Source organism: Gobio gobio, assembly GCF_949357685.1.
Source record: "Gobio gobio genome assembly, chromosome: 24".
In the NCBI taxonomy this organism is placed as follows: Eukaryota; Metazoa; Chordata; class Actinopteri; order Cypriniformes; family Gobionidae; genus Gobio; species Gobio gobio.
The window spans coordinates 14,411,877-14,525,663 of NC_137120.1; the positions used below are offsets into that span (position 1 = coordinate 14,411,877).

Here is a 113,787-nt window from a genome sequence, read left to right on the forward strand (position 1 = left end):
ACACTGAATGATGGTCTTGTGTTTGTGTGTAATGGAGGATCTCTGTGTTTTTAATGTTCTTAGGACTTTTATTATGACATTTTAGAAGACAAGAGCAGCTTTCATAACAGTGACAAGTGACTGTAAAAACAATAAAACATGTTTAATATCAGGACAAGAGTAAATACACGGCTAAATACAAACAAGTCAGCAGACATTTAGCACATTGGGCATGATATTAATAATGGAATAACAGCATCTATTTCACAAACGTAAACATATTCGGCAGTATTTAATGTGCAGTGTGCAATAATACAGATTTTAAATAGTGGGCTAATATTCTATTGCTATATGTTATGTATTTATTATTTTGCATTGTTCAATACATTTTGAAAAAAAAAATGTAATTAATAAATGTAAATGTCACTGAAGAGACACTTACCATCATTTGTCCAGTGTGTTTGTAGAGTGTTGAATCAGCTTGAGTCTCGTCTTCATGGGTCTGAACTGTAATGACAGACATGTTCAATCAAAACATTATTTTTCTCTAGAATATTGTTGCTTCACAAAAAAGACTGTAGGTGCACCGATAGTACCTGCGTCTTTGTGTTTCCTGCACATACAGAACGTCATGATTACAGACACGATCACCAGAGATCCAGCGGCAGCAGAGATCAGCACTAGCAGAGAGACTGAAGCTGGAGGATGTGGGCCAGGAATTGTAACGGCAAAAGAGAGACAGTCATTAGTGTCATTTTAATCAACAAAAGACAGAGATCAGCTTAGTAAATAAATGCTAATCTGACCTGATGTACCTGAACATATCTGACAGAGTTCAGTGATGTTGAGATGCTCAGTCTGGTGTCTGATGAGATTAAGACTTTTTTGTATTTTTATCACTATGGCCCCATTATGCCTTTGGCCCAAAGCTGGTTCACTTGTACCCTACTATTTATCACAAGAATATGAAGAGGACAATAAAATTACTCTGTAATTCTCTACTCACCATTAACAGTAATATTGAATCTCTTGATTGTCTCCTCATCCTCAATCACGATACTTAGTTGATAAAGTCCAGAGTCTGTGGTTCTGATGTCACTGATGGTCAGAGATCCAGTCTGATTGTCCATCTTCAGTCTGTCTCTGAATTGCTCATCCTCATATTGAGGACTGTCACTGATCGCTCTCTTGATTCTAGCTATACGACTGTTCTTAAACCTCCACTCTATCTCATCATATGTCTGTTTTCCATTAAAATCACTGTGTGAGTGACAGAATCTCCCTTCTTCACTGAAACTTCACTGAATCTTCACTTCATTTGTCTCAACACCAAACACACCTGGAGAACAACATTAATAACAACTCATTAAAATCCTCTGAACATTTTCAACAGTACATTTATTACTGGAAGTACAGACATAATTTTATTTATTGTTTATAACTCACCAGACAGGCAACACAAACTCAACAAAATAAGTGTGTGCAACATCATCTCTAACAGTGTAAGATAAAAACACTATATCTGAAAACTATCAGTGGTTTAATAAAGGAACTCTTCAGTCAGAGAGAATTAACTCCTGCGCGTCACAGTTCATGTACGAGAACGTGCTTCACACTCTGACTAGTCACATGATACAGTCGATGAAAACAAACATTTATGAAATCAATGTAAAAAAACCCTTAGCATTGTAACCAAAGTTCCCACCGAAATACTGTTATCATTATAAATAGATACTCTTCTAAAACACAATAAATTGGATCTTGCAACGATGCATGTTTTGAGATTTTTGTTTTTCATTAGGCCTAGTTACTCAATGCATCGTCCTGAAGCTTTACCAGTTTTATTTTAGGAACGGTTTCTAGTATGACATATACAATTATGGTCGTCATGTTTATGAAGCACATGACTAAAGTTCACACATTTGTTGGTGTGATCATGTGAAGATCTATTTCATCTATTTTTACTATTTTCTGAGGTGTTATTTCACACTGAATAAACATGTGTTACTTTAAGGGCCAAAGTGCCACAACTTGACTGTCATTTCAAGCAGAAACAACCTCATAATTTTAAAAAGTAATTGGGATCTGATGGAATCAGATGGCATGGTGCATTCATAATCAACTATGGCATTTACATGGCAATACCAGAGCAGCTTTCTGCAAAAGCCTGTTGATTTTTTTTTCTTTTCTCACTTCTCATTTGACACAGAAGCAACATCCTGTAGAGCATTTTGACTGTGTCTATTTTGTAGAAAACAGCCTTTATGCTGGCCTAATTTGGAACTGATAAAACTGGTCTCCCAGCTTCCAACCCCATAAACAAGACCAGCAGAACTCAGTTCAATGTCCACTTAAGACTAAAAAAAAAACACCTTAGGCTGGATTTGTCAGTAGGGAAGCAAATATATTTTATAAATGTATTTGATCAAATTGATATACTTTGAAGTATGCTCTCAGATCATCTTCTAGGGTGGATGTAGGCGAATATGGGCTTCAAAAAGAATCAAATTATTTCACAAATCTTTATTTTCTGTACAAAAACCCTCTGAGGCTTGATAAAGATCATCATCATCGCCCCCTAGTGTCCTAATGTGTGAATAGGCTTGTTTGAGACGAGCAAAATCTGCGCAGAACCGATCACCGGTGATCAGGGCGAGATGCATTCCGGTTAGAAAAGTGTCCGAGGGCGGTCCGCCTTGCTCTGATGTCATGCCGACGTATGTCAAAAAACTCTCGCGAGCGAAAGGCGGATGTGTCGGATTCTGCAGTCGAGCGCAGTTGCTCTCCACCGACTGCGCGGAGCAAAAGCATGATGGGAAACGACTTGCTGACGACACCGCTTAATGCTTATCGGTTTAAACAACCGTGATGTATGGTTCTTTTTTTAAATGTTTGATTTTAAAACTCTGAGATCATGTTTTTATGTGTGAATATTCCCAAACTCTCTAACAAAGGCGATCTCTCTGTGGGTTATGTGATTGTTGTCATATTTATAAAAATATATATATAAAAACATGTATGTAGGCCTAATTAAAGTAAAAATGATTGATAAACACGTCTTTTGAATGGAAATAAATAACAAAAACTTTGGGTGTCTTGATCATAATATTTTATTTTCATATAAAAGTAACAGAACTTAAATTACATCCAGTTTATCAGCAACAAAGCGCACGAGTGTGAATCCCGCGATATCCGCCTTTGATCTCGCAGTTGTCTGATCCACTACGAGAAGAGAGAACTGTCCGGTTTGCCTGCACTTTTTTCACTCCTCCCCTCACTGCAGCCGCCTAGTCTTGGCTGAATTTCAGGCGAGGCGCATCTCAAACAAGCCTAATGTCTGATTCATCAGTAACGGCTGATGTTGACCTCAGCAGCAGCCACACCCACTACAGCAGAGACAACCAATCAGAACACAGGAAAAACATCCCATTACTGTAACAGAACTGGTCTGAATCTTTCAAACAGTATCCTATAGTTTTAGCCTTGTGTGAGTTGTGTCACAGACTAAAATACTTGTTTGAACAGAACAGGATCAGTGTCTCGTTTGTCTTCAGACCTCAGATTGTGCACTGGTCTTAGAACAGACGACGCTCCAGGAGCTCCCCCTAGTGATTGAACATGAAAACACACTTTCTGCAATGCTATTTTAATGTGGGCTACATTTTACAGTTTTTTCTGAATGCTTACAGTTTTTTCTGAATGCTTAAGCGCTAATCGTGATTCTTGTAGCACAATTTCTAAAACTATTAATACGTATAGCAAAACCACTCACTGAGTTTGCAAAACTAAAAGCACAAACACTGCTTTGCACTCAGTTTGCAATTTTGTAACACACACTTTGCAAAACTGTAGGCACAATTCACTGCACAACACTCTTTTTGCAGAACTTTAAACACAACTCACTGCTTACACTCAATTACCAAATTTCCAACTCACTCCTAGCAAAATTATACACATGTATGGCTATCATTAACACTATTTTGCCAACTGTCTGGCACACTTTCACATGTGAAAACTGTTTTAGATAATTAGTTCACTTTGCAATCAGCCCATCAACAGGTAGCCCTTTTACAGGCAATGGAGGAGGCATGTGGAGATATTGACCAGGCATCATGTCAGGCCTGGATACAGCATTCAAGGAAATATTTTCACCGGTGCCTTGGACTGGAGGATATCGCATGCGATGTGGACGAAATTTTGTGGCCGGACCCAGAAAGACGACATGATGTAGGCTGATTGTTTTTTTGTTGTTTTGTTTTTTTTGTGAAATTACTTTTTTGTGTTCTGACTTTGTCTTGGTTTTGATGATTGTGAATAAACTGCAATACTTGAAGTTTGGATCCTTGTATGTTTACATGACACTATGACAAAAGTATGTCCTCAAATTGACATCTGTACACAGAGAAAGCAAAAGCCAGATGTGTTTTGTATTCATACCATCAGTGTGTAGTTGGCACATTGTGTGCTTAGTAGATGATGGCTTGTGTTTACTGTTTGATACGAAAACACCATTTTTACGAAGGTGTGAAGAGTTAATCTAGCTGTGTTTGCTTTTGCAAGAGAACTACAATGTTTTGATAATTGGGTGAAAGGTTTTCTTATTTGTGTGTAGAGTTTTGCAAAAATAGCCAATAGTTACAAAAAAATTGCTTAAGCATTTAGAAAAAACTGTAATGTAGGCTACATTTTAAACATAGCTACATGTCGAGCATGCTAGGCGAGCACACTAACAAGAACACTGAACATTGCAGTCTCTAGCGGCCAGGGAAGTCAGGTTTACTTGCACAGCTCTTGCTGGCCTCCGTTACACCCGCCTAAACCTCACTCCCATCCCGGTCACATGCAGCACCAATATAACTTTCTGTTACCACAGTGAACTTTTATTTTCCTGGACACAACTCAATGCTGTGTTATTTTTCTTTCCAGAATGGTGCAGCACGTTTGGTTCGATCTGTGTCAGACAGAAGTTAATTTTTTTTTGTGTGCAAGTGACCAGGTGTCGCCGTAGAGACTTGATTCGAAATTGATTCGAAGCTTTGAAACAATATGCACATTTGCTTCAACTGTTTCAGTGCTTCACGAAGCCGGGTCTGCCACTACTAGTAAGACCTTGATTAACTGGTTTAGGTGTGTTTAATTGGGGATGGAGCTAAACTCTGCTGGACAGTTGCCCTCCAGGAGCAGGATTGGACACCCCTGCTAGTTTAATGACATGACATTTCCTGGGTCTTCGTATCTCGCACTTGCAGCATATCCCTATTAATCAAACACACCTGGGAGGCTTTTAGGGTCATAGGCATGACCTTGGATGTTTAAAACGTGTTTTCGCTTTCTAAGAATCCTTCATACCCTCTAATTCAGCGCATTTTCCAGCAGGTCATTGTGATATCGCTGGTTGAGGATGAGACATCGACTGTTCTGTTCGTTGATTGTTGTTTTATTGTTTCCCTCTGTATGCTGGAGCGTAAGAGTCGCTGAAGAACGATTCACAGGTAAGGTCTTTTAACTTCATTACAAGAAAAAGTGTAAATAAGGACTTAATACAAAATATGACTTTAGGCACTCTCAGGACATTATTTTATAAATGTACAGTACAGACATCCAGTGAAAGTTGAACAACTTCTGTATTTCTGTTTGTGACCGTTTTCTGTTGGTGCACAATTCAGATGCTGAAGGAGTAGAAACAGGTGAGATCTCTTAAATTCTTAACCCAGCTCAAAGAAATCTGTAAATGAGTAGCCTACCTATACAAAATACAGTATAGACGTCCATTTTAAAAGGTTAAACTTTTTATGTTGGTAGTGAAGTTATGCGTTTATATCTTCCTTTGTACAAAAACAAAGTGTTTGTGCGTGCACGTGTGCATCTGGAAAGTATTTACAGTACTGTGAATACTTTCTGGATGCACTATATACACACTGCATTTATTTTCATCAAGAGGTGCATCTTTTTTTGGTCAAGATCATGTATTGACAATGCAAGAGTCCAGCACTCTGTAAAGTCTCCTCCTGCACATCCCCAAAGACTTTCAATGAATTTAAGGTCTGGACTCAAGAGGTGCCAATTCATGTGTAAAAATGGTTCTTCATGCTCCCTCACAAACATTCTTTAACAGTTTGAGCTGATGACTCTTTACCTTGTCATCCTGGAATATTACCATGGTGGTTTTAGAAATTAAGAGCTACACACTCCATCAGTTACTGTGGGAAGAACTGTTGCCAAACATATCATGCTAGAAGCATAAAAATCACTGCAATACTGATCCGTGTGTGTGTGTGTGTGTGTGTGTGTGTGTGTGTGTGTGTCCGTCCTATGTCACATATGTCAAAATGTTGAACAGAATGTTATAGTGACCATCAAAATGAAGTGACTGTTTTAATTTAATTTTTTTAATGGTGAACGATGCATTCAGTGACTTATGTTTTTTCTGTTGTTTGTGTATATCAGTAAAGCCAGGAGTGTGTCCTAGAGACCACATTACAAGTAGCAGTGTTAAGCAGGTGTGTCGAGTTGAGTGCTCATGACGGTGACTGTCCAAACGATGAGAAATGTTGCAGCAATGGATGTGGACAGCAGTGTATGCCGCCATATAAAGGTATTTATATTTTATTATATTAATGTGTGGATCAGGTTTATTTTGGATGCAGGGAGTCATTCAGTGATCTGGTTTCTGTCATGTTTGTGTAACAGGAAAGCCAGGAGTGTGTAAAACCCGGGTTCGAATCCGCCTGCGTGCGCGTGTGTGTGTGTGTGTGTTAGACCGTAAAAAAAGTGTGTGTGTGTGTGTGTGTTAGACCGTAAAAAAGTGTGTGTGTGTTAGACCGTAAAAAAGTGTGTGTGTGTGTGTGTGTGTGTGTGTGTTAGACCGTAAAAAAGTGTGTGTGTGTGTGTGTGTTAGACCGTAAAAAAGTGTGTGTGTGTGTGTTAGACCGTTAAAAAGTCTGTGTGTGTGTGTGTGTGTGTGTGTGTGTTAGACCGTAAAAAAGTGTGTGTGTGTGTGTGTGTGTTAGACTGTAAAAAAAAGTGTGTTAGACCGTAAAAAAGTGTGTGTGTGTGTGTGTGTGTGTGTTAGACCGTAAAAAAAGTGTGTTAGACCGTAAAAAAGTGTGTGTTAGACTGTAAAAAAGTGTGTGTGTGTGTTAGACCATAAAAACGTGTGTGTGTGTGTGTGTGTGTGTGTGTGTGTGTGTGTGTGTGTGTGTGTGTGTGTGTGTGTGAGTGTGTGTGTGTGTGTGTGTGTGTGTGTGTTAGACCGTAAAAAAATGTGTGTAAACTCAACCTCAACCTTGTCTCCAACCCACCAATCCTCATCAGTGATGTGTTACTACCACAGATAAGCCAAAGCCAGGAGTGTGTCCAAACAACCTTGGAGTAGTAGGAGTGTCGTGTTGTGTTCCAATGAGAGCGACTGTCCGAAAGATAAGTGCTGTAGCAATGGATGTAGACATAAATGTACAGCTCCATATAAAGGTATGTTACACTGATGCATGGGTCAGGTGTCTACCCCCCCATTACAGAGAATGAGGCATTCAGTTATCTGTGTGTTTGTATAACAGCAAAGCCAGGAGTGTGTCCAAACAAAATCCTTGGACGTGGAGTGTGTGCAGAGTTGTGTGTCGGTGACAGTGACTGTCTGAAAACTGAGAAATAGAATGAAATAGAATGAACAGAATTTGAATAACTTGTTTTCCATTCTTGACAAGCGGCCACACGCTCCAAAACATTGACCCATATCTGCGTCTACATGCGGGATTCACTCTCAAAACGGATGACTGACAGTAATATTTATAATCAGGCTCATAAAAGTCAGAAAACATGATTCCTGCCTGCATGTATGTCAATATCCATGGATCACTGGATCTTTGGTAAGTTGTAAAGAACACTGTATCGAGCCCAACTTTTAGTTTAAACTGATAATCGTTTGTTTTACTCGCGTTTTCCTCTATTAAATCTAGTCACGCAGCAGCTCTTCTGCCACTCAATCCAGGCTGAGGGGGGCATGTTCCGGTGGGAAAATGGCGTTGATGCACACCCTCTATAATACTTGGAATACAATTCGCTCTATGCAAAATGTTTTGTGCTCTGTATCTGAGATTGAATTCCGCTATATGTACAAACTAAACCTGTGTCACTGTCTTCCTGCAGTGAAGCCTGGGGACTGTCTCAAACCAATTGTGTGCCGAGAACCGTTGTGATGATGGCCAATGTCCTGCCGGACAGAATTGTTGCCCTGGACAATGCATGCAGTTAACAGTGCTGATTTAACAATCAGAAAAATCAATCTCCTGACGACTCTTTGCTTGCCATACTTGAGGTCTTACTTTCACCAAATAAATTGCATAATTTATCTTGTGTGGTGTTTTCTTCAATGCCTTGTGTAGTTTATATCTAGTTATACAATGGACATGTCTTTTTCAAATAAAATTAGTCTCTTTGTGGAAGTATATGTAGGCTACTATATTTAAATGGACTAATATAGTGGCTTTTCAACTGGACATGCATTCAATCATGTCTGGACACTTGACAAATATTTTGTCACTAAGATTAAAAAGTAGGGTAACTCTTCATGGGGAACACATTTACAATTAACTAAAATTTTTGCCTCAATCCAAATTTACTGCTTATTAATAGTTGTTGTATAGTTTAAGTTTTGATAATGGGTAGGATTAAGGGGTGTAGAATATGGTCATATACATAGTGGGTACGGAAAGTATTCAGACCCCCTTACATTTTTCACTCTGTTATATTGCAGCCATTTGCTAAAATCATTTAAGTTAAAAAAAATGCTCATTAATGTACACACAGCACCCCATATTGACAGAAACACATTGTTGACATTTTTGCAGATTTATTAAAAAAGAACTAAAATATCACATGGTCCTAAGTATTCAGACCCTTTGCACAGTATTTAGTAGAAGCACCCTTTTGATCTAATACAGCCATGAGTCTTTTTGGAAAAGATGCAACAAATCACACCTGGATTTGGGGATCCTCTGCCATTCCTCCTTGCAGATCCTCTCCAGTTCTGTCAGGTTGGATGGTAAACGTTGGTGGACAGTCATTTTCAGGTCTTTCCAGAAATGCTCAATTGGGTTTAAGTCAGGGCTCTGGCTGGGCCATTCAAGAACAGTCACAGAGTTGTTGTGAAGCCACTCCATTATTTTAGCTGTGTGCTTAGGGTCATTGTCTTGTTGGAAGGTGAACCTTCGGCCCAGTCTGAGGTCTTGAGCACTCTGGAGAAGGTTTTCGTCTAGGATGTCCCTGTACTTGGCCACATTCATCTTTCCCTCGATTGCAACCAGTCGTCCTGTCCCTGCAGCTGAAAAACACCCCCACAGCATGATGCTGCCACCACCATGCTTCACTGTTGGGACTGTATTGGACAGGTGATGAGCAGTGCCTGGTTTTCACCACACATACTGCTTAGAATTAAGGCCAAAAAGTTATATCTTGGTCTCATCAGAGCAGAGAATCTTATTTCTCACCATCTTGGAGTCCTTCAGGTGTTTTTTATCAAACTCCATGCAGGCTTTCATGTGTCTTGCACTGAGGAGAGGCTTCCCTCGGGCCACTCTGCCATAAAGCCCCGACTGGTGGAGGGCTGCAGTGATGGTTGACTTTCAACAACTTTCTCCCATCTCCCGACTCCATCTCTGGAGCTCAGCCAAAGTGATCTTTTGGTTCTTCTTTACCTCTCTCAACAAGGCTCTTCTCCCTCGATAGCTCAGTTTGGCCGGACGGCCAGCTTTAGGAAGGGTTCTGGTCGTCCAAAACGTCTTCCATTTAAGGATTATGGAAGCAACTGTGCTCTTAGGAACCTTAAGTGCAACAGAATTTTTTTGTAACCTTGGCCAGATCTGTGCCTTGCCACAATTTTGTTTCTGAGCTCTTCAGGCAGTTCCTTTGACCTCATGATTCTCATTTGCTCTGACCTGCACTGTGAGCTTTAAGGTCTTATATAGACAGGTGTGTGGCTTTCCTAATCAAGTCCAATCAGTATAATTAAACACACCAGGACTCAAATGAAGGTGTACGGGGGTGTCCAACCCTGGTCCTGGAGAGCTACCACCCTGCAGATTTTAGCTCCAACCTCAATCAAACACACCTGAACCAGCTAATCATGGTGTTCAGGGCATAGATATCCATAATAAAGGCTAGATGTCTCGTGTGCGCTGCTGGCCAATGGAGGTCGACGTCCGCACCTGGCGGCCATCTTGTCACAGGCAGCTCGCTCACTCGTAACATTGTTTTCATGGGTGCTTGCACTTTTTAAATAACCATAACTTGCTAAATTTTCTACCGATTTTCAAACTGTTTGGTTTGTTATAAACGTCAGAGATGTAGTTATGCCACTGCATACTTATGAATAATTATTCATAATTTGTTCAAGCATCCATAGCCACGTTAATAACGTTTATAAGAAAGCAAACCATTTGTAAATCCGTCAAGATTTCAGCGAGATAAGAGTATTTGTGTTCATGTAGATCACTCGCCTTGCATCAGGTACCACAGAGCCCTGCCTGTGACAAGATGGCCGCCGGTGATGACGTTAGAGACTCCGCCGTAAGACATCTAGCCTTTATTATCGATATCTATGGTTCAGGGTGTTACAGACAGGTGTGTTGGAGCAGGGTTGGAACTGAAATCTACGGTAGCTCTCCAGGACCAGACACCCCTGGTGTAGAACCATCTCAAGGATAATCAGAAGAAATTGACATCACCTGAGTTAAATATGTGAGTGTCACAGCAAAGGGTCTGAATACTTAGGACCATATGATATTTCAGTTTTTCTTTTTTAATAAATCTGCAAAAATGTCAACAATTCTGTGTTTTTCTGTCAATATGGGGTGCTGTGTGTACATTAATGAGAAGGGGAAAAAAAGAACTTAAATGATTTTAGCAAATGGCTGCAATATAAAAGAGTGAAACATTTAAGGGGGTCTGAATTCTTTCCCGACCCACTGTATATACTAATAAACAGCCAATATGCAAGCTAATAAGCAACTAGTTAAAAGTGAGACTTGTTCCCCATACTAAAGTGTTATACCATAAGTATTTTGGTGATCAGTTTTTGCTAATTTATTGGGGTTTATTAAACTCAATCTAATTAATGTAAGTTGCGGATGTTTTTTTTTTTTTTTTCCCAGAGTGATTTACAATTATTATTATTTTTTAATTAAACCTTTTCTTATTAATGACATTATACCCATATCACACTCAAATTCACTGATTTGTGGTCCCTTATTTCATGCTTTAACACTTGCATTTTCTCATTTTAGCTAAGCAGTAGATACATTATATCACTTGTTAAATGGTTATGTAACCTCATGGGTGCCACTGTCCACGAACAAGGACATTATATTTTAATAAATTTCTCTGACACATACATCACCGTCACAGTTTTAAGTCTGGATGTCATGTAAGAGCACATTCAGGGCTTTTCAGAGATACCATTTGTTTTGAGGTTTCACCAGAGAAATTTCTCCTTGGTCTTTAAAAAAATGACTGAATGATCAAATTTAGCACTCTTATAGGATTATTATAGTAGACTAATTTTCAAATTGTTATAAATCAACATGTATAAAATATGACTGACCACTGTAGAGGACTCCAGGACTTAAAGAAAACATATCAATGTTCCTATAAAAAAATTATATTGTTATGAAAATGTTGCCAATTGTTAGGCTACTCCCATTATTACACTTCTTTTTTTTTCATTACATGTTGCTCCAAGAACACATTAATATGCAACTTAGTGTATAGATACATTCCATTGAATGGGAAAACCCATGTAGCCTATGGTCATTTTATCCACACTTTACATAAAGTAAAATGGCATATCAATTCTGTTATATCTTTCATAACATAGTTGAGCATCATCTTTAAACAAAGTTTTTTTTTTTTTTTTTTAAATGTTGTTTTTGCCTTTAGGCCTATGTCATTGTATTTTTTAAACAACAGAGTCCTGCTGCATGTCCTTACGAGAATATGAATAAAATAGTAAAAAAAAAAAAAAAAAAAAAGACTTGTGCTCACATTCACAATAACATGAAACAAAAAAATCAACAGTTTGTTTTCCTAGGTTTAGGAGGTTAAAATGCAAAGTATTGAAAATAAAAAAGCTCTGTAAACAACACCCGGGTAATCAACACTTCACGCCGACTTGAACACTTGGGCCAAATACAGGAAACAGGAGTGGTCAATAGTAAATAGTCAAGTGCAAAGACAGCAAGTGTTTGGACAGGGCACCTGTGAGTAGGGAGCAGTGAACACTGCATAGGGACCCTGTCAAGGTTTTTTTTCGAAATTGTTTTCGCCTCGCAATGATGACGTCATCGACGCCTGCCCGCGCACGAGAGTCTTCTGATGTGAGTTGAGCAGTTTACAGTTTCGTATGTTAACCATAAAATATACACTTTACATTTTAATCTACATTTTAAGCGTCATTACGGTCATGTTTTCATCGGATACATCGCTAGCTGTGCCTATTTCCTCGCGTCTGCTGACTGAAATAACGGTTTAAAATGTTGTGATCATCACCACAAAGCAAAACCAGTCCAGTTTCACATAATGCTACATGTGAGTTCCTAAGTAAATACATTGAACATGAACGCCCTCTGATGTCGTGTTTACCACTGGGTTTGGAAATAATTTTGATATCCAAATTCACGTGATGGGCGTGCCATAAACTTTAAACATAGGCTAGCTGCTTGTGTCAGGTATAATTTATTATTTCCCCCACAACAGCTTAATCGTTTTGTCTTGTCATTAACTTAGGGCTTATACTTATATGAATAATCGTTTGAAGGATTGTGTTTTATTCACAGGGACATCATTTAGCTTTAAATAAGATTTTCCCAATAAATAGGCTAGGCAAGAATAAACCTGGTGTCCATGATTCCTGTTAATTCTGACAACAAAGCACTTGAATGCACAAGCACGAGGGAATTATGAAAATTCTGATAGCACGTGAAGACAGCATTATTCCTTGATATATTATTGTTATTAAAAAATCAAACTAAATTTCATATGGACATATTATTCTGCTGTACGGTAGTTGTAGCGGGTTTATAAACTTCCCACAGAAAAGAAGCAGGAAACACTTTTGTAAGGATATCATTTGTGTTTATTTTGATGTATTGTTGTTTTGTTCATCACAATATCACAAATTATGTAAATATAGTTTCTTTTCGGATACAAGTGTAACATTGAAGTTCATCTTCAAGATCAGCAGTTTCAGGTGTGAGATTTAAATGAACTAAAAAAGAACAATATCTCAATATCTTTTGTTCTTGTACATCACCAGCTTTATAATATAAATTGAATCATTATGCGTTTGTATTATTTTAAATTTATGTTTCAATTTCTAGAATGCATATGTGTAACTCTTAAGGGTTAGTTCACCCAAAAATGAAAATTAGCCTATGATTTACTCACCCTCAAGTATATGGCATTCTTCTTTCAGACAAATAATATCAAAGTTATATTAAAAATGTCCTGGCTCTTCCAAGCTTTATAACGGCAGTGAATTGTTGCTCCATTTTTCAACAATTCACTTCCATTATAATGCTTGGATTAGCCAGGACATTTTTAATATAACTTGGAAATTATTTGTCTGAAAGAAGAATGTCATATACACCTAGGATGACTTAATGGTGTATATACACATTATTAAAATATGCATATTTTATATGTATTGTGCAGCCTTTAAATGGGGCAACACTATATTATAGATACCACAGAACAAGATAGGCTTTTAGTAATCTTTCAGTGTGCAAAACTATGATCATCTTCAAACCCGCTTATGCGCATCCCAGGTGCAGATGTGCATAAAGCAACATGGAGTTGCAGTGCTGAGTTGCGCAAGTGCGCATTGAAAAGAGCACGGCAGAGAGAGAGAAGAAATCCTAGTGTAGATCTGTCCAACAGTTTAATGATTTGTTTCTTCACAGTTTTAAATTACAGTTATTGTGCGTTTGATGCCAATTATGTCCCAAATGACACACTATGTACTTATAATACACTATGTACTTATGCACTATGTACTCAACTGTGTAGTGTATGAACTTTACATGGTTATTTTGTCATTCAGCATCTGAATCTGGTAGTGCCTCCCCCTCCACTAAGTAATTAAAGCTGCGACAGTTGAATGCATGAAGTGTCCAACATTCTACACTTCGTACACTTCTACTTCGTCTCAATCAGCTCCCTAGTTCAGTAGTCGGCACTGATCAGGACATAAGTCAATGGGCTGACTCCCTGATCAGTGCCCTGACTACTGAACTAGAGAGCTGATTGAGACGCACCCTTCGTTTTTTCCGTTAATTTAGTGCATCTGGGTATTTAAAGTGCACTTTCTTTTTTTGGAATTTTCAGTGTGAACACACTACTTACACTATTTATACTTAAAAACATTATAGATGCGAATTTGGACCATAGACTGTAAAAAAATATGGACGTTGCGACTTCATTCGCTTCCGCTGGAGTAAGTGAAGCCTCCGGAGGTCCGAATATGGCGCTGACATCTTGCGCAGATTTGGGACCGAGTCTGTGCATTAGTGATCTCGGGACCAGAATCTGCGCAGTAGAGAGCAGGAAATAGAGGCTCGATATTAAAAGCACGCCCACACTCTCACAGATGCAGAACAATTCATTATGTTGGTGTGAAATAAACAGTTATTGAAATGTAGAAATTAAAGCTAAAGCTCCAATCTCCTCCGGAAAATCCCGAAAAAAGTCAGTTGGTGCCTCATTGACAACTTCACTCTGAGAAGCTGTCAATCTCAGCTGTCAATCATGATGTCACACCCTCCGTTTTTATAGCTTCAAATAACTCACTAAAACTTAAATTATTTACAGATGAAATGAAATCGTGAAAAAAAAATGCCTAAAAATAACAGAAACCAACTTTGGGAAAAAATTATATGAAGTGTAATTTAATTGTTTCGTTTATCTCGCATCCATTAGAATCCATGGAGGGGTGGGGGTTATGAGCTATACTGGGACCAACCACCTGGGGGCGATCGAGATGTGTAGGATTCCGTTATTTACAGGAGTGCTGCAGGCTTGATTGGGACGCTCCTCCTGTGTTGTGTGATCTAACAGCCACCCGGTAGTGAGTACGACATCGTTTAAAAACAGCAATAATCTCCAGCAAAATCCACAGCCCTTTATCTACATATCAGGTATTATAACAGGAATATATGATATTGGAGAAAGTTTTACCGAGCTGCCTGTTGTAACCGGACGAGGCGCGCTGTTTGAATGCTGATTGGAGAGTGACAGTCGCAGGGGAGGGAAGACGAGTTTCCATAAAGTTCCTTTAAACTTTTATTTAACAATGTATTGTACTGTCACTCACATTAAAGGTGCACTATGTAACTTTTCTGTCAGCTAGAGGTCACCTATTCAAAACAAGGCGTAGTTTGATGGTGCCAAGTTTGAGCAAAGAATCTTGGGACATGTGGTCTTCACCTCACAGCCGGTGGAAAAGAATCGGGATAGGGCTCTGGCAGAAATCATGTTCATGGATGCTATCATTAACATTACTGTAGTATGAAGCAGAGCAGGACAGAGTGTTGTGGGAGCTGAGCAAGGCCGTAGTAGCAATTGTTAATAAGAAGAGCGCAACACACGCCTCGCAAACAGCGGGACTTTTATTATGGAGTAGTTGCCGGCGGGACTTTTATTATGCCACAGTCGCCGGCGCCATTTCCGCTCTTCCAGTCATGAGTATGAGGTAACGCAGCTCTGTTCATCATATTAGATACATCTGTGTGTGTGTTGAAAATTAAGTTATGACGTTACTCTGCGTTCGCGCAACGGCTGCTATGACACTTGTTGCACACTGTAGTAAGAATAAAGCGTTTCTGCAAAATAAACCCGGAAACTGAGGGTAACGCAGATATGACGCAATTGACAGGCGACTCCCTCACATGTCCCAGTTCCTTGGTTAAAATGGCTATTTTCTCACGAATTACAAATAGTTGGAAACATTTGGGATATTGTAAGTACTCAACTGAACAAAATATATAACACTGGCCTTGTGGTTTTTGGATATTTTACTGAAAACATTTTACATAGTGCACCTTGAAGCTGTGGAATGGCTCCAAATGACTTTGAATATATTGTACGAAACCTTAATTGGTGCTTGTCTATTTCTTTTGGTCCATAACTCCCCCTTGTGCTGTAGGCCTAAAAAAAAGAGCGCTATAATATATATTAGATCAAGTAACCGGGCTCAGACAGTTATTTAATTATTGCGACAGGCCTGCCTATATGTTTTTCTGTGACTTTGCCAAAATCTCACATTGTAATGAAGTGCTACGCACAGGCTATTTTGGCTGTGACTTGATGACGAATGCAAGACCTTCTTCTCCGCTTTTCAAATACATAAGATTACTCTTTATATATAAAAGTGTTTCCTAAGTAAAGAAAACTTTGAATTTATTTAAAGAATCAGTTCTTTAGTTACCCTTGCATCGTAAATAAGAGACGCTCCAAACTGCTTGTGGCACTTCATTAATGATAGAGATGAGGCGGAGTTAGGAAGTTTGACAGTTTGAGGAGGCAATGGAGCTACACGATTTTATCACAAGCTCTTTTTAATACGTCTCATTGGTTAAATATTTGCAAAACAGACGTAAAAGTTGGCCATAGAAAATGTTCAAATGTCTGAGCTCATAGAAATCGAATATTTGTTTATTTAAACGAAGTTTAATGAGAAAGACATAGTTTTAATCAAACATTGTTTTTGTCACCTCTGAAAATCTCTGAACAAGCTTATTAGACTATATTCACAAAAAGCTTATGTGCATTGCATTCTTTTTTTTAAAGTTGAAAACAACTCCATTTTTTCTCGAGCTTCCTCGGTTTCTCTGACTGAAAAACGGAGAGACCGGAGATAGTGTTAAAGCTCATCAGGTTGTATTTTTGGTGGAAATTTTGTAGAAATGATCATTCTTTTTAAATGTGATGTAAACATACTGTCCTGTGAATACAAATAAACAGAAACAGACTGATTAAGTACGTCTGTCCTCTTTCTTTTGTGAAATAATGGTAAATACCACTTTATTTCTGTGGGACTAATGTGCAATCTTGATAGAATTTAATTAATTATGATCAATGTATCACTTATTATTGTAAAAGTGTGGTATAACATTGATGCTTGGGTTTTAAACCTTTAAGTAAACAACAAAAAATGCCACCAAAAGGCCGCTTTTATCATGTTAGTTTTGCGTTCTCAGTAGTTTCCAATAATTTCTTTGTGATTAGATTTCTGATAAAACTTCCATTTGTTGGTGAAATGATGGGTTTGTTACAGGCAAGTTTAGTGAAGCGCTGCCTAGCTTCTAGCACGACGGCGGAAATGCAGAGTGGTTTTGGGCTTGGTGCTACAGGTCAGAGGCTAGCAACGGTCCAACAGTTGAAAAGCAGCTACTTTTTGTTCATCACAGACTGTTAGAAATAATTCTGTTATAGACCAATTATATAGTCTTTCAGCATATATCCTTACTCAAATAATCTGTTTCTACCACAAACACCATAAACTCAGATCTCTACACTATAAACAGAGCTGCTAATCTTCAATAGTTCCTGTTTTCATCTCATTGATTATGCTGATGTGTTTAAATCACCTGTAAAATGCCACTTAATGCTCATTTAATTGGTGTCAACAGACTGAAACCAACTACACAATCACCATAAATCTGTATTTCATTATCATTTGTGACAAACCATGTTTTATTTTATAAACAGCCAAAAAAAAAAAAAAAACAGTGAACAAAAACTTAGCTAAATGACTAGGTAAGATAAGTTTAATTAAACTGATGTGTTATTTGTTGCTTACAAATCTGTACATTTATTTCTGAATTTGTTCATTCTTACTTTTTTATGTGGATTTTTTTAATTGTGATTATGTATGTTTTTGTATTATTTTATCCATATGCCCATGTTGAAGATAAAAGAATGTTAAAAGTATACAGAGACGAAACATAAATAGTGTTTTTAATAAAACAAATTCAGTAACCTTACATTTTGATGAATGGATATATATAAACATAATATATAAATGCTTATAATGTGCGGACTGTGGATGAGTGACAACATTCATTTTATTTCTGCTTTATTTTTTATTCCTACAGATCTGCTCCACCTACCACCATCAGTGAAGCTCCTCCCACAGCAATTTACCAATAAATGCTCCAATAAACATTCCAATCAGTCTACAAGTGAAGACGAGTTTGTGAAAGAACAGCGAGAACATGAGTGATCCGGAATCCTGCAAGATCAAATCTGAAGATACTGAAGAACCAATAGGTTGGTGTTTATTTTTGATTCTTCCTTTAGTGGTTGTGGAAAGAAAAGCCATAAGAGCTGTGAAATAACAGCAACAAATAATATAATTACATACAAAATAGAGCTTCAAAGTGACATTTATTTTCTATCTTTCATGATTTCAACAAATAACCAGTGAGAGGAGCTTTTAGGAGGAAATTATGAGCTGTTTATTCATATTTCCTTTAGCCTATATCTGGTTCAGAAATTTTGCAGTTTTACACTGGTTTTGCTGGCGAATCAGAGATCCCTGGGGTTGCTGGGTCTGAATTGCTAGCAGCACTATTCAGATTAGTGGATGCAGATATATAATATGTAATGTGTTGACAAACAATATAGAAAACATATGTCACAAAGGGCTAGATGCATAACATTTTAAGAAGAACACCATGCAAACTAGTTTTGTATTTGGGAAGATGCATGCGCATTAATTTGCGATATTTAAATGTTTTGTATTTTACCTAAAACCTATACCATAGAAATTTTGATGTGGGTATGCCTGCATTCAAGCATTTCAGTGGGCTTAACAGATCGCCCTTTTACAGCAGATTTACTTCACAAACCTATATGATAGAATATGCTAGAAGCTCTGCAGCGCTTCACTAAAAACCCACCCGTAACACACCTCTCTAGAACAATGTCACACAAACCCCTCATCTAACCAACAAATGGAAGTTTATCAGAAAACTATTCAGAAAGAAATCACTGGAAACCAGCGAGATCGCAAAACCAACATGATAAAACACATTTTTGTTGTTTACCCAAGCATCAATGTTTTACCACAGTTTAAGTGATACATTGATCATAATACGTTTGTCGAGAGTACATGTGTCACACTCACACAGAAATAAAGTGGTATTTACTGTTATTTCACAAAAGAAAGAGGACACGCATACTTATTCAGTCACGTCTGGTTCTGTTTATTTGTAGTCACGGGACAGTTTATCACATTTAGAAAGAACGATAATTTCTACATATTTTCCAACAAAATACAACCTTAGCATCTTTAGCACTCTCTCCAGTGACAGTCCCAATACAGTTATATTTTCAGTCAGAGAAACAGTGAGGAAGCTCCCAAAAACCAGAGTTGCTTTATTTTATATGCGGAGCTATATGGATATCAGACAGTCTGGTATAAAGAGACGAGACGCACTGACAGGTAAAATAAATACATGATTGTAATGGTCTATATGATATTTCCTCAAGCGTTCCTATTTCCGATGTTTACTGTGGTAATGGTTAGCGGGTATACTTCAGGCCCGGGTATACTTCACTTACCGCGCCCGGACGCGTCACGCGCGCAGCCCTGTCCGCGCGTCTTTCAAAGTATACTACACAACGGATGCGCGCGGAGGATCGCGTTCGACACATGCGCAGTAAAAAAGTGTCTATGCTCCACCAGACATCGGAGGGCAGCACTGAGTCCTGTCATCAACGGGACATTCGCTGGGCATGATCGGAGAAGAACTGTAGTGCATCCACCATTGCTACATAGTTTGGAAGAAACACTGAAGAATCAAAAATTCTCTTTTTTTTCCAAGCGTGTTGTTTTTAAACCGGTCTTTGCACACTCTTCTTCGACGGCTGAACACTGTGCTCAATACTGTGTTTATTGCCACCTAGTGGACTCTTCTGTACTGCTGGCGCATGCGCTGTTGCACGCGGACCGTCCGCGCGGTCACAAAATTTGGGCTGCGCGCGGACGGGGTGTGCGGCCGGCCGCGAGCCCTCCGAGTGACGAAAATTACGTCATGCGGGCGGTGCACGAACGCGGACGGCCGAAGTATACCCGGGCCTTAAATAGTCTTTTGCATGGCATATAAATATTTCTGCCTTATACAGTGATCAGAATCCACATCAGATCACAGACAGAAGTTATTTCAAACACTCTCTGCTGTCTGAAAGTGAGTTTTGAGCTAAAATGATTTTAAAAGTCTTTAATGCTGATGTTAGCTGGTATATGAAATCATCCGCGCCCGCAGCCCTGCCGTCTCCAGACTCAGATAAACTTCTTTTCAAAAAGACAAATGACAAAAGGGTTGTCCCTATTCTCTTAATGAGTAATGGGTGTGTTTTGGGCGTAACGTGCAATAAACCAATCAGAGTCTCATCTCCCATTCCCTTTAAAAGCCAGTTGCGCTCACGCCATGGCAGATTGGCTATTTACATGGCGGAATTTGCAGGCGGAAAAACTGAACGCTTCTCTAGCGAGGAAACGGATCTGCTCGTGCTCGAGGTTAAATCGAACACACCTGGTTTTCAGACCAGCACGCCCATGGGTGAACAGATGGGCACGAGTGCATTTGCTATTTAAACAAAAATATAGCTATTTTGCTATTATGGCTCTGGATGCTAAAATGATAACCATGTCAGGCTGAAACTAGCGAAAAACACTTGTGTCGCGCCTGCCGTCGCATTGCGCCGGGTGTATGATAGGGTGCAGGGAGTTGTTGACTCGAGAACAGCTGCAATCGGGAACTCACGAACCGAACAGGTTCATTGAAAAGAATCAGTTTGTTCATATTTCAGCCACCGTTTTTGCTTCTCCGAGCATGTGACGATTTCTCAAGTTCAAAATAACAGGTAAAGATGCGTTTTTGGAGTCTGATATGTGCTTTGGAATGTAGTGAAGTAAAAGTTTCTCAAAATATTCTGGTAAAGTACAGATATTTGAAAACCAAAAAATTCTTCAAGAGGATGCAAACGCACTGAAACATTCTTTGTTTAAATTAGCTCAGTTACTGTTAAGTGTACTGGTATTCTCTCAAAATCTTATAGTGACTATAATTTGTTAAAATGTGTCAGGAGTCATGAATATGAATAACCGAATCGATGTCGTTTGATTGAAATATGAGCGTCAGTTTGTCTGGCTATCACCAGACCAAGCTCAATCTTTTAAGATTGAACATTAGTCTGGGGAGTCTGCTCTGTATTTTCTACTGCACAAGAGGCGTGATCAATGGCATAGTTCAAATGACTGTATGCAATTGGATAGTACTTCAACCAATCAGACCAACGATCCATCGCTTCTCTGTCAGTCATTCAATTCAATTCAATTTGTGAGTTTTGTGATTGGTCCCCGCAAATTTGTAACGGAAGCAGGATAGAAAAATGTACAGGTTCGAATCGAAATCGAATCACCAGCAAATCGGGCTGGGTTTACCCAGTCTAAGTGTCATTCACATTCATTGAGAAAAAATAAAAAACTCCTGTTTGATCGTCTTGAAAATGCTTGACAAAACATCCCTCAGGGCTTTTAGTTCAAAAGCATGCACAAAAGCAGGAGAACTCTTGTATGTTTATGTCAAATTTCTATACAGAGTAATATTCAATTTGTTTCCAAAAATGTGCTGATGTAATCATTATGAGCGCTGGATACTCTGATGTACTGTGTTTTCAGTTCATACTGACAGCCTGAGGGCGCTCTATGCACATTTAGCCTACAATGGCACTCATGATGAACAGGCATATCATGCCACGTTCCACAAAATTTTGATTTCCATGATCTACATATGTGCATTTTAAGATGTTCTGAATGCCAAAATATTAGATTTTTTAGATAGTAAATATTAGATTGAAAACCATGTCAGTGGGCAGATATGACTGATTACGTTTTTTCCATTTTAGTCAGTTAAGACAGTAAAACATATGTTTAACTGATATTTATGTTTTATGAATAATTGTTGTAGACATGTTAATTTACTGAAGGCTAGGAAAGCTAGGTAACTACATGTATTAAATTAATTCACAAAATGCACACATTCATTACTAATCGTATGCCCAATACAGGCTTAAAAAAACTGAGCTTTTTTATTTACTGAATGCTACAAATGGAATTATATTAATTTACAATATGCACACATTCATTACTATTAATCTTATACCTAATCTGAAGAAAACGGCTTTGTTAATATTTCTTGTTTGTTAAATGACAAAGGCCTATTTCAATTCAAAATGGCAAAATTAGACAAAAGTTTATTAATTTGCCTGAATATTTTTGTCATTTGTTTAACATTTCTGACTTAAAGAAGCAGCTGTCAAATATGAAATGTTTAGTTTAGCTACTTGCATATCTCGCACTTGATGTCGAGTCGTGCTGCTAAAATTCGTGCTCAGCCTCAGCAGCATCTGTGTGTACATAAAGCCCGCCTAATGTTACTCTGATTTGATTGGTTTTCTCAAATATTTTGACATTGACATTTAGGGGGGCTGGGCAGAAGTTTAGGGGGGGCTGAAGCCCCCCTAAAAAGAGCCTAGTGACGCCCATGTCCTCCAGGCCAATAGCTTACCTGCTTTTCCCCCCTGATCATATGTTTGCTTAGTCCACATAAGGCTTTTAGCCACTTTGTCGGTTGTTCATTTATCATAGTTAGCTCTCATGACAGACAGATTATTCATTTTTTTAGGATTATCAATACTAATTTCCATGTCAATTTTTTTTTGACATTTATTTGTAATTCCTGATTATGTTGTTTGGCTTTAGCATTTGTATAACTAATAATTTCTCCTCTTATGTAAGCCTTAAAAGCTTCCCATCTAACACTGGCCGTAGTTTTATTTCTTATTTAGTTCAAAATATTTATCAATACAATTCTGCACAAATTTAGTAAATACTGGGTCTTGTAACAAATAAGTTTGCAACCTCCATCTAGGACAATGCTGAAATCTGCCTAAATGGATCTCCATAGATACTGCTGCATGATCACTAATAACTATACTGTTATACCAGCATTTTCACACTAGACAATAGCTCCATACAAGTTATAAAATAGTCGATGCGTGAGTGAGTTTTATAAGAACTTGAATAGCAGGAGTATTCTCTTCTATTTAGGTTTAGCACTCTCCAAATTTCATTTAATCTTAGATCCTTCATATAATCAATTATTGTTTTTCTGGTTTGTATATGAGTTGTATCATTTTGGGTTGATCTGTCCAATATGGGGTCGAGGGTACGGTTAAAGTCTCCGCCGATAATATTTAATCCCTCCAGAGCAGACACAGTTAAAAATTATTTCTCAAAAAATAATGGGCTGTCATCGTTTGGACGGTAAATATTTATAAGATTTAGCTTTTGTGTCAAAATACTCCCCTGAACAATAATAAATCTTCCAGAAGGGTCCTGAATGTTTTTTTGTAGCCTGAAATGGCAATGATCTATGAATGAGGATAACTACACCCCTTGGATGACTAGTGAAAGTTGCGTGAAATACTTGGCCTGGCCATCTTTTATTTAAGTAATGTATATCTGATGCAACCAAGTGTGATTCTTGTAGAAAGACTATTTTAGATTTGAGATATTTTATCCTATTCAATACTTGTTTCAGTTTGGCCAATTTTCTCATTCCACGGACATTCCAACTTGTAATTTTAATATCCAGACTGCTTGTTAGTTTTATTTCTCCATAAGATGTCAGCATATTATAAAATATGAAATGGAAGAGAGAAGGAAAAAAAAAAGGATGCAAGTGTAATCTCGCTTATAAATTCGAGGAGAGTTTTCTGACTCTCAGCGCCCTCTCGAATACCATAGAGCCGGAGGTTCTTCCTTCTGCCCCAGTTCTCCAAGTCATCAGTCTTCGATTCGAGATACACGATTCATTTGATGGCAAGTGTGGCCTGTGTTTTTTCCAGTGTCGTTTCTGTATCATGTATGCGGCCTTCAGCCTCCTCGATACACGCTGCATTAGAAGAAACGTCTCGTTTTACATCTGACACTGCTTTCCAACGCGGCCATTGAGTTCACTATATCAGTCAGACGGGTATCAATGTTGTCCAACTTCGTTCTGATCTCTGCTCGAAATGATTTCAGTTCGTTTAAAACTTAGGATGAGCTATCCATGTGGTTAGCTTCCACCTCACTCGGTGAACTTGGCAAAGTTGTTTTTACGCTGGTCTTGCGTGCTCGAGTAACGATGTCACACTGTTTAGTTGCTGGAGTTTTTGTTTTACACAAAGATTGGCAGTATATATAAGGGTTTTTTTATATTAAATTGTGTACGGTTTGTCGGAGCTTCTCTGTTAAGCTGCCATCCCGGTCCTGGCCATGTGACCCACCCCTCATAAAGATATTTCATAAAATACATTTCTAATAACTTTACAGAACTTTGAACTATTTTTCTCATTATGACAGATTAAGTAGCAAAGAAGTTGTCCTATCCCTTCACATTTCTATGATGTTTTTTTAATGATTTATCGAAAATTAAACCTTTTTAAATTTCCTTCTAGACCCGATGGAAGACATTAAGGAGGAAGAAGAACTGAGTGAAGGGGAGGAGAAACATGTCAAAACTGAAGAAAAATCTTTCAGTTGCTCACAGACAGAAAGTAAACCTGTACTGAGAAGAGCCGACCAGAATTTCACTTGCCCTCAGTGTGGAAAAAGATACCCATACAAACAAAATCTTAGACGTCACATGAAAATTCACACTGGAGAGAAGCTGCACACATGTGATCAGTGTGGGAAGAGTTTTACACTAAAAGGAACCCTTAATATTCACATGAAAATCCACACTGGAGAGAAGCCGCACACATGTGATCAGTGCGGGAAGAGTTTCACACAAAAAGGACAGCTTAAGACACACATTGAAATCCACACCGGAGAGAAGCCGCACACATGTGATCAGTGCGGGAAGAGTTTTGCACGAAAAGAACAGCTTGAGATACATATCAGATTCCACACTGGAGAGAAACCGCACACATGTGATCAATGTGGAAAGAGTTTTACACTAAAACAACAGCTTAAGAGACACATGCAAATCCACACCGGAGAGAAACCACACACATGTGATCAGTGCGGGAAAAGTTTTGCACGAAAAGAACAGCTTGAGATACATATGAGATTCCACACTGGAAAGAAGCCGCACACATGTGATCAATGTGGAAAGAGTTTTACACTAAAACACGAGCTTAAGAACCACATGAAAATCCACACCGGAGAGAAACCGCACACATGTGATCAGTGCGGGAAGAGTTTCAAAGATAAAGAACAGCTTAAGAGACACATTGCAATCCACACTGGAGAGAAGCCACACACATGTGATCAATGTGGAAAGAGTTTTACACTAAAACAACAGCTTAAGCGACACATTGAAATCCACACCGGAGAGAAGCCGCACACATGTGATCAATGTGGGAACAGTTTTGCAAAAAAAAGACAACTTAAGGATCACATGGCAATCCACACTGGAGAGAAACCACACACATGTGATCAGTGCGGGAAGAGTTTCAGATTGGCACAATCTTTTAGAATACATCTGCGTAGTCATTCTGGAGAAAAACCATTTAACTGTGATCAGTGTGGTAAAACATTTCTTTGGGCATTTACCCTTAAGAAGCACCTGAACGTTCATTCACAGGTAAAGCTTCACATCTGTTCTTTGTGTGGAAAGAGTTATTCTCAGCCGAGTGCTTTAAAATTTCACCAGAAAAGACACAGCGATGTGAAGAATCATGTGTGCTATGTGTGTGGAAAATCCTATTTTACAGAGGGTGAACTGAATCTGCACCAGAAAAGAAGCTGCACACAAAAAAGAACCCTTACTGATCACATGATAATCCACACCGGAGAGAAGCCGCACTCATGCAATCAGTGCAGGAAGAGTTTCAGAAGTGTACGGGCATTGAAATTACACGCGTGTACTCATTCTGGAGAATCAAAGCACAAGAATGTTCATTCAAAGGGAAAGCCTTACACATGTTCTGCATGTGAAAAAAGTTTTACACGATTGAGGGCTTTTAAATTACACCAGAAAACACATACCCGTGCGAAGGCAATGTGAAAAGACATTTGCTATTGCTGAGAAATGTCACCAGAGAATTCACACTGGAGAAAAACCTTTCAAGCGTTCACACTGAAATTAAGTCTGTTAGGACAAATGAAAACACATAAGAGCATCCACTCTGAAGAGAATCCATTTCACTGTCCTTAATGTCATAATATCTGAAATCATAGTTCCTGTTCAGATCCAGAACTTTTAAAGTTCAAACATAACACAAAATGTCGAGCAGTAAGAGTGAATTCTTCCACAAAATCCTGTCCTGTTTCAAGTTTGAGATTAAGATTTACTCAAAGTTTCTCCCAGAAGTACAATATCTAAGAAGTTTTATCCCTACATATCGTCAGCTTTATGATATAAATCGAATCATTATACATTATGATTTTGGTTCAGTCTTTTTGTAATTATAATGCATATGTGAACTCTCTTTTAAGAAAATAAGTCGTTTTTTATCATAAAATGTGTGCTCAAGTGTACTTCTGGAAGCTGATGACGAGGCTATAACAATTTTAAGAGGGACATTTTTGTATTAATGTGTTCTTCATTCTTATGCTGAATATCTAATTACTCTACAACTTTTGATGTATTTACCAAGTGCGGATGTAAGAGAAACTATCATGCAGCTTTGCCACTGGATGCTTCTTTGATTATCTCTTTCTCGTGTTGCTTTGGGCTAGTGTTGTCAAAAGTACATATCGCGATACCAAGTCGTTACTGAAACTTAAAAAATGTGAGCTGGAATCGTAAACGCCTCTGACTAGCAATTGCGCTCATCGGATGTGTCTGTGATTGGCTACAATGATCAACGCACTGCAGCTTCTGAAAGTACAAGCAGGCGTTGACCAGCAGACCGGTAGGCTGATAGGCACCTCCATTCAACCACTCGTGTGTATCTGTGTAAGCGCTCTGTGAAAAGTGTCATTGAGGTATATTTATAACATGTTTTTGAAACGCTGGTCATTGTAGCCAATCACAGACATGTTTGATGAGTGCATGAGCACAATGGCCAGTCAGAGGTGTTCACAATTTCCGCTCAAAGCATCACATTTTTTACATTTCAGTACCGACTAGGTATCGCGGTCGGTACTTTTGACAACACTACTTTGGACACATTTTTGCTACTGTAGAGAGACTAACAACCCCCCCGTGTCACATTCCCAGTGAAATGCTCTCAGACAGCAAATGCAGTGAGTTTGCTTCCTTCTTCTCTGAGAAAATCAATAATATCAGAAAGGCGATCAGCACATCTTTGAGTTGCTCTGGGGTGAGTCAGATCAGACCACAACCTCAGAAAGTTACTATTGTCTGATTTCGAAGCAATTGATGGTAAAATCTTTGAAGAAATGGTACAGCACCTTAAAACATCAAGATTCAAGATTCAAGAGTTTTATTTGTCACATACACAGTTATATACACAATATACAACTGGCAGTGAAATGTAAACAGGTCCGCTCCATGGACAGTGCAAATAACAGTTACAAGAAATTAAATAGAAATAGAATAAAGTTAGAATAAAAAGTATTAACATAAGTAGAATTATAAATAAATCAAGTAAAAGATAAAAATAGGAAATAAGATAAAAATAAAAATATAAAAAATATAAAAAATATGTGGATGATAAGTGAGATAAACTGTAGACTTAAAAATAAGTGGTTAACATAAAATATATAATATGTATATATAAAGAAGTATAATGTGCAAGGTTTATTACAGGTTGTTACGCAGTAACAATAGGGACGTAAAGTGCAGTGCAATTGCAGTATGTGGATGTTAATGTTGAAAGACCGTATGTTTATGCGTGTGCGGGGGTGAAGTGAGTCACGTGACTGAGTTCAGGAGTCTGATGGCCTGGGGGAAGAAACTCCTCCTGAGTCTTTCAGTCTTTGCCATCAGGCTACGGAAGCGCTTACCAGATGGCAGCAGGGTGAAGTGAGAGTTTGCAGGGTGATTAATGTCTCTGATGATTTTAGTAGCTCTACCTCTGCAGCGTTTGGTGTAGATGTCCTGCAGAGACGGGAGAGCTGAGCCTGAGATGCGCTCGGATAAGCGCACCACTCTTTGCAGTGGCACTCAACCTGTGCCTCTTGACACACTCCCCACTTCTTTTTTCAAAAGTGTGTTTAACTGTTTAGAAGCAGATCTCCTAGAAGTGGTAAACTCCTCACTTCTTTCTGGGACTTTTCCAAACTCCCGTAAAACCACAGTAGTTAAGCCTCTCCTGAAAAAGAGAAATCTGGATAACTCCATATTGAGCAACTACAGACCAATCTCAACTCCCCCCTTCAAAGGCAAGATCATTGAAAAAGTTGTTTTCAGTAAGCTGAACAAATTCTTAAGCACAAACGGATTCTTTGACAATTTTCAATCTGGTTTCCGTCCACATCACAGCACAGAGACAGCGCTCATAAAGATAATAAATGATATTCGCCTCAATACAGATACAGGCAAAACATCAATTCTGGTACTACTCGACCTCAGTGCTGCATTTGACCACAACATACTTCTTGACAGGCTAGAAAATTGGGTTGGGCTTTCTGGGATGGTCCTCAAATGGTTCAGGTCATACTTAGAAGGGAGAGGTTATTATGTGAGTATAGGTGACAATAAGTCTGAGTGGACATCCATGACATGCGGAGTCCCACAAGGGTCCATTCTTGCACCACTCCTATTGAACCTGTATATGCTGCCACTGAGCCAAATAATGAAAAAGAACAAAATTGCTTACCACTGCCATGCTGACGACACCCAGATCTACTTAGCCCTATCACCTAATGACTACAGCCCCATTGACTCTCTGTGCAAATGCATTGATGAAGTTAACAGTTGGATGTGCCAAAACTCAAAACAAAATTCTCAAGGTGAACACATATCTTTTGGCTAAAGGTCTAATAACAAAAAATCAAGTCAGGAATCTTGGTGTGATTTTGGAGTCAGACCTGAGTTTCAGTAGTCATGTCAAAGCAATAACTAAATCAGCTTACTATCATCTGAAAAATATTGCAAGAATTAGATACTTTGTTTCCAGGCAAGACTTAGAGAAACTCGTTCATGCTTTTATCACCAGCAGGGTGGACTATTGTAATGGACTTCTCACCGGCCATCCCAAAAAGACCATTAGACAGCTGCAGCTCATACAGAACGCTGCTGCCAGGATTCTGAGCAGAACTAGAAAATATGACCATATCACACCAGTCCTCAGGTCTTTACAATGGCTACCAGTTATATTTAGGATCGATTTTAAAGTACTTTTACTTGTTTATAAATCACTCAATGGCCTAGGACCTAAATACATTGCAGATATGCTGATTAAATACAAACCCAACAGATCACTCAGGATAAAGTCAATTAGAAATACCAAGGGTTCACTCAAAGCAAGGAGAGTCTGCTTTTAGCTATTATGCCAGCCATAGCTGGAACCAGCTTCCTGAACAGATCAGATGTGCTCCAACAGTAGCCACTTTCAAATCCAGACTCAAAACACATCTGTTTAGCTGTGCATTTACTGAATGAGCTATGCCACTGTACGTCCGACTGATTGCACCTCATCTTATCTATGCATCATCTTTTTATTATTTTATCAACTGTTTTAGTTTCCTTTGTTCATTGTTGTTTTCTCTATCATCATTTTATTCTTTTTAGTTATCTTTACAACTGTATATTTCCAATTCTTATGCATCTGTCACCATTTTATTTGTATCTTTTTTAAATTCTCTTTACAACTGTTTTAATTATCCTTGTTTTTATTTTTAATTCTTACACATGGTATTCTTAAGTCTTATGTAAAGCACTTTGAATTGCCATTGTGTATGAAATGTGCTACACAAATAAACTTGCCTTGCCTTGCCTTTTAAGTCAATAAAGAGAGAAATATCTCATTCTTTCACTTTTATTTAGTTTCATATTTGTTCACCAAGTAATCATTAGCTAAACTTGTTACACATTTTATCAACAGCTTTTTACTGTGGGGTCAAGTCACCTTTATTTATATAGCGCTTTTAGAATGGCATACTTCATGTGCACTTTCGGTCTTTTGGACTTACAATGGCCGCTGCGTGCGTGTGTCCGTTAAGTTGCCATTTGTCATTTTAGATCTCAGAAGGGTGCTCGCGAGTGCCCCCCTTGCAGTCGATATGCGCCCTCGGTGCGCACTTCTGCTGAGCCCACACTGGTGCGGGTTAAGCCTTGTTTATACTTTCGCATGGCTCCGCAGCGTGAGCATCCGCTGACTGCATGCAGGTGACGATATTTATTTTAGTACACTTCACCAAAAACCACACTACAAAAGAATTGTGTAAAACTCAGTAAACCTTGATATTATTACTTGTGACATGAGGACAAGATGTATGTACACATGTATACAACTAACGTTAAATTAACAATTTAATTTTTCTCTTAAATATTACATAATTTCACTAAACATTTTCATTTAGTTTTGTGAACATTTTTATTAAACATGGAACTTTATTTTCAATAAAAGGGCTTATTTATAAGCAACTGATTTGTGAAAACTGGGTGCTGGTGTGATGAGACGTCATGATCGGCTAGATTCGCCTCGAACTCGTGGATCTTGCGAAGCCGCGCGAAAAGTTACAAAAAATGCGCTGCACACCGCCGTGCGAAATGGGGTCACGTGCACTCAACGCGCACTACTGCCCACTCCGCGATGACATAATTTTTGCTGCGCGCACCCTCGCGCTCGTGCGGATGCGTCGAGTATAAATAAGGCTTTACACAGCGGACTTCTCCTAACGGCAGTCAAAGCGGCATTACGTCGTGAAAGCGAAAGGGCCAAGATGGCGCTCTGACAGGACCATAGACCAGGCATTCTCAACCCTGGTCCTCGAGGGCCACTGTCCTACAGAGTTTAGCTCCGACCCTAATAAAACACACCTGAACCTGCTAATTAAACTCTTCAGGATTAAAGGCAGGTGAGTTTGATCAAGGTTGGAGCTAAACTTTGCAGGACAGTGGCCCTCGAGGACCAGGGTTGAGAACCCCTGCCATAGACAGTAAAAGAAATGGACACAGCGACCCCATACTTCAACGGAGAAAAGTTAAGTCAATTAGAAGCACTCACTTCCTGATGGCTGAGCGTACTGAGCAGCCTCAGACTGAGCTTGACGACGTAGATGTGACGTGAGCAACCTGTCTGACAGTTGTAAGTCTTCTAGTAGTTGTGCAAAGTGAAATCTGAATCACGTTGTTGAAATATTTTGTCCTGTTGCTTTTGGCTCTCTGGGCTTTTCCCCATGCTTCTCCCTTGACTTTATCGGACTTTATGCCTCCGCGTCCCCCCGATTGCCTCATAGACAGTAAAAGATTGCCTGCGAGCTTCTCCTTCTGTCTATACGGGTCTATGCGGTAATTTCTCTACTGTGCGCCGAGAGTTGCGTGGTTATGACGCAATCGTTAGCCTATTTTTTACAAAAACGGCTTCTACAGGGCGATAGTGTAAGATACAAGGTAATGGAGCCTTTTATACTATTTATAATATTATACTGTGACTGCAGCAATGAATAGAAGAATAGAATCCTTGCACAGTTCAAAGAACTCTCGCACCTAATTCGATCTGACACCTTGGAAAGAATGGTTGGGGAGAATGCATGAGAAATCACGAGCATGAAAGAGACAATCACTGAAAACACGAAACAGCCAACGTGAAGACCGCTGTTGAGTTTGTGAGTGCTGAAGTTAATGATGTCAAAACTCAGCTTGCAAACACCAGTAATACCGGTATCACTGGCGGTGGCTTTTTAAATCACCCTCTAAACCGAATGCATAGTGTGCACAACAGTGGATCTGCATCGTTATGTGTGCCATTGCAGCCGTGCACATTATACTTTCGGTTTAGAATTAGCACCAGTTCGGGGGCGAATTGCTTGAATGGTGTGTTCAATATTATTCTTAATGAAAAACACAACAACAAAACCGTACAATGACAAACTCACTTAAAGCAGCAGTAGGTAACTTTTGTAAACATTTATTTTTTACATATTTGATAAACCTGTCATTTTGTCCTGACAGTAGAATATGAGACAGATAATCTGTGAAAAAATCAAGCTCCTCTGGCTCCTCCCAGTGGTCCTATTGCCATTTGCAGAAATACACCACTCCCGGTAAGAAACAACCAATCAGAGCCAGGGGGAGTGTCTTAGCAGTGTCAATCAAGCTTGTGTGCACGCTGATCACACCCCTCTCATGCACAACGTGTACAGGCGTTCAAATTCAAGATTACCGGTGTGCCGCTGCTTTGCTTATGGCGGACAAACAAACTGCCAATTCCTCGAGTGGCACCTGCTCATAAAATAAAGACGGGTAAACGGAAAAAGACAGATGACGATGATAAAACAGACAAAAAGAAAGAATTAGATAGCCCAAAATAAAACGATATCGGAGCGGAGCTACGTGTCCTGAAAGGATTAAAAACCGATGCAGAGTTAGCCACATTTCTGCTTGACAAGTAAGTAGCCTATCCCGGCTTCCTCTTCTCCCCGCCCGTTGACTCCTCGAAGTCGCTGTGGGTGTGAATTCCTCGTCGGAGCCCATTGACTCAGTGACAAAACTCAAGCCGCATAACATGCAGATAAAATGTCACGCACTGTGCAAAGCAACTATTGAAACCTACTAATTCCCTGGCTTGTCATGTTGCTGAAATAATGTACTAGCAACCCTTATTTAGCATTACATATCGACTTGCATACTGCAAGTTATTTACGTTAGTTACCGTTATATTATCGTACTAGCTATTTATTACTTATAGAAATAGTGCAACGTCATATAGTTACATTACATGTATTGCAAAATACGTTTTGAGGACCAAGTTTTTTAGTCAAAGTATGGGCAGGCCATAGTCAATGAAAATCATATTGTTGATGTTTCGTCTGTACCAGTGAATGTACCATAACTGTTTATCCGCCGTCATCGGTTGCCCTGCTACGTTCTACTAGCCTAGTTACTAGCCTGCGTGTTCACGGCAGGCTCCGTTGTGATGGGGGACGAGCTGTGGAGGGAGGGCTGTCGTGCAGCAGAGAGCAAGGGGGAGTGACCTGTTGTGCTTGTTCAAAATCTCAGGCTAAAGGCCTGTTCACACCGGGACGATTTTCGCGCGCGTTTATCGCCGACGTTTAACGCCTCGTGACTAAACAATGGGGCCAATGTGAGTGTTCACACCGACGCGTAAAACGCCAGGCGTAAAAGCGTCATTTAAAAAAAAAACGCCTCGGGTTCGTTTTTTATTTTGACGCGGCGCGTTAAAAACTGGCCGACCAATGAGATCAGCGCTTTTGTTCACGTGCCTGGAGCTGCTGAAGTGACAGTAAAATACGACTGGGTGGCGCTCAAGCACAAAATCGGTCTTGCCGAGCACACATTGATACGGAGAAGAAGTAGTAAGTAGACAAAGAAGAAGATGGGCTGCTAATGCTGCTTGCCAGTTACCAAAAAGTGTGTGAATGGTTTTGCCATAGACATAATATATCTGTGGTTTTGGCAAGCACGTAAATACTGTCTCTCCTCTTCTTCTGTGTGACAAGCGAGTGTCAGAAGCGTAAGTGCCGCAGCACCACCTTGTGTACCGGGAGCGCATCTACTGAATGTGCACGTTCACTCGGCGCATCGCCAGTGGAAATCGCTTGGGTGTGAACACTCAAGACGCGCCGAAAAACGTCACGAAAAACGCTGGCGATAAGCGCGTGCGATATTCGTCCCGGTGTGTACAGGCCTTTAGTCAACGTTTTCTAAAAACTCCCTACTGCAGCCTTAAATAAGTGCTTTTACATTTCCCTTTGAAACCAAATCTTATGCGATCATCTGTCAGCTCCTCACTCTCGTGATGAATGAAATCTGACTCCTGCTGCTGATGTGCTGCGACTCTCGTTCAGCTCATGCTGTATTAAGCAGACTCGTTCAGTTTTTAATTGTAGTGTCTGTTCTCTAACTGAACTAAATTATTTTATTACTATAAAAAAATACGGGCGGTTCCACGGTGGACAAAAGAAGTAACTGCTGCGGCTGAACACTGGTAACACTGGCAACAAAAGACTATCACAGCAAGCATAGTACAGAACAAGAGACACTGAAAAGCCACAAAGGCTACGTTCAGACTGTAGCCTAGGCCTTAACCCTTGTGTGGTGTTCATATTTTTGTTATTCAGCCAGTGTTCGTGGGTCTGGTGGACCCGTTGCATTTTTGAGTTTTTAATTCAACACAATCAAAATTTTTATGTTAAAATACTCAACAGATGTTTACTTCATCCCAATTACAAGCAATATAAACAGCATATATGGTTAATATTTTCTCTTTACCTTTGTTAGATCACATTTAAGAATTGCAACCTCGTGTGGGAATGGCAGGGGTAGAAACAAAACTCACTTTTGCACTCTCTCACACTTACACACAATCTCTCTCACGCACGCACATACACACTCATGCACGCGCACACACACACACACACACACACACACACACACACACACACACACACACACCACACACACACACACACACACACACACACCCACACACACTCACTTGGATATGTGGTGTATGGTTACTCTCCATAGGCATAATGGTTTTTCTAATGTACGAACTGTATAATCTGTAAAACATACCCGTAAGACCTCCGTTCATATTCGGAACACAAATGAAGATATTTTTGTTGAAAGCTGATGGCTGAGAAAGGCTTCAGATAGGCCTCCATTGGCATTCAGTACATTTACACTCCCAAGACCCATAAAAGGCACTTAAAACGTTGTTACAAAGTCCATCTCACCACAGTGACTCTACAATAATTTTACGATGCGACGACAATAGTTTTTGTGCGCAAAAAAAAATCAAAATAACACCTTTATCCAACTTGTTCTTGTCTTCCATGTGTGCCACCAAAAACTATTGTCGTCGCATCGTAAAATTATTGTAGAGTCACTGTGGTGAGATGGACTTTGTAACAACGTTTTTGGGTGAACTAACCCTTTAACTGCAATTTCTAGTATTGCATTCAAATTGCATCCTTCTCATGGTCATTTAATCATTTCTGACATTTCAGGTTGAGTTAAATCTCTTTTTTTCGCCCATTTTATCTGTAAAAGAAAACATGCCTAATAATTCTGCACACCTGAATATGGTGTTTTTCATTTCCATCCTTCATGAACAATTATATATCACTTATAAATTAATAAATACAAAATGAATAGTAGTTATTAAGATTAATGTGGTTTGGAATTGGTAGAATGTTTCAGAACCTGAGGCTAAGGAGGGTTGTAACAGGTAAGCCAGCATGCGGTATTAGAAATGGCATATATAAATTACTTAACACACACAGTGTTGTTTCATATAGGCCTATTTGCTTTTCAGAGGCTGTAAGAAAATGCTTCTTTCAGCCAAGTCCTCCTGATTCTGAAGTTGAGAGTGAGATAAAGGTGTGGCTGTGGAATTCAAGAGACCGAGCGGGTGGACGAAAGGAGCGCTACCACCGTCTGCTGACTAGTCGAGAGACCTCAGGGGAAGACTGAGCTTTGCCAATGAATATTTTAGCACAAGGGTTTTCAAACTGTGTGAGGGTCCGTGGAAAAGTCTAGAGAAAAACCATAAATCTAAATAAATAAATATGATTAAAATAAATAAATGATTGTAAATAAAGTAAATTAATAAATAAATTAGATTAAAATATATGTGTAAAAGCCTAAAGTAAATCTGAATATAATAATAATAATAATAAACATTTTTTTTATAAATAAATAAATTAGATTAAATAAACCTGCGAAAGTTTAGAGAAAAAACATATGTATTAATTTAAGTACATAAATAAATAAATAGATAAATAAGTAAGTGACCAAAAGTTAAATTAACATAATACAATTTTAAAAAGTACAAATAAATAAATTAGATCAAATTAAATTAATACTTTTTTATTAGTCTATTAAATTAACGATTCATATAAATTAATACAAATTGGACTTAAATATACAAATAAATGATGCAATAAACAGTATATTCTCATAGTGAGTAGAAAATATATATAATAAAATTATTTGAAAGTAATGTTAGATATATAACAGTAATTTTTTAGTGTATTAATTGGGTGTTAATAAAAGAAAAATTATTTTAAGGGGGTCCCCTCACACAAGGATGTTCATATTTGGGGGTCTGGGAGATCTACAAGTTTAAAAAGCCCTGCTTTAGCACACCAAAACACATTTTCAGCAGATGTCAAAGTAATGTTTTTGTTGTTGTTTATTTATATTGTTTTTATGTATAGATAACGTTGTTCCTTTCAGAGTGTTAAATTTGCTGTATTAACATGAATTGTATTTTTTTATTTTGCATTTAATAAATCGATTAATTTGAAATCCCTTTGACTACTGTACATTTTTGACAATACAGACATTCGTGTTGTAGATTAATAGTGTGGGCCCTGTGCGGCCTAGTGAGGGCTTCCTGGGGGCTAAGTGAGGGCTGCCTGCTTAGGATGGCCCTAAGAGGGCCCGTAAAGGGCCAGTGGAGGCTTGTTTGCAGGGTGTGTCCCATCGGGTGATAAAAAGTTCTATACACACTTGCCGTTTTCATGCCGACTTGAACACTTCGGCCAAATACAGAAACGTAACGCTGAGAAAATCCCGGCTTCTCGCACTGTGTCGTCCGTGTTCTTAACCCAACACCGATGCATTTTCAATCATATTTCCCGGTCAACTATATGTCGATGATTTTTCAACAACAGGTCGTTGCCCAATCAACTATAAATCAATGACTTTTCAACACAATTGGCAATCGCCCGGTAAATCAAATATCAACGCTTAATCAATCATAAAGATAACTAGATCAATGTTGTTCCAATGTTGTTGCCATCAACATTAATAACGTCAGGTTTCATCGATATGGGAATGGTGATTCAACATTTATTTTGCATTGAAATTTCGATATCAACCATAATGATGATTCAGATGGAAAATCAATATTTATTCAATGTTGGCTTGCTGTCTGGGTAGTCTGTATGTCAAGTGCAAAGACAGCAAGGCTGAATCCGAAATCGCCCCTAAATAGGGCACTATTTCAACCGTTTCGTTATTGAGTGCACTCATTCAATCCCACATTGCACCGCAATAACGAGTGTGGACTGTGCAGCCGATGTACACAACGGCTGTCCGACTTCACGCACTCGTTTCTCCTTCAAGTGAACTGGATTAGTCGACTAACGTATAGGGAATAGTGAATGAGGGTTTAGGGGCGATTTCGGATTCAGCCCAAGTGTTTGGACAGGGCACCCGTGCTCAGGGAGTAGAGACCATCTATGGTAGAGACCCCCAAGCTGTGTCCCAATTCGGGGGCTGCATCCTTCAAAGGCCGCATTTGAAGGCCGAATGCGTCACCGCAGCGCGACGAAGGCTGTCTCAATTCGAAGGGGCCTTCAAATGCAGCCTGCCGTCCGTGTTGCCAAGTCCCCGTTTTTTCAGCCGAATTAGGCTACTTTTAAGTTGTTGCCGCGGGTGAAAAATTATTTCCGCGGGTTTGTTTCTACCCCTTAAGTACGATTTCGCCGCTCCAACACCCCCAAACGTACAACTGCAGTGGATAATTCGGCCGCTCGATGGAGAAAATCGCATTGGGAGTTTTGGACTACTTTTGTTGCAGAGACCTGGCAACCCTACCCACCGTCTTTCTCCCCGGCCGCGAAGGATAGAACCAACCAGAACAAGTGGATCCTTCGCAGTGTATTCCTCTGCCCATCCCGCGGCCGAGGAACACTTATACATGTAAGTAGCCTATTCTGTTTTAATTTACTAAAATAACCAATGAAACGTTTTAAAAGCCGGTGGTCTTTATTTCTGTTACCACGGCACAGCTTTATTCGTTAGGTGATCTGATGTAATATTTCGTTTTGTTTTATGGATCAAGTTACTTTTAGCAGCTTTATTAAAATGAGACAGCAAATGAGTATTTATTTACCAGGCCGGAAAAATCGAGAATATAGAATTTGAGTATCTATAAATATGATTTCTGGAGTATTTTGTATGTTTGTAGGCTACTGATGCATCATATTTTTAAATTTTCTTAAGATTGCACCCCTGCCTTGCAGGTAAAAAAATAAACTTATTACAACTTAAAAAATAAATAAAAAGTATGCAAGTTAATAGACACATCTTTACTGAAATGTATTGTGCTGTTGTGTTTGTTGTTGACAGACAGACATGTTTATTTTCTCTGCCTTAGGATTGAAAGTGTCCTGGGTCAGGTGAGGGAGTGGGGAACTTGGCCATGGTTTGTCTTCATGATTGAGGGGTTGGGACAATCCCCCTGTCCTCATTGGCTCCATCATCCCTGAGGACACACCAGGGCCAAGTTCAGCAGTGGATGACCAAGATGAGGAGGAGCAACTCCAGCCAAGAGGAGACGAGACGAGAGGATGAGCTGATGGAGAGACTGAGGGAGGACAGGAAGAGCGAGAGACAGAGGAGAGCAGGGAGAGAATGGATTGATTGTTTTCTCTTCTTGAGAGATTGTTGAGAACTAAAATTTTGGTTTTGTAAATTAAAATGTGTAAATGAAATATTACCGTTCTACACATTATTTTTGTTATGCAAGTTATAATTTGTAAATAAAATAAATAATTCTGTACATTTATTTTTGTCATGTCAATTAATTTGTAAATGAAAAAATAAATTCTATACATTTTTATTTACAGTACTTTTTACAACTATTTACATAAGTTACGTTTAAGATTAGAAAAACTAAATAAATGTTAAAATTAACAGTACATAAAACAGATGGCAGAAAATGTTTTTATGTAGTCTTTTATTGAGCTGGGCTTTATTGACCCTGGTGAAGCCTCTGTCAGCGGGACATCATCTGGATCAGTGCATATTTCCACTGTCTACCAACAGGTTTGCAGTGCGGACTTATTCGACGGCTGCCATGTCGCTAAGATGTTTTCAGAAAGAGGGAAGAATAAATTAAATTAACTCACATCCTCAAAGCAAACAACAAAATATTTTAACATGCATAACTGTTCTATGAGCTGAACTCTGCAGGACAGCGGCCCTCCAAGACCAACGGTGCCTATCCCTGATCTAGAAGACATATTTCTAGTGTATTTTATTTTTAGATTCTTTTTTAAACAATAACTAATATCAAAATCTAATATCCATGTGTTAAAAGTCAGTTTTTCATAAAACCACAATATTTGCCTCTGAGATGAAGTTGAATAAAAATCTGAGGTACTTCACAATTATACTCAAATACAGAGTAAATGTATTTCGTTACATTATTTGTAATATTTAGCAACTGTTGACAGCTGCCGTTGAAGAGAACTGAAATGAACATTTATACTGGACTTTAAAGTTATATTCAACTGCCTAAAAACAAAACAACTAAAGATCTTTACCTCGGCCCATTTATGTGCATAATAAAGAATATAAACTATATAAAATCGTATGTTGGTAACATATTAGTCAACATTTTATTTTTATCAGAAGATACATTAGATTACTGGAGTAAATTGAAACCCAATACTTGCATTTAAAAGTGTAATCTGGCAATTTCTCTTCAAAAATCTGATGTCGCGGTGCGCAATGAATTCTGGGGAAGGCAAGGCTGCGAAGCATCCATCCAACTATCCTTCATTTCATGGGAAAAGAAGGACGCATTTGCAGGCCGTATTTTGAAGGAGCCTTCGAAGGACCTACGAATTGGGACAGCCTTCGTCGCGCCGCGGTGACGCAATCCGCTATACCTTCCACTGTAAACGAGTCTCAGAGCGTCCTTTGAAGGCTGCGTCGGCCGCGCACTTCAAAGGACACGGCCTTCAAAGGATGCAGCCCTTGAATTGGGACACAGCTCCAGTGTCAATCGCAGCTTGTTTTTTTTACATTTGATTTTAGCCTCGCAATGATGACGTCATCAACGCTTGCCCGCGCAATGAGTCTTCTGAGGTGAGTTGAGCAGCTTTTACAGTTTCGTATGTTAACCATAAAATACATTTTACAGTTTAATCTACATTTTAAGCACTGTCATGTTTTCATCGGGTACATGTGCCTATTTCCATCGTCTGCTGACTGAAATAACGGTTTAAAATGTTGTAATCATTGCCACAAAGCAAAACAAGTCCTGTTTCACATGAGTATCTAATGCTAAATACGAGTTCCTAAGCAAATTAACTGCACATGAACGCCCTCTGATGTCGTGTTTGCCACTGGGAAGTTCCGAAATCATTTTGATATGCATATTCACGAGATGGGAATGCCCTAAACTTGTGTCGGGTATTATTTATTATTTTCTACACAACAGCTTTAATCGTTTTGTCTTGTCATTAATGTAGGGCTTATACTTGTATGAATAATCGTTTGAAGTATTGTATGTTTTATACACAGGGACACTACTACATCATTTTGGTTTTAATAAGATTTTCCCAGTAAATAGGCTAGGCAAGAATAAACCTGGTGTCCATGATTCCTGTTAATTCTGACAACAAAGCACTTAAATGCACAAGTGGGAATGAAAATGCAGATAGCACGTGAAGACATGCATTATTGATTCCTTGATATATTATTAATTATTTAAAAAAAATCTAACTAAATTTCACATGGACATATTATTCTGCTGTAAGGTAGTTAGCAGTTAATGAATGGTTTCCCACACAGAAATGAAGAAGGAAACACTTCTGTAAGGATGGGTATCATTTGTGTTTATTTTTATCAGTGTTGGGTAAGTTACTCTAATTAATAGTTACTAATTACATCTTCAATAGTGTAACTAGATTACTGTACAAATTACCCTCTCCAAAAAGTATTTAATTACTTAGTACTTTCCAAATATCAACCTCGAGTTAAACGATTCAAGATTAGACATGGAATGGCTATTTTAATTCATTCAAATACATTCTGTTTATATATACATTTCAAATACATACTATAAAACTACATCTATTCTCATTAACCGAAAGTATGTGAGAAGGATAGATAAAAACATGCATTTTAAAGTTAGACTTTAAATGTTGATGTTAATTTCACTATTGTATTATATATAATTGTTCTACAGTCTGTACACAGTCTTTAGTTGAATTACTTGTGAAGTTACTGTAATTCAATTATACAAAAAATAAGAGTAATCCCTTACTTTACTTTTTCAAGGGAAAAGTAATTAAATTACAGTAACTAATTACTTAGTAACTAGTTACACCCAACACTAATTTTGATGTATTGTTGTTTTGTTCATCATAATGTCACAAATCATGTAAATATAGTTTCTGTTTGGATCCAGCACTTTCAAGAGTAACGTTGAAGTTCATCTTCAAGATCAGCAGTTTCAGGTGTAAGATTAAAATAAACTAAAATATGGAGTTCCTCTCAAAAGAACAATATCTAAGAAGTTATGTTCTTGTATATCATCAGCTTTATGATATAAATCATTATGCTTTTGTATTATTTTCAAATTATGTTTACATTTCTAGAATGCATGTCACTCTTAAGGGTCAGTTCACCCCAAAATGAAAATTAGCCCATTATTTACTCACCCTCTCAAGTTATCCTAGGTTTATATGACATTCTTCTTTCAGACAAATAATTTCAAAGTTATATTAAAAATATCTTGGCTCTTCCAAGCTTTATAATGGCAGTGAATTGTTGCATCATTTTTTCAGTCCATAAAAGTGCATCTATCCATTATATAACTGCTCCACATGGCTCCAGTGAGTTAATAAAGGCCTTCTGAAGTGAAGCGATGCGTTTGTGTAAGACAAATATCCATATTTAAAACTTAGTAAAGTAAATATCTAGCTTCCGCCAGATCGAAAAAAACGTAACTGGTGTGCAATGTCATCAGACATTATGCGTAATGCATTTTGAATTGCGAGAGGCTCTACACCTTTTCCGTAAGTTAAATACTTAAGGTGATCTGGTGGAAGCGAGATATTTTACTTTATTTATACATTACATTCAGTTTTTTTTAATTGAAAACATTAAACATTGTGTGCAAATAAAGCAACTTTTTTCCGGGAGCTTCCTCTGTTTCTCTTATATAAATGTATTGGGACTGTAACCAGAGAGAGTGTTAAAGCTCATCAGGTCGTATTTTTGGTGGAAAATTTGTAGAAATTATTCTTTCTAAATGTGATGTAAACATACTGTCCTGTTAATACAAATAAACAGGTGCGACTGAATAAGTATGTCCTCTTTCTTTTGTGAAATAATGATAAATATCACTTTATTTCTGTGGGATTAATGTGCAATCTTGACACAAATTAATTAATTATGATCAATGTATCACTTATTATTGTAAAAGTGTGGTATAACATTGATGCTTGGGGTTTAACCCTTTAAGTAAACAACAAAAATGCCAACAAAAGGCCGCTTTTATCATGTTCGTTTTGCGTTCTCACTAGTTTCCAATAATTTCTTTGTGATTAGTTTTCAGATAAAACTTCCATTTGTTGGTGAAATGATGGGTTTGTTACAGGCGGGTTTAGTGAAGCGCTGCCTAGCTTCTAGCCCGACGGTGGAAATGCAGAGTGGTTTTGGGCTTGGTGCTACAAGTCCTAGGCTAGCAACGTCCCAACAGTCGAACAGCTATTTTTTGTGTTTAGAAAAAACACTGTTATAGGCCAATTGTTAGGTCTTTCAGCATATATCCTGACTCAAATAATCTGTTTCTACCACAAACACCATAAACTCAGATCTCTACACTATTAACAGAGCTGCTAATCTTCAATAGTTCCTGTTTTCATCTCATTGATTATGCTAATGTATTTAAATCACCTGTAAACCGCCACTTAATGCTAATTTCATTGGTGTCAAGCAACAGACTGAAACCAACTACACAATCGCCATAAATCAGAATTTCTTTATCATTTGTGACAAACCATGTTTTATTTTAAAAACGGCAACAAAAAAATTATTTGTTGCTTACAAATCTGTACACTTATTTCAGAATTTTTTCATTCTTACTTTATGTGGATTCTTTTAATTGTGATTATGTATGTTTTTGTATTACTTTATCCATTATGTCCATGTTGAAGATAAAAGAATGTTAAAAGTATACAGAGACAAAACAGAAATTGAGTTTTTAATAAAACAAATTGAGTAACCTTACATTTTGATGAATGGATGTATAAACATAATATATAAATGCTTTTAATGTGTGGATGAGTGACAGCATCCATTTTATTTCTGCTTTATTTTTTATTCCTACAGATCTGCTCCACCTACCACCATCAGTGAAGCTCCTCCCACAGCAATTTACCAATAAATGCTCCAATAAACATTCCCATCAGTCTACAAGTGAAGACGAGTTTGTGAAAGAACAGCGAGAACATGAGTGATCCGGAATCCTGCAAGATCAAATCTGAAGATACTGAAGAACCAATAGGTTGGTGTTTATTTTTGATTCTTCGTTTAGTGGTTGTGGATAGAAAAGCCACAAGAGCTGTGAAATAACAGCAACAAATAATATAATTACATACAAAATAGAGCTTCAAAGTGACATTTATTTCCTATCTTTCCTATGCTTTCAACAAATAACCAGTGAGAGGTAGCCTGGCTCCGCCCTCCTACGTACTTCCGCTCAATTTTCATTTTCCTTCAGTACTACGTCTTGGACTGCGGTAGATGCTTAGGTTTTCTCCCGAACAATTTTTTACCGGTCCAATCAGCGAACAGAGGGAGTGGCTGAGTGCGATGACGTTGATGTCGTGCGCTAGTTTGAGTTGTAGTTCAGTAATGGCGGCGGTGAAAGATGCAAGTGTGTGGCACCGCTGACGAATGCCCAGAAGTTAAAGCCGGAGTGTGGCGAGGTGGACGAGCGAGCGAGATCGGTCTGCGTGATTGAGAATGAGACACACCGGTCTAGAGTCCTCTCATGAGGGAGCACGGAGGCATATAAGGACGAGCGACACCGGTGAAGGATGAGAGAGGACCAAGCCTGGATTTTAAGTTGTGTTTTGTTATGTATGTGCGTCCGTCTCCCACCACCCGTGAAAAAAACCCAGGCTGAATTACCGACTGCTTTTGACAAACACCAAGGTCGTGTGGTAATGTAATTGCTCTCCGAATCCACATCACGTCAAAATTCACTGTTTATATCCTTTTTAGACCCCTGCAGAGCACCGTGCGGTTGCATGAGCTGTAATTTGGATGCATTTCTAGACTTGTAATTCTTTAAATGCTGGCAAGTGTTTACAAGAGCAAAATATTTCATCACCGCTCAAAAAATAAAAGAAGAAAAGCACGTAAACATTTGAATTGGGCTGTTATTTACGGCAGCATTTATTCTTGTACCAAGCACATGACATTTTATTTACAGCATATACAATCATGTTATGATTGCACGAGATATGCACCACGAGAGCAGTGCGTTCCGATCACAAAACTCTCCTCTCCACCGTGAATAAATCACAATCCGAATGCAAGAGGTTTTTATCACTGACACTGAGGTGGTGTGAATCAAAGGCGAACGGCGCGTGACATTGGTCATGACCAATCGTTAGCGGTTGGATAGGCAGATCCAGAGTGACTCTTGGCAGATCCAATAGTTTTAAACTTCAACAGAGAACCCGCCTTCAAGGAAGTAAACGCTTGTCAATGGAGAGTGGCCAGACTCTCTGTACAAATGAAATGTACGAGAGTCTGGTAAGACCAGGCTAAGTGAGAGGAGCTTTTAGGAGGAAAATTATGAGCTGTTTATTCATATTTCCTTTAGCCTATATCTGGTTCAGGAATTTTGAAATTTTACACTGGGTCTGCTGGCGAATCAGAGAACAAGGAGGGGCTTTGTAGAAATTCTTGGCATAGATAAACTACAATAATGCACAGATGTACAAAATCCCTGGGGTTGCTGGGTCTGAATTGCTAGCAGCACTATTCAGATTAGTGGATGCAGATATATAATGTGTAATATGTTCTGACAAACAATATAGAAATCATATGTCACATAGGGCTAGATGCTTAACATTTTTAAGAAGAACACCATGCAAACATTCTAGTTTTGTATTTGGGAAGATGCATGTGCATTAATTTGCATTATTTAAATGTTTTGTATTTTACCTAAAACCTATACCATGGAGATTTTGATGTGGGAATGCCTGCATTCAAGCATTTCAGTGGGCTTACCAGATCGCCCTTTTACCGCAGATTTACTTCACAAACCTATATGAGCTAGAAGCTCCGCAGCGCTTAACTAAAAACCTGCCCGTAACATGCCTCTCTGGAACAACGTCACACAAACCCATCATCTCACCAACAAATGGAAGTTTATCAGAAAACTAATCTGAAAGAAATCACTGGAAACTAGCGAGATCGCAAAACCAACATGATAAAATGACCGTTTGTTGGCATTTTTGTTGTTTACTTAAAAATTTAAAACCCAAGCATCAATGTTTTACCACAGTTTAAGTGATACATTGATCATAATGAATTTGACGAGATTACATTTGTCACACTCACACAGAAATAAAGTGGTATATACTGTTATTTCACAAAAGAAAGAGGACACACATACTTATTCAGTCACATCTGGTTCTGTTTATTTGTAGTCACGGGACAGTTTATCACATTTAGAAAGAACGATCATTTCTACATATTTTCCAACAAAATACGACCTTAGCATCTTTAGCACTCTCTCCAGTGACAGTCCCAATACAGTTATATTTTCAGTCAGAGAAACAGCGAGGAAGCTCCCGAAAAGCGGAGTTGATTTATTTTTTATGCGGAGCTATATGGATATCAGACAGTCTGGTATAAAGAGACGAGACGTACTGACAGATAAAATAAATACATGATTGTAATAGTCTATATGATAGGTCTGATTTCCTAAAGTATTTACTATGTTTACTGTGGTAATGGTTAGCGCAAATAGTCTTTTGGATGGCATATAAATATTTCTGCCTTATACAGTGATCAGAATCCACATCAGATCATTATTTCAAACACTCTCTGCTGTCTGAAAGTGAGTTTTGAGCTAAAATGATTTTAAAAGTCTTTAATGCTGATGTTAGCTGGTATATGAAATCATCCGCGCCCGCAGCGCTGCTGTCTCCAGACTCAGATAAACTTCTTTTTGAAAAGACAACTGACAAAAGGGTTGTTCCTATTCTCTTAATGAGTAATGGGTGTGTTTTGGGCGTTACGTACAATAAACCAATCAGAGTCTCATCTTCCATACCCTTTAGAAGCCAGTTGTGCTCGTGCCATGGCGGCTTGGTTGTCTGGCTATCACCAGACCAAGCTCAATTTAAGATTGAACATTGGTCTGGGTAGTCTGCTCTGTATTTTCTACTACACAAGAGGCGTGATCAACGGGCATAAATTAAATGACTCTGTACCCAATCAGACCACAAGTGGCGTGATCAACAGGCAACGACCCATCGCTTCTCTATCCGTCATCGTGTTAAACCCACTAATAGCACGCCAGGTGGATAAGCCAGTCTGTGATTGGTGCCTGCAAAAGTGTAACAGAAGTAGTAGAAATGAATGTACAGGTTTCCAGACTGAGTTGCAGGGCGAAATCAAATCGCAGACAGATCAGGATTGCAGATTGGTTATTTACATGGCGGAATTTGCAAGCGGAAAAACTGAACGCTTCTCTAGCGAGGAAACTGATCTGCTCGTGCTGGAAGGTTAAAGCGAGCAAGCAGACCATCTACGGGACAAGCCGGATTCCACCAAAGCTCCCTGAGCATTTTAATACTTCCATTTTACATATTTAAAAATGTTTGTGTGCTGCTGCGCATCCCTGTGTTTGAGTAATAAGCAGACCGTATGTGCTTTGTGATTAATCTATCGACTGATTTATCACAATAATGTTCAAAAATTTTACTTAAAAACGTTTAATTTAACTTGCAACTTTGGCTTTCAGTAAAAAAGTATAAATGTAAACAAGCCCTTGACAAAATGTAAAACTAAAAGAGTAAAAATGTAAAAAGTACAAATTTGTAAACCAACATAACAAAACAAACATCAGCAATATCAGCAAATACTTTTTATATAGAATAGTGTTGTCACAATACCAAAATTATGACTTCGAGATGTTTGCAACAATCACATTATTATCAATCATGTTAACACTAACCACTATTCTGAACAGGTTGGGATGACTGAAATCTTATTTCATTATATGAGTAATTTAATATTATTTAAATGTAAATTTATAATAACAATATAGATATTTAATTCATTTAATTTTATTGTTGTTGTTTTTTTTAAATAAGCCAACATTTAAATTACAAACAATATGACAAAAACAGTGCTTTATTTTCAGCTACAGTAGCTCTATTTAACAGTAGCATTCAATAAAGAAATTAAATAATCAAATGTAAAACAAAAATGCATAGCCTGCTTAGTCACTCTGTAAATGAACTAAACAGTGATTCTTAATAAATATATTAAAGTTATTCAGTTAAGCATGGGGTGATTTTCTATTTTCTTTTGTTGTTTGATTAACAGCACCATGTCCAACAGCCCCGAGAGCCCATGTCTCTACACTAGATCGTGTACATTGACCTTCCTTTCCGGAAGTGCTGCGCTTTCGGGGCTGTTGGACATGGTGTAGTGTTTGAGGTAAAAAATGATATAAATACTGTTCGGTTTATCGCACAAACCCATCGTTTCGTGTCTTAAGACATCAATGTGTCGTCACGAGCCGCATGGATTAATTTGAAGTTGTCTGTGCATGTTTTTTTTTACCCTAATAGAATTAGACCCCATTGACATGCCTTCTATGACTGACACACAGCAACGGTTGAAGTTAAAAATCTCCATTTGTGTTCTACTGAAGAAACAAAGACACCTACACCTTGGATGGCCTGGGGGTAAGCAGATAAATGTCAAATTTTCATTTTTGGGTGAACTATCCCTTTAAATCACACAGAATATAAGGTCCGGCCCTTTAAGACTTGCACGGACCAAATTCATTTTAACACATCAGATTTCTCATTCAACTCTGTATACGTTCATTAAAGACATAGCCGACTGTGTTTACCTGAATACTCACCAGGACATGCATTTTTAAATATTTTTGACCATTCAAACCCAAAAATCCGCGAAACTGATGAGCACGTCCCGGCTGTGCTTTTCTGTTGCTTTCTTTTTATTGAGCTGTGCGTATATATTTGACTGTTCTGCTTCCGTTGTTTAGTGAATGGTGGAAGCAGAGCTCTCACACACGTCCTCACTCCTGCTTTCACCCATCGATGCAAATTAAGAAATACTACTCTTATTACACTGCTGTCATTTTTAAAGTACCAGGTACTAATACAATTTCATATCGTACCCAATAGGGATGTTAATGGGATGTTAATGTTTAATCGATGATCGATTAATTGTCAATAATACATTTAATCGATAAAACCTATGGATCATCGATTAATCAGGGTCATGCGCGTGCATGCTGCTCAACTGCGAAACATGTAAATCAGACACAAGGAATAAAGCCTTGTTTATACTTGACGCGTCTGCTCCCGCACAATAGACTGTAAAAGGGGTCTGCCCGAGGGTGCTGGAGGCTTGCACAGCGGAGCCAGACGAAAATATAAACAAGGCTGAATGATGCGAGCGCTGAGGTGGAGTTGGTGACACATCGTATTACTCATATTTGATTATTAAATAAGTAATTGAATTAAATGATCAATCACATCGACTCATTTTACAATCCTATAGCCCTTTATTTAGATTAAAAACCCTTCTCATTGATTTGTTGAGGAACATGGTGTCTTGAGCAGCGTTTGCACACCCTGTCATGCGGTCAGCTATAAGCCACTGCTGTAGATGCATATGCAGTATTATGGATAACGATTAAACGATTAATTGATCGTTAATTTAAACGACGATCGATCATGGAAATTTGTGTAAATTGACATCCCTAGTACCCAACTTACCCAGTCGATTAAAAATATTGACATCAAATAATTATCAGCGCCGACGCAGTCGATTGTATCGACCACTCACGACAGGCCTATTACAAACACGCTCTTTCAATAACAGATTCTTGTTCTTGTTGGTCAATGGCGCAGTCGGTTTCAGTTGCCTCCAAATAGCAATGCGCCAACAATGCGCCTGAACACACTTGGTTTTCAGACCAGCACGCCCATGGGCGAACAGATGGCCACGAGTGCATTTGCTATTTAAACAACATGGCTCTGGACGTTAAAATGATAATTGTGTCAGGCTGTAACTAGCAAAAAACACTTGCGTCGCATTGCGCAGGGTGTATGATAGGACCCAGTGAGTTGTTGACTTGAGAACAGCTGCAATTGGGAACTCACAAACCGACTTAACAGGTTCATTGAAAAGAATACGTTTGTTCACAAATCAACCACCACTTTTATGCCTTCGAGCATGTGACGATTTCTAAAGTTCAAAATAACGAGTAAAGATGCGTTTTTAAGAAATGTAGTGGAGTCTGATATGTGCTTTGGAATGTAGTGAAGTAAAAGTTTCTCAAAATATTCCAGTAAAGTACAGATATTTGTAAAGAGGATGCAAACGCACTGAAACTTTCTTTGTTTAAATTAGCTCAGTTACTGTTAGATGTAATGTAATTACTGTGACAAATTATACATCATTAAAAAGATCTAAGACTCAAGCTTCATTTTTTTTATCTCTGTTTTTCTCTCAAATTCTTATAGTGACTATAATTGGTTAATATGTGTCAGGAGTTATGAATATGAATCCACTTGCTTTGCTTCCCTACGAGACCACTCACTACACCGCCCCCACCGTCATGATCTTCATAATAATACAATAATTTCGCTCAGTTAGAGAATAAACACTACAATTAAAAACTTAATGTGTCTTTTCAATAACGTGTGAGTGAGCCGAACGAAAGTCACGGCACAAACGCAGCAGGAGTCAGATTTCATTCATCACGAGAGCGAAGAGCTGAAGTAAGCGTCATTCTCAGCGCGTGTCCAGTCTGGTGCGTTTTCAGATCTCAATTGGAAGCTAAATTTTCATAGGAATTCATTGAAAAGTTGAAACACTCACTTTGCTCCACACCTTTCCGTTATTAATGCCCGATCCGAGCCAAGCGCATTTACATTCTGTGGGTGAGATCTCTCCCCTATGGGACTAGCTTCCTCTACTGGCTGTAGTCTTTAGCCTCTGGCCAAAAAATCCTCAAATTACATTATTCTCCTCAAAATAAAATCACACGACATGATTTAAATTTTTTTTTTAAATAAAACTCTATATTTTCAAAAACTTAATTTTGACTTAACGATTAATGACTTAAAGGTCCCATGGCATGGCATTTTTCTATTATTTTATAATGTTTCCTGAGGTGTACTTATATTGTTAGTATGATTTTTACATCATAAAATGTCATAATTTAGAAATAAAAGGCATTTTTCAATACTGATGTTTGCCCTGTGGCTGAATGCCCTCTTTCAAGAGGCGTGTCTGCTGTGAGACTTCAGTAAAAACGCCCACTGTTGTGATTGGCTGACATCTTTGCATTTGAAACGAGCGAAGGGGGCGTGGTTTAACAAGGTCTACGAGGCACGAGCTGCTGCCAGAGAGACGGATGGACCGAGTTCACTTCACTTCACTTCGTTCAGTTCTGTCAGTCTCAGTTCAGTGAACTGTCGTAGTTACAGCAGATACTTCAGGTTATTAGTCTATTTCTAGTCGGAGGGACCGTCACTCATGTCAGAAAGTTAGTAACTTTAGTAAATTATGGATCAGCGCTGACTGGAGACACGAACCGTTTAGAACGATTCAGTCCGATTTGGTGAACTGATTCGGTTCACTAAAAAGAACCGGTTCAAAAGAAAGATTGTTCGCGAACCGGACATCACTAATGTACCAGAGACAGAGCTCAGCGATTGCAAACAGTTATTTATAGTAACTACTGAGTTGTGAGAGCGCTGTCAGTCAGCGCGAGTTTATTGTGTTTGCATCTGAGAGTTCTGAATAAACACGAGTCCCAGTCACACCGAGTCCGTCTTCATCATTATTACCAACTTTGTAACACATTCAAAGTACAATTACAGCTGTCAAGATGAACGAGTTACGAGTAAGTGTTGATAATAGCATTATTTTTAGATATGTTCCTATCATGTGAAAAGCGTCAGTGACGCGCATTGAGTACACTGCGCAAACAAAGACACAACAGCATTAATCGAATGTAATCCAGTTTATTGTGGGGATAGCTGCCTAGCCCGGATATGCTAACGCTCCCCCCCCCCCCCCCCCCCCCCGTCTGCTTAATCTCGCGCCGCGTAAGTCGCCTCCGCTGTGGGCCAGATGCAGTACTGGGGGTCGGTGATGTTGAAGGCCGACCGGTCAGTGCAGCCCGAGCTTCGGCGTGTATGAGGTTTATCTCTAAAGATGTTACTCTGCTGATGTTGAGCAGAAATTACTGTATGCACATTTTAGAACAGATAGACGCGACGAGGACGTACAAAAACACTGACTCACAAGATAGAAAACACGAAAACACCGTTCTGTCGGGAGAGAGAGAAGCCGCTGCGTGTGCACGAATAATAAATAATTAGCTACACATAAGAAATCACTGATCACAGATCAGAAGGAACTGAAAAAAGACTTCTGTTTTCATTTGTACATCCAAACACTGAGAAACTGCCAGCGTTCACTCGTTCACAAGCAATGATCTCTCGAGCGTTTGCATGGGCGTGCCAGATTCTCTGAGCGGAGGAAAGGGAGGTAACCGTTCCTGCTTGGACGTCAAACCAGGAGACTTCAGGATTGGCTAGTCTGGCCTGTCATTTTCTCAAAGGCAGAGAAAGACAGCCAGAACTCGGTTTTACACCGATCAACATTTCTATCCACTTGAGGACAATATTCAGGCTAGGGGAACTCATATTAATGTTGAAAAACATTTGAAACATTTGGACCTTTAACCCTCAGAGCCCGACGGCATCGCCCACGACGTCACACGGCACCTCCGATAAATATCTATATTATTTCATGAAACTTTTATCGATTTTCTTACCATTTTTTCCAGCAGAAAGCTAACGAGCTAGCCATCACGGGGTGTCTTTGGTGTCTTTGTAGCCTTTACAGAAGGTTTTCTATCCAGCCTGGAACATGTGCATCTTTTTGGAGTTGTTCAGCAATAAATCAGAACGCTTACATCCAAGATATATCCACTTGATGTCCATAATTTATAAATTTTCCATCATTTTTGCCGCTAGCGCGATGCTAGCTGCCATTTTGGATGAGGGTTTGACCAATGACAGGCTGATCCGTCATCCACGTTGGTGTGCGTCATTACGCATGAACCACAGCTCTGTTATTGTGGATAGAGAGAGAGACGCACGGCTAGTGTTGAGGAGATAGAGAGAGAGACGCGCTGCAGTTTTGTGGAGAAAGTTTGAGAAGAAAGTTTGAGGAGAAGTTCCTGATAGGAACTGTTTTGAGGCTTGGCACCAGTAAATATCCAAAATCCAAAGAGGCCAAAAGCGCCTGGACTTTTTTTGGAAAAATGTAAATAGTTTTGGTTCTGTATAAGTTATCATGTTTATTCCTGAGTTTCAGGACTCCAAAGACTTGAACAAACTGTTTTCCAGAGGAAATATGCTTAGCTTTTATTTATTTGTGTGTGTTTTCAATAAATATTTGAGTGATTCAATTTCCGTTTTATGTTTTCATTTGTCTTTATGGCCCCATAACTTATTTTACATTCAGGTGACATCAATGCAACACAAATATACTGACAGTGCAACTTGTCTTGAAAAAAAAGAGGTGTGTCAATTGTCTGTGCACAACAGGGTTGATGTTTTACAAGCTTTTTTAGTAAATAACACCAGGCGGAAAATTAATTGTAAAAATACCCTTAGGTCTGCAATGTGTCTGCTTTCAAATGAGACCATATTTATGTTTTTAGTGCAAATGGTTCATGAACTTTATCTGTTTTAGTGCAGGGAAATTGTTCTATCCCTTCACATTTCTATGTTGTTGTTTTTTATGATTTATCGAAAATTAAACCTTTTTAAATTTTATTTTAGACCCAATGGAAGACATTAAGGAGGAAGAAGAACTGAGTGAAGTGGAGGAGAAACATGTCCAAACTGAAGAAAAATATTTGAGTTGCTCACAGACAGAAAGTAAACTTGTACTGAGAAGAGCCGACCAGATTTTCACTTGCCCTCAGTGTGGGAAAATATTCCCATACAAACAAAGTCTGAGACGTCACATGAGAATTCACACTGGAGAGGAGCCGTACACATGTGATCAGTGTGGGAAGAGTTTTAACGATAAAGGAACCCTTAATAATCACATGAAAATCCACACTGGAGAGAAGCCGCACACATGTGATCAGTGCGGGAAGAGTTTCACACAAAGATCAACCCTTAATAATCACATGAGCTTCCACACTGGAGAGAAGCCGCACACATGTGATCAATGTGGAAAGAGTTTTACACTAAAACAAGAGATTAAGAGACACATGAAAATCCACACCGGAGAGAAACCACACACATGTGATCAGTGCGGGAAGAGTTTTACACAAAAAGAACAGCTTAAGAGACACATTAAAATCCACACCGGAGAGAAACCGCACACATGTGATCAATGCGGGAAGAGTTTTACTCAAAGATCAACCCTTAATAATCACATGAGATTCCATACTGGAGAGAAGCCACACACATGTGATCAGTGTGGGAAGAGTTTTTCACTAAAAGAACAGCTTAAGAGACACGTGAAAATCCACACCGGAGAGAAACCGCACACATGTGATCAGTGTGGGAAGAGTTTCACACTAAAACAACAGCTTAAGCGACACATTGAAATTCACACCGGAGAGAAGACACACACATGTGATCAGTGTGGGAACAGTTTTGCAAAAAAAAGACAACTTAAGGATCACATGGCAATCCACACTGGAGAGAAACCACACTCATGTGATCAGTGCGGGAAGAGTTTCAGATTGGCAAAATCTTTTAGAATACATCTGCGTTGTCATTCTGGAGAAAAACCATTTAACTGTGATCAGTGTGGTAAAACATTTCTTTGGGCATTTACCCTTAAGAAGCACCTGAACGTTCATTCAGAGGTGAAGCCTCACATCTGTTCTTTGTGTGGAAAGAGTTATTCTCAGCCGAGTCTTTTAAAATTTCACCAGAAAAGACACAGCGATGTGAAAAATCATGTGTGCTATGTGTGTGGCAAATCCTATTCTACAGAGGGTGAACTGAATCTGCATCAGAAAAGAAGCTGCACACAAAAAAGAACCCTTACTGATCACATGATAATCCACACCAGAGAGAAGCCACACTCATGCAATCAGTGCAGGAAGAGTTTCAGAAGTGTACGGGCATTGAAATTACACGCGTGTACTACAAAGAGAAAGCCTTACACGTTCTGCATGTGAAAAAAGTTTTATACGATTGAGGGCTTTAAAATTACACCAGAAAACACATACCAGTGCAAAGGCAGTGTCAAAAGACATTTGCTATGTCACCAGAGAATTCACACTGGAGAAAAACCTTTCAAGCGTTCACACTGAAATTCTGTCCGTTAGGACAAATGAAAACACATAAGAGCATCCACTCTGAAGAGAATCCATTTCACTGTCCTTCATGTCATAATATCTGAAGTCATAGTTCCTGCTCAGATCCAGAACTTTTAAAGTTCAATCGTAACAAAAAAATGTCGAGCAGTAAGAGTCCACAAAATCCTGTCCTGTTTCAAGTTTGAGATTAAGATTTACTCCAAGTTTCTCCCAGAAGTACAATATCTAAGAAGTTTTATTTCTACATAATGTCAGCTTTATGATGTAAATCGAATCATTATACATTATGATTTTTATACTGTCTTTTCTTGTAATGCATATGTGAACTCTTTTACTCTTTTAAGAAAGTAAGTAGTTTATCATAAAATGTTTGTGCGCTCAAGTGTACTTCGGGAAGCTGAAGAGGCATCTATAACACTTTTAAGAGGGACATTTTATTTATTAACATGCTCTTTATTCTTGTGCTGAATATCTAGTTACTCTACAACTTTTGATATATTATTTCTCAAGTGCGGATGTAAGAGAAACTCATGTAGCTTTGCAACTGGATGCTTCTTTGATTATCTCTTTCTCGTGTTGCTTTGGACACCGTTTAAGTCAATAAAGAGAGAATAATCACATTCGTTTTCACTATAATTTAGGCCTAGTCCACACACACACAGGTATTTTATAAACAGTTTTTCCCTCCTCCATTTAAAAAAAACCAAATCCCGTCCACATGAAAACGCAAAACACTCTATGAAGAGCTGTCAAGAGCATGCCAAACCAACAGGTGGCAATATAACCCCAACCGTAAAGCCATATTGGCCAATCAGAAGCCTGGATTTTTTTTTATTGCCGGTTCCGGTTCTGACGCAACAAGCCAAAATCTCCAGTTTCACTGTCCACACGACACCACTGCAAACAGAGTTTCTAAAAATGTTTATCCTGGCAGGAGTTTTCAAAAAAAGTTTGGTTTCAGTGTCCGGATACTGCATTTGCGTGTGGACGAATGGCCAAACCGCATACAAAAAGCTACGGTTTTGAAAATACAAATATTTGAAAATTGTTTCAAAGCAGCTTTACAGTGAAAACAGGAAAATAATGCCACAAAGTTTCGGATGTACCGCAGATTTTTTAATTTATTTTTATAACTCATTCGTTTACATTATATAAAGCCTTAAAGTTCTGCATAATTAAGGGCGTGGCCACTTTGCGTGACAGGTGGATAGCCATTTATCTGCTGTCTGTTAGTCATCGCGTCACCTCAGCTCCACTCGCATCCCGCTTTTTTGCCCATTTTCTGTTATCCGGGATTGACATGCTGCCAAGATGGCAACGGCCAGCTCGACCCTACTTTACACTTCAAAACTGCTCTTCAGAATCCTATGGGTGACGTCATGAACACTACGTCCATATTTTTCTTACAGTCTATTTGCATTACGACAGCTTTTTATCAGTATCATAAAGAACGCAACACATCTCCCAGTAAGCCTAAAGAATGCAGCCAATCAGATGACAACTTTGAACCTTCTGAAGGGTTTCCAACTTTACAGTGTATCCGTAAAGTATTCACAGCGCTTCACTTTTTCCACATTTTGTTGTTACAGACCACACATGCAGTGTTTCCCTGATCTTTTTGAGGAATTATCAATAAGAAATCAGACACAATCACTTAAGTTTTTCCCCTGCTTTTCTCTTTCCACATTTTTTATACTCAACTATTCCGTTGTTAAACTATGTGCGCTTCACACTCCAGGCAGTGGGTGGCGAAAATGCACATCTATACGTTTATTTAGCAAAACGCGAAAAATCACCAGAAGAAGAAAGACACGCTCCGAACTGCTGTTTCAAAACAAAATATATGCATCGTTTTTAAAGCATCAACAGTTTTTTTAACCTACCACAATTTACAAGTAAAGCAATGCATTCAGACCATCGGGAAGAACACAAATATGTAAAGATGGAGTTTATTGAAGATTACAGTGAGAACAGGAGTGATCTAGAACCCGTCAGAGTGAAGCAAGAATATCCTGAAGAACAGAGAGGTTGGTGTTTATTCTTGATTCTTCATTAACGATGCTGTTAAACATGAAGGTTATAAAACTTATATCAGTTCAACAGATTGTCCTTTAATGGCCTATCCCGGCATTATACGTAAGTAAATGTAAAGATACTTTCATATGGAAATAATAGGAATAACCTCGCTGAGTTGTTGTAGGTTGTCTGTTATGAAATGTAGTAAAGGGATTTTTCACACACAAAAAAATGAAACTCCGACTTCATTTACTCACCCTCACATCATTACAAATAAATCTGTATATCTTCTTCTGCAGAACACTACAGATTTATTTTAAACGGAGACCTTTAAAAAAATGCATACATGTTTTGAACAATGAGGTTGTAAATTCTTGACTTTAAGTTCTTGAGCTCTTTGAAGTCTGGTGAATTCTGATAGGTTGTCGATGTTTTAATCGTTTGTCACATGAAAAAGTTGATTCTGAAAGGGATTCCATTTCAACTACATTGTTCCTCTGTGTCGTTCATAGTGGACGCTGCTGCTATTCTTTAACATTTAGAATGATTTTTTAAACTTTATAGTTAGATGACAATTATCGTTCTTGCTGTGTGAATAGGCCTTTGTTTTTACCAACATATGTTTGAATAATGTCTTTCTCATAGGTGCCATGTTTGCTAAAGAGATTAATTTAATTTTGACACTAATTTGCCATTAAAAATCAGGGTAGTTGCTATGTTTGGAAGAGATTAAATTACACAATTAAATTATTTAAAAAACATAATCAAACCAATTATAATTTTGTACATCAATTATAACAAATGTCCTTGACCTTCACATTTCGGTTTTTGATATTTTTTATATGTGACTTTCTTTCATTTTAGAACTGATGGAAGAGAATGAGAGGGGCAAAGAACTGAGTGAAGTGGAGGAGAAACATCAAGTCAAAACTGAAGAAAAATCTTTGAGTTGCTCACAGACTAAAGGTAAATGTGTGCGGGGAGGAGTCATCAAAAATATCTCCTGCCCTCAGTGTGGGAAAAGATTCCCATACAAACAACGTCTTAAACGTCACATGAGAATTCATACTGGAGAGAAGCCGTACACATGTGATCAGTGCGGGAGACATTTAGCCTCAGCTGAAGTATTGAAACGGCACCAGATAATTCACACCGGAGAAAAACCTTACAAGTGTTCACACTGTGACAAGAGATTCAGTCGGTCAGGACATGTGAAAAGACATGAGATGATCCACATTGGAGAGAAGCCGCAGACATGTGATCAATGCGGAAAACTTAAAGTATGTCTGTGCTCTCACTATAGAGAAAGACCATTTGACTGTAAACAGTGTGGTAAAAAATTTCTTAGGGCAGAACACCTGAAGAACCACCAGAAAGTTCATTCAAAGGAGAAGCCTCACATGTGTTCTTTGTGTGGAAAGAGTTTTTCCCAGCTGAGTTATTTTAAAATACACCAGAAAATACACAGTGGTGTGAAGGATAATGTGTGCTTTGATTGCGGGAAGACTTTTGTTACAGCTGCCCAATTGAAACAGCACCAGAGAATTCACACTGGAGAAAAACCTTACAAGTGTTCACACTGTGACAGGAGATTCAGTGTGTCAGGAAATATGAAAATACATGAGAGGATCCACACTGGAGAGAAGCCGTATACATGTGATCAGTGTGGGAATAGTTTTAAAGATAAAGGGACCCTTAATGATCACATGAGAATCCACACTGGAGAGAAGCCTTATAAATGTGATCAGTGCGGGAAGAGTTTCACACATGCATACACTCTTAAATTACACCTGCATTCTCACTCTGGAGAAAGACCATATAACTGTGATCAATGTGGTAAATCATGTTATTCACCATCATCCCTGAAGGTCCACCTGAAAGTTCACACAAAGGAGAAGCCTCACATGTGTTCTCTGTGTGGAAAGAGCTTTAGTCAGTTGGGCACTTTAAAAATACACCAGAAAAGACACAGTGGTGTGAAGAATCACATGTGCTTTGACTGTGGGAATACCTTTATTACAGATGCCCTACTAAAACAGCACCAGAGAATTCACACTGGAGAAAAACCTTACAAGTGTTCACACTGTGGCAGGAGATTCAGGCAGTCAGGAGCTCTGAACAAACATGAGAAGATCCACACTGGAGAAAAGCCGTACACATGTGATCATTGTGGGAAGAGATTTACTCAATCAGGTTCTCTATTGCGTCATACAAAAAGCAGATGTGCTATACTGTTGGCGAACATTGAGACACTGTCCACGCTGCTGTGAGTGACGTTTAGATGAGTATGTCAAAATGTGATGCAGGCTGATAAATTATTAGTCTTGCATAGTATTATTTAGTTCCTTGTGGTTGAAGAACGAGTGAAAGCATCAATTTGATATTTATTGTATTTTAATTATTTTTGAGGCAGATCTGGTCTTGCAATACAGCAGTAACTTATATGGAGACAAAATTGTTCCATAATTCCAAATAAATTGTTTATAATCCACAAATAAATGTAAAGTGTTACACAAAAATAAAATAACAAATAAATTAGTGCTGTCAAACGATTAAAATATTTAATCGCGATTAATCGCATTAATGCCATAGTTAACTCACAATTAATCGCACATTTTTATTTATTCTAAATGCCCCATTTCTTTTTGTCCCATTATTTTTTCTTATTTTAATGCTCTTATCAACATAGAAAAGTGGATCGGCTTGCTTTGTTCAAATGTTTGTTTTATTGAAAACAACATTGGCATACTGTAGTGTTCGATTTCACACCAACATTCTCACTTGAAGCAGTCATTCACACTTGGAGTAAATAATCGCTCACACAATGTAGCACTGTCCATCAATAAAAGGGTGAAAAAAATACTTTGTTGCACAAACAGCCCCTTCAACAGCCCTTTCTAAGGGATCAAAACAGGGTGATACAAAATAAAATTACAAAGTGCACATGCAAGGTAAACTAGGACTCCGCCTATAGTGCAGTTAAACCAGGGGTCGCCAACTAGTGAACTCCGGACCGCGAGATGCGTCCATCCGGACCGCGAAGCCTTTTGACGTAATGAAACAGTTAACGTTGCAATGCTCACTGTTACTACGTTCACTTCAGACCCAGACGCGCGGTCAAGCATGCAGTGAAGAAGAGACTGATGGTGCGCTCACACCGGACGCGAATGACGCGACATGCACGCCGCTTAATTCGCGCCGCAGAATGTCTATTTGCATCTTTGCATTGACTTAAATCACTCGCGCAAAACGCTTCATTCGCGTCCGGTGTGTAGGCTACGCACCATCAGAGCAGAAAGCAGCGCTCAAGACAAGCACTTTTAGTTGAAGACCCCTGAGTTAAACCATGGCTTAATACGTTTCTCATTTCGGCATCTCACGCTTGCCATCCACGTCTACTGTTTTAATGGCCGAAACAAGTGTGGGCAGCCGCAGCGTGCCTGATGTTTTGTTTCCGGTCTAGCTACACCCGGAGTGGTGTTGTAGTTTTTCTAACGTTACTAGTTGTTGCAACAGCATGTGAAAAAACTACAAAGTTTGTTAGACCAAAAAGAACGTTAATCTCGCGATAAAAAAATTAACGCCGTTAAAATAGGTTTGCGTTAACGGCGTTAATAACGCGTTTAACTGACAGCACTAAAATAAATATGTGCGGTCTCGTCCTGCATTGACTTATATATTACACAGTACGTGAACATTTTGTCCTAAAAGTTGATGTGTTAGAAGCAGGAAAAATGGGCAAGCGGTAGGATTTGAGCGAGTTTGACAAGGGCCCAATTGTGATGGTACTTTGACACGTACCACCTACCTAAGCATTGTTGCAGGCCACCCTTTCATGAAAACAGTATACCCTGGTGGCTGTGGCCTCTTTAAGCAGGATAATGTGCCCTGCCAAAAGCAAAACCAGTGCATGTTAACTGCTGGATGGCCACAAAGTGACATCATACCTCTACCGCTCTATTAAAGTCACATTGGACAGGAGTAAAGTTTAGGTGTAATTTGCTGTTTGTTCTGCAGTTGACCTGCAGGTGACCCGCAGCCCAGTCAGATCCGATATGTGCGTTCATGCCACTCTTTCATTTTCTGGGATATCTGCATTGGTTTCTATGGCAATGACGTTGAGTTGGTAGGCATATGCCAAAAACAGCAACAACAACGGCAGCATGGAGTGGTTTGCAGTACAAATGTTGTCTTAATTACTACATGACATTGTGTAGCCGCCACGCTGGACAGTGAGCGTTTCTATTCCGCACTTTCCTCCAGTTTCAAAACATGTCTCCATCACACATACCATGCGAAATCCTATCAGAGCGGTCAGACTGAAACAGATTTCCAGAACTGTGGATGTAGCTTGATGTAACGCATTTCATGTGATTTTTGGCAGTTCAGACTTGATAAATCTGATCGGATTTCAATCGGATATACACACAAATCGGATTTAGACTGACAGTATGATCGTAGCCTAAAGATTTATCTTTGTGAGCTTTGGTTAGAGGTGCTGAAATGCAACTTTATGCACAACTGCCAGCCTGCATGGTGAGGTTCTTTAGACACCAGCTGCTTCAGATGCCTGTTTGCTGCTCAGTGGCTTTTTAATTTTTCCCTTTTAATACAATTGATTTGTTTGACAGAAACTTCCCTCACCAAGCCTTTATCTGACATAGTTCTTCTGTGCTCTAAGTCACTCACAAATAATTAACTAATTTGATCATCTCTGTTCAGTTTTCATAAAATATTAGAATATTCATGTCTTTTGTGAGATATTGCACCATTTTATACTTTTCATCTTCAGAAAGATCATTATTTTCATTTACCTAAAGCAAGGAACACACCAAACCAACGCCGACCAACTAGTGAAGACGAAAGCAGACTGTGGAGTTGGCTCACGTCGGCAGCGTCTGGGTCCAAAGTTGCCCTGACACACCAAGCCAATGCTCGATATCCAACGGCCAAGTAGCACGTCCATTCTGCGCCTGCGTAAGAGTAAATAGCTTTCCGTACCAGCTGGTGGCCTGGAAACCGGAAGGGCTGCAGGGATATAAACAAAGTAACTCATCACTTCTGGGTTTTTTTTGTTGTTTTTTTTGTGCACTGGTTCGCTAGCTGAACAGCCATCAGAAAGATCCGATGGCCCGACTGACCGACAAGCCCTGGCGATACTTCAACACGTCGAATCGGCTGAAAAATAGCCGACGAGGACCAACGTCAGCCGACGGTGCGGAACACCGAGAAAACTAAGTTGGCCGACACACGAAAACTGCCCGACGGCCGACCGTCGGCTTGGTGTGTTCCAGACTTAAGAAGACCTGGAAAACTATTCCGTAACACTTTAGAATACTGTTCATGCATTGATGAATAACTACACAGGAACAAGTGAGTAATGCAGTATTAACACTCATTAACTATTAACTAACAATAAACTGATTAATAAATTAGTAACAGTTACATAATTTATTCATACTTTTTGCTAATTTCATGACTTACCAACCTTACCATAAAATTACCTTCTCACAACGTTGTCAGTACAATCTCTGGACGTTACAAGATTACCAACAAAGTTCCAGATACGTACTCCACATGTAATATTTTGGTAATTTTGTGACTCACTGACAACGTAACTACAACGTTGCATGCCTGTAATATCATTACCATCAAATGACCAACACATAACGTTGCCAGTATGATCTCCTAATGTTAATAGATAACCAAGGACGTCCCAGATGCGTACTAAATTCGTAATATATTGGTAATTCCATAATTTACTGGCAACGTAAATTCAACATCACCTGCTCGTAATTTCATTACCATCATTTGCAGGTTCTTTATGTTCTGATTTATTATGTTCTGATTATCAGAATGTGTAATATATACGTCAGACACAAGATTGAAATTCCCCTTAAGATACTTCTTTTCAACAATTAAGAATATGGAAGATCTTTTTATACAGTGACGTGTCACGTGACATAGTCACGTACGTGTGCCTCCGCATGGCACGCACACAATAGGCAATAATAGGCTTGTTCGACTTCACCCAGCGATGCGCAGGCCGATCGGCGGCTGACTTGAAGCAGTGCATGCGGGTTAGAAATTTTGTCCGACTTGAGACAGCGCTGACGCCACGTGACAGTGACTTATGTCAACAAAGTGCTGCGAGAGCAGAGGTGGACAAAGTACACAACTCCATTACTCGAGTAAAAGTAAAAGTACTACTGGTCAAATATTACTCCGTTACAAGTGAAAGTTGTAAAAAAACAATTTTTACTTAAATAAAAGTACTTAAGTATCAAAAGTAAATTTCCTTTTTTTATGTCAATGCATTATTTTATTATTGTTGCATTGTTGTATGAATGCATGCTATAGCCATCATGGTGGTTTAACCCAGTCAGTGATGCTCCATCCAACATGCTAGCATAGGACCACCTTGAACTAATTTAAATACTTGTATAAAAGTTACAAAGCTTTTAGGCAGAATGCACAAATCCTATACACTGATACACATCCGATATTCCCCAACTGTTTACGTCCACTTAAAGAGCACCTATCATGGCATTTAAAATGTTCCAAATATTGTTTTAGAAGTCCCCAACAACAGTTTTGCATGCATGCAATGACAAAAAAGACTTTAGTTTTCTTATAATATGCATTTATTTTTACCTGTTTTGACAGCGATTCTCAAATGATTCCTTTAGTGATTCACTTTTCAAAAACCTGCCTTTACGTGACGCTAATCTGCGGTGATTGGTCCGATGACCCAGTCAGTTGTGATTGGTATAGTCTGTGCAGATATTTTCGGAAACGGAAGTCTTATAGTGACAGTAATTTGTTAATATGTGTCAGGAGTTATGAATATGAAAACCGCGTCGGAACCGTTTGATTGTAATATGAGCCTCAGCTGATCTCATTCATAAAAAAACTCCTCTATTCTCCTCACGAAGACTCGCGACAAATCAACATCCCTCAGGGCTTTTAGTTCAAAAGTGTGCAGATGAGGAGACATATTGATAGATTCTCATATGTCTGTGTCAAATTTCTAAACAGAGGAGTATTTTTTATTCAATACTTCCTCAAAATGCGCAGATATAGCCTAATCGTGAGCGATTGAGTCTCTTATGTGTTGTTTTCAATTCATCCTGGCAGCCGGAGGGCGCTCTGTGCACATGTAGTCCATGTACAGACAGATGAAGAAGAACCATGTGCCATAATAGAAGTCCATAATAAAAGCTTCCTGAGATCGCGAAACATGCAAATAGAGACATTTGACGATTAAATAAACACACAATCGCCAAATGTATGGTTTGTCTTCAAGCCACTTAGTCTTCAAATGCTCATCCTTGGGCAGATGAAAAAAGTTTGCTTTTGAGTCGCACTTCACAACACAGCGTCTCGTGGCCATGATGTTTTCTAGTTTTCGCTGGCGTCTTGGAGCGCAATAAGTGGGCGTATCGTATTCAAATAACTTGACAAGTTGACGTCATCTAGTCAGAGAAAAAGCTTCGGTCTTCTAACGATTCTTAAAAATGACTCAGAGTCGACTCTTACTTTTGAAAGAAAATAACTTTATATACGGTGTACTGTCATATTTCAAAACTTTGCAGGATGTTTTTGTTCACTTAGATCTATGTTACACACTACATGAAAGGTAAATTTCAAAATTCCATGATAGGTGCTCTTTAAGACATAATCAACTTTGTTTACGTGAATACTCTCCAAAATGAAAATTTGGTCTGTTTAAGTGCGAAAAAACGCAAAAGAAAGCTCTATTCAGTACTCGTGCTCTGGCATCTGAGAGGCACAAAAACCAGACTGAACTGAGCTCTTTCATCATGCTTTTTAATGATTCATCCATATGTCTATGCTTCTCTTTCTCCCAGACATTTACATTTTTTAACATTTTATGAGACATTCATCAAGTGTATGCCAACGAAACTAATCTTTAATCTTTTCAGAAAACTGAAACGTACTTTCTAATATGGCCATGGGTGCACACACTGTGCCGAGGAACCGTCTTCTTCCATTTTGCTGATCAATGTTAAAAAAATTACCCTACAAAAGTGTTTACTTATAGGCTGTCTGCAAAAAAAAAAAAAATTTAATCCACTGACTTGCAAAGCTGCTACGGAAACGACTTTCGTCTTCGAGGACCTTGGAAGAAATGTAGTGGAGTAAAAAGTACGATATTTGTCTTTCAAATGTAGTGAAGTTAAAGTAAAAGTTTCCCTAAAAAATAATACTTCAGTAAAGTACAGATACTCAAAAAGTGTACTTAAGTACAGTACTCAAGGTAATGTACTTAGTTACTGTCCACCTCTGTGCGAGAGCGATTCGAGAGCAGTCGGCTAATATAGCCGGTGCAGTTTCTCCAGAGCAGCTGCACAAGGCTGCACGGACTCTGATGATGACAGCTGTTCCACGATTGGTCGGATTCACCGCATGACAGCGATCACGTGTCTCATGGTTATTCTAAAACCTTTAGTTCCACTAATGCTCACAAATCAGTTTTTATAACGGTAAAACCTTTTTTCATGTAGTCGATGTTATATTGTCATGTTTATCAAAATAAAATTGATAAAAACGTAGACCCCACTTCATTTATAGTGTAGGCTTATATGTTGAGCTTTATTCTTGTACAAACCATAAGCCGCGTTTCCACCGAAATTACCCGGAACTATTTGTACCAGGAACTTTTTTCCCAGGAACTTTTTCTCCCCCAGACCTGCTACAATCTGCGTTTCCACCGCGGTCTAAAGTACCGGGGAGATTAGGCAAATTAGTCCGGTGACGTGGGAATGCGCGCGACTGCTTCTCCCAGTTACCAACGGACAGTAATCACTTTTGCGCGATACTGTCTGCAACAATAACAAGTGTAGGTGATGCAAGCAGCGCTGCTTTTGCTGATTATGTACACACATTACCAACACTGTTTATTTAAACGTGCACTTTCACCTGGTTTGACCATTTTAATGCAAAATGGGATGATGGGCAATCCAAAATCTGAATGTGTTGTAATAGCTCAATTCCAAAACAAAACATTTTCTATAAAAGGATAATGAGGTTTCAGTCATGACAGATGTGTGAAAAGTTAATTGAATGAAAACAATAGACTGAATTAAGCAGTTGAAAGATTAGGTACTAGACTGCAAGTATTTTATTTTTTATCACAATAACATCTCTTAACATTCACCAAAAAAAAAATTCACATGACTAGTATTACAATATGCTTCATTAAATGCATAATTTTAGAGACTTCTTCCTCAAATTTGAAATGAAGCAGGACCACACTTATGGCTTCACTTAAGTTGTGGTTATAAGTTATTATACTACATTCACAATTATACATTTAAAAATATAATATTTGGGTTTTCTATATATGTTTATGTGCATATTCAGAAAGACTTGCGAGCAGCAGCCCTTTTATTTGCTTCCTACACTATATGAATACAATTAGAATGTGGTTATATAGTTAGAATGTGGAAATTAAAGACACAGTGACATTTTACACATTTTACTTTATTTTAGACAGATTAGTTCTTACAAAATTAAAATAAAAGTGTGCAAAGACAAATAAATTACTAGAACAATAAAATTAAAATATAAAATGTGAAAACAACAATATAAAAAAAAGTGTATTTTTCAGTAACCTGTCCAAGAGCTGTGCCAACACATACAATATATAAAGTACAAATGTGGTAGAGCAAATGCTTCATTCAAGCGGCTGGTCATTGTGGCTACTTCTTGAACGACTGGACAAACTGTCCAAGAACAGACAGAAACCCGGTCTGAAAGTCCCTCTGCTGCCGTCTGCTTTCTTCCGCTTCTGACTGGTGGAATGCCAGCTCTTGCCTCCTCATCTCTCCTCGGCCTGGCCATCCAGTAACAGCTGCATATATTGGTCAGGCTGTTCTTGTCCATGCTGCAGGACGGCCCGGTTAGCATCCTCCATGTCCCTCAGTGCATCAAGAAAAGTCAGTCCCTTTTCCTTTTCTCTAAGTAGAAAAATTGCTCAGAAACACATGGAAATTAATACACAAGGCAACCATGAAACAATAGAAACCATCAATTAATTATTTAAAGTGTTTTCACTACAAATAATGAACAATTGTTTGCCCAGCTTGAACAATGCCCAGTGTGCAATTTTTATCATGGGCAATTTAAGTTTACAATTAAAAACAACAAAACCATTAAGGATTACACATCAGTTTTTAAATATATACACATTTTTGTCAGCTTTATAACGTACTGGTGACCGCGGGGGAAAACACGCTGGTCTCCGTTGCCTGCGATTCATCAGGGCCACTCGTTACGTCTGGAAAAGCACGTTGAAAAAAATTACTGCAACGTGTTTAAACACTCCAACGAGTTTAATAGATGATACCAAGATGATATATTTACCTTACCTTTACCTTCGGATTCCTGGATGGTTTCCAACAACGCACTAGCCGAGTCTTTCGTTACCGCTGCCCTAGAAAAGGACGGTCTGTGTCCCAGCAACGCGTCCAGGCGGTCATACCACTTGTTGATACGCCGGTCGGAACCGCTCCGGTTGTTATGATCCTTTAATTTCTTGTAATCTTGTCTTAATTTCTTCAACTTCTCTCTGCACTGTTTTCCAGTGTGACTGGAACCGAGCCGATATCTTCAGGTATACCTTTTCATTACGGGTCGCCGTTTCCAGTTCCCGCTGGATGTCCTCCTCCGCATATATGCTCAATAAAGCCTGAACCTCGTCGTCGGTCCATCGGTCGAATTTTTTGTTGAACTCCATTGTTGCAAAAAAAAAATTTACTGAACGCAAAACCCACGGAACCCACCACGCAAAAGACTTGTAAATATGGCGGTGGAAAAAAAAAATAGCTGCGAGACCAATCAGCATGTTCAGCGCCCAAGTCCCACCCCCGAAAGTTCGCGAACTTTTGAAAAGTCCCACCTCGCAAGCAGGGCCGTTTGGAGGGGGAAATATTTACCCGGAACTTCATTTAGACCCTGGTTCCTGCGGTCGAAACACACGAGTTCCCCCCCAAAGTTCCTGGTTCCGGGGTAAAGTTCCTGCGGTGGAAACGCAGCTATAGACCGTAAAAAATTATGGACAACGCGACTTCATTGACTTCCGCTGACCAGAGTTGAAGCTTTCGGAGGCCACACACGGAGCTGACATCTTGGGACCGAGTCTGCGCAGTAGCGATCTTGGGACCGGAGTTGCGCAGTAGAGGCGTGATAATCAAAAGCCCGCCCACACTCTCACAGATGCAGAACAATTCATTATGATGGTGTGAAATATTCAGTTATGGAAATGTAGAAATGAAAGCTAAAGCTCCAATCTCCTCCCAAAAATCCTGAAAAAAGTCTGTTAGTGCCTCAGTGACAACTTCACTCAGAGAAGCTGTCAATCTCAGCTGTCAATCAAGACGTCACACCCCCCGTTTTTATAGCATCAAATAACTCACTAAAACTTATTTTAAAAAAACGAACACTTTAAATGAAATCATCGTGATAAAAACTGCCTAAAATAACAGAAACCATCTTTAGGAAACAATTATTTGAAGTGTAAATGAATTGTTTAGTGTGTCTCGCGTCCATTCTAATACATGGAGAGGTGGAGTTTGAGCTATACTAGGACCAACCACCAGGGGGCGATTGAGGCGGGGAGGCTTCAGTTTCTGAGAGGAGCACTACAGGCTTGGTACAAACTGACGCTGTATTAAGCAGTACATAAAGTATTACATGACAATAGTGTCTCTGAAACATTTGTGTATTGACAAATATTGCATTTATTTCATGTCAGCTGTGATAAAGTTTGCAAACACAGCGCGAGCGTCACTGCGGGAAGCAGAAAGTGTCCGACTTCACGTCTCCGTTTGCAGCTCCTCCCCGCCTGCACGCGGCTACTCTCGCCGATCGGCTCCATCCAGCCGCAGCCGATGTCGAACACACCTATTATTATCAATATTACTAATAATAGTGAATTTTTCTGGGGTGTTACATTTTTTATTGCATAATATTTCATAGAAAACGTTGGAATAATGACAGACATGGCCTTTATACATCTCATCTAACATTAGTAGATACTGAATGAGAACGCGCGTTTGCCTGGTGGCCATTGAGAGTTGCCATGGCAGCCATAAACACAAACAGCTGGAGAGGACAGCGTTGACATTTCTCTCTGTTTTATCGCCAGTTATCAAAAAAAAGTTCAACAACGGCGTCAGATTGGTTAAGTAACATTACCTACAGTCTACTTCAAGTATTTTTGTTAATATTTATACCTCTATGGTATATTTCCTGAATCATTTGAAATGTCAACTAGCAAATGGTATGCTAGCATAGCATAGGCCTATACGTTATGTTTATAATGCTGAGCACAGAGCTTCTTGAATGCTTTCATTCATGTTCCGCTGTATGGCCTATGTTTTTGTTATAATAATTTGGGTGTTTTATTGTTCGTTTTGAGTGTTTTTCAAAATAAATGAACTGAAGTCACTTTGAGTCTGCATTCGTCATTCACAGCTATTGAAATATCCTTTAAATTAGTTTGGGCAAATGAGGACATAAATTAGGATAAACTACAGCTTGTCTGCCTATTGAAAAATAAATAATTATAAAAATTACCAACTGATTAATACCAACACACAACTATTGATCCGTGACGTTGCCACGACATTGCAGTTACTAACTGGCAACGTTACAAAGTTACGTTGTGACGACGTATCTGGGCATTTCACTTTTCACCACAACGAAAGTTTAGTCAGCAGATTACGTCGCAGTTACGTAACAGTCACGTATTTGTGTTAGCTAGGTAGTTGAATGTGGTAGTTCACTATTAGTTAATAAATAGCTACTATTTTTTTCATACCTCCCATAGGACTACTAAGAACCACTATATACAGGTTCGTAATTAATGTGAATAATGCATAATGTATAATTGATTTTAAAGTAAATATGGTAACCCACTAGTAATGACTCAAGTGTTACTACATCCTATTAAAGGAATTACTAATTATTTGAATCGGTATTCTAAAATGAAAAACATTATAACTCTCTAGTAATGACATAAGTCATTGTAAACATTTGACATTTTTGTAAGGTTTTGGATAATAAATCAAGTGCATCCGCCTAAAGGAATTACTAGTTATTTGGATCAGTATTCTAAAGTGAAAAACATAATAAATCAGGTTTTTGTAAGGTTTTGGATGGTAACACTTAATACTGATCCAAATAATTAGTCATTCCTTTAGAAGGATGTAGTAACACACTACTAGTAGTTGGTTACCATTACCTTCATTTTAGAATGAATTATACATTATGCATTATTCATGTTAATTATGAATATAGTAGGCTAGTTCTTAGTAGTCCTCTGAGAGTTATGAAAAAAATGAGTTTCTTGTTAGTTAGGCTAATAAACCCTTTTCCCATATTGTGATGACGCGTTTTAACGGTCATCAATATCGTAAATCCTGCATCGTTTTTTGCATTTTCATTTTTTTTTTTTATATATATATATTGTAAGAGAGGATTCTTATATAAATATTGAAAGGTATTGTGAACTTACAAATACACTTCCAGATACACACAACACACACACACACACACACACACACACACACACACACACACACACACACACACACACACACACACACACACACACACACACACACACACAGACATACATGAGACAAGACCCTAAGCAAGAGGACAAAAGGGAAGGAAGAATGTCCAAATATGGCAAAGAATGAAGAAACCACCATCCTCTGTCGGTGGGGGGACACAAGTCAGCTCACAGCCAGTCAGCAGTTTCAGTTCCTCTGGAAAAAACCAAAGAAACTGCATTGAGATCAATGTAAACGATTCTGTATAAATACCCCTGACTTTTGTTTCTTGGATGTACATCTTTTGATTTGTTTGATAGGTGCATCCTTGTGGAGAAAGTAGTTCTCTACGAGGATTTGCTCAAATTTCTCTGCTGTATTATTTTAACTTGAATTGATCGGATAAGAACAAGTAATTTTTTTTACATCTATTGCTTTGAACTGCATAGCCTACAAGGTTAGCCTGTGTATTCGTCCACTCATACAGGACAGCCCTGTTGAGATTGGATAAGCTGAAGTATTATAATCTGTAACCTTTTGATATTTTGCTAACAAATATTAATCATTGTGTAACCAGTATTTTTTATATTTTGTTTAAATACATTTTTATTTTATAAAGACAAATACTGTTCAGTTTTTACTTCAGCTTATAAAGACAGTTCTATAAGAATAGAAAGAGCATTCTAGTACATCTATCAAGGTCAACCATCCATGAGAAAATCTGCTGGAGGGTAAGCAATCATGAATTAATTCAAATGGTTATTGACTGATTTTTGATTTTGTATTGTTCAATAAAGGGTATAGAGGTCATACACCTAGATTACTGGTATAAGTTAAACAAGCCAGTGAAGGTTTAGACCTAATTCTGACCTGACAGAACAAGACTACTTAGTTGCAATTATTATTATTGTATTCTAAGGGTTAATCAGGACCTGAGATACCAGGTCTAACCAAAAGGTTTAAACAGAGACGAAAAAGTCTATTGAATTTGTTCCTGTTGGTGGCGGTAATGCACTTAAAGCCTGTCTGTCAAACGGCAATAAACAAAAGAAGAAGATCGAAAAGAAGCGCCATCCCTGGCCCTGTGCCAAATGCACCGTAAACCCTCACGGTCTTCCTACGAGTCCGCACTTTCATGACATAACGCCGCTTTTTTGACTGTCGGGAAGAAGGAGATATATCCAGCTGCAGCCCCGCAGCACACCAGTTTCAGAACACCAGTTTCAGAACCCCATCCACAGAACCGGAAGTGAGCGGCGTAGTTTTCATATGGATTTTAAAGTTACTTTTCTATTCATATCCTTGATCAAGAGAAACATGCATTTAAGTCAGTGAGATGTGAATAGAAGCATGAAGGAGAATATGTTGAGTTGTGTGGGAGATTTCTGTCATGATAGCGGTGAACGAATATTGAATCTGTTCACATCTTTCACGTTTTATCATTAAAGCTTTTTTTGCATTTGTCAAAAGATATTATTTGTCTTAATATTAAATAATTATTTATTAATAAAACATATTAATTTTGTTTTCAGGGATGAAAACACTTTTATCTTTTCAAGTATTTCTGCAGAAATGCCATGATATGGGCTTAAGAGTCACAAGTTTTTCCCCCGGTTTCACAGACAATGCTTAAACTAATCCTAGACTAAAATGCATGTTTGAGCTATTTTAACTGAAAGAATCTTGCACTGACAAATCTTAAAATATGTCAGTGGCATTGTTTTGTCTCAAGATGCACACCAGTAATGTTTTTTTCTTGGGCACGTTTATAAAAGTTACTTAAATGTCCTAATTGAACTAAGGCCTAATCCTGGCTTAGTCTAAGCCCTGTCTGTGAAACCAGGCCATAGTGTTTTATTTTTTATTATGTGTCTTTTAAATTATTTTTAAACCTATTATTTTAGAAATATTTGATATATGTCCTATTTGTTTTCTTTCAGAGAAACACATGTTTCACTTTAAGGCCTTGTATTAAATAGTTATTTTTATTTGACATTTGAAATGACACAGAAATGTCTCATTCTCTATCTATTATTTTCAATCGAAATAATACGATTGAATATAGAGTCAAATGGGAAACACTTTAAAACATGTTACATTAGGCCTAATATATATTTAAAATAATAATAAAAAGTTGTAGTGTTAAAATAACAATAAACTACAGTGTTTGTGTCCATTAACATTAAATATCATAGGCTATTTTCTGTCAGTATTATTTGTAACAACATGAATGTGAACGAAATAATGATATCTATAGTCAAATGGGAAACACTTTACAACATGTTATAACATGTTATATATAGCCTACATTTATTAATATTTTTTTTTAAATAAAAACTGTGTATAGTTTTAGCCTGTTTCCATGAAGTATAAACTGCTGTCTTTGTATTCATTGATTTAAGCATGATCAATAGGCTATATAAATATGTTTTAAAATGTTGATCATTGTACATTATGACATGCATATTATATGAACAGAAAAGTGACTTAAAAGTATTATTGTTAAATATTGTAGACATCGATCCGTTCAAAATCCATGTGAAAACAGCTTATATTTAACAAAAGAAAATTACATTGATAGCGCAACTAGCCTGTTTAAGCCCCGCCCTTCACTTCCAGTTCTGTGGATGGGGTTCTGAAACTGGTGTGCTGCGGGGCTGCAGCTGGATACTATTGGTCCGCCGCGGAACCCACAACAGTGCGATCTCGGCACTCGGCAGAAGTGCGCATCAAGGGTGCATATCGACCTCAAAAGGGGGCGCTCGCGAGCACCCTTCTGTGACCTAAAATCCTAAAATGACAAATGGCCCTGACCGTGCGTGGACCTTTTACGGTCTATGGCGTGGGCCTAACGGACACGCGCACGCGGTATCCATTGTAAGTCCACAAGACCGAGAGTGCATGTGAAGAGTGCCATTTGGGACAGGGTCACGCTCTCTCTCTCTCTCAGCGTGAATCGTCTGAGGTAAGTTAAGCCGCCCATCCACTGTGCTATTATAGAATGATTAAACTACAATTTGCTTATGTAACATTATTCTGTTTTCTTAAAGTAAAGCGACATTTGCGCTATGTTAGCGCGGCAGGCAACAATGTGAGGAATTAATGTAGGCCTATTGTTTCAATGCTTGGAGTGATAATGTTACAGTCGAATTGGGAATTCATTTCTTATTTCTTTATTTCTCGTTTGACATTCACCTTAGCGGATTAAGTGAGTTTGTTGCGTTACTTTACGTCGATAAAATTAAAATATGTATTGGAAGGGTTAATAAAACACTTTATTGAGCCAAAGAGGACGTTTGAAATCCATCAAAATCTGTAAATGTTAATAACGCCATGCCAATGCTCTGTTTCTGCAAATACAAAACATATTTTATTGCTGTGAATTATTAGACAAGAGAACTAGGGTGAATTAAGGGTGATTGGGACATAAGGTTGAATGGGACAGTAGGCTAAACTATACAGAGTTTATTTTTTCTCCTGATGAGTGAAAATAAAAAACTTTTTTGCTCAGCCCTAGCTGTGAGACTGCATAATCAAAATGGCATGCCCTCATTGGTGTGACATCACGTGGGTGGGCGTAGCAAACATCAAAAAGGAAGTTGACCCTGCAACACATGAGGTGAAGAAAATAACAATAGCTTTTTCTAGTTTTAATAATAAGGTCATAAAATTGTCATAGCAAATATATTGCCAAAACCTTTGATTGAAATATGAATATGATGTATTACTGCAGCAAAATCAGTAAAATATAGTTAATATAATGTTTCTGTTTTCAGAATTTTATTTTGTCCTATCCAACCAAACACAATTTGGGTGAATGGGACAATATAGTTTTGGGTGATTGGGACAGTGCTTAAAGGCTTTGCTTATTAAGAAAATGACTGACTTTGCAACAGAGAACCATTGTGTATGCTATGTATGCTCTAAACTGGTGTTTTCTCATCACAGTTTTGTGCAATATATGAACTATGACAATTTACTCTAATACACTTACTACGTTCAAACTGTCAATCCAAATCCAAATCAAATTTTTGTGCATATCCGATTGGAATCCGATTAATTTATCTATTAATTTAATTTTTTAAAATTATTTATTACATTTGGGGGAAGACAATTAAATGTGTGCAATGAAATTTGGGGGAAGACAATTAAATGTGTTCAGTGAATATTTGGGGGAAGAGAATTCTGTAATGTATGAGTTGTCAGCAGATTTATAAACATTGAGTAATAAAGTTTAACCAAAATAAACATGGGAGTCATGAGGAACAGACAGTGTGATTTTGCATATGAAATTATATCAAAGTCTGAACTAACGTGTGCAACAATGCTTACACTACCCAAAATCAATGACAAGATGTGCTGTCCCAATCACCCAAATATTTAAAAAAAAAAAATGTTTTGGCTCAGTTTACATAAAAGTGTATGTCGCACCACCTTTCATTATGATATAACTTTTTTTCCTCCTCAAATGGATAGGTAAAATCTTCAGTATTATAGATATGTATAATGTGTTGGGCTGATGTTTTTAATTTATTGCTAGAAACCTTGCAAAAGGCGGAGATTCAAAAACTGTCCCAATGACCCTTAATTCACCCTATATGAATATTCATAATGATGTACTAGATATTTAGCCTACCTATTGTACTGTAAACTACTGTAAAGATGGGTGCCATTTGTATTTGTTTTGATGTTTTAGTCATCTCAGTTTGTGTGGATTGGAATAACAGTTTAAAAGTAGAATAGGAGTTATGCTTTCTGCATATGCTTCACTCTAGGGCTGTGCGATATTGAAGAAAAATGCGATATGCAATATCCTTGTTAAATAATGCGATATTCGATATGTGATACGATATTGCTTTAAGTGTGTAAAATCTATAAATTATATTTAAAAAAAATTAAGAAATGAGAATGACACCATTTATGTGTTTCACGTTTTCATAAGAACTAAAAACAGTAGTCTTCACATAAATATACACTGAATACACTGATACATAATAAAGCTACAAAGGTTATTCAGCCAAGAGCACTGAGTGATTTTCTCGTTCTTTTGTTGTTTGACAGACAGCGGCAGGTTTGCTGTATTAGAAGGTTTACTGTATTAGCAGGCTGCCACTTTAAGACCTAATACACGGATCCAATTGACACGCATTAGGTTTCTTTCCCCAATTGATATTGTTCACTTCGCATAACCGACTGTGTTTACATGAATACTCATCAAGACATACCTGTGTGTGTATTTGACAGTTCGAGTGTGTAACAAGACACAAAAAAAAGAACGGCTTGTGCGCATGTTTCGGTGTGTGTGTGTGTCAGACAGCAGACAGCGCGAGACTGCAAGAAGTTGTTTTTCTCAAGTTATTGCGTTTAATAACTCTTTTTAATGTCAAGCAAGTCACATAAGTAACAGTTGCGTGCCCAGTCTATTCTCTGCTATATACGTCGACCTAAAACGTACAACTTTCACGATGTTGAAGTAGCCTATTGATGCTGCGTGCCGTTGCAATATGCATATCGCGATATGAACATTTGCGATATTTCGATAATTTTGATATATTGCGCAGCCCTACTTCACTCAAATAATCAGTTTCTACCACAAATCATAATAATAAAGTGAGATCTCTGCTGGTGATCCTGTATGACTTGTTTCAGGAGTGTCTATTAACAGAGCTTATTTCAGTGACAGTCATGTCCATGGTTTCTGTTCTCACCTCATTCTTTATGTTGATGTCTTGTAAACCGTGTCATGGAAATTGTAACTTTAATAATTGTGAGGCTGAAATTGAAAAACAACCAAATGCCTTTATAAGTTTTTATTCTTGCAAGAGGCTCATTCTAACATACTGAGAGTGTTCTGCTGTGAGAAGACCAGTAAAAGGGCCCAGTAAAATCATTCATGGGCTGTGTGGGACTTCCTGTCATTTGGATAAAACGACTCCTTGGTATTCAGTTATCTGCTGCATCTGTGGCAACTTGCACACAAAGAAAGGATGCAGATTGTTCAAGGCTGACCCCCAAAAATGTGTTTATCACAAGACAACCAGACAGGGGGTAGCATGTTTTCACCATACCAGTCATTTCTTTTATTTTGGACAGAAACGACTTGTACAACCTGCGGTGTTCAAATTTTCCTTTACAACTGCAACTTAGAGCTCATATAACTGGCTCATTTAAATACTGACAAGTTAAATGAAACTAAACCAAATACGAGGGAATTACACAGACACGTTATTTGTTGGTTACAAATTTCTATATTTCTTTATTTATGCCTTTTTATTCTCTTACCATCATTTACAGTGGTTTCTTTTAGTTGTAGTATTTTTTATTTGTATTTGTATTTTAAATGACTTTATATAGATATCTTTTGAAGTCATGGTTCGGTGCACGTTTGACACAGAAGGGGCGAGAAAACTAAATATAAAATTGGTTTTTTTTTAAATTGGTTTACTAAACAAATTTAGTCTATCCTTAAATTAATTCAATTATAACTACATTTTTCTTAATGATGAAAAAAAGTATCTCTGCTAATTCTGTAAACTAGGAGACCTTACTTGCACATTCCTGTAATATTAAAGGTTAACAACAAAGCCCAAACTATAAGCTTATATTCAGTTGCTATTTATCTTTTAGATATAAAAATCAACACATTGGGCCTCATTCATGAAACACGAGCTGAACAAATTTGTGTGTAAATCGTTCGCATAGCCGCACTGACATAAATTTTCATATTTTCAAAATGTTAGTTGGTATGAAAGAAATTTACACTTGCTCCCTACCACGTGTAAATTGTGCATAAAACATTTTGAACGTTCTGTGTTCTAAAGGCAGAATTATGTCAAACATCAAAAGCGCCTATATATAGCACGCAGAGGAAAATAATTAAAAATGTCGTATTTTTATTTTATTTTTATATATTATTATTATTTTTTAAATTAACACTTTGTTAAAACTGTAGTTTTAAATTAGTAATGTCCAAAGCATTATTTCTCGCGATTTTAATTCCTGTGTAAATGCATTTATGCCGCTTCACAGAAGCATTAAACGGTCTGTGTAAACTATGTAAATTTTTGTGATTTTATGCTGCTTCAGATTCGGTTTCTGTGCCGTGTTTGCTGTGTAAAGATGCCTTAATTTAGGCAAACTGATGACATTGCATTTTGATGCACTGTGTACCATAATAATTTTGCAACGGGTAATAGACAGCGCTCGTCACTGTCACTTTTTACCAGGCAGTCCAATCACAATGGGGCAGGGGCAGGAAAAAATCTACACCGACCAATCATCCCACTTGTACACCGACAGAACAACAATAATGGAGAAGTTAATACTGCTTTTAACTGCATTTTTTATATTCAGTAATATTCTTCAACTAAAACATTACTGCAGGATTCCGGACATCCTGTCCAGTTCATTACACCCCTACAAAATAGAAATTAATAGAATTAGCATAAGTTACTCTTCTATAGATAGACTGATAGACATTAATGCTTAAATGTGTCCGTTATTATAAAACTGATTTATTTTTGATTTCTGCAGATCTGCTTCTCCTGCCACACAGCACTTCACTTTAAATGAAGCTCCTCCCATAACAGATGACCAACCAATGCTGGAACATTCCCATCAGTCTACAAGTGAAGAAGAGTTCATGAAAGTTTCTTATGAAAGAACATTGGGAACATGAGTGATCCAGAAACCTGCTGAATGAAACCTGAAGATCCTGAAGAACAAAGAGGTTGGTGTTTATTCTTGATTCTTCATCATCTAAATGCACTGCTTAAATGTTCTAGAACTGAAGTGGCATCTTAGTCAATATGGTTATCTGAGGTCAAAAGCAGACAGCACTTGGCAACAGTCAGATTGTAATTTCCACAACAACCGATACCACGGTTAATAAAGCAAAACAGTAATCATAATTTGGTAAAAAAAAGTATGGTGATGTGTTGTTTAAAAGGTGTGTACTTTATTTTGGTGATGACACCTGTGTGAAACAAGGTTATTATCGTTTTGCATTTTTTAATTCGTTTTTATTTTATTATCGTTTTGAATTTTGCAACAAATTTCAGTTTAGTTTTAGTTCGTTTTATGAATAGTTTTGCTAGTTTTAGTTTTTATTTTGTAAACACATTTCTATTTAGTTTTTATATATTTTGTTTCAGTTTTAGTTTTAGTAATTATAGTTTAGTTAGTTACCAGAACGAAGTGTAGAGACCAAATCAAGATTTTTAATTTCAGTAAAGTTTAATGTTTGCACAGATTAGAGTTCACTCTAATGCAGACATCTTAATAATATAATAATGGAATACAGATTGTTTTATATAGTGCCATGTCAGCATCTAAGGCTATATTAATGGCAAAAATGTTATTACAAAAATACAAATATCACATAAATACATTTAAAACCAAGCAAACAAACACAAGTCATATTATACAAGATTTTTCAAATTAACTTATGATTAAAATATCCCAAACCTTTTCATGCATAATGTTACTAAATAAGCCCTTAAGTGAAATATCTTGATAAAAGAGCATTCTTATTTTAACCCAGGACAGTCCAACAAAAGAGGGGAATCTTACAAAACATAAAGTTGGGTCTTCACCTTTAAGAGTCAAACTATGACCTATACGACAATCAATGGTCTAAGATTGAACAAAGAACCAAATAAATGCAATGTAAAAAATATAAAAGCAAAAATGATAAATTCCAGACAAACTCATTCATATTAAAGATGAAATATTGTTAAACAATTATAAGCTTATTTTAATTTCTTCAGTAGTACAATGTAGGCTAGCAGTGTGACCACAGGTAAAGTCATCTGACTACAGCCAACACAAACTGTTGTGAAGACAAATAATTATAATTAAATAATGAAGTGTGTGTGTGTGTGTCCTGGTAACGTTATTCCCTACTTTGTGGGGAAATGTCTCCACACGGATAATAATATTAGTAGTAGTAAATAATTTGTAAAAATAATAACACATTTGAGCCTGTCAATATTTTGCAATCATGAAATCTCAAACACACAGTAGCACTTGCTACTATAGTTGCTGTTGCACCTGCATCTCTCATCGCGTATGAAACGGCACTCTAATAGCAGTGATCTTAAGTTAAAAGGAGTTCAACGTGCGTCTCATTACCTTGTGTAATTTCCGATTTCACTGCCACAAACGCATTCTTTGTGAGCAGCCGTTTCTAGCGATGTGTTCACTGTACGCATCGCGTCCATAGACAGTAAAAGAAAGGTCGCGCCACAGGACAGCGGTTAATCTCCTCAGATCACTTCACGTGCAGTAGCGCCATATACAGACACTCCCTCAACCGCCATAGGTCAGATTTTCCGCCACAGTAAAGAGAGCTTATTAATTACGAAAACGAATATTTATTTTTGCTAATTATTATTTCATTTCAGTTCGTTTTTCAGTAAGAGTTGTTAGTTTCGTTTAGTTTTAGTTTTTTATTTATTATGATTTTTAAATTTTATTTCAGTTTACGAAAATGTTTTTTGACCAATAGTCAGAGGTGTCAAAAGTATTCGCATTCATTACTCAGGTAGAAGTATAGATACTGGGGTTTAAAAATACTTCTGTAGAAGTTGAAGTATCAAATCAAGCTTTTTACTCAAGTAAAAGTACTGGTTTCAAAACTACTTAAAGTATAAAAGTAAAAGTAATGTAAGGGGAAAAAATGCCATTAAAGGGGTAGTTCACCCAAAAATGAAAATTGTCATCATTTACTCACCCTCAAGTTGTTCCAACCTGTATGAGTTTCTTTGTTCTGAAGATTGAAAAATGTTTGTAACCAAGCAGATTATATGCAATCATTGACTGCCATAGTATTTTCCCCTACTATGGCAGTCAATGGTTGCTCTATCTGCTTGGTTACAAACATTATTCAGAATATCTTCAGAACAAAGAAACTCATACCGGTTGCAACAACTTGAGGGTGAGTAAATGATGACAGAATTTTCATTTTTGGGTGAAGTATCCCTTTAAGGACAAAAGATTAGGCCGCGCCACAGTGCATACCCCACCTCCTCAAACAAACATTTTTCTAAAGGCCATAATGACTATCATGTTATATTAAAAAGTTAATGTTGAACATTTTTAGATGCACTTGCGTTTCAGCCGCATATATTCACATTGAAAATGAACGCATTTTAGGACAATGCAAATACATTAAAGAACCATATGTGTACTACTGAGCATTAACGTGTTTCATGGAGCGGCATATTTGATGACTAATTGCCTATAAATATTTTAAAGGTGCAAAAAGTCAAAATTCAGAGGCATGTTATCAATAACCATTTTTTGAATGTATGATCAGTGTGGCCAGATTGGGTAGACAATTTCCAGCCCAAAATCCTCACCAAATGTACATTTATATAAAAAAAAAATGGTTATTGATAACATGCCTGGTTATTGATAACAATTTTGCACCTCTTACAATACTTATAGGCAACTAGTCACTCCAAGAAAAAAAACCAAAACTTTAACTGCCAAAATAATGTGATATTATTTTATTGCCATACCAGTCAATGTTGATAAGCAAGTTACCATTTTATCTCCTTAAAACATAACATTGATGATAAAAAATTAAAAAAAAAAAAAAATCCCAATAAAACGGATCAAATATGACTATATGTCCAGGTAGAAACTGTCAAAACGGCTATCCCTCAGAAAAACACATACATAATTTTCAATGTCAACAGTAAGAAGCCAATTTACGTGCAAAAAGTGCCCAATATAGAGATTGGAAAAAGCAATGTAATAAACAGGCATTTAACACGTTAATGCACACACCACTGCCAAAATGCGTAATTCATTGATACTGTACAATAATGCGTCAACAAATAAATAACAACAATGCGCTTACCTTTGTGTTGCACTTTGCTTTGACAAAACTACAGTACGTCTTTCGTGAAGTACATGGCACATGCACTTAGCACAGTCAAAACGGATTAATCGTTGATTTTAACCTTTCAGCAACTGTCGGGGTTGCTAGTTGCAGATGTCCTAAGTGTGTATATGATGATGGACAGGAGTCACGGTTATATTTATAAAGAGTCTTCGAGTCACAGGTGTAATTCACGTTTGAGAGTTGAGTCACTCTCCCACTCTTTACTGTAGATACAACTTACTGTATATTTATTCCACTAGTATAGTGATCACTGGAATATACATCTACGAGTTATCGTGCTAAAACCCCGGCTAAAGTCATGAATGAGCACGTCTGCCTGCTGATCGCTGATTGGCTGAAAGTGCGTGCTCGTCGGCGAGAACCCGCCCTATCTGGCAACATGGTGTGTGATTTGTGCAGGTGCAGGCGTGATTGATCGCGTACAACCCAATAGGGTGTCGGAATGGTTTGTGTTTATCCAGATTTGATTGTGGTTGGATGAGAAGGATAGTTTTTTTTTTGTTAATGACAAGCCGGAATTAAAACATGCCGAAATGGAATAGGAGTAACGAGGCTATTTTTAAAATGTAAGGAGTAGTACTTCGTTACTTGACACCTCTGCCAATAGTTTTAGTCTTAGTTTCAGTTTTCGTTTACGAAAATAACCTTGGTGTGAAACCATTTCTCCTCCATATCGCTTTAAAGCATTGCATTCTGTGTATAATTAAAATGGGTCCGATGAGTTTTTTGGTCTGTGCCGACTTGATCATAAGATTTTGGACCGGAATAGACTGTGTGCACGCTGCAGAGTTTTGCATGACATAAACGTGAAACCAGACTTCATTCGCCCCAATGGAAACAATGCATATTTACACTGTCTGAATCGTTCCCTATCCCCTAAAGATGAGAAGCTGAAGTGCAGAGTGATGCATTGAGTACTTGAAAAGGTGCATGTCTGTTCAGAATATCAAGAAAACTGTTTTGAAAAAAAGTCAGGGCTAAATCCACATCATCAATCAAGGCAATTCTATTATTTAAAAAACCCTGCTCAACAAACATTTTCATATTTTGCCTTTCAACAATACGAGGTGCAGACCTGGGCACCTTAGTATCTCTAACAGCAGCAATCACACACTGACTTTGAGAGCACTAAACTAGACTTGAATTTGATATAAATAGCAAACCAAACCATCCCCCTCTTTTTGGGCGAACTGAACGATACAAATTATAACCATCAATGCCATTGTCTCTATCAAGGACCGATTTAGTCATCCTGACCCATAAATTAACCATATTCAGCATAGTTGCCAAATCCGCGTATAACACGCGACTTTGGGCTTCTTTTTTTGGCAAGTCGCGTTAAAAAAATCACGAATCGCAGGTTTTTGGGCTTATTTTAAAAAATGTGGTTGCTTGTTTGGAAAATATAATAAGCAACTTAGTTTCTTTACATTTATGGTCGCTGTTTTGTCCAATACATTGGCTGACACTGTCTTCTCACAGCTAAGAGCCATTCAGTGCAACAATACAATTGCTGTAGTAATTTGTCCTCATGCATCCCACCTCCTTCTCCCCCTCATTGAAGAAAAATCTCATTCAACATGCAGGCATGTGATATTATAAATGCACGTAATGATAGTTAGTAGTAAATAGACGTATACATTTTTACAAACAATGCCACCAGCAGAGATGTACAGAAATGGAGAGGAAACAGGGAGGAGAGACACCTAATTTAATTTTAAAAATATTTTTATAATGTATTTCAAATTACAGGCTTTTATAAAAAAAAAAAAACAAGTATACTAATAATAACAGTAGGTATGGTTCGAATTTATTTTATTATAAATATGTGGCTATATTGCAGCACTCCCTTAGTGCTTCCCTGTGTCCCAATGTGCATACTATCCATCCTAAATAGTATGTGACATTAGTAATTTTCAATACTATTTAGGGCAGATAGTATATGCACATTGAGATGCAGGGCGTGTCTTTTTCACAGTTTGCAATGTGTGTGTGTGTGTGTGTGTGTTCACTATTCACTGCTCCTAATATGTGTGCACTAACTCTGACTATGGGTTACAATAATTGGCCTTCACGTCACTTTTTCTCTTTTTCCATCTCCAAACCTATTCTGTTCACAGCTGATCAGAGGATATTGCGTGCACTTTATTGCAATTTGATGATTTTTGCTTTGCAAACTCTTTGCAAAAAAAAATGATTGATCATAAATTATTTTGATGATAATTAGTGTTACTTTCGTCAATGAAAATTATGACTAAATATCGTTGTCAATGAACCTTTATCACATGACGAAAACGAAACGAGACGCAACATAAATGCTGGTCCAGTTACGATGACTAAAATTAAATATATAATGCAATATTGTTGACGAATAAAAACGAGACTAAATGTGGTTCGCAAAATAAAAACTATGCTAAAATGTCTCTTATTTTCGTTGACGAAAATGAGACGAGACAGAATGTTATAACTTTATTTAGTCTCGTTTAGTCGCGTTATTATTATTATTTTGCAGTATTTCTGTGCGTCTCATTCGGGGGGTGCATCAGGTCACACTGCACAGACGCAGGTACTCTCTTCAAGCCCTACTCGCGCGGCATTATTTAGAAGATGCAGCTGCGGTGAGTTATCGACAACAAAAGTTAAGTGTGGTGCCATCTGAATCCACATTTCTGAGTTTTCAACAATATATCATTTCAGAATTCACTGTTTATATCCTTTTTGACCACTGCAGAGCACCGGTTGCGCTTCGCTGTAATTTGGATGCATTTTAAAGATCTAGACTTTTATTACTGAAATGCTGGCAAGTATTTACAAGAGCAAGATATTTCATCACCGCTCAAAAAAAGAAAAAAGAAAAGCACGTAAACATTTGAAATATGCCGTTCTAATGGCAACAATTATATATGTTAAAATGACTGCAGCATTATGTTTTCCTCATAAGCAAATAAGAGGCTGTATTCACTTATTTCTGCTCATTTCCATGTGGAATAAAATTACATCCTTTATTTTGAGATATTTTATATATATTTTCCTATTATTAAATTAAATATGAATTTATTCTTATGACATTTGGAAAAAACTTTCATTATATTGAAGTGGAAAATAAAACGGGTGTTATGGAAAAAGATGGGGAGAAATGTGGCCACAAAATCACAGGAAAAAACACCACAAACCTTAAGAGACATCTCAATGTTTTTATGTATTTTATTTAAATGTATATGTGTGTATTTCTAACATGTTTGGATGGTAAAATAAATATGTTCAAATCAGAGTGTCTTCCATGTCTGGAATGGATGTATTCTTGAATCTATAAGGTAACAATAATATAGTAAGTAGGGATGCACGATATGAAAAAATGTAACCGATAACCGATAATTAAGTCCTTCTCATGGCCGATATTGATAACCAATAAATTCATATTTTTATATTATAATTTCCATATAATCTGCAGTTCGTGCACCCAGGAGAATAGAAAATCTAAGATGCACTGATGAAACTGATATTTTAGTAGCTCTGGCCTATATAATGGCAAATTTCAGTCATGACTCTTCAAATGCTTTTTATTTTTTGTGTAAGGCACCACAATACTTAGTAACAGAAAAGGTTTAACAGGACTATGACAGAACTATATATGGTTTATCTGCACTTAACTCATTAACAACAAATTTATATTCGTAGGGCTGTGCGATATTGAAGAAAAATGCGATATGCGCGATATCCTTGTTAAATAATGCGATATTCGATATGCGATACGATATTGCTTTAAGTGTGTAAAATCTATTTCTTTCCCCAACTGATATCTTTCACTTAAAGCATAACCGACTGTGTAACAAGACACAAAAAAAAGAACGGCTTGTGCGCACGTTTCGGTGGGTGTGTCAGACAGCACAAGACTGCAAGGAGTTGTTTTTCGCAAGTTATTTATTGCATTTAATAACTCTTTTTAACGGCAAGCAAGTCACATAAGTAACAGTCGTGTGCTCAGTCTATTCTCTGCAATGTGCGTCAACCTAAAACGTACACTTTTCACAATGTTGAAGTAGCCTATTAAAATCATTCAGATATTGCGTGCCCTTGCGATATGCATATTGCGATATGTATATGTGCGATATTTCAATAATTTTGAAATTTTTTAGTGAATGAGGATGAGGAAGGTATATAGACTTTGTCACGTTTTTCAAATAAAATGCATTGACATTTCATTTTCACTCTCTCTCTCGAGGAAAAAAAAAGTGCATTCTCAACAAAAATTAAGTGCATCTTCAACAAAAGAGCATAGGGCATTGTTGAGATTTCTCAAAATAAATATGAGGGATGAGGAAGGTATCTTTAAGTGTGTTTCAAATGCATAATAAATCAAATGCATTGGTCATCAATAAAATCCATTACTTTGTCATTTATGGCTTTAGCCTTTTCGCTGTCTCTGGAAAACTTTTTACAATGTTTAAATGCCAGCTGAATGGGGACATCGACGGTCCGTGTCATCGGACATCGACATCGACACAGTCACTTGCACTCTGAAAGCAGACGAATCTCGGGGTGTGTCTCAATCAGCTCCCTAGTTCAGTAGTCAGGGCACTGATCAGGGAATCAGACAATGGGTTGACTCCCTGATCAGTGCCCTGACTACTGAACTAGGGAGCTGATTGAGAGACACCCTCGGATCAGACTGATTGACTGATTTACCAGCATGCGTACTTTATCGGATCTAGTTATCGGATTTCTTTTATTTATCAAAGCAATAAAAATTATGTAATTTTCACCCATATCGCCCAATAATTTATCTGTCCGATAAATATTGTGCATCCCTAATAATAAGATAACCTTGTTTGAAAGGGGTTTGGCTAAAAAAAAGATTTTGGTTTTATACTACTAGGTACTTAAACTAGTTACTAAAAAAAATACTAAAATACAAGTAGTTCTGACTAAAATGCTCAGACTTTTAGTCGACTAAAAACTTGACTAGACTAAAAAGAGTATGAACGTGACCAAAACTAATAAAAACTAAAATGACAGCTTGACACAAAGACTAGACTAAAACTAAAACAGGCTGCCAAAAACAACACTAATGATAAATATAGTTGCAAGCAGCAATACCGGGGCCAAGCGCAAATAAAATGGCTGGCAGTGTCAGATCAACTGCAGCAATGAGCAATTAATCACGTTTTAAGATGAATTTAGACAAAAGGCTGAAAAATGCATTGTAGTCTGAGTGTCAGACCAACTGAAACAATGAACAATTATACAGTTTAAGAAGATTTGGTAAAATGGCTGAAATATCAAATATAGAGTCACTAATAATATAATTTAATGGTTAATCAATTTTGACCAATAGGTGGCACAGTTACGAAATTGATGTGTTTGTGGTCAGAATAAGGGAACAATGACACATGCAAAGATTGATGCCAATATGTCAAAGCATTGCAGAGAAACAGCCTCAAGAGTCATTTTGGCATCATGCCTCAACTTCGTCACTGCGGTATACAAAAACGGTTTCATCTTTCGACACAAAAACTTTTTGTCGGCACAGTCTGAAGATGATACGATTTAATTTTGGTGGAAATCGGACAAACAGTCTAGAGCTAGTTAAAAAAGTAGGTTTTTAGCAAATAATGAGATGGAGGACAAGAAGGTTTGCCAAATATGGCAAAATTGGTATCCATGTTCTCGGCATGAGCAAAGGAATGTATTATGACCAGTTTCATTAAATTAGGCTAATTTAATCAAAAGTTATGAGCATTTTTGTAAATTTTGTTATAACTTTTGACCACAAGGTGGCACTGCCCCAAAACTGTTTGAGTGCCTTCAGGGCATGGTGAGGAAGACACATACTGAGTTTCGTAACAATACACTAATGCGTTTGTAAAATATAGAACTTTTTGACAAAATTCAAAATGGCCGAAAGCCAAAATTGCTGATATGGGAAAATTGGGTGCTGTCTGACTCAACGTGGTTGAGTCATATAATTCATATAATTAGAATATCATCAAAAAGTTGATTTATTTCACTAATTCCATTCAAAAAGTGAAACTGTCATTACACACAGACTGATATATTTCAAATGTTTATTATTTTTAGTTTTGATTACTATAACTGACAACTAAGGAAAATCCCAAATTCAGTATCTCTGAAAATTAGAATATTGTGAAAAGGTTCAATATTGAAGACAGCTGGTGTCACACTCTAATCAGCTAATAAACTCAACACACCTGCAAAGGCATTTAAATGGTCTCTCAGTCTAGTTCTGTGGGCTACACAATCATGGGGAAGACTGCTGACTTGAGAGTTGTCCAAAAGACGAGAGATTGACACCTTGCACAAGGAGGGCAAGACACAAAAGGTCATTGCACAAGAGACTGGCTGTTCAAAGAGCTCTGTGTCCAAGCACATTAATAGAGAGGCGAAGGGAAGGAAAAGATGTGGTAGAAAAAAGTGAACAAGCAATAGGGATAACCGCACCCGGGAGACGATTGTGAAACAACCCATTCAAAAATGTGGTAGAGATTCACAAAGAGTGGACTGCAGCTTGAGTGCTTCAAGAACCACTACGCTCAGACGTATGCAAGACATGGGTTTCAGCTGTCGCATTCCTTGTGTCAAGCCACTCTTGAACAACAGACAGCGTCAGAGCCCATCATAAATCAAAGCACGAGACAGACAGGGGTCGTGGGAGAAGACCGGAAAATGTGACATAATGGACAATATTTGTCTGTATTTGCAATACACGAGCCGCGGTTCAGCTGCGCGAGACAAACACTGCCAGTGTAAATGCACAACGGGCGCGCGCGGCTCCCGCTGCACATTTAACGGAGGAAAGCTCCCACAATATTTGCGAGTTCAATGCAGGATTCGCACAACGGCTTGTCCTGAAAGATGGATTTAAAAACAGAAGCTGTTTACGGGCCACAACCTGTAAGTATAATTTATTTTTAGTCTGTGTTTTCCTGTAATAGTTCGTATTGTTAATTGTACGTTGTAGCAAGGAAGTACACAGATGACAACGCTGTTTGGCTCTGCAAACCAGTTTGTTAAATTCATACTTAACGTTATCTGACAAACACCTAACGTTACAAATTTTTTTTTAACTCAACAGCGAACTTGGCACTAGTGTAAATTATTCTTTGATTAGAGCCTTTATGTATTGTTTATCTACAGGCATGCTAAACATGGTTCTGTGTTTGATTTGGCTACTAGTAAAGCCAATGTTTAGTGTTCGTTTTGGGTTAATAGTTCTTGCGACAGATTTTTGGCTATAATCATTCTAAAAATACAAAAGTAACAGTGCCATTCAGTAGCGATCACTATAGATCCGCAGTCTTTACTCTTGAGGACTGAACAGGTTCTGCTCGATCATCTTCACTAAAATTGTCTGGGTCTGATTCGGGCTCAAATTGGTATGGTTTTATTGACGCCATTGTTTCTAATACTACCCAAAGCACAGTCTACCGGTAAAGGTAAGGGGCGTGACATTTCTGACAAACGTGCACTAGGCGGTTAGCGAATCACAACACAACACAACACAACACAACACAACACAACAAACACATTTTTGAGGGACTGGCTTCATACAACCCGGAAACCATCAGACCGTTTTTACAAGGAGAGACAGAGCAGTGTAGAATAAAGGTAAAATATATGAAAAATAATGCAATTTATTTTTAAACGAAGCATGAACACATGTTACAGTGCACCCCACAAACACAATCAAGCCTTCGAAAGAATTTGTTTTACCACCCCTTTAAGGTTGAGTGTAAAGTTTCCACAGTCAGTGATGGTTTGGGGTGCCATGTCATCTGCTGGTGTTGGTCCACTGTGTTTTCTGAGGTCCAAGGTCAACGCAGCCGTATACCAGAAAGTTTTAGAGCACTTCATGCTTCCTGCTGCTGACCAACTTTATGGAGATGCAGATTTCATTTTCCAACAGGACATGGCACAGGACATAACAAGGAGTCTGGACTTGCAGCAGAAGGTAGATCTAGAATTTAATGATACGACAAAAGCAGGAAGTGAGTCTGCAGAAACATGCTTTCAAAATGGAGAAGCAGTGAAGATGGAGTAGATTTGTAGCCTTGTAAACTAACAGAAATGAGTGACTTGGCCCCTGAGATTTTAGTTGGACTGTGGAAAAGATTTCAGCCCTTGAGACTACATAAGGGAACTGCATATGGATGGACTCAAATGGACTGCAAATGGACAACCCCACTATTAAGGGGGATCAGAAAGATAAACAAGACTAAATAAAACGTAATACTTAAAAACACTAGACAGACGGCTTTGTGTAACAATAGGTGAAATACATAATACAGTGAGTAGTTAAACGTTAAGTTGAAGCAAGATGATAGTCCAGTGGTGGTGGAGGCAGCTGAGACTGAAACAGACGACTGTCCAGTACCGAAGAAAGCTGAGGCTGTAGCCGGGCGACAGCCTGGTGGTGGTGAAAGCAACCAGCGAAAAAAGAAAAAAAAATAGCTGAGACCTTAGCAGACGACAAATGCGGTGGTGGAGAAGAAGGCAGCCAAGACTGTAGCTGACTACAGGTCCAGTGATTAGCATCAAGAGCTTGAGTTAGCAGCTCTGATTACCTCACGCTGGCAGGCACAAAACATTTCAGAAACTGTTCAGCCTTTTATTTTCACACTTGATTTGGACAATGATGGAGTGACAACATGTAGAATGCAACAGAATGTTTCTGAATGGTTTGTTGATGAATTTATGTAGCTGGTGCGGAGTTAACTATCTTCAAGTCATTGATTGTAATGATAATCTATAAATCGCTCGTGTGGGAACTGTTGTAAAATCAGATGCCTTCAGAGCCAGAGAATAAATGTGCCATTAAGATAGAACCGGTGTAGTTTAATTATGTTTGTAACTTAAGTTGTCATTTTGCTTTTATGACATGCCGAGGGCAGGGTTTATTTCGACAAGATCAACAGAATCAGAAAACACACTGCACACACACACACTACGTGGTATCATTATTTTTTGTATAATTAAGTGATCAATTTTCATCAAAACAATCATAATTTTGTATAGCAATTGTCTACTTTCTGCTATTAGATCTTTTATGTCTTTTCCCTTAACTTCTATGTCTTTTTAATTTTTTTTTTTTAACCCTTTTTAACTTTAATTTCAGACCTGGTGGAGGAGAAAGAGGAAAGTGAATAACTGAATCAAGTGGAGAAGAAACATCATCATGTCAAAACTGGAGAAGTCTTTGAGTTGCTCGCTGAAAACAAGAGCCAAACAATCTTCCATCTGCCCTCAGTGTGGAAAGAGTTTCCCATGCAAAAAAAGTCTTAAACGTCACACGAGTGTCCACAATGGAGAGAACCCGCACACATGTGATCAGTGTGGGAAGAGTTTCAGGCTAAAATCAACCCTTAATAATCACATGAAAATCCACACTGGAGAGAAGCCGCACACATGTGATCAGTGTGGGAAGAGTTTCACATTTAAAGAAACCCTTAAAAATCACATGAGTGTCCACACTGGAGAGAAACCGCACACATGTGATCAGTGTGGGAAGAGTTTCAGACAGAAAGCAGCTCTTAATGATCACATGAAAATCCACACTGGAGAGAAGCCGCACACATGTGATCAGTGTGGGAAGTGTTTCAGACAGAAAGCAACCCTTAATGAACACATGAAAATCCACACTGGAGTGAAGCCGCACACATGTGATCAGTGCTGGAAGAGTTTCAGACAGAAAGCAGCTCTTAATGATCACATGAAAATCCACACTGGAGAGAAACCGCACACATGTGATCAGTGTGGGAAGAGTTTCAGAATAAAAGCACAATATAATGAACACATGAGAATTCACACCGGAGAGAAGCCGCACGTATGTTGTCAGTGCGGGAAGAGTTTCAGAAGGGGAGAAACCTTAACATGTCATCTGCGTTCTCACTCTGGAGAAAGACCATTTAACTGTGATCAATGCGATAAAAACTTTTTTCGGGCAAATGCCCTGAAGACCCACCTGAAAATTCATACAAAGGAGAAGCCTCACATGTGTTCTCTGTGTGGAAAGAGTTTTTCACGGATGGAACATTTACAATTACATCAGAAAAGACACAGTGGTGTGAAGAATCACATGTGCTTTGATTGTGAGAAGACCTTTGTTACAGATTTTGAACTGAAGGTGCACCAGAGAGTTCACACTGGAGAAAAACCTTACAAGTGTTCTCACTGTGAAAAGAGATTCATTTGGTCAGGAGATCGGAAAAAACATGAGAGGATCCACACTGGAGAGAAGCCTTATAAATGTGATCAATGTGGGAAAAGTTTTACACAAAAACAAGCCCTTGATTGTCATCTGAAAATCCACACTGGAGAGAAGCCGCACATATGTGATCAGTGTGGGAAGAGTTTTAGAGCAAAAGTAACCCTTGATAATCACAGGAAAATCCACACTGGAGAGAAGCCATACACATGTGATCAGTGTGGGAAGAGTTTCAGAACGGTACAAACTCTTAAATTACATACGTGTTCTCATTCTGGAGAAAGACCAATAAATGCGGCAAAAACTTTATTTGATCAAGTTCCCTGAAGGCCCATCGGAAAGTTCATACAAATTAAGGAGAAACCTCCACGTGTGTTCTTTGTGTGGAAAGAGTTTTAAAATTACACAAGTGGTTTAAAATTACACAATAAAGGTCACAGTGGTGTGAAGAATCACATGTGCTTTGATTGTAAGAAGACCTTTATTACAGCTGACATTGAAACTGCACCAGAGAATTCCCACTGGAGAAAAACCTTACAAGTGTTCACACTGACAGAAGATTCAGTCAGTCTGGAGCTCTGAAAATACACGAGAGGCTCCACACTGGAGAGAAGCCACACACATGTAATCAATGTGGGAAGAGTTTCAGACATGAGAAAACTCTAAAATTACATCTGGTTCTCATTTTGGAGAAAGACCATTTAACTGTGGGAAGAAATTTCTTAGGGCACAACACCTGAAGGTCCACCTGAATGTTCACACAAAGGAGAATCCTCACATGTGTTCTCTGTGTGGAAAGAGTTTTTTATGACTGGATTCTTTGAAAATACACCAGAAAACACACAGCAGTGTGAAAGATCATATGTGCTTTGATTTGATTTTGATTGTGGCATTTGTTATGACTGCCATATTTAAACTACAGCAGAGAATTCACACTGGAGAAAATTCTTTCCAGTGTTCACACTATGGGTGCAACAGATCAGTTGATCCGTGATATGTACGCACATATGATTTGCAAATTAATTGCTAAGTTTAACCAAAAGTATTAAAGTATTCCAACCAAAAGTTTAAAGTATTCATGCATGCTTGTAATTTGTGTAGTTGTTCTTATTTTATTAGTAACTGTTTACTTGTCTTGTTTTGGTTTTCTAGTTGTTGTTGCTGTTGTATCGAAGTACTTAAAGGATTAGTTCACTTCAAAATGAAAATGTCCTGATAATTTACTCACCCCCATCTCATCCAATGTGTTTGTCTCTTTCTTTCTTCAGTTGAAAAGTAATTAAGTTTGAGGAAAACATTCCTGGATTTTTCTTCACATAATGGACTTTGATGGCAACTGTGGGGTTACAAATTTGTACATTGTTATATCTAGGTTCAAATGTAATAGAATATAACTGAAAACATTATCTATATTTGTGTTTTACATTTTGAAGTAAACTTGAGGAAATTCTAATGAGATTACGTCAGGCTGTGTAAGTGGTTGAGACATTAAGTCTTTTGTCTCTATGCATTTCCTGACAATTTACTATGACAAGTTTAGAGCAATACTGCCTGAGTGAGTGGATTAGCATCTATGCATTTGAATGGCACTGTTATGCTGATTGAATCTGGACGAGAGACACAGTTATGTAGGGTGTGTCCTTTTTACCTATACAACATTTGCATTGTATTGTTCAGGGTGTCCCCTCCTCTGCTGTATAACCCCTCCTCCTTTGAAATGTATATAACCTATCAGGTATACTGTTAAATCAGACTGTTTTCGGAGGACCTGCAGTTCTCATTAAAAAAATTACTTCTGTTTGATCCCGACGTCTCCTGGTCTCTACTTCAAGAAACAACTGAAGTTCACAACACAACCAACGGGTTGAAGGTCCAAATCAATTCAGTTTCGAAGGGCTTCAGAGGCTCTGCACGATCCCAGACGAGGAATAGGGTCTTATCTAGGAAATTATCAGTCATTTAAAATAAAGTTATATACTTTTTAAAAATTTGCTCATCTTGCGCTGCTCTGCGGCTCGCCACGGATTGTGTAATCACGTCGGCAAGGTCACGCTAGAAGTAGGTGGAAGTACTGCCCCAAGCGAATGTGCGATGACTAATACAAACATCCTTTGCCAAAAAACACTCCAAACATCTCCAAAATGTTCCGACATTGTTGTTTTACCTTTTTTTTTCTAAAGGATGTTTGTATTAGTCAAGCGCTTGTAAATAGGGGGGCGGTACCTTTCCGATATTTTTTTTTCCTTCTGATATTTCCAATATTTTTTACCTATTTTACCTATATACCTTTCCATATTTTTTTACCATAGTAACTGTAGTTTTACTTTGGTAGTTGTCATTAAAGCACAGTAACCACAACCCTTGCCATGGTTTTACCACAGTAACCATAGAATTACTATGGTAGTTTTAGTTAATGCACAGTAACACTACACTTACCATACTTTTACCACAGTTACTGTAATTTTAAGTAACCACAATTACCATGGTTTTATCACAGCAACCATAGTTTCACTGTGGTATTGTCATTTAAAGCGCAGTAACCACAACACTTACCATGGTTTTACCACAGTAACTGTGGCTTCATCCTGTTAGTAAAAGCCCAGTGACCACAATGCTTACCATATTTATTTTACCATAGTAGCTAGTTTTGCTGTGGTATTTGTAGTTAAAGCACAGTAACCACAACACTTTACATGGTTTTATCACAGCAACCATAGTTTTACTGTGGTATTTGTAGTTAAAGCAAAGTAACCACAACACATACCATGGTTTTACCACAGTAGCTGTTTTACTGTGTAGCCTACTATTTGTAGTTAAAGCACAGTAACCTGAACGCTTACGCTTACCATGTTTTTTTTACCACAATAACTAGAACACTTGCTTTTTGTAATGTGATTGGAATGCAGTATTTTTTTCTGCCTTGTGGTTACTTCACATAATTTAAAATTGATATAGTGAACAGAGTTAATCTTTAAGACCAGCGGTTTCAAGTATGAGATTGAAAAAAAAAAAACCCTCAAAGATCCTCCCAAAAGAACAATATCTAAGAAGTTAAATCATTATGCTTTTATGTTTTATTATGTGTATATACAAATTTAAAATTTTCTTATGTATATGAGCATAGTATTTTCGATGATGATTTTTAAGCTTGTGTTGCTATACTTGCAGCCGTTAGCTAATGTTATTAACTGCTCAATATATGCAGCGAATGTTAACTGGTACCCAATCAGACAATTTTGATACAATTGTGAGTCAGAAAGTCAGAAATGCTTGCAATTGCGAGTCATAAAGTCAGAATTGCGTAATATAGACCCTCATTTGTGTTATAAACTGAAAATGATCGCTGAAATAGAGTGGGAACCCTATCAGAGCCTTCATAGTGAACACTGGGAAGTTTTCTTCTTCAGTGGCTGCCTTTTATGTGGCATGCCCCAAGGGTCCATTTTAGGCCCTCTATTTCACTTTATATGCAATAACAATGTGGACAATGTTTATAAAGATCAGTTTGGCCATTAACTTTTAAATCCATAATTGAATCATTATTATGAGATTTTCGCATGAAAATGTGGAGGATTTTAACTGTGACGAGATGATTTACAGGCCATTTTATGGTTACAGGATGTGTGTTAGGATGCAACAGCCAGCAAGCGTTAAAGACGCAATTGTTTGACGTGATAGTATGTCCCAAAGCTTGTCTACTCTTATGCTGCACACTCAAAAGTATGTACCCTTTCTTCACAAAAAGAGAACATACTTTGAGGGCATAGTATAAGTAGGCAAATTTGGATGCAGCAACAGACTGACAAGTTAGCTGTTTTCTCATTCTGGAGAAAAAACTGTAATCAGTGTGCTAAAAACTTTCTTTGGGCAAAAACCCTGAAGAACCACCTGAAAATTCAAAGAAGCCTCACATGTGTTATTTGTATGGAAAGAGTTTTTCCACAGCTGATCTCTTAAAAATTACACAATAAATGACAGTGGTGTGAAGGATATGCTTTGTTTGTGGGAAGACCTCCTTTTTACAGATGGTGAACTCAGACACCACCAGAGAACCTTAGAGTTTTTTAATGATTGTTAGGCTGCATTAACTAGGTCAGCCGGAACCGGGAACACTTCCCATAACACCTGATGTACCCGTTACATCATCAAAAGAATGGCATCTATGCTAATGTTAGTCTCTGTTTTATCCCGAGGTTTACTGCAGTCAGCCGGATCCGGGCCGGATCCAGATCAGATGGTGGACCTGCACCCAGACATGACCAACGCATGACCCTGAAGTGTCTGCAGAGACCGTGTCAATTAGACTGAAATTACCTCATCGACGCGGCATCCTCAATAAACCCGTCGCTGGCGTGATGACTCTGATGGTTAGAATATTCCTATTTAATAATTGTTTAATCGATATGTCATCCTTAATAAACCAGTCTCCGGCGTGATGACTCGGATCTTTCGAATATTGCAATTTAATAACTGTTTTATCGATATGTCATCCTCAATAAACCTGTCTCCGGCGTGTTGCCTCCAATCTTTCGAATATTCCGATCTAATATGACCTCTGACCTGTAAAGTTGCCAGAATAATAATCATACGCTGTTTGTTGATTGGCCAGAGGAGAACTGGCACCCTGACTGTGCCTGATTTCTCCCAATGTTTATTTTCTCCATTAGGACACCTGATGGAGTTTTGGTTTCCTTGCCACTGTCGCCTTTCGCTTGCTCAGTTGGGGACACTAAATTTTCAACTAAATATCCAAATAAATCTAATTACTAAACTAAATTAACCATATAAACTAAATTGCTGATCTGCCCACATTGTCACTGTATGATAATTGAAATGTGCTGATGATATCACAGTTTTCTCCAGAGCGGCTGTACGGCCAAATAAAATTCTGTTGCATTATTTTCCTGTTTAACACTGTGAAGCTGCTTTGAAACAATCTGCATTGCAAAAAGCGCTTTATAAATAAACTTGACTTGACAAGAGATTCAGTGAGTCAGGACATAAGAGGATCCAAACTGATATTATATTATAATCAAACTCAAATATTTTACTCGAGCTCCGATTGCTCCTGCTATATCAGGCAAAATTGAACAAAAAAGGAGGGATGCTGCAAGAACTAACAACGGGAAGAGGTATGCTGCTGATTTTATACCTTTGTATTAATTTGAAGATTAGATGGGCGTACTCCTCCCGAAATTACGTTTAATAACTTCACATAACTTTACATGTGTTATTTGTGTGGAGGACGATTTACATGGCTGCCCACTAAAATACACCAGAAAATGCATCCCAGTGTGAAAAGACAGAAAATTCTCACTTGAGAAAAGCATTTTAAGTGTTCACAATGCGGCTAAATAATTTGATTTGACTTGTCTACTGTAAAAAAATATTTAAAAAGTAAGTTACCTGGTTGCCAAAAAATTTAGTATGAACATTTGAGAATTGACATCACCCTTTATTCGATTTTGTAAGCATATTGCGTAATTGTGTTTTAATAATGCAGTGAAACATGCCAAATTGTGCTATTTTCATGATTTATCACAACATTTTTTTCATTTATTTGGTTCAGATACAATAATATTTTGAGTTTCTATTTATTAAACCGATTTCCTTCATTGTATTAACTCAAATTTTTTATTTCAATGAACTCAAAACTTTAAGGCAACCAGGTAACTTACTTTTTTAAGTTAAAACAACAATATTTTTTACAGTGTGGCTTTCCTTGCCCTAACTAAAAAAAACAAATCAATTTTAAACACAGTTACAACAACAAAAACTAAACTAAAATAATCAAGGGGTCAAGAGCCCAACTAAAGCGAACACTGATCACCATAATGATAGACAATAAGACAAAACCTTTTCAATAAAACTTTGTAAGGTGGAAAATAATCAAAGATATTTGAAATAGAACAAAATCATCTGCTTTGCTGTTAGTAGCCATCGTCGTGATCAAGATATTGAAATTGACTCAACCCCCTCCCCCTTAACGCCATCAGAAGGGCCAGTTGGAGTTAGAAGAACAAAAGAATGGCTGGCTGGCAAAAAGGTGTTCACACCTTTGGTACAATGGGGGAAGTTTTGTCTGATTGGTTACTTTCAAACATCTTATGGTTTGGTCTGATTGGTTACTTTCAAACGTCTTATGGTTTGGTCTGATTGGTCAGTTTTTAAAAGAGTCTCTATAGAGAGAGCTGCTCTTTAGCTCTCTCTCTCTCTCTCTCTCTCTCACTCTCTATCTCACAGGTAACATTCTAGGCAGAGGCCTACTGAGCATAATTAAAGGTTTATGTTTACATCTATTTGAAACTATTTTAAGTGTAACCATAACCTGAATTTGTGTTTCCTTTTAGAAGAGATTTATGTCTATGATGTAATTGACATTTTACATTTACTTTATTGTTAATAAATTGTTACATTTTGATCCTTTCTGAATTAATCTGTAATTATTAACTATCCCCAATGTGGAACGGTATAATTGCAACAAAGGGTTAAAACGGAACGATTAAATGTATGATTAACTATCAAATATAAATGATCAAACAACCGGTTGGCATTCTCTTCTAAATGCGACAACTATGATAAATGGAGTCAGATAAAGAATATTATAATCAAATCCATTCTTCCAGCTGAAACACTGAACGCGTGCAGCCTTGACCGCGGTTCTCTACCGATCCTTGGAGCGAATTCATGCGGTCTTACAGTTGGTGACCCCGAATACGTGATGTTGCGAGCAGACGAGCTCAGATGAGCAACGTGTTTTCAGCGAAGTATTGGATTTAAAATCAACAAGAGATTTGAGCTTCTCTTTTTTCAGCTGTTCTGTTGATCTTGTTAATGGATTAAAGCTGACCCTCTGACCAGATAATGAGTAAGTAAACCTTCTTTGCCTTTTAGAATTGTTGAGGGAAAGTGCTTAAGTGTTAATACACAGAAACAACAGCAGCAATTAACTGTTTCTCTCTAAATTTGTTTCTCTTTAAATTTTTCATTTGTTTCTATCTCAGGATGACAATTGCAATTCCTTGGAGGACGGATGGCCAAAAGGCCCCCCTCCCCCTGCATCTCAAAACTTGAGATGTGAGAGATGGGTGCGAATATATTTATATATATTTGATGAGGTCAATCACACCTCACAATATGTCTACATGACCTCCCAGTGTAAAAACTGGAATTAAATTATGCAACACAGATTGATATTGATTAGATTCCACCCATCTCCAAAACATTAACACAGAACACACCCTACACTCACGACAACATCACCTGGAATAGACCAAATCTATTCAGGCTGAACACTACACATCATAAACGACAAAGATGGCATAGAGTCTAAAAGTGTTACTTCGCTAAAGATCTATTGCTCATCTTTTCACACTAACAGATTCAGATAGCTACACACACACACACACACACACACACACACACACACACACTGTTACCAGGAATACCCATTATTGTATGACTACACATATTTAGATCTGCAGTAATTACATTGGAAGATTCCTGAACAAACACAGTGGTTATTATATATATATGTTTTCATAAATGTGATTGATTTGTTGTTTTTCTTATATGGTTTATTGATGCGTACCATCTTTTTTAATGTATTAATTGCACTGACTTTTGCTACATTTCCTTCGAGAAATTCAGACCAAAATGCTCAAATTCCACTACCACCAAAATAGTGGAAAGTTAGATGAACTTTGAGTTTTGATTTCCGAGTCATGGTTACACTGAATATTTTGCTAATACTCCTCATGAAAAGGGGGACTTCAAATCAACAATGATTTTGTTTTGTTATAATGCATTTTATTTCAATGTTCCCAGAAACAATGTACGAGCTTTTGGAATCTTCTTTTATTCTCAAACCTTGACCACTTTATTAAGTATATCGATTTAAGGGCTTATTGCCAGAGACTATTTTGATATGACCACATCAGACTTCTGACCAATGAAAAATGCCATGCATGCTTTTGTTCTTTGTTGTGCTAAATTATCTTTTAATTACAGAATACCTGCAGCAAAAGTTCGCTCCTGTGTCCTGCCTCAAAAAGAGTGACTGTTCTTGAGGTGTGAAGTATTCAATGGATGTTTTGCATATCAATGATGAAGTTCTCATGCAGGGATACAAGGACAACAAAGACTGAAAACTGACCAGCTGCTTTTGCAACAAGTCTGGACGAGAAGTCTGAAGAATAACATCTACACACAACAGAAAGCATATCTTTGTGGACAATACCACCTTTGGACTCAATGATTGTGGCCAATGGTGCCAAACGGGGAACTGTAAGGTGGAAAATAATCAAAGATATTTGAAATAGAACAAAATCATCTGCTTTGCTGTTAGTAGCCATCGTCGTGATCAAGATATTGAAATTGACTCAACCCCCTCCCCCTTAACGCCATCAGAAGGGCCAGTTGGAGTTAGAAGAACAAAAGAATGGCTGGCTGGCAAAAAGGTGTTCACACCTTTGGTACAATGGGGGAAGTTTTGTCTGATTGGTTACTTTCAAACGTCTTATGGTTTGGTCTGATTGGTTACTTTCAAACGTCTTATGGTTTGGTCTGATTGGTCAGTTTTTAAAAGAGTCAGATTTGAATTTGGTGACATCAGGGAAAAGGATAAAAGAGGATTTCAACTATAGCTCGCTCTCTTTTGGATTCTCTGGCTTTCTATAGAGAGAGCTGCTCTTTAGCTCTCTCTCTTTCTCTCTCTCTCTCACTCTATCTCACAGGTAACATTCTAGGCAGAGGCCTACTGAGCATAATTAAAGGTTTATGTTTACATCTATTTGAAACTATTTTAAGTGTAACCATAACCAGAATTTGTGTTTCCTTTTAGAAGAGATTTATGTCTATGATGTAATTGACATTTTACATTTACTTGATTGTTAAAAAATTGTTACATTTTGATCCTTTCTGAATTAATCTGTAATTATTAACTATCCCCAATGTGGAACGGTATAATTGCAACAAAGGGTTAAAACGGAACGATTAAATGTATGATTAACTATCAAATATAAATGATCAAACAACCGGTTGGCATTCTCTTCTAAATGCGACAACTATGATAAATGGAGTCAGATAAAGAATATTATAATCAAATCCATTCTTCCAGCTGGAACACTGAACGCGTGCGGCCTTCACCGCGGTTCGCTACCGATCCTTGGAGCGAATTCATGCGGTCTTACAACTTCATATAAACCTGTTAATTGTCATTAAGAACTTCCATAGACCGATGACAGAAATAATGTCAAACTGCTTTGTACTAAGTGAGGGCGGTAAAACATTTTTAATGAGGTTTGTTTAATCTTCCTCTCCTGAAATCCAAACTAACTAATTAATGCATTCTTGATTTATTTCAGTTGGTGGCGGTAATGCGTCTAAAGCTGGTCGACCAACCGCCATTAAACAGAAAAGAACACATGCATCAATAGCGCCCTCATGCTCTCCTCTCACTCTTATCAGTGTTGTGACTTCTGAGGTAAGTTGAGCTGTTCATTCACTGTGCTTCATAGATCGTAAAGACACAATTTGTTTAAGTAGCATTTTACAGGGTCCTTTCTTGAGTCACCTTTCTGCATTGTTGTCTGATAACTAATATTTGGATAGTTGGGACAACATTTGGACAAGTTTTAGACAAATACTTGAGAACTAACACATTGTCAACAAATACATTTTGTTAGCTAAATGTTTAGAGAATTTTTGTTTAGTTCTCTCAAGATAATAAACCGACTCATCCAAAATAATTACATTATTTGTTAGAAGAAAATGTTGCTAAAAAAAGCATTTTTTTTGTTGACCTTATCTGGATTCTAAAGCATTTGTCCAAAACTTGTTGTCCCAACTTTACAAATTGAATTATTTGAACAAACATTTTTACATTCAACAATGTTGTGCCAATACCCAGTATATGCACTGCAGCTTGAAAAAATTAAAAGGTAATTATTATTAAAAAATGATTACTGCTTTGCATTAACGGCTTGATTTATGCTGCTGGTGTTATTTAACTGTCATATGTTTCAGAGTTCATATTTTTATTGAATTACAATTTGTTGATTATCACCATGTTTGACATTTGTGTTGACGTGAGACGTGTTGATATGTTGAGCTATATTTGCTTCTCATTGCAACTTTTGCAACTTATTTGCCCGGGTAAAATGGGTAAACTGTGTGCCTCTGGTTGTAAGTATAGTTAACTTCAAAAAATCTAAATCAAACGTGGAGATGAAAAAACAAGGATTATAGCTGCTTGCATTGCTAAACATTCTTTGGTTGTCTTGACTCTTGACAATATGTTTTTTTAAGTTCAAAAGATTACCTGATACTCATTAGATGAACAAAAGAAAGTATTTAAGTTAACTTAAACTGGAGTGGATTAGTTGAGTTAACTTAACACGTTGAATGCAAGAAGTTGTCATATTTTTTTAAAGCAGCACTAGGTAGTTTTTGCTCTCGGGGTCCCCCTACAGTTGGGAAACAGTATTGTCCTCTACTACTGTCGTAAACTGTCATTCTACATCAGTGGATGCATCGCACGTGCATTTGTTGACATGACAACTATGATAGCCCTGAACACTGCCGGAGTTTACATGCAGGTGTTCTGCTTGCGTCGCATGTGAAATGTCTTCATCCCAGGTACAGTGGCATATGTTTCAGCATGTCATATGAATATAATTTCATGGGTTTTATTTTTTTCAAACGCCAAATGATCGCGATGCTCACATTTACAAGCCAGCGTCATTATAGTAGCCTAGTCTATTGGTTACCGTTTTACGGAATCTATATGATACTTCAATTCAATGTTTGAGTGGTAGGTAATAACTATATATCGTCAATATTATAATATCAAGCTACCCTAGATGAATCTGCTAATTTGAAAAATCGATTTGCAGTATAGCTTGAGGCAAGACAAATAAACCAATATCACAGACATGTTAGGTATCCTAAAATATGATTTTATACATCTTACGTATTTACTTGCAAGAATGTAGCCCCTCCTCCTTCAGCTCACGCCAACAAGCAAACGCTGGCCCAATGTTGATCCTCGTCCTGCCTTTAATCCGATCACTTTCTCGTTTCCTCTTTTTGCTTTCCTCCGACAAAACCAATTGCGTTCTTATTTTTCTGTGCTGCTTCAGCCATGACTATAACATTCGGCAAACAAATGATAGTTTGGCTCGCACGTCCGAATTTAAGGAAGTGGGGGTGGTGGTGGAAGTGACGTATATGCCGTAAAGCAGTCGAATTTTGTAGTTCTTTTTTTTCTCGGGTTACTACCCGAAACCCAAAGTTTAAAAGTACGATTAAAAACGATACAGACCCCGTCAGGCTATGGCAGACGTGTCATTCAACCTATTGTAAGTCGATGTATCATCACAAGAGTTTTGAAAATATATTATCAAGGTTGAAACGTTACCTAGTGCTGCTTTAAGTTAGCTCAACTTATTTTGTACTGTAATATTGTTTTTATACATTTAAGGTATATATGTCTTCAGATCACTTAGTCAACTAGAGCTCATTTAATTTGCTTATTTAAATACTGTCAAGTTAAATTAAATTAAACCCAATTTGGGGGAATACAATTTTGTATATTTATTTCTGTATTTATGTACTTTTAGTTTTTGTTGTAACCATTATTTACTGAGGTCTGCTATATTTTCTATACTTCTATATAGGTGTGTGCCTAATAATAATAGGGACAGAATAAAAAATTTATAAAAATGTTAGCAATATAGAGACAAAACAGAAATGCATATAATGTGTGAATTAGAATTAGTTATCTACTATATATAGATTGATAGACATGGATGCTTAAATGTGTCAGTATAAAACATATCAACTGATTTATTTTTTATTTCTGCAGATCTGCTCCTCCTGCCGCACAGCAGTTCACTTTAAATGAAGCCCATCCCACAACAGAACATTTGGAAGATCAATGTACCCAATTTATGTAAGGTTCCATATAATGTTTTTTACTGAAAATTAAAACCTTTAGAGTCGTTATTATTGAATTAAGTGAAGGAGAAACATCATCATGTCAAAACTGGACAAATCTTTGAAATGCTCACTGAAAAAAAGTGCCAAAAAATCTTTCGCCTGCCCTCTGTGTGGAAAGAATTTCCCATGCAAACAAAATCTTAAACATCACATGAGTGTTCACACTGGAGAGAACCCGTACACATGTGATCAGTGTGGAAACAGTTTCCCAAGCAAACACCGTGTTAAACTTCACATGAGAATTCACACTGGAGAGAAGCCGCACACATGTGATCAGTGTGGGAAGAGTTTTGCAAAAGCAAACACCCTTAAATTACATCTGCGTTCTCATTCTGGAGAAAAACCATATAAATGTGATCAATGTGGTAAAAACTTTCTTGGGGCAGGATACCTGAAGAACCACCTGATAGTTCATACAGACAAGAAGCCTCATGTGTGTTCTCTGTGTGGAAAGAGTTTTTCACGACTGGATGGTTTAAAACAACACCAGAAAAGACACAGCGGTGTGAAGAATCATTTGTGCTTTGATTGTGGAGAGACCTTTTTTACAGCTGACAAATTAAAACGGCACCAGAGAGTTCACACTGGAGAAAAACCTTACAAGTGTTCACATTGTGACAAGAGATTCACCCGTTCAGAACATCTGAAAAGTCATGAGATGATCCACACTGGAGAAAAACCGTACAAGTGTTCACACTGTGACAAGAGATTCAATCAGTCACAAAACATGAAAACACATGAGAGGATCCACACTGAGCAGTACACATGTGATCAATGTGGGAAATGTTTTACTGTAAAAAGAACCCTTGATGATCACATGAGAATCCACACTGGAGAGAAGCCGCACAGATGTGATCAGTGCGGGAAAAGTTTCAGTATGGCAAAAACTCTTAAAGTACATCTGCGTTCTCACTCTGGAGAAACACTGCGATCAGTTCAGCAAAAAAAATCTAAGGGCAGAACACCTGAGGCCGGTTGCAGCAGCTGCGAGTAAATTACAACTTTGCCTAGTTTTGACGTAAATGGGCAGTAATGCTGCCTTTGCGTGCTATTAGAAATATCCTACTTCCCACTTCAGAAGTCGTGATTACGAGCTTGTTGCATTCAAGTGCTGTGTTGTTGGAATGAACAGGAATCATTGAGGACACCATGATTATTGCCTTGGGAAAATCTTATTAAACCAAAATAATATGTAGTGTCACATGCTCTGACAACCATACACTTACGATGCCAGATTCTCTAATTTTGGTCAAATGCAGGCTATTTTCGCTGTGTATAAAACAATACAATACACTTCAAATGATTACTTGTATATAAAAATATGCGCTACATTAATGACAAGACAAGACGATCAAGCTGATCACAGCAGTAGTTCTCCCTGCCACCATGTTTAAAGATTATGGCATGCCCATCTCGGGTATTTGGGTATCAAAATTATTTCCGAATTTCCCAGTGGTAAACACCACATCAGAGGGTGTTCATGTGCAATTTTTACCTTGGAAACTCATATTTACAATAATTCCGATAGCATGTGAAGGCAGAATAAGTTACAATTTACGCACTACTAAATATTTTTTGCATTGCACCATAAACTTAGTTGAAGCTGAAGGGTTGGATTCCGAGATCAACTGCCGCTTCAAATGTATATGCTTTGAGAGATGTGTAATGAGTTATTAATATTTTCTTTCAAAATATCAAATGATTTGAATGGCTTCTTCAAGCTAATGAGATTTACTTAGTTTGTGTAATTGAATGTGCTCTCTACATGTTTTTGAGAGAAGCCTCCAGCATGTGTTAAAACATATCAATCCTTCTATCTTGCTAATAAATGTCACTTCAGACTGTTGTATACATGTTAAAGCATTGACTTTACTTTTCTATATTGAGACACTAAAGAATAATGTTGAAAATTGTCTGTATATCTCACTGAGAGAGAGGAACGTGTTATCAGTATGTTTTGGGATACTTTCCTGTTTAGAGCAAGAGCTCGACCATATCCAACCTTGAACTAGCTGTGTGTCTGTGTATGTGTGCTAGTATTTTTTGTTACAGGTCCTGTATTGGAGGCACCCTGGTTGATGGAATGACTTGTTTTCCTCAAAAAGCTGGCGCCTTGAAGAGCAGTTCCGTGACCTTGGAGGATAATGTCACACCAAATCCAGGTCCGGGTGTCATCCATGTGATCAATTAAAATATGTTTCTTTCTATCAGTCCATACATGGAAATTGACTATGTTTATCCATTTTCTTAGCCAATCAGAATCATGCAACCTGAAGTAATGATGTTGCTTAGACCTTGGTGAAAGGTAGAATTGTGGTGTAAAATTGAATGTATATGCAGAGTGGCCTACGATTTCCTTCTGCTGATGTAACTACAATACATTATTCAGTAAAATTGTCTTTAATTGACTGCACTTCTGACTCTGGATCTTCATTCATCATATCTGGTCCTTAGGTCTGTAACTGTAAATTCCCCTACAAAGCTTAACTTCAATTCAATTCAAATTTATTTGACGATACATATCGTTTCAAAGCAGCTTCACAGAAAATGCATCTACATTACAATTTAATTGATTTGTACATGTTATGCATTTCAGAATTGCACATATACAAGGACACAGATTAGCTAACTATCTATTATTAATCAATATAATAGCTATGGCATAGAAATAAGAATACAGTTTGTTAACTCTACGTATGAACGAAATATTTACCGAAGCCTCCGACCAGGAGTGACGGTTGAAATAAAATAGCAGACAGAATAGCAGTCTTGAGTTACCTGACAGACTTCAATTATTTATACATAGGCTATATGATAATGCTGACACTCACTTATTAATACACTCACTCACTTACATTTTAAGAGAGAGAACATTATGTGAAAAGCTTTTCAACACAAACCCGTCCTAAACAATGCGCCGCTGTGTGCATCGTTCTGTGTTGTGCTTGTCAAATAAATATAATTGACAAACTGTATTAATAAATAAATAAATACAGTTTCTGAAATAATCAGCATATAAACACTTATGCTATTCATGATAATATTTATTAATTTATCACATCATTTTACCGTTAGTTATGCGAGACAAAATAAGTTCAAATGAAGAATAAAGTGAAATGCACAGCGTTTCAACAACTTCTGTTAACATATTTATAGGCTGCTGTTGGATCAGCGAGATTAAAAATCATATTATGTGATACACATTATTTTACGGAGAGTTTATGATCCACTAGCTACGCTCTTAAGAACAAATGGTGCAACTGAATAAAGTACAGAGTTAGTCACAAACTACTAAGTTAGTTACAAACTACTATACCTTGAGTGTGGACTTTATGTTCCAATTTAAGAACTTACGAACGTCTGGTGCAACCCTATCCTGAAGAACCACCTGAAAGTTCATACAAAGGAGAAGCCTCAAATGTGTTCTCTGTGTGGAAAGAGTTTTTCATGACTGCATGTATAGTTTTAAAATACAGAAAAGTCACAGCAGTGTGAAGGATCATATGTTTTGATTTGGAGAAGACTTTTGGCTGCCATTTTAAAACAGCACCAGAGAATTCACACTTGAGAAAAACCTTAGAGATAGCCTACATTATGTCAGGGCATCTGAAAGCACATGAGAGGATGCACACTGAAGAAAAAACACATTATTTGCCCTTCATGTGGGTAGAGTTTCACATGTGTAGGTCCTCTGCGTCATTCTAAAAACAAATGTCTGAAATCAAAGTATCTCATGTTCAGATCCAGCACTTCCAAGTCAATTGCTGCGTCCTCACAAACGTGACTGAATAATGCACTGAACAATAAAAGCTCTCTTTAAAAATAAATTCTCTACAGCCGCATAAAAACAAGCCAAAGTTGTCACAGTGTGAAGACCAGAGGTTTCAAGTGTGAGAACTTAAAGACTGAGTTTGAAATGTCTGAGCTGCGGTAAACTTTTGGCGAACATTCAGACGCCGCCCAAACCCAAACCATTGTTTATATCTAGAGGTATAGCCTACAAAAATGTAAGGGTACCACCCCAGTGACGGCCATTTGAACATTAAAAGGTACAATTTTGTACTCTTTTTTTTGAGAGTGCAGGCTGCTTTGAGTGATGTTTAGATGAGTGTGATTGTGTGCTGCTGTCCTCTCAATATCACAATGTGGCGAGCAGCGAGGTTGAGGGACCGCGATGGCGGGACGAGGCGGCGCTCATCAGGGAGGATGAGCGCCAGCTGCGCGCCGCAGTGATCTCGGCTCTCGTGGAGGAGTGACGGGAGTATAAAGGAGGAGCGACGACAGTGAGGGACGAGAGAGGACCAGGCCTGGATTTTATGTTGAGTTTTATTTACGTTTTGTTATATGCACGCTGCAGTCGTCTATGAGGGGCTGCAGCTTTTTATTTTCATTTTGTGTTTGTGTGTGTAGGTGGCAGTCGACCGTGAGGGGCTGTCGCCGCCATTTTATTTTGTGACAGAGAATCGTCACTTGCGCGTGCGACAGGGGGATCAACAACGCAAGAGGCGCCATTTTATAAACAATTATAATTCCTTGTTATAAACAGCCACATGCCGAGAAGCAAGAACAAGATCTTCTGTAAGGCCTCCATCGTTCTTCTTCGCGTGCACAAATTACGTCAAGTTAACCGATGCTTTCCGTTAAACACCACGCCTATCAAGTGATTTTAAGCCGCGTTTCCACCGAAATTACCCGGAACTATTTGTACCAGGAACTTTTTTCCCAGGAACTTTTTCTCCCCCAGACCTGCTACAATCTGCGTTTCCACCGCGGTCTAAAGTACCGGGGAGATTAGGCAAATAGTCCGGTGACGTGGGAATGCGCGCGACTGCTTCTCCCAGTTACCGACGGACAGTAATCACTTTTGCGCGATACTGTCTGCAACAAAAACAAGTGTAGGTGATGCAAGCAACGCTGGTTTTCTCTTATTATGTACACACATTACCAACACTGTTTATTTAAACGTGCACTTTCACCTGGTTTGACCATTTTAATGCAAAATGGGATGATGGGCAATCCAAAATATGAATGTGTTGTAATAGCTCAATTCCAAAACAAAACATTTTCTATAAAAGGATAATGAGGTTTCAGTCATGACAGATGTGTGAAAAGTTAATTGAATGAAAACAATAGACTGAATTAAGCAGTTGAAAGATTAGGTACTAGACTGCAAGTATTTTATTTTTTATCACAATAACATCTCTTAGCATTCACTAAAAAAGAAAAATCACATGAGTAGTATAACAATATGCTTCATTAAATGCATAATTTTAGAGACTTCATCCTCAAATTTGAAATGAAGCAGGACCACACGCTTCACTTAAGTTGTGGTTATAAGTTATTATACTACATTCACATAGTTATACATTTAAAAATATAATATTTGGGTTTTCTAGATATGTTTAGGTGCATATTCAGAAAGACTTGCGAGCAGCAGCCCTTTTATTTGCTTCCTACACTATATGAATACAATTAGAATGTGGTTATATAGTTAGAATGTGGAAATTAAAAAGACAGTGACATTTTACACATTTTACTTTATTTTAGACAGATTAGTTCTTATAAAATTAAAATAAAAGTGTGCAAAGACAAATAAATTACTAGAACAATAAAATGAAAATATAAAATGTGAAAACAACAATATAAAAAAAGTGTATTTTTCAGTAACCTTTCCAAGAGCTGTGCCAACACGTACAATATATAAAGTACAAGTGTGGTATAGCAAATGCTTCATTCAAGCGGCTGGTCATTGTGGCTACTTCTTGAAAGACTGGACAAACTGTCCAAGAACAGATAGAAACCCGGTCTGAAAGTCCATCTGCTGCCGTCTGCTTTCTTCCGCTTCTGACTGGTGGAATGCCAGCTCTTGCCTCCTCATCTCTCCTCGGCCTGGCTATCCAGTAACAGCTGCATATATTGGTCAGGCTGTTCTTGTCCATGCTGCAGGACGGCCCGGTTAGCATCCTCCATGTCCCTCAGTGCATCAAAAAAGTCACAGTCCCTTTTCCTTTTCTCTAAGTAGAAAAATTGCACAGAAACACATGGAAATTAATACACAAGGCAACCATGAAACAATAGAAACCATCAATTAATTATTTAAAGTGTTTTCACTACAAATAATGATCAATTGTTTGCCCAGCTTGAACAATGCCCAGTGTGCAATTTTTATCATGGGCAATTTAAGTTTACAATTAAAAACAACAAAACCATTAAGGATTACACATCAGTTTTTAAATATATTTTTGTCAGCTTTATAACGTACTGGTGACCGCGGGGGAAAATACGCTGGTCTCCGTTGCCTGCGATTCATCAGGGCCACTCGTTACGTCTGGAAAAGCACGTTGAAAAAAGTTACAGCAACGTGTTTAAACACTGCAACGAGTTTAATAGATGATACCAAGATGAGATATTTACCTTCAACCCACTCGGATTCCTGGGTGGTTTCCAACAACGCACTAGCCGAGTCTTTCGTTACCGCTGCCCTAGAAAAGGACGGTCTGTGTCCCAGCAACGCGTCCAGGCGGTCATACCACTTGTTGATACGCCGGTCGGAACCGCTCCGGTTGTTATGATCCTTTAATTTCTTGTAATCTTGTCTTAATTTCTTCAACTTCTCTCTGCACTGTTTTCCAGTGTGACTGGAACCGAGTCGATATCTTCAGGTATACCTTTTCATTACGGGTCGCCGTTTCCAGTTCCCGCTGGATGTCCTCCTCCGCTCCGCATATATGCTCAATAAAGCCTGAACCTCGTCGTCGGTCCATCGGTCGAATTTTTTGTTGAACTCCATTGTTGCAAAAAAAATATTTACTGAACGCAAAACCCACGGAACCCACCTCGCAAAAGACTTGTAAATATGGCGGTGGAAAAAAAAATAGCTGCGAGAGCTCAACCAATCAGCATGTTCAGCGCCCAAGTCCCACCCCCGAAAGTTCGCGAACTTTTGAAAAGTCCCACCTCGCAAGCAGGGCCGCTTGGAGGGGGAAATATTTACCCGGAACTTCATTTAGACCCTGGTTCCTGGCTTTACTACAGCCGCGCTTCCACCGCAGGAACTTTGGGGGGGAACTCTGTGTGTTTCGACCGCAGGAACTAGGGTCTAAATGAAGTTCCGGGTAAATATTTCCCCCTCCAAACGGCCCTGCTTGCGAGGTGGTACTTTTGAAAAGGTCGGGAACTTTCGGGGGTGGGACTTGGGCGCTGAACATGCTGATTGGTTGAGCTCTCGCAGCATTTTTTTCCCCACCGCCATTTTTACAAGTTTTTTGCGAGGTGGGTTCTGCGTTCAGTAAATATTTTCTTTGCAACAATGGAGTTCAACAAAAAAATTCGACCGACGACTAGGTTCAGGCTTTGAGCATATATGTGAAGGAGGACATCCAGCGGGAACTGGAAACGGCGACCCGCAATAAAAAGGTATAATGTTACCTGAAGATATCGACTCGGTTCCAGTCACACTGGAAAACAGTGCAGAGAGAAGTTAAAGAAATTAAGACAAGATTACAAGAAATTAAAGGATCATAACAACCGGAGTGGTTCCGACCGGCGTATCAACAAGTGGCATGACCGCCTGGACGCGTTGTTGGGACAGACCGTCCTTTTCTAGGGCAGCGGTAACGAAAGACTTGGAAACCATCCCGGAATCCGAGTGGGTTGAAGGTAAATATCTCATCTTGGTATCATCTATTAAACTCGTTGCAGTGTAACGTTGCAGTAACTTTTTTCAACGTGCTTTTCCAGACGTAACGGGTGGCCCTGATGAATTGCAGGCAACGGAGACCAGCGTGTTTTCCCCCGCGGTCACCAGTACGTTAGCCCTCGTCCCGTGTCTCCTGCCGAAACACACACATGCCAGAGGTATAAAGCTGACAAAATGTGTATATATTTAAAAACTGATGTGTAATCCATAATGGTTTTGAGTAGTTTTGTTGTTTTTAATTGTAAACTTAAATTGCCAATGATAGAAATTGCACACTTGGCATTGTTCAAGCTGGGCAAACAATTGTTCATTATTTGTAGTGAAAACACTAAATAATTAATTGATGGTTTCTATTGTTTCATGGTTGCCTTGTGTATTAATTTCCATGTGTTTCTGTGCAATTTTTCTACTTAGGGAAAAGGAAAAGGGACTGACTTTTCTTGATGCACTGAGGGACATGGAGGATGCTAACCGGGCCGTCCTGCAGCATGGACAAGAACAGCGAGACCAATATATTCAGCTGTTACTGGATAGCCAGGCCGAGGAGAGATGAGAAGGCAAGAGCTGGCATTCCACCAGTCAGAAGCGGAAGAAAGCAGACGGCAGCAGAGGGACTTTCAGACCGGGTTTCTGTCTGTTCTTGGACAGTTTGTCCAGTTGTTCAAGAAGTAGCCACAATGACCAGCCGCTTGAATGAAGCATTTGCTCTTCCACATTTGTACTTTATATATTGTACGTGTTGGCACAGCTCTTGGACAGGTTACTGAAAAATACACTTTTTTATATTGTTGTTTTCACATTTTATAATTTCATTTTATTGTTCTAGTAATTTATTTGTCTTTGCACACTTATTTTAATTTTGTAAAAATGTCTAAAATAAAGTCAAATGTGTAAAATGTCACTGTGTCTTTTTAATTTCCACGTTCTAACTATATAACCACTTTCTAATTGTAGTGTTGGAAGCAAATAAAAGGGCTGCTGCTCGCAAGTCTTTCTGAATATGCACATAAACATATCTAGAAAACCCAAATATTATATTTTTAAATGTATAACTATGTGAATGTAGTATAATAACTTATAACCACAACTTAAGTGAAGCCATACGTGTGGTCCTGCTTCATTTCAAATTTGAGGATGAAGTCTCTAAAATTATGCATTTAATGAAGCATATTGTAATACTAGTCATGTGATTTTTCTTTTTTAGTGAATGCTAAGAGATGTTATTGTGATAAATAAATACTTGCAGTCTAGTACCTAATCTTTCAACCGCTTAATTCAGTCTATTGTTTTCATTCAATTAACTTTTCACACATCTGTCATGACTGAAACCTCATTATCCTTTTATAGAAAATATTTTGGAATTGAGCTATTACAACACATTCAGATTTTGGATTGCCCATCATCCCATTTTGCATTAAAATGGTCAAAGCAGGTGAAAGTGCACGTTTAAATAAGCTGTGTTGGTAATGTGTATGCAAAAGCAGCGCTGCTTGCATCTTCTCCGCTTGTTATTGTTGCAGACAGTATCGCGCAAATGTTATTGTTGCAGACAGTATCGCGCAAAGTCCGTCGGTGACTGGGAGGAGCAGCCGCGCGCATTCTCACGTCACCGGGCTAATTTGCCTAATCTTCCCGGTACTTTAGACCGCGGTGGGAATGCAGAAAGTAGCAGGTCTGGGGGAGAAAAAGTTCCTGGGAAAAAAGTTCCTGGTACAAATAGTTCCAGGTAATTTCGGTGGAAACGCGGCTTACTTTAGTATTTACTACTTTAGTATTACTACTTTCCGGCATACACCACACCTATCAAAAAGGGTACTGTTGGCAGTGGAAATGCTCACCGAATTCATAGTTTACCGACCCAGACCGTACCATACTGTTCTGTACCGCTCAGTGGAAACGAGCCATAATAGAGTACAGACTACAGTCAAGCTACCCTTCTGAGTAGCTAGCTACATTGAAAGTACTTTGATTTAAATAATAATAATAATAATAATAATAATAATAATAATAATAATAATAATAACAATGAAATAGCCTATTACAAATAACTAAATCATTTTTAATGAAGAATGTTTAAGTAAAAAGTTTGGGGTTTTAAAACAACACAATGCATAACAATTATGATTTCAAAGAGTAGACTACTGTTTTACTTTGTAAATTATAGGCTATCCAAACACTCTAAAAAAAAAGGTTCTATATGGCACCAAAAATGGTTCTTCGTCGTAATCATAGGGGAACCACTTTTGATGCTATATAGCACCATATCTCAACATGTTCTGTATATGGTAGCGGTGCTATATAGCACCTTAGTTAGCGGTGCTATATAGCACCTTAGTCAAAGAACCGGTGAAGAACCTCTGAAGAACCGCTGAAGAACCACTGAAGCACCAAAATTGGTGCTATATAGCACTAAAAAAGGTTCCCCTATGATTACGAGCCAAGAACCATTTTTGGTGCCATATAGAACCTTTTTTTTTTTAGAGTGAAGACACAATACTCATATGTAGCCTAGCCTATATCTCACACTAACCGTCAAAGTGCAAAATTGCTACAAAGAATACTTTTTGTAAACAAAAACAAACAAAAATAACGACTTTGTTCAACCATTTCTTCTAGTCTGTGCCAGTCTTATTCGCAGTTTATGTGCAATTTGTGTTCTGAAGATGAACGAAGGGGTTTGGAACGACATGAGGGTGAGTAATTAATGACAGAATTTTTTTGGGGGTGAAATAACCCTTTAAATCTGTATAAAGTTACACACCATGGGGTTAGCGCCATCTAATGGGCTTAAAGTTGAAATACAGCTCTTTTACGT

General features: G+C 38.1%; 4 protein-coding genes across 11 annotated transcripts; all 4 read left to right on the forward strand.

Moving 5' to 3' along the window:
* The first annotated feature begins 12,294 nt into the window (after positions 1 to 12,294).
* Positions 12,295 to 29,971, forward strand: LOC307120747 (uncharacterized protein). 2 transcript variants are annotated; one of them, XM_079807912.1, is made up of 3 exons: positions 12,295 to 12,347; positions 18,123 to 18,297; positions 24,541 to 29,971. In XM_079807912.1, the coding sequence occupies exons 2-3, from the start codon at positions 18,243 to 18,245 to the stop codon at positions 26,091 to 26,093; spliced, it is 1,608 nt and encodes a 535-aa protein (XP_079664038.1). In that variant the 5' UTR covers positions 12,295 to 12,347; positions 18,123 to 18,242; the 3' UTR covers positions 26,094 to 29,971. The 2 variants fall into 2 exon arrangements, with proteins under 2 accessions (XP_079664038.1, XP_079664039.1); XM_079807913.1 differs by lacking the exon at positions 12,295 to 12,347 and adding an exon at positions 15,002 to 15,094.
* An 8,974-nt stretch (positions 29,972 to 38,945) lies between these two features.
* LOC307120748 (uncharacterized protein) lies at positions 38,946 to 55,161 on the forward strand. Of its 2 annotated transcripts, XM_079807914.1 has the most exons (4): positions 38,946 to 40,013; positions 43,269 to 43,443; positions 47,762 to 47,878; positions 53,036 to 55,161. In XM_079807914.1, the coding sequence occupies exons 2-4, from the start codon at positions 43,389 to 43,391 to the stop codon at positions 54,397 to 54,399; spliced, it is 1,536 nt and encodes a 511-aa protein (XP_079664040.1). In that variant the 5' UTR covers positions 38,946 to 40,013; positions 43,269 to 43,388; the 3' UTR covers positions 54,400 to 55,161. The 2 variants fall into 2 exon arrangements, with proteins under 2 accessions (XP_079664040.1, XP_079664041.1); XM_079807915.1 differs by lacking the exon at positions 47,762 to 47,878 and having other exon boundaries at positions 53,036 to 55,154.
* A 1,173-nt stretch (positions 55,162 to 56,334) lies between these two features.
* Positions 56,335 to 69,211, forward strand: LOC307120749 (uncharacterized protein). Its single transcript, XM_079807916.1, has 2 exons — positions 56,335 to 56,567; positions 57,421 to 69,211. Exons 1-2 carry the CDS (start codon positions 56,444 to 56,446, stop codon positions 58,824 to 58,826), a joined length of 1,530 nt encoding a protein of 509 aa, XP_079664042.1. The 5' UTR covers positions 56,335 to 56,443; the 3' UTR covers positions 58,827 to 69,211.
* A 1,137-nt stretch (positions 69,212 to 70,348) lies between these two features.
* On the forward strand, positions 70,349 to 105,685 carry LOC307120411 (uncharacterized protein). Of its 6 annotated transcripts, none has more exons than XR_013815791.1 (6): positions 70,349 to 70,870; positions 77,673 to 77,868; positions 95,467 to 95,640; positions 100,639 to 100,757; positions 103,140 to 103,226; positions 105,311 to 105,685. XR_013815791.1 is itself a non-coding variant. In XM_079807431.1 (2 exons), exon 2 carries the CDS (start codon positions 90,245 to 90,247, stop codon positions 91,598 to 91,600), a length of 1,356 nt encoding a protein of 451 aa, XP_079663557.1. In that variant the 5' UTR covers positions 77,730 to 77,868; positions 90,185 to 90,244; the 3' UTR covers positions 91,601 to 94,268. The 6 variants fall into 6 exon arrangements, 1 of the variants encoding a protein (XP_079663557.1); XR_013815795.1 differs by lacking the exon at positions 70,349 to 70,870 and adding an exon at positions 72,910 to 73,104; XR_013815794.1 differs by lacking the exons at positions 70,349 to 70,870; positions 95,467 to 95,640 and adding an exon at positions 72,746 to 73,104.
* Positions 105,686 to 113,787: the final 8,102 nt, after the last annotated feature.

Excerpts from the sequence above, each read along its gene's own strand:
- LOC307120747 (XM_079807912.1), top strand. The coding sequence starts at position 18,243 with ATGAGTGATCCGGAATCCTGCAAGATCAAATCTGAAGATACTGAAGAA. Across the intron at positions 18,298-24,540 it reads AGATACTGAAGAACCAATAG|ACCCGATGGAAGACATTAAG; the intron begins GTTGGTGTTTAT and ends ATTTCCTTCTAG.
- LOC307120748 (XM_079807914.1), top strand. The coding sequence starts at position 43,389 with ATGAGTGATCCGGAATCCTGCAAGATCAAATCTGAAGATACTGAAGAA. Across the intron at positions 43,444-47,761 it reads AGATACTGAAGAACCAATAG|AATTAGACCCCATTGACATG; the intron begins GTTGGTGTTTAT and ends TTACCCTAATAG. Across the intron at positions 47,879-53,035 it reads ACACCTTGGATGGCCTGGGG|ACCCAATGGAAGACATTAAG; the intron begins GTAAGCAGATAA and ends ATTTTATTTTAG.
- LOC307120749 (XM_079807916.1), top strand. The coding sequence starts at position 56,444 with ATGCATTCAGACCATCGGGAAGAACACAAATATGTAAAGATGGAGTTT. Across the intron at positions 56,568-57,420 it reads ATATCCTGAAGAACAGAGAG|AACTGATGGAAGAGAATGAG; the intron begins GTTGGTGTTTAT and ends CTTTCATTTTAG.
- LOC307120411 (XM_079807431.1), top strand. The coding sequence starts at position 90,245 with ATGTCAAAACTGGAGAAGTCTTTGAGTTGCTCGCTGAAAACAAGAGCC.